Raw genomic sequence first — 144,179 nt, forward strand, 5'->3', positions numbered from 1 at the left:
CCTGGTGCTCCTGGCAGGGAGATGGATTTCAGGCAGCCTTCTGTGCATGGGGCCTTGCAGCAGGTACATGTCGAGATTGATAAACCCCTCCCCTCCTGGCAGTCTCCCCCCCAGCACCCGTCCATCACTATGGGCTGACTGCTGCCAGCTCACATAGCATTGGGGAGCATGCGGAGGTTAATGCAAAAACAGCCGCTTCGGAGACCGAAGGAATTAAAGACAAGGGAAACAGGCTCCTGAATTATCAACATACATAAATGAGCTGTTCCAGAGGAAGATGTATGGCCCTGTCTGAGGCAGCTGAGGCGACAGACAGGAGGCGACGGAAAAGTCAGCAACAGACAGGGAAGGTCTGTGGCTGTAGAAGCCCCTGCCAAGACTTGCCCCTTCTGGGTACAGGCCCTCTGCCTGCAGAGGGAACCACTGTATCCTCTGGTCCCAAGACAATGCTACTTATTTGTTCAATTCAATTCAACAAATGTTTATTAAATCTCTTTATAAAAGCATAGAATATGTGGTATAATGAGCAGCCCTTCCCTTCTCCACTACCTGACAACCAGCCAGCCATCAGCCCTCACTTGGCCTTGACACATTTTGAGTTATGTCCCACCTTAAACTCAAGGACATGGTGCCCTCATTCTTCACAGTAGCTGCCCATCCTTCCACTTTGGCTCCCACCTTGTGCACAGACCCCAGCTCTAGAATTTCCCCTGTTCCTCCCCTTCTCCAATAAATCTGCCTCCTTCTTTAAGTCCTACTAGATGATTGGCTGATGTGACAAATGCATTAGTTCCAAAGTGGTCACTGTGGGGATAGTGGCTTAAGTAGTTATCGCAACTCAATACGTGCTTGTGGAATTGAACCCAAAGGAATTTGGGAATTCCAGGCACTTTGGCAGGGATAGTGAGGGAAGAATTTGGAGAAAAGGCATTTTTTCCTGGTCACCTCACAGTCTAGTATAGAGATGTAAACCTGGTATAGATGATTTAAAAATGACTAAAATATATATGCTTCTGTTTTTCTCTGACCTGCCATGAGCCTAATGGGATCATTCATTCACCAAATATTTATGGAGCAGGCATGCTGAATTGAAGCCTTGGGCACCATGGAGGATACTCAAATCAACAAGACCTAGTCTTTTAGGAGTTCAGTCTTATAGCGAAGAAGAGACCTGAGCATACATTCAAGTCCTATATGTAGGTTAAAAAAATCACCAACTCTAGTGCAAGGTAGGGAAGATGGGGCTTAATGGGAGTCCATCGGGAAAAAAATCTGGAGTTTTAAATGCTTGACATTTCTATAGCAGTTTAAGGGTTGAGAGGTAGATACTATTATCCCCATTTTACAGATTAGGAAATGGGCTGGAAGAGGTTGGATTACTCACCAAGGATCACATAATTAGTAAGAGTCTGAGGGTTTGCTCACTTCACTCTGCATCAGTTCACATAAGTCCTCCTAGGTTTCCCTGAAACAGTGCCCTTCACCTTTTCTTGTGGCACATCAATGTAAAAAAGAACACATTGGGAAAAGTGTAAGAAGTCTGATCAATGCAATGCCATCCAATAAACATTTATTAAGTACATACTATGTACCAGGCACTGTGCTAAGCATTGAGCATACAATTAATAAAAAGAAAGACCTTCTCTGTCCTCAAGGAGCTTACAATCTAATGGAGGGAGACAACATAAACCAAAGAAGACAGGGAGGGGGTGGTGGGACACCAGAAGGTATCCCATTCCCCAGGAAGAACAGCAGATGCAAAGCAGAGTGAATGACCCAACTATGATTCCAGAGCACCCATCTTCTGACATCTTCTGAGGTCATGGATTAGCTTTGCAGGATGAAACATGAATTATTAGACATGGCCAATGTGGGAATTTGTTTTGCTTGGCTGTGCATATTTGTTATGAGGATTTTCTCTTTTTTCACCCTAGGGAGAGGACAGGTAAGAGATAGAGAAAATAAATGCTTGTTAATTGAAAAAAAAAAAGAAATTTAATTTAAAAGGAATCAGAGGCAAGGCTCAAAGCTTGGTCCTTCTCACTCCAGGTCCAGTAAACTGGCACCTCCACTGCACTTCCTCCCTTTTAGTGGGCTGAAAGCTCCATGTGAGTCAACAATGTAATATGGCAGCCCACCACAAAGATAATTTGAGCTTAGGCCATATTGAAAGAGACATAGTACACAGTATGACCTCTACACTATTCACTGACCTAGACAAGCCAAATCTTGACTATCGCAGTTGGTTCTGGGTACCACATGTTAGGAAGGACATTGTTAAATTGGAGCATGCCCAGAAAAAGATAACTAGACACGATTGGGAAGCCCCAATTATGTCATACAAGGATTGGTTGAAAAAATAAGAATGTTTAATGTGGAGAAGATTTAGGATGGTTATGCTAGGTGGCTCAGTGGACAGAGTGCTGGCTCTGGAGTCAGGAAGATCTGAGTTCAAATCCAGTTTCAGATACTTACTAGACCCTGAGCAAGTCACTTAACCTTGCTTGCCTCAGTTTCCTCATCTGTAAAATAAGCTAAAGATGAAAATGGCAAACCACTTCAGTACCTTTGCCAGGAACACCCTGAATGGGGTAACAAAGTGTCAGATGCTACTAACTGACTAAATAATGATGCGATCAAGAATAACAAGGATGGACATGATAACTATCTCCAAATAACTGAAGTGGGATCAAAGTAGTTCTATTTGGCTCCAGTGGGCCTAATCAGGAGTTATGGAATGAGAGGTAGAGTAGGGGAGATGCAGAGACACTAACTTGGGCACTGCATGACACAAAGCCTATGGACAACTAGAACAATTCAAAAGGTGTCTCTGGAGGAAATGGTCTCCCACCAATGACGGAGTTCAAGTGAAGGTTGAATGATGGTTTGTTGGGGATTTTCTAACCAGGAATTATCGTGCCATAAAAGGGTTTTCCATTTCTGGTAGAGGTTGGACTAGATGCCAGCTGAGGTCTCTCCCTGCTGTAGGATTCAAGGTAGAATGTGACTTCCAAACAAGAGGTGAAAAATGAGGTGCTATGGGAGTTCCAAAAGGCTCAATTCCAGGCAACAAGAGCAGGGAAACAGCAGGCCAAAAAACAAACAAATAAAAAAAACATGGGTAGAGAGGTGATGGAGAGAGACATCAGTAATACAGGTACAGGGAATCCCCCATTTTTCAATACTCTGTGTTCCAGGAAACCACATCATAAAGCAGATGACTGTCCTCAGAAGAACAATATCATTGCTGAGCTGTGTGCTCTAGGCCAAGGGCTTAGAGTCGCATAAATCATAGAGGCTCCCAGTGATGTATCATTATGGTGGAACACACCAACCATAAGCCACCCAAATCATTTAACATTAAGGCTTGCAGCCTCAAAAACAGGTGGATGCACATTGATCTTACAAGGGGTCTCGATGAAATTTAAAGTATACACATATCAATACATCAAGCCCCTCTAATTTCATTTGTGGGGTCTATGTGGCTTATGGACTAGTATGAAGGATGCCAGTGACTCAGAGGTTGAGGAACTTGCTTACTATGACAGAGTTACTAAATGACAGAGGAGGAGGTTACAATCTAGGCTTTCCTGGACTCCAAAGCCAGTCCTCTGGCCCCTTTGTGTCTAGCTTCAGTTTCTTTATCTGCATCTATCTCACAGGTCAAATAAGACAATGGACAAAAAGCATTTTTAGAAACCTTAATATATGGAAAGTGCTTTGCAAAGATTGCAAAGTATACATATGGCACCATTTTGGGGGCAACTAGGTGGTGCAGTGGATAGAGCTCTGGACCTGGAGTCAAGAAGACTTATCTTCCTGAGTTCAAATCTGAATTCAGACACTTACTGTGTGATCTTGGGTGAATCACTTAACCCTGTTTGCCTCAGTTTCCTCATCTGTAAATGAGCTGGAAAAGGAAATAGCAAACCACTCCACTATCTTTGCCAAAAAACAAACAAACAAAAAACCCAAATGGAGTCACAAAGAGTCAGACAGTACTGAAAAAGACCGAAAATGGCATTATTTATACATGACTGACTCTCCCAATCTACATACCCTGCCCTTTGTTTTGGCAGCTAGGTGGTATAGTGTAGAGTGCTGGGTCTGGAGTCAGGAAGATCAGAGTTCAAATCTAGTCTTAAACACTTACCAGCTGTGTGACCCTGGGGAAGTCACTTAATCCCTATTAGCATCAGTTCTTCCTCTGTAAAATGGGAACACACTGGAGAAGGAAATGGCAAACCACTCCAACATCTTTGCCAAGAAAACCCCAAAGTCAATGGGCTCACATAGAGTCAGACACAACTAAATGACTAAATAACATCCTTAGCTCTCCTGAGTCCCATTCCTATGTGTGTAACTAGGTAATCAATTTCTCCACCTAGATGTCCCAGAGACATCTCAAATTCAACATGTCCAAAACAAAACTTATTTTCACTCCTCCCACTCCAACACATCCCTCTGACTTCTCTTGTGAGTAGCACTGCCCTTTCAGGAATCCCAAGTTCAATACCTCTGAATCATCCCTGATTCTTCTCTTTTTCTCACCTACCCAACAACTACTTATTTGCCAAATTCATTCAAGTTGGCCTCCAGACATTTTCTTGTAGTCATCTCTTTCTCTTCACTCATTCAGCCATCCCCTTAAGTTTAGGCCCTGATTACCTCTCACCCAGACTATTAGAATAGCTTCCTAATTGATTTCCCCACCATTAGTCTCTCCCTTCTCCAGTCCATCTTCCACACAGCTGCCAAAGGGACCTTCTTAAAGCACAGGTCTGATCATGTCACTCCCTTGCTCAAGAAGCTTCAGTACCTCCCTTTTGCCTGCAGGATAAACTGCAAATCCCTCCTGTCATTTAAAGTCATTTGCAATCTGGATCTAATTTACCTTTCTCCTGCTCATAAACTCTACCTTCCCACCATGCTGGCCTCCTTCTCAGCCTTATTCACAATGTTATCTCTCACCTCTATACCTTTGCACAGGTTTTTCTCTATCCACAGAAGGCTCTCCTTCACTTTCCATTTGAGAATTCCTAGCTTTAGTCAAAGCACAGCTCAGGTTCCACTCCTTATAGGAGAACTTTCTCAGACTCCCCAGTTGTCGGTACACACTCCTCATCTTGAGATTACCTTCTGTACACTCTTTATGTTTTCTTATCTGTGCACATGGGGTTTATCCCAAAAGAATGTAACCCCTTCTTGCCAAAGGACAGAATTTCTGTAATTGTAGCCCCAGTGCCTAGCATCTTGTAGGGACCCAGTAAATACTTGTTACAATGCGCTGAATTGAACTGTTATTCATATGTGCACTTGGCATGCATTGCTAATGTTTGTAAACAGCTATGCCTGCCATCAAAAATGTTGATTATGTGCTAAAGTAACAATTTTGTTTCCCTTCTTAGAATTTAAAAGGGCTTTGGGGGAACCATTTGGATAGTCCAGATTTCTATAAAGAAAAAAAGAATGTCCCAAGAAGTCTGAGCCCAGTGCCTTTTCTTTTAAGACCAAAGATTTGGGAAGAACTTTGGGCATCCCTTAGTCCAGTCTCCTTACAAAGGGCAACAATTAACCTTCCCAAATGTTCATACTGACTGTTTGTGCCCAACCTGTGGTAGAGCCTTTTGAACTTATACTGGTTTGATCAGCCACAACTGAACACTCTGTGCATTGTCCTTACATCGTGGTGCCATTTTTGTCCTCTTCAATTACAAAAGACAATAGTGAGCCTCTGATTGGAAGTTCAGAGAGGTTAAACAATTTGCCTAAGGTCACATAGATATATAGCAAGTTGCCAAGCCCGGATTTGAACTCTAAACTGACATTTTTTTTCTCACTGTACCAATTTTCTCTTTAAAAATTGTCACGAGTACAAACATTCAGAATCATTCCACTGCATTCAAGCTGCCTCAAAACATCCTAGCAGTGGCTCAAAGCATATTTCTTGGTAATGGTAGCAGCAGTGGTGATCGTGGCACCATGATGGTGCTGGCAATGTGGGTGTCCCAGCAAGACAGGTGCAAAGGTGCTAGCCTATAATTAGGGAAGCCCTGCCAAGACGGACAGACTGGGTGAAAAAATTCTGTAAGCAACTGCCAACCATAGTGGCATTCAGAGGCAAAGACAACAAGCATATTCCAGGAGCAGCAAAGACAACTCCTAATATTATACTGGGCACAATCATGTCCCTTTTAGGTGGATTTGGTGGCTTGTGAAATGAAGGTAAGATACAAGCAATCCTCAAGGGTATGGGGACATTTTACAGGTTTCTAAACATTTCCTTGATAGACATGTTTTAGTGTATATTTCCCCACTCCTGACATCCGGAAATAGTTGGGTCACAGAAACTATAAAACCCATCACCAAACAACTTTCTGCAGGATCTACAGAAACAAACCACTCTCCAGTCTTTCAGGAGGCTGTTTTCAGGACCTGGAGAATGGGTCTTTCATTTCTCTAGGAGACTGGAGTTATCTTGTGGGTGTCAGTCTGTCTATATTATACCCATGTGGAGCTGAAGGGATTCTAAAGTGGGCTCTGGTCAGATCACTTTACTAGGGGGTCAGCAGCTGCTAATGAAACTTTGACCTTAGAATACTCTGTAGACCCACATCTGAGAGTGTTTCTGAGGACCCACTGTGTCTAACACTAGAAGGACCAACCTGGGAAGCTAGCCAAGGCCATCTGGTACTTCCCCCTACCTTGAATTCATTCCAGATTATTAAAAGAATGTCTCCTTATATGCCAGCAACATTGTTCTGAACAGTTCCAATATAAGGTATGTATTGCCCTTACCTTTTAATAAAGGCGAAAGGTTACTTTTCTCATTGTACTGATGTGGAAGGAGATTAGCACCTGAATCACTCTTCTAAACCCTGGTCCTTCATTGTCAGCTCCCTGCTGGACACCTTTGCGTGGTTGTCCCAAAGACATCTCAAATTCAATGGGCCAAAACGGAGCTGATATTTTCTCCAAAGCCCATCCTTCCTTCAAACTTCCTTATTTCTGCTGAGGGTGCCATCATCTTTCTAGTCACCCAAGTTAATAACCTTGGAACTTTCCTAGATTCTTTCCTCTTTCTCACTTCCCATCTAATCAGTTACTAAGGCTTGTCAATTTTACTTGCACAAAGTCTCTCTGCTCCATCCCTTTCTTTGTATTCATTTATCCTCTACCCTAGTGCTGACCTTCATCACCTCTCAACTGAACTATCACAATAGCCTCTTAATCTCTACCCCAACTCTCTATTTTCTTTTTCCCCCACTCCAATCCATTCTCCACACAGCTGCCAAATATTATTTCTGAAGCACACACTTACACACATATACACACATCCCTCTCTCTCTTGTCTGTCTCTCCCCTCTCCTCCCCTCTTCTCTCCTCTCCTCTAGTCTCCTCCCTTCTTACCTTCCCTTCCTTAGGATTCCTGCCCTCTTGAAATTACTTTTATATTATTTTACATATATTTTGCATTTCCTTAGCTATGTTCCTATTTTACCCTTTCAGTATAATGTAACCTCCTGGAAGGCAAGATTTCCTTTTTAAAAATATGTCTCCCCAGACCCTAGTGCAGTGCCTTGCGTATAGTAGGTGATTAATGAATGTTTATTAAATTGAATTGAATGATAACCTGAAGCCAGTAGAGCAGTGAAATGGTGGAAACTGAATTTACTCCCTTGTTACTCACTACCCCACACCTGATGTGACTAAAGGAATAGTCTACAGTTTCTATTATAATTGTGTTAGTCTGATGAGAAACTGATAGAAAAAAAAACAAACCCAAAAATCTCCCATCAAAATCCTTTCCTTTTCTTCCTTAATACTGTGCTAAGATTCAGACACATGCTTTCTGACCCAGAGTAATCACTCTGGATCAATGGCTCCTCTTTTGAATTAAAAAAAAAAATCCAACATGTTCATTTTAATTTTAAAAATGCAGTTTTAAATGGTAGGGAGCCTTTTAATTCTCCACTCTAGGTTATAAAAAAATAATAGATAGGCAGAAACGTATTATTAAAGCCATCTATTTTTCTTGGCGTCCTGGTAATTTAATAAACTGCTGAAGCTAGACTTCGGGACTTTATGATGCTGTAAGAAGAAAACTTGTCTGTTGATTCATCATCGTCCCACTCCCACCCCAAACATCCCCTCCTTCCCAGAGTGATTTCAGAAGGACGATGGATTTCTGAAAAGACTGAGAAATATTTGATAAATATGTGGCAGAAACTTTAGACTTGTACAGATTCCAGAGGGCAGAACAAGGACCAGTGGCTAAAAGTTATGGTGAAGTACATTTCAGCTCAGCATCAGGAAGAACCTGGAACATAGTTATAGCTGTATTAGACTAGGCTGCCTCACAAAGTATGCAGTTCTACAGCAATGGAGATGCTGAACATCAGACTAGATAGCCACCTGTTAGAGATGGAGGAAGCATTTTTGCTCAGGTATGAGTTGGAAGAGGTGTTCTGCATACTCTTTTCCACCGATGGTTTTTAGAAATTCTCATAGTAAGATGGGAAGAACATTAGATTTGGAGGCAGGGGACCTAAGTCCAAATTTTAATTTTAATAGGTGGGGGTGGTGGAGAACAGTATTGCAGACCTTGGGAAGAGGGGGATGCAAAGGTTCAGAGGCTAGAAATTACGAAGCATGTGGGGGAAGTAGAGAGTCAGCCATTCTGGCTAGAGCTTGGAAGGACAAGGATAAGAAAAGTGCAAGATAATGCTAAAAAGCCAGGATGACATCAGATTTTGGAGGACTATGCTAAGGAGTTTGACCATTACTGGACAGACACAGAAGGGTTTTAAGGAGTCACATGACCAGCTGTGAGCATAATCAGATCTGTCAGGCAAGAGTGTAAAGAATATACTGGAGTGGGAAAGGAGTAGACAGAGGAAGATTGGTTCAGAAGCCATTGCTGCAGGAAAAATACTATAGTTGGTCTAGACTAGTGGTCATCTAAAATGATCTCGAGAGGATGTACTCTAATAAAAAATGCTGAAAGGTTTACAAAGTACTTAACAAATGTTATCCCATTTGATCCTCACAACAGTTGTGGGAGATAGGCGCTATTATTATCCTCATTTTACAGATGAGGAAACTGAGGCACCAGGGTCACATGGCTAGTTAGTGTCAGAGGCAGGATTTGAAATCAGATCTTGTTGGCTTCAGGTCTACTGCTCTGTCCACTGCACCATCAACCTGCCTGAATTTGAAGGGCAGCATAGAAAATAATGAATAGGATAATGAATTCAAGAAATATGGCAGAAGTAGAATTGGCAGAATTAAGTCATCCAATTAGATGTTGGAGGTGAGAAAGTGAGAGACAAATATAATAATGAGATTAGGAACATGAGTGAATTATGGTGCTATTGACAGTAATGGAGAAAATCAGAAAGAGGAACAGGCTTTGAGGGAAAGATAAGAAGCTCAGTTTGAGGACAGGAGGTAATTTACAAGAGGTTGAGGAAATGGCAGGTAGTAAGGAAGAACAAAAAAACTTTCACCGAGTTTAACCATGAAAGGGGACGGGTATGATGTGTCAAGAGATTGACATATCAATTGATTGAAAGATGGATGAGTATTGCTGTGTCAAGAGAACCCTGACCTTAATTCTAATTCCTTAGATTTCTGTATGGTGGCATTCTGAGTGTTTGTAAACAGAAGTGAAGGATAGTGGAAAAGAAGAGTTTGAAGATGCTTAAGAGATTGCTTGATGATTGCTTGAGCAAGGACCTGGAGAAGGTTAGAGGGGGCGGACCAAGGACAGGTAGAGAGATCCACTTTAGGGAAGAGAAGGGATGCTGAGACCTTCTGAGACCCAAGGAAAGGAGTGGACAGTTGTCACTGCTATCACTGCTGATGCTGAGAAGTTTGGAAGTACAGAATAGGAAAATGAAGAGGCTCATGTCAATAGCCTTGATCTTTCTAGATTTAAAGATTTACCTAAAGCACCAAGACTTCCCCTGGGGTCATATAGCCAGTATTGGTCAGAGGTGGGATTTGAACTCAGGTCTTCCTGGCTTCAAAGCTAACTTTCTGTCCGGTGTGCCCATGTGCCCTATATTTCCAGCCTTATCTGATATTATTCCCTTCCCTGTACTCCAAACAAACTGGACCTTGTCCTTCACACATCCAATGCACAAATCCCATCTTTATAGCTCAGCTCACCCTGTTCCCTACACCTAGAATGGCTTTCCTCCTCAATAAAGGGATGAATTTTCACCCCTCCTTTAAAGTCCAACTCAAATGCCACTACTTTGTAAAGCCTTTCTGGATCTTCTCAGTTGGTAAACACCTCCCCCGCCCCCAGGCTTCACAAAGCCCTCTGCCTATACCTCTCTAATGGATTTATTATGTAACATTGTGTATTCTATCTGTGTATGTCTCATCCCTCTACCCCACTGTAAGTTGCTTATAATCATCATGAACAAAGCAAGACAACTAACTGTCCTATGAGGGCAGGGTCCATATCTTATCTTACCTTTGCATATTTACCTGGCTCCTAGTATAGAATTCTGCACATTTCCTTTAATATTTCAATGAATATGTGATCTCGTATGTGTAACCTCTCTATCCCCTGGCATATGTCAAGATGCATCCACACCTCTTTAGCTCCTGCTATCTTTCCACCAATCCTCCTTGGAGGATCTGCTCAACATGATAGACACATTCTTTTAATTCTTTGTAACATTTTGCTGATTCCTGTGTAGCACTCAGACTGCCCATCTATTATCCCTCACTCCTGCTAGATGACCTTTCCTGTCATTCCTGTCCTTTTCTTAACAATGTCTTTTGCACCACTTCTCAAATACAATCCAGATATAATAATATGCATGGGCCCACTCACAAACCATACATCTAGTCACCATTGCCCTCTGGGGAACCTACGGTTTTGTTTCTTCTGAGATCATGGCTTTCCACAATTTGCAGCCACGTGGTATCACCTGGAGAATACCAGAGTTTTATAAAAAGGCAGGTTCTTGTGGCAGAGAGAAGCTTAGGATCATTGAAAGCACTGCCCGATTTCCCAAATTCAATTAAACAATTTAATTCAACAAGCTTTTATTAAAGGCTTACTACATGCAAGACCCTATTAGGCAAATGGAATGAAGCATTTATCAGATACTTACTCTACGCAAAGCACTGTACTGGGATGCTGATAGAAAAGTAAGACAATCCCTGGTCTCCAGGAGCTCACATTTAAATAGAAGGAAACAATACATATGGAAGATTTCAGCTGTAAATCAGATGGAAAGGTCCCATGATCCTTAGGGTACAGCAACAAAGCAGATGATGGCTGGATATGTAGACTTGGGAGTCATCTGCTTAGAGACCATCACTGAAACCATGGAGATATGTGAATGTAGTTTGCTTGTTGTCTCCCTCATTAAAATGTAATCTCCTTGAGGGCAGGAACCATGTCTTCATCTTTTTTTTGTAACCCCAGTGTTTAGCACAGAGACTCGCATACAGAAAGTGCATACTTGCATACAGAAACATATTGTTCAGCAAGGAGATCATATCTGCTCTTAATTAAATTCTGAGCCCAGTTTATTTATTTTTTTTTAGTTTTTACAGTTTATTTTATTTTTAATTCAGGGAACAAAAAGAACATTTCCATAACACGGTACAATAAAAAAAAGGTGATTGCACATGAAACTGCAAATCTACCATGTACAACCTACCAGCTATCCAGGATATATTAGCTAGGTCAATGGGCTTCCTGTTTGATTGAATGTCATCATCTGGGCAATACACACAATACACAATCATCATCCAAATGTTGTTTCTTTTTCTGTGTGGATGGTTAGGCTTAACTCTTGAGTGACTGGGAATCCCATCCAAGAGATTTTGTAGTTTTGGGGGGCTTGTAATATAACCAGCACATCTTCTACAAACAAAAAATCTGAAGAAATATCTATGCTTTTTCCTATAAATGGGCTTCCTATAAGACATTCTCTGTGACAATAAAAAACCCCACTTTTGACAGACACGTCTTACTGTTTTATGCTTTGCTGGATGTCGGTCCTCAGGAGAGCACTAAACAAAGCCGTCTCTATGATTGCATCTATTGAAGAATCTTCTATGATTTTTTACATTTGCAATGGAGACACCTCCATTTTGTTCTACCTAGTAAAGTGAGGTTTTTTGTTAATCAATAAAAAGAAACCTAGCAGGATGTTGAATTCTCTTCACCTCTCAGGCATGGTGACTGGAGATATAGTCACTTTTGAAAAATCATCTATTAAGGCATCATGTTCCCTACTCATGTTGTCACCAGGGATACCCCCTTTTAGTACACAGACTTTAAGTACATTTAGTCTCATAAATATTTTCTAGAGATGAGAAAGTAGACATAAGGGTAGGTCACTCCTGATGCCTTTTTTGTGTGAGGCAATTGGGGTTAAATGACTTGCCCAGAGTCACACAGCTAGCAAGTGTTATGTGTCTGAGGCTGGATTTGAACTCAGGTCCTCCCAACTAGAGGGCTAGTGCTCTATCTACTGTGCCACCTAGATGCCCCCCTGATGCCTTTTTAAATCAACTTTTTAGTCAATAAATAGTCCACTTTTTTCCAATTTGGAAAGGAATTTTCTCTTCTTTGAGATTTCAATCCTTTGATACCTTTAAAAATGTTACCTCCAGCATGAATTTCTTCCTTACATGCTTGTCAAGTGCTCTCCCTACCTTCAGCCTCTAATTTCTCATTTCTTCTTTCTCATATAGTACATTGTGTGCTAAGGTTTGATTTTGTTGTTGTTCAGCCCTGTACGACTCTTTGTAACCCCATTTGGGGTTTTCTTGGCAAAGATACTAGAGCAGTTTGCCATTTCCTTCTCCAGTTCATTTTACAGCTGAGGAAACTGAAGCAAGCAGGGTTAAGTGACTTGCCCGAGGTCATATAACTAGTAAGTGTCTGAGACCAGATTTGAACTCAGGTCTTCCTAACTCCAAGCTCAGTGTTCTAACTACTGTGACACCTAGTTGCCATTTTCTTTCCACTACTTTTTGCTATTTTAGATGGCAATAGAGCTTGTAATCTTTCATAGTGGAGCTCAGTAATGTTCTTACGAATGATTTTGTGAGTCATCATTGCCCTTACATCTCTTGTGTATGTCCCCTTCCCTTCTCTCACATAATCATCACCAGGGTGCAGGCCCTCATAGGGTCACACCTTGATTACTGCAATCACCTTCTCTCTGGCTTTGCTGCCTCAAGTCCCACCCCATTCCATTCCATCCTTTACTTGACATTCAAAGTCATCTTCTTAAAGTGCATGTCCTGTCATTCAATAAACTCCAGTTGCTTCTGATTACCTTCAGGATAATATACAAATCCTCTGTTTACCATTTGAAACCATTCACAACCTGACCCATTCCACCTTTCCAGTCTTCTTACATGTTAATTCCTTCCATTCACTCTATAACCCAGTTACTCTGCCCAATTTGCTGTTCCTAACACAAGAGATTCCATCTCCCAACTCCTTGGGTCTTCACTGGCTTTCTCTCATGACTGAAGCCCTCTCATTCCTCACTTCTGCCTCCTGGATTCCCCAGCTCACTGGTCAGACTTAGTTCAAATCCCACTTTCTGGAGCAGGCCTTTCCTGCTCCCTCCGCTAATGCCTTCCTTCTCTGATGACTTCCCATTTACAATGCATTTATCATGTATGAACATAATTGTTCACACATTTTCTCTCTCATTAGAATGTAACCTCCTTGAGGGCAGGCACCATGTCTTCCTTTTTCTTTGGAATCCCAGTGCTTAGCACATTGCCTAGGCCAGAGAAAATGCTTAATGAACACGTTGTTCAGCAAAGAAATCAAATGTTTGCTGAGGCTTTCTAGAGTCTTTGGACTTTTTCTTTGTGGTGATTTTTCTATCAATTCCTCTTTAAGAAATAGTGTTATTTCAAGATGATAATAATATCCATTTCTCATTTTTTTTTCAGTCAGCAGCTTGTCTGAATAGGACAAGTTAGAGCTATTAAAATTATCCTTACTATCTTCCCATCTTGATCCTTACTTCTCTAACTTGGCTTTTACTTCAACCTTTGCTCTAACTGATCAATGATTTGCTTACATGCAATCAGATCATTCTGAAATGACTCCTTTAGTAATCAGTGATTTCCCTCCATTAAGATATCATCAGTTGCTTTTTAAAAATTATGTTGTTTGGTCTTCGCCATATCCAGTGCCTTCCACTTCTTTTTCTTTAAGAAAGCATTCATGATATATGAGTGAAGCTTTTGAGTAAACTATAAACCTCTTGCCTCTTTCAATTCTTAATCCAAGATTGTATTTTCCAACCCTTTCCACTATGCTTTCCTGTGCTTACCATCACATTAAAGTTGCCAAGTGTCAAGGTTTATGCTGACTTGATTTGGAACACTTTGTCCAGTTCCTCCCAGGATATCTTTACTTCATCCTTTACAAGATGTTGAGGTATATGGTTGCTCAGGAGGACAAGAATCTCTGGTGGGAGGTCTTGCGAGCCCTTTTCAGGGCTGCTCATCCATCTTTGCTGTCAACCTATCATTCAACTCTCACCTGTGGCTGCAAGATGCTGTGCAGTGGCCACACCCTGGCAAAACCCTGTCAATTTCAGGGTAACTGACAGGCATCAAAACCATTGGTAAGTTAAGGTGCAACATGAAGCATATGAAGACTTCCCCCAGTGGCATGGGCAGATGAGAGCAAATTGCTCCGATGGCCATGAAAGTGACTGAAGCAGGTGCTGTGGAGTGCTTAGAGCTTGGTCAGGCATGGAAGACACTAAGGTCATCCAATGCATGCAAGGGCTCTTGCCAGTCCTCTTGACTTTTGTCTTGCCACTGGACTTCGATAACTCTGGAAGAGAGAGTGAGGCTGATGACTTTATGTAAATCTCCCTCATTTAAATCAATTCATTCACGAGTCAAGACACCGCTCCATGATGTCATTGATCCTCTGAAAACAGATGCCAAACAAAAACAACAAGACCTGTTGGGGCAGAGCTGGAAATGGCTTCTTAGTGATCTCTGTTTGCTTAGACTCATCATGAACAACACAAGGCAAGATGACTGGTTGTCTCATGAGATGATGTTTCTTCCTATATTGCCATGCCAATGAAACCAAAGCTACCGATTCATTTATTTTTTCACCATAAAACATTTTTCCATTTATTTCAGTGGATAGAGTGCTAGACCTGGAGTGAGGAAGACCTGAGTTCAAATCCAGCTTCAGACACTGTGTAACCCTGAGAAAGTCACTTAATTTCAGTCTGCCTCAGTTTCCTCATCCATAGGAAGAGGATAAAGAAGGAAATGAGCATCTATTAGAGGCAGCTAGGTGACTCAGTGGATAGCACACTGGGCCTGGAGTCAGGAAGACCTGAATTCAAATCTGGCCTCAGACATTCACTAGCTGGTGTGACCTTGGGCAAGTCACTTAACCTCTGTTTGCTTTAATCCACTGAAGAAGGAAATGGCAAACCACTCCAGTATCTTTGCCAAGAAAACCCTAGATGGGGTCACAAAGAGTCAAAAATGAATGAACAACAACAAAAAATTATTAAACACCTACTATGTGTCAGGCATGGTGCTAAGTGCTTTACAAATATTATCTTACCTGATCCTCACAACTACCCTGACAGATAGGTGTTATCCCTTATTTTATACTTGAGGCAATTGAGGCAAACAGGGTTAAGTGTCTTACCCAGGGTCACATGCCTTCTAAGTGTCTGAGGCTGGATTTGAACACAGGCCCAGAACTCTATCCAAGTGTCATTTAGCTGCTTCTAATAAATCTCCCAGGGTTGTTGTGAAGATCCAATATTTGTTAAGTGTTGTATGAGCCTTAAAGAGCTATCTAAGTGCTAGCTATCAACATCATTGTCATCATCATCATTAGTACTAGTGAGAATGTCAGTATGGATATGGTTCAACTCATCTACTATTATATCTACTTCTTAATTAACCCCAAAGAAGCACTTATTAAACTCCTACTATGTGTCCATCACTATGCTAAACACTAGAGATATAAGAACAAATGTGCACTGATCCCTGCCCTCAAAGAGCTTACCTTCTAATAGAAGGTTTCAACATTCAAAGAGGAATAGTATTCGGGGAAGTCATTTTTGGTCTAGCTAGTGAAATCATAGGGCAATGGATTTCCAATCCTTCTTTGGTAGCAATAAGAGTAATTATTTGAATTTTTTCCAGAGCAAGAACAAAATGTTGGGGTCAAGGGGACAGGGAGATGTAAGAAGAGGTGTGACATGAATGATGTCAGGGTAGATGGCAATATGGCCACAGTGTGTGGGCCTTGAAGTCCTGGTAGATGCCTGGGGGACGTGACACCTGGTCTGAGGCTAGATATGAGTTAGGTGAGTTTCTAACTCACTCACCCCTCCAATAATCAAAGAGGTGACACTTAGAGAACTTCAAGTAGCATTTATAGGCACTCTGTAAACTCCCTTTTCCTTAGCACCTCCACCTTACAGAATTAGATGGAAGGCAGCATGGGGAACTAAAGGACCTTGTGTACTGTTGCCTACTTCATGGTGTGCATGGTCTAAGAGTTCCTTGCTTCCTAGCCAACCTGTAGGGATGAGTTTGTCTCGCTGACCTTAGTGAAGCTGAACTGTTGGGCAGTGGCCATGGCTCATTACAGAGCCCATGCTCCATGACTTTCTAGCTTGGTAGAACTTGTCAGTGTTTGTAGGTAGCTGGTATAGCTTGGTATAGCCTCCAAGAAATCAGGAAACCCTCCATTCCATGATGAGGCTTTTGTGGACTCTTCAAATAATAGATGCTTTATAAATGTTTGTTGAATTGAATTGAGTTAAATGTTTCAAGGCCAAGTCTATCCCCTTCCTGCTCCTCTGATCACCTTCTGCAGAACCCACCCTGGTCTGGAATAAGTCCATAAGTTCTTTTGGTTTAGGAGGGCAATTAATGAGCATTGTTACCATGCCCTTATCAGGGCTTGTTTTCACCTTTGAATTTGGTGATTGTCAAAGTCCTATGCTAGATTTCTTTCTCAAAGACCATGCCTTGAAAGGGACCCACACGTACAAAAATATTTATAGCAGCTCTTTCTGTGGTGGCAAAGAATTGGAAATTGAGGGGATGCCCATCAATTGGGGAATGGCTGAACAAGTTGTGGTATATGAATGTAATGGAATACTATTGTGCTATAAGAAATGATGAGCAGGCAGACTTCAGAAAAACCTGGAAAGACTTGTATGGACTGATGCTGAGTGAAATGAGCAGAACCAGGAGAACATTGTACACAGTAACAGCCACACTGTGCAATGACTGACTTTGATAGACTTGGCTCTTCTCAGCAATGCAAGGATCTAAGACAAATCCAAAAGATCCACAATGGAAAATGCTATCTACACCCAGTGAAAGAATTATGGAAGCTGAATGCAGATGGAAACACATTATTTGCTCTCCTTTTCCTTTGTTGTTTTGTTTTATTGCTTCATTCTCGTGAAAATATGCTTAATATGAATGTATAAGTACAGCCTATATCAGATGCCATCTTGGGGGGAAGAGAGGATTGGGAGGGGGAGAAAATTTAAAACTCAAAATCTTATGGAAGTGAATGTTGAAAACTTAAAAATAAATAAATAAATAATATGTATTTTTTTTTAAAAGACCAAGCCTTGAACCCACGCACTCTGGATCTCATTGATTAGACAAGTATAGGTCTCTGACCAAACACCACTTTATGGTTATTTTTTTGGGCCCTTCAGTCTCAGAGTGAATGTAAATAGTAACTGTTTCTCTTTTGGCTAGGAACCTCGAGTGTCTTCCCCTCCCAGTTTGATTTTTTTTTTTTTATTAAAGGGGCCATCCTTTGACTCAATTCTTAAAGAGCCCTATTCCCTGGGCATTGCTTCACTCAAAGTGAGAACTTGAAAAGACCTTAGCTTTAAAAGGCCAAGGTCTCTCACTGCTTCCTGGACCAAGTCTAGCGGTCGTGATCTATATCTATTCACTGGCCCCAGATGGCTCTGGAAGAGAAAGTGAGATTGGTGACTTTGCACAGCTCTCCCTCACTGCAATCCAATTCAATTGCTAGTCTTGTCATCATCTCCCTGATGTCATGGTTCTCTTCAAGAACGAAGGACAAACCACACATGATAGGCATGCAGATGGAAAGCCTCATTCCTCAGATGGGTCAACTGAGGCAGGAAGTGTTTGAATGCTGGCATTTTAGAACTGAGGTCAGAGGAGTTCTGTAACATTTTTAAGATCACACAGAGTGTGACAGAGACAGGATTTTAAATCAGGTTTTCTGACCCTATAACCAGTGTAAATTAAGCCAGGAGGAAACCATACCTCAATATCCTGATGATTAAGGGGCACCTTGGTTGAAGCTCAGAAGGAACTCCACTCTTTCTGTCCTCTCCCCAGCCTGCCCCAATTTCAATACATGCATTGAAATCAGGCAACTTTCATAAATGGAGGGAGACCTGGACAGGGAGATGGGGCACTTCAAAACAAGCAGCCAGGAGGAGAGATGAATCCATTTCAAGTAGTTCAGAGTTTTATTATAAATACAAACTTTTTTTCTTATTATACGCCTTACTCCTATTTTACCAACAACAACAAAAAACATTCATGTCATCTAAATACAACTCTGTATGTGCATGGACATATGTGTGTGTGGGGGGGGTGTGTGGGTGTGGGTATGGTGTATGCATCTGTGTGTGTATGTATATGTTTGCATGTTTGTGCATGTATCGGGGAGAGGCCTGCCTGGCCAGAACATTGGTTTTCCAAACCTGAAACCAGACGATCTCGGAGGCCAGGGTTGCAGAACTCTTCGCTCTGGCCCTATGGGAGGGGAGGTGGCGGATAAGAAAGGGAGAAGGCCAGCTAAAAATTGATGCCATTGCCACTAGAAGAAAAGTAGGGGCTGTTCATCAGGGGTCCACTGGATGTTGAGCTAAACCTGCAAGAAAAAAGTTGATCTAATGAAATCTCCTCCTGCCATCATCAGCCCAGTGCTTACTGAGGTTCTCATTTGAATTCGGTGATTGTCAAAGTCCTGTGACAGGCATGGAGATGGGAATCCTCAGGACAGATTCCCATCTGAGCTCCAGCAAAAGCCCAAGATTGTATTCTGATCAAAGTAAAACAATTAAAAGGAGCCTGGTATTTCCTTTGCTACAGAGAGGATACCCCCCCACCCCCAGTCCCCGACCTGGGTCTTCCCAGGTCCATTTTTGTGGGCCCAGGCCATCAGAGAATCATTGGCTTGGGTCACATAACAGAAGAGCTAGAAGAAACCTTGGACATCTACCCCCGTATTTTACCAGTGAATAAACTGAGGCCAAGAGAGAGGGGAAATGACTTCTTTAGGGGGACACAGAATGTGAATACCAGAGGTAGGACTAGAACCGGTTCTCTTGACTCCCAGTTCAGTGTTCTTTGCACTCTCCTTCATGCTACCTTCATCTCCATACCTAGGATCTTGTAGAAGAGTCCCACCCCAATGTTTAGGTGGGGTTGCTGGGTGAGGAAATACCAAAGCTCTGGGCCCTGTTCCTGAACCTTCTGGATCTCCCACCATACCCAGGAGGCTGCTGACTAGTCAGGCTAGAGAGTTCTTGGGCTGCTTTTATTTCTAAAGACAGTATCCTTACTCATGGAATCCTAAATCAAAGCTGAACTCAGGGACAGACCCAGACAAAGGGATACCTCCTTGGGGTGAATTTGGGGACACAGTAAGATTCCCTCTCCCTTCTACTTTCCTTCCTTCCTTCTTACAAAACCCCAATACTATATTTCATTTCTAGGGCAATAAGTATGAACTAAATGCCTACTATGTGCCAAATTCTGGATGTTATGGAGATGACAAGGAAAGAAAAGAGTCAGTCCCTGCTCTCAGGGAGTTCCTAGTCTAGTAGGGTTGGTATGACTTACACATGAAAACAATTAGACAGTATGACAAGGATGGCTTAGACCTTTGCTAAATTATGTACTAGACACGAAGCAGGTGTGAAGCATTGAGGAGTCAGCAAGAAGAGAGAATGGGATAGGCTCAAATGACTAACAAAGGCTTCCTGGAGGGGGCAGGATATGGCAAGGGCCTTGAAGGTTAGTTGAATTTGGATAGATTGAGGAAAAAGAGCATTCCAGGGAGGGGGAAATCTTAAGCAAAGACAAGAATAAGTTCACTGTGATCACTTTCCACTGCTCTGAGAAAGTTAAGAACTTCTGGTCTAATCTCCCTCAATTTCCCATTTTGCCTCCTCTCCACTTCAACATATGCATTTGTTTTACCCACTCTTTCCTCTTTATCTTGTCTTAAAGAAAGTAACATCATGAAAAGAAAGCTTTCCTCTCTTTACCTGCTTCTCCCATTCCCACTCCTTTCCTCAGGGACTTTTCTCTGGCGGTCCTTCCTCTTCTTTACCACTGAATCGCAAAGCTGGGAGAGGGGAAACCTCTGAAACCAACTTTTTTGAACCATTTCTTTTACCAGATGTGGCAAAAAAACAGATTTCATTACCAGATTTCATTGGTATTGGAACTTCCTCATGATGAGTAAATTCCCTGTACAATGCAGATTGACATATTCTCTGCAATGGGTGGTCTTGGAAAGCTTTCTGGGGCACTGAGAGGATATGACTTGCCCAAGGTCACACAGCTGGCATGTGTTGGACATGAGACTTGAACTCAAGTCTTCCTAATTGTGAGGCTAGCCATACCAGTATCCCTCCTTCCTACCCCTACCAGACCTATATCAGAAGAAAAAACCTCTTTACAGCACACCCAATAAGCAGTCATTCAGTATTTGGTTTGAAGACCAAGTGAGGTGGACTAACCACTTACTGAGGCAGCCATTCTGACTTCAATAACTACTGAAGTTGTTCCTTCTGACAGGCTTAAATTTGCCTCTTTGTAGCTTCCTTCCATTGCTCCTAGTTTTGCTTTCTGGGGCCAAGCAGAACACTTCTCATCCCACTCAACTCTAGCTGGCCACATATTGGAATCACCCGGAGATTTAGAGTTGGAAGGAGCACTAGCAAGGCAGCAAATCCAACCCATATCTGAAAAAGAATCCCCACTACAGGAAACCAGAGAAGTGGGCATCCCAACTCTCTCCACTTGAAGACCTCCAAGGAAGGGGAACCCACTCCCAACCGAGGTAGCCCATTCCACTTTGGAATAACTCTACTCAGTAAGGAGTTTTCCAACATCAAGCCTCAATTCTCCTAAATCCTCCAACTTCTGCCCATTATTCCTAGTTCTTTTCTCTGTAGTCAAACATAACAAAGCAGACAACTTGAAAACAACTATCATGTCACCTTGTATCTTCTTTTCCCTGGGTTAAACATCCTTGTTTTTGCCAACTAACCTCATAGAGGAGAAACTCACAGTCGTCACCACTTTCACTGTCTTCCTCCAGACATTCTCCATTGTAATGACGTCCTTATATTAAGCTTCCAAGAAGAGAACACAATATTGCAGGTATGTTCTGAGGAGGGCAGAATAAAGAAGGACCACCATCTCTGTATTCTACCAAGCTATTTCGATGTAGCTCAAGATTGAAATCAATTTTTTGGCTGCCGTATATTTTCCATGGTTGGCCTGCAGTGACCTCGTAGTATGCCAAATTTACCAGACCTTTTCAGACAAAAAAAAAAATCCCAAACTGTTGTCTAACCTTGCCTTGCCATTCCTATACTTGTGTATTTGATTTTTTGAACCCAAATGTATGACTGTATGAGACAGCTGGTGGCTCAGTGGATAGAGCTCTGGCCTGGAGTCAGGAAGACCTGAGTTCAAATCCAGCCTCAGACACTTCCTCGCTGTGTGACCTTGGGCAAGTCACTTAACCTCTACATGCTTTAATCCACTGGAGAAGGAAATGACAAACCACTCCAGCATCTTTGCCAAGAAAACCCCATGGACAGTACTGGCATGCTGTGGTCCATGAGGTCATAAAGAATTGAACACAACTGAGCAACAACAGTATGACTATATTTTTTAATATTCAATTCTACCATCATAGTTTTGATCCAAAGCTCAGAACTGTCAAGATCTCTTTGGGTTCTGATCATCATCTAAAATGTGAGCTATCCCTCTCAGCTTTGTGTTTGCTGATAATTTGCTACATATGTCATCTATACTTGTGTCCAAATCATTGATAAATCTGTTAAATGGTACCAGGTCAGCAAAAATCCCTGGAACCCAACACTGGGGGCTTCCTTCCCCAACTAACACGGAAAAACAATGGTTACCCTTTGAGTCTGACCACTCAACCAGTTCTGAATCCAACCATCATCTTATCATGAGGCCCACACTTCTCCAGCCTTCCCACTGGAACAGCATGAGATGCTTTATCAAATACTTTGCTAAAATCTAGGATATCTATCCCTCTGGCATCTGCCTCATCTACACACTTAGCTTCCTGACAAGTAAAGGAAATCAAAAGCGCATGACTTGTTCTTGATGGAGTCATGCAGGTTCTTTGAGTTCACTCCCTTCCTTGATGTCCAGGAACTACCTCTATTAGAGCGCACTCTGCAATTTTGTTGGAAAACAGTCTCTCGCATTGGCCTGTAGTTTGCAGACTCTCCCATTTTGAACACCGGGACATTTACCCTTCTCCAGTCCTTCTGTACCTCCCCCATTCTCCAAGATCTTCCAAATGTCACTGACAGTGACTCAGCAATCACATTCAGCCCTTCTTTCAGTTCCCAAGGATACAGTTCATCTGGGCCAGGTGACTTGAATTAGTCAAGGGTAGCTAGGTGCTCTCCCACTATTTCCATACTTGTCTTGGTTATCAGCTCCCTAGCGGGCATTTTTGTTCTGTCCATTCTATTTCAAAGGCCATTTTCTGTGGCAGAGAAAAAGGAGAAATAAGAATTAAGGACCCTTCCTTTTCTTTGTTGTCAGTCATCATGCCATCTACCCCACCAGCTGGTCCTATCATTTCTTTCATCTGCCTTTTTCTCCAATATAGCACCCCTCCCTCCAATCCTCTTTCTGTTGCTATCAGTCTTCCTCACCAGCCTGAGTTTATTGAGTTTTCACACACCTGCCAGTCTTTTCACAAAGCTGAGCCATGCTCCTTGCTTCCATTTTCTGTACACTGCTTTTTAAAATCTAAATCGGTTGGTAAGTTCTCTGTTACATCCATACTGACCTCTTCAGACAACTCCCATTTTCTCTCTTCATTGGAGTTGTTTCCCTTTGTGTATTCAGAATTTCATTCTTAAATTTCTCATTCCTCTTTTACTGACTTCCCCTATAGAATTCTAGACCATGGGCTCATACTGATTCATCCTCTGAGCCCTTTGAAATCTGTTCTCCTTAAGTCTAGGGTGCATACCCAGCTTTTCTTTCTTGTATCACAACTCCAAGAGGTAGGTAGAAATCACTTACCCCAAGGCTCCCATAATCGCCTCCTACCCCAGCAACCTATTCTCCCCATTAGAATCAGATCCAGGATAGAATTCCATCATTAGTTCCTCCACCTTTCGAAAGATAACATTCTCATTGAAATAAGTCAAGAAATTATTGTCAGCCCTGTTTTTGGCAGAAAGAGTGGCAATAGATGTCTGGATAATTGAACTGCTTCATTATTATCGTATTATGCCTCTATGCCAAGCTTGTAATCTCTTTCCCAAAAATCATATGTTTATTCTTTCTGTACAGGTGGTCTGTAATATACCCTGATTACAAAATCATGTCAGTTTTTCCATTATCTTCACCCAGATGCCCTCCTACACTTCCTGAATCTCCTCATATGGCTCTTGCTTCTTAATAATGCTACCCTCTGCTTTTTATTGCTATCCTGTTTAAAACAAACAAACAAACAATGTATATTGTCATCTAATGACATATTACAGTTGTGGGCTTCTTTTCAAATTTCAGCGATACCTATGAGATCAAATTTGCCTCCTTGCATTAGACCTCTAGCTCATTTTATTTGTTGCCTAAAAGTCAGCTAATATGTCCTTAACAAGGTTCCTCTTTTCCATCCTCAATTCCACATGGTATTTACAACAGATGAGGTTTTCACCATTCTGATGACCTTCCTTTAAACATTCTTGATCTTATGAATATCTTTCTGAAATTGCAGTACCCAGAAGTGAACACAATACTCCAGATGCTTTATCATTTTAACCTCTCCTATTCAAATGTCTGAGGTCTCCTCATCGTTAATGGGAGGAAAACTTCTCCCCAATCTGCTATTTCCTGTTCTCATTCTCTCCTTCCTTTCGTTCCATACTTGTAGAAAGGGGAAGCTAGATTTACTCCCTCCACTTTCTTGGTAACCACTCACATATCAAGCCCCTGCAGTGAGACTTCCATCCATACTACTCCTGAAACAGCTCTAATGTCAGTAATGACCTATTGTTGTATCCAATGGCCTATTTTTGTTCCTCAACTTCCTTAATGTCTCAGCAGCATTTGACACTGTTAGCCAATCCCCTATATGCCCTTTCTGGATTCTCTTTCTTTCCCTGATTTCTGTGGCACTGCACTACTCTAACTCCATTCTTCCTCACTGTTTCTGTTTCCGACCCTTTTTCTTCTTCTCCATTAATATGTATGGTCCACAGGTTTTAATCCTTGGTCTTCTTCTCTTTTTTTTCTCCTCTTTCCCTTGGCTATTTCAACCACAGCCATGTCTCAGGTATGATTTCTATGCAGATAATCACTATATCTATATTACTAGCCATGACCCTTTTGCCAAATGCAGTCCCATATTCCCATGTGCTAGCTGGACTTCTCCACCAAGACCTCAAATTTAATGCATTCAAAATGGAACTCCTCATCTTCCTATGTACGTTGCCCCTTCCCCTAAAAAAAACCCACAAGCAAGTATCCGCTCTTCTTCTTTATACTTACTGAGGGAATGGAACTATCTACTATTATCTTAGTTTCCCAACCTCAAATCTGCACCCATTTTTGATTCTTAATATTACTTCACCCCCTCTTCCCATTTCCAATCTTCGCTAAGTCCTGTGGAATCTTCCTTCACAATGCCTCCCAAATCTTGCCTTCCTCTCTTCTCACAATGTGACCATTCTAGTTTACTCCTCTTTACCTCTTTCCTGGATCATTGTAGCCATCTCTTAGCTGGTCTCCCTGCCTCTAGTATTTTCTCCCCAATCCTTCCTTGCTGAAATAATCTTCCCAAGGAACAGATCTAACATATGACTCTCCTTCTCAAAAATAATCCATAATTGCTTTTAGGGCTGAATCTTAGCCTGGAATTCAAGACTCCCACCTCTCTTCTAGCTAAACCCTGTACTACAGCCAAATTGGATTATGTGACATCTCCTAAACACACCTTGTGTTTTCTCACCTCTGTTGCTTTGTGATACCATTCCCTTCACCTCCAAAGCCCTTCTACCTCCTCTCTATAGAAATCTTGCCCATTCATCAAAGTCTAGTTTAAATGCCGCTTCCTTCGTGAGGTTTTCTCTGATTGCCTCTGATCAGCAGTGACCTCTTCCACCTCTAATCTCCTATGGCTCTTTGTTGGTACCTATCCATAGGAATTTTGCACGTGCTGCCTTGCATTTGAGTTTTTCCCTTATTTTATCTTAAAGTACATGTTCTATTGGCATCTACCCAGAACCAAGATTTCTAGGGAACAGCCCCAAAACATTGGATGGAGCCCCTGTGCAGGATTGAAGGCATGATATGAACAAAACTCAGGATGAGAGAGCATGGATGCTTTGTGACGTGTATCACTGAAGGAAGTAGCTACATTGATGAGATCACAGATGTATTAACATATCCAAGTATTAAATTCTGGGTTTTTTGAGGGCTAGGACTTTCTATCCTCTGCACAGCGGACATGAGGATGGTGCTTAAGAAATATCTTTTGAATGAATGAATTGAGATTTATCATTGCTGCAGTGAAGGGTACATTTTGGAAAAAAAGAAGAAAGACTTAGGTAATAATAGCTAGCATTTATAGAGTGCCTTAGGATTTGCAAAATGCTTTATAAATATTATCTCATTTGATCCTATCTTGGGAGGTACACACTATTACCAGTCCCATTTTACAGATGAGGAAACTAAGGGTGAGGTTGTGATTACACAGATTACACTGATAATAAGTATCTGAGGTTCAGGTCTTCCCCCAAGGCTTCCATAGCCTAAGACCTGAACTCAGCTCTTGCTGATTCCAGGTCTGGCGCACCATCCACTGTGCTACCTGGCTGCCCCTAGTAGGGACAAGTTGTTAAAAAGCTATGAATGTTGAGATAAGAAAGTTGAACAAGGTCCTAAAAGCTCAGAGAACTACTGCGGGTTTTGGGAAGCAGGAGTAACACCAGAAAGATTAATCTGGGATCGATGTGAAGGGAAGAATCAGGTGAGGGAGAGAGAACGGAGCTAAGGACACTAACCAGCATGTTGCTGTGTCACTCCGGGGACGGTTTGACAAAGGCCCGGCTCTAGTTACTTCTTCTCTGCAAAGTCTTTCTTGACCATCTGTAAAATGTAGGGCTGGGCGTAGCTGATGTTTATGGTCCCTTCCAGCTCTAAAATTCTATGCTCCTTGTCCAGTCCACGGCAAGCTTCCCTTCACTCACAATCTGTGCTCAGAATTTTGTACTTGGTTATAGTCTACCATGTGAAGCTTTGTATTATAGATTCCTCGTAAGGGCATAGGCCATATCCATCCTTCTGTCTCCCTGTAGCACCCAGTAAAGACCTTGATTTCAGACACCATTTTACTGCTCTTATACCAACCACAAGAACCCCCTAGGGAAGCCTGCTTGTGGATTAGCCACACCCTCTGCGACACCATTTGGTATGCTATCCAGACCGATTTGCCTTTATAAAAACTACTGTTTTCACAGCGTCCCTACCTCCACCCCAAATGGCTCAGGCTCCCCGCTCCAGATAGATGCCATGTTGGACCAGGGTGGAGCTTAGGAACATACCCATAAGCTTGGGGGAAGAGGTACTGTGGCCCATCTCCTGCCATGGGGGAAGGATCACGGGGGCCGGTGAGCAGCTTGCGAGGTGTCCTCTGTGGATACGAATAGCCAGGCTGGACAAAAGGGATGTAGCTCAGCAAGGGGGTATACGATGATCTGAAAATCTGCTGTCCCATCTGCTGTTGATTGTAGGGCATCACCTGTCATTCAAACAGGAGAGAGGACCCCATATCGGGAGGGCAGTTTCCATTCCCACCACCCAGTTCCCTTCCCTGAGTCCCACAGAGCATAAGCCATATCCACGTGTCCCATAGATTATACAGTAAAACCCACCAAAGGCCCTAGTTCACTTTCTGGTTTCTGCCATCACCAAATATAATAGGCTTGATTTGCTCATCCTCAGTCTCTGTGAGTGCCAAATCAGACCAAAAATGGAGGCATACTAAATTTATTTCATCCAACTTAGAACCCTGTTTCAAGATTACAATTGTCCCCATGAACAAGAGCCACCACATTCTATATAGGAAGGCAGAGAGACTTTGGGCCAAAGATGGGGTAAGGGGGAGATTACCCAGTTGACATCTGTTTTCTCATTACCAGGGAAAGAGTCTCCCCTACACCCTGTTTCCTCAGGCACCCAAGAGCTGGAATAAGCTTCAAAAAGCAAGCTCCCAAATTAAACTTCTAAAGACTAATTTAGTGGGGGGGGGGGTGAGGAACAGAAATACTGGGGCACAGGCCCCTGGGATGGAGAATCCTGGATATTATGAGGCTACTTATAGGTAGGTCACCACTAGGGGTAAGGTCAGGGAGAATGATGGGGCTGCACTGGGAAGGAACTTACCTAGGATAAGAAGGGGAGGAAACATCTGACAGATTAGCTATTTCTCTTGCTAACTAGTTGCTATACTCAGGTGTTTCTATTTACTAAAGAAGCATAAGTGCTGTCATCATCCTCTAAATTTTAGTGCCCTAGGACAAAGTTCTGATCATCCCACCCTAGTTACAGCTCTAAGCCAAACATCCTACTGCCCCTTCTGCTCCCTTCCAAATCCTCCCCCGCCCTACACATACACACAACTCCCCTGATGGCAAGCATTCAAAGATGTCATGTCCTAAAAAGGTGTGTGAATTCTATACAAAGAGGCTGATGAGTGAGAGAGTAGAATTATGGTTCAAGCTCCTCAGATGACACAGATGGCATCCTGCAGTCCGACGACATCACCTGCCTTGTTAGTCCTATTTCTTAACGCTCTGTTCCACAGCCTTGAATGTGTCCTGTGCTCTACTGCCTCCTTACTTTTGCTCAGGCTGTTTTCAGTGACTGACATATCCTCCCAGTAGCTCTGGCCTGTTGAATTCTTGTGATCTTTAAAGCTCCCCCCAAAAGTCACCTTCATGAAGCCTTTCTTGATCCCCCTATCTGTATTAGCCTTCGCACTCAGGTCTTAGCTTCTCTCTAGTGCCTGTTTTATGTAACATTGCAGAACAGAGTTATCTATATTTGTGTCTTATCCCCACTACTAACTAATGACTCCCCTGAGGACAGGGCCTAGCACAGGACATACTTAAGACATATTTGCTGTTAAAGGTCTAAAAGCACAGGGAGGGGTGTGCCCAATATGACTGTAGCTTCCTGGCTTTTGGAAGGGCTAAGGTTCATGACCAATGTGGTCTAAATGTGAAGGATGGTGTCCTAGAAGGCCAGGCCTTCCTGGTGGATAGATTGAATATTCTGACTCCAACACACAAGAGCCCCAGAATGCTTCACCCAATCCATCAGGGACAGTTGTATGGGTTGCTTTGTCTGTCACTGGTGTCCCGAGCTTTGTACCCACCACCAGGAATCTCCTTTGGATGATAATAGGGAGTGAGTTCAGCTGGGACAATCAGATCTACAGACCTAGACTGGATCTTTACTTCATCTTCAGAGAAACAGAGGATCACAGAACTGAAGCTAGAGGAGACCCCCGAGGCCATCTAGTTCAACCTCTTCAACTTAGAGATGAAGAAACTGAGGCCTAGAGAGATAAAGTAATTTCACTGACTCAGTGTCACTCGGGTCATAAGAGTCAGAGGCAGGACGTGAGGCCAGGTCTACATGTTGTCCCTCATGGCAGTATATAACAATCCTGGACTTGGGGCAGCAGAAGCTATGGCCCTGGATGCGTGGTTGATACTTGAAAAATGTCCCACACTCATCTTAAAAAGATAGAAGGAGATACGGTTTGGGAGCCTCCACACCACAGCGTTTGCCAATGCACCATTCCCTCAAGTCCCACCTAGCCTCGCTGTCTGCCCAGAACCAAGATATGCTGGTGTGACCCAAGACACTCCAGCTGCAGTCCCTCTATCTGCTTCCTTTACATTTCCTTGACATGAACTGCAAGTACAAGAAGAAGTTCTGATGGAATTAGTCTGTGCTGCATCCCAGCTGTTCCTCGTATCTTGGCATGATAGAGACCTCCTCAGAGGATGCTCCAGCATGGGTAAAATACATGCAGCCCCATCTGCCCTTTCCTCCACAATCCACTGTGCTTCCTTCTGAAAACCAGGGATTTCACCATCCCCCAGGATTTCTGGGCCCCCATTCCCCTTCTACCATCTGCTACCTTATCTATCTGCAGCAATGCAAGCCCACCAGGGGATCATAGACATCCCAGAGCAATAATAATAATGACAATAATATAATAATTCACATTCCCAAAGCACTTTACAGTTACAAAGCAACCAACTCACAGCAAAATATTATAGTCTCCATGTGACTGATAAGGAAAATGAATGGCAGTGACTTGCTTAAGCTCAAACAACTAATAATTCTCAGAGATGGGATTCAACCCAAGAATTTTGACTCCAAACATGGCACTCTTGTTACCACACTGTGGATGGCCAAACCAATCCCTAAGTCCTATCTGGGGCTAGAAGTTCAGTGTTAAGCAAAACCACAAGAAGTCAGAGGACAAATTCAGGGTGAGAGGAATGAGGCAGGATGGGGCATCCATGACTCTGGCAGGCACCACTGAAGTTACATGAAATGTCAGAAGTTATTGATCCTGCCTGGATGCTCTGGTGAGGATGGCACAGCCCTCACTCGCTACAGAGACCATCCAAGAGCTGCCTGGGCCTACAGTGGGCTGCCAGGGGGCACATCATGCCCTGGGGACTCTGACTGAATCTCTGACCTATATCGTGGAAAGGGACAATGGAACACAGCTTTGTGGCACCTGGAATTACCTTGACACTCCATGAAGACCTCAGAGTCTTTCCTATCCTATGCCATGAGTGACTAGAGAAGTGAAGAAGGAAAAGAAGTGCGGGGGGGGGGCAGGGAGAAGAAAGGGAGGGCTGTGTCTGTGTCTGCCACTATGTCAGTGTCAGTGTTTATGTCTGGATGTCTGTAGGTCTGGGAGTATGTGTCTGTGTCTGTGTGCATGTCTAAGCTGTATCTGTGTCTGTCTGTGTCTATGTCTGTGTTGATGTCTCTAAGTCCAGGTCTGTGTCTGTCTGAATGTCTATGGGTCTGGGTCTGTGTGTCTGTGTCTGTCTGAGTTCATGTCTGTGCCTATGACTATGTTGGTGTTCACATCTGGCATCTGGATATCTGTAGGTCTGAATGTCTATGTCTATGCCTATGTCTATGTTTATGTCTACATCTATGTCTGTATGTGTCTGTTTCTGTGTATGTGTCTAAGGTATATCTGTGTCTGTATCTGGGGGCCTAAATAGCTGGGTGTATGTATCTATGTCCCCAGAATGACATTGGGGTCAGCGAAGTCAGCTGTTTTCTTCAGTGTCTTCTGCTTTTCTTTTCAGATCCCTTTCCCCATTTCCCTCTCCTTCTCCAACATCCTGTTCTATCTCCAGTAACTGCACCCCAACCCATCCAGGGACCAGTATTTTCTGATAAAGTGAATCTCTAATGGTGAGGCAGGTAATGTGCTTCTATAGTTGGACATAGAGGACATGGAGAGAGAAAGGGAGGGAGGATAAATTTTTAAAGAGGAACCTGGAAAGACTAATGCCTTCCTTCAAACATAGATCCATAGAAGATCAGAGCTGAAAGGGCCCTTAGAACATAGAATATAAAATATCGGAACTGGAAGGAACCTTAGGCTATAGAACATAGAATGTTTGACCTGGGAGGGCTCCTAGAACATTGCATGGTAGAGCTGGGAGGATCTGGGAGATCAAAGAGTCCAATCCTCTTATTATACAGAGGGAGAAGCTGAGGGGTTTGCCCAAACCTAGGACTTGGCCCTGGGTTTTCTGGTTCCTAACAGCACAACAGAAGGGAGCGAGCACTGCACTTGGGACCAAGAGACTTGGTTCCTAGACCCATTTCACTTGGTAACTCTGAGACTTTAGGCAAATCATCTCACTCCTCTAGATCATGTATCCTCACCCATAAAATGAGCATGATGGTTCCTGACCTAATGATAACACAGGGATACAAATAGAATTGAATTAATTAGTGAATAGGAAATTGCTTTGGAAACCAGCTCTCCATCTGTGTGCTTATGTTCCATAGCCCTCAGAAACAGATTTGTGATCAACATATTCTCCAGCCTCTCAAATCTCTCTACACCAGAGACTGTCTGTTTTGCCTCAGCATGACACTGGACCTGATTGCCTTTCTGGGTCTATCTATATCTGAGGGTTTGTGCCCGTCTTTCTGTCTACCTGCCTGTCTGTCAGTCTGTATGCCTGTCTGTCTTTGCATGTCAGTGTTTCTAAGATTATTAGTGTGCCTATCTATAGGGTTCAAAGGGAAGGAAGGGGAGGGAAGGGGCAGAGGGAGGAGAAAAGCAAGAGGAAAGTTAGATAGACACACAGATGGAAGGTGGGGCTGGAAGGCTGCCTGGAAGCAGTGGCCGAGCACACCTGTCTGGAGTAGCATCCCAGCTGGGGGTGCAGCATCTGGGGGTAGGCCGTCCATGCTCTCTGCTGATACAGGCCCTGGGGGAGAGAGGGGAGAAGAGACTCAGCACTGGGTCTGCTGGAGAGGGGGATGGGAGAGGGGAATGAAGAGGAGGTAGGTAAAGGGGCTGGGTCTGTATTCCAGGGGCCTGGCCACGGTGTGCATAGGCACCAGTATGGCAGAGAGGTTGTAACCCTGGGACCCTGGCAACTCCTGGGCCAATGCCATTGCATCACTGCCTTGCTCAAGAGCCTGTTCTGGCTCCCCATTGTCTAGAACATCAATGCAAAATCTCCAGGTTGGCCCTTACAGGGCCATCATCATTGTCCTCCCTTCTCTGCAGACTCCCCTGAAGTACCTGTGAGCCCTCCAACCCCAGACACAGGATCTGGAGGTGGGAAAGCCGGAAAGATCCCTAATTTTATGGTGGAGAAAACTGAGGCTTATGAGAGGGCAGTAACTTGCTGGCAGTCACTAGGAGGGTGACAGAGGTGGGCTCTGACTAGGTCCCCTGACTCCAAATGGAAAGCTCTTTCCTCATTGCCACACAACCTCATCTTCCTCCTCCTCCTCATTCTCCCTCTTCTGCAGATGGTCTCCCACTAGCCTTGTGCCTTTAGTCTCATCCTTTTCTCTAACCAGGTCCAGTACTGACTTCTTCTCCATTCCCCCAGCCACACCCCCAAATACCAACTTAGGTCCCTGCAGCCCAAGGCTTCAGACAGACCTTGAGGAAAAAAAGTGAGTGGGTGGAGTGACTTGGCCCTCTTTCTGGGTGCCTCCTTCCAAAGTCAAGGACCATCCTTCAGCCCTCTCTGATCAGCCTTTCTCATTCCCACTAATGCCTAAGTCCATGCTGCTCCTTCTATTCTCTCCATCTCTACCTGTCTGAATTCTTATTTCCATGCCTGTCCCCCATGCCTGGAATGCTCTAGCTCCCCAGTGCCACACCCAGAAGCTCTGGTTTCCTTCTGAGCTAGGTTCAAGTGCTGCCTTCTGTACCAGGCCTTTCTTAATCACCTGGGCTACTAGAGACTTTCCACTAAGTAACCTTGTTGAATTCTGTATCTGTTTTATACTATTCTTATATATGTACAATCATCCTCCTCTCACACCGATAGACCATAAGCTCCTTGGAGGCAGGGATATTCGATTTTTGTCTTTTTATCTCCAGAGCCTAGCACAATGCCTGCCACAAAGCAGATTAATAAAGGTTAATTGATTAAAAACCTATGTCAAAGATTCCCTGTCCCAGGAAGCTTCCCTTCGCGATCCCACATCCACTCACCTATCAGAGTGCATGTTACTACAGAGCATTTGTTCATTCACATTGTTTGTCAGAGCTCTCAAGTTATTTCAGGTATGGCTCTTGTCTTCCCAACCCTCTTACCATCCTTGGAGTTGGTCACTCACTCCTAAGAGAACCTCATCTGCTCTGCCCTGCATACAGTAGGTACTCACTCAAACACAGTGTCTATGTCTGTCTGTGTGTCTGTCTGGGCCCACTTGGCTTAGGTATTCCTTTTTACGTCAAAGAACTAAGAGCACAACAGGAGGTGAGAGTAAACCACTTCCTTCTAGGTGAATTAACACTTTTTCCAAGCTGGATAAAGAAATAGGTGCTCAATTAATTCTGATTGGTTGGTTTGTTTATCCTATGGCAACTTTTCTCTCAAGAACACATTCATTCACTTCAGTCATCTCATCTGTTCCCTCATAACCCCTCTGAACCAAAAAAAAAAAAGTTCAAATTTATTCATTTATTCATACATTCAAGAAACACTCAATGAGCTACTTATTTAGGCAAGAGCCTGTACTAGGCTGAAGGAGATGCAAAGATAAATATTTAAGACAGGGCCCTGCTATCAAAGTGTGTTGCAGGGTATCACTGCCCTAATTTTACACATAGGGAAACTGAGGCTCAGAGCAGGGAGGTGACTTGTTCACGATAACTCAGTGAGTGAGCAGCAGATTCAGAGCTTGAATCCTGATCTGGCTCCTAACCCAGGGTGCTTGTAGACCTGGCCCTGCCTGGTCGAGTGACTCCAGGAATGTAGTCTTTGGGATCTGAGGTTGTTTCCTGTTTCAACATTATGATTTCCACCACGTTCCGTAAGCTGCCCTGGATACTTCCTGGTTAGGGCAAAGGTCTCTGAAGAGTTGCATGGACCTGCCATGAAACTCAAAGGCCCAAGGCTCCCACCCTGGAAGCTGCCCAAAGCAGGAACAGCTCAGAGCAAGCTGAGGTTACAAATGCCAAGGAAGACAAAGGACAAGAGGATGATGATAGAAGGGATAGGACAGATTTCCAGAGAGGATGGGAAGATAATGCATGCTCCCACAGAACTAGACAAGGGTCCATTTCCAATTTTGAAAAAGGAGAAATAGAGTCTGTCAACTCTAGTCAGGGTGAGCCCTACTGTGATTCCTACCAAATTCTAGAATTTACGAAGATGAAAAGCAAGGCAGTCCCTGCCTACAAAGAGCTAACAATTTATTAAGGGGATATGACAGATCTACACATAAGTATGATGCAAGGTAGAAAATGGTAAGAGGCAAGGAAGAGTCAAGAGTGCTTTAAGAAAATCTGAGGAACTCATGGTGGCTTGTCACGTGAAGGGAATATGGTTTATCCTTCCCAGATGGAAAATGAATCAGAAGTGGTAGCCTTCTTTCCCTTGCCTGTGGTCACCAGCCAGGTCATGTCTTCATCACCTTTTGGCTGTACTATTGTAGTAAGCTCTCAGCTAGTTTCCCTGCTGAGCCATAATCTACATAGTGGCCAATGCCAAATCATATTCCCAAGGCACAAGTCTACCCTCACCAGCCTCCAGATTAAAAATCTTCAGTGGCTCCCTGTGGCCTAGAGAATAAAATACAAACTCAGCAGCAAGGCATTGAAAGATTTTCATAATTTTATTCCAGTCTCTCTGGTATTTTTCATACACCCTGTGTTCCAGCCAAACCGAGGAGGCAAAGTTTGGGGGTGGGGGTGGGGAGGTGGTTGAATATTTGTATACATGAGATATAGAAGGTATAGTTGAAAAACATGGATCTGGAGTCAGGAGAGACCTGGATGTGAATTCTATCTCTTACTCTTCATGAGCAAGTTGACTACTCTGAGCCTCAGTTTCCTCCTTTGTAGAATAAGCATAATGAAACCTAGAGCAAGGTTGTTGTGAGGATCAAATGGGGTTTGATTCAATTACCATTAATTATCTACTATGTGCTAGTTTTGCACTTGGTACAGTGTAGACATAGAGACAAAAATGATACAACCCCAGCCTTTGATGAGCTGACGTTTTCCTGGGATAACAACATGTATACAGATAAAGAATTCAAATAAATCTATCCATAGTAACTTTGGGGTGGCAGGGAATACTAACGAGCTACAAAATTAGAAAAGGCCTCATGTAAGTGGTAACACACAAATTGAGCCTTCAACATAACTAGAGATTCCCAAAGATAGTGATGAAGAGAGAGTGAGAGCAGTAGCATCAAGCTTGAATAGAAACTGGGGCCCTCTAATCTCAACATAAGGATCCCTATGGGTTGCATTGTGACAGTTTTAAAATGTAATATTGCCTATGTTTTATCATATTTTTATTTTATTTCATTTAATAGTTCCTGGTTATATTTTAATCTGGTTCAGGTCTCACTTGAGAGCGTTGAGGGCCATGTAGAGCATTGCAAAGTTGGTGGCCAGTTAGCCATGAAGGTCAAGAGTTAGGAGATTTAATGTATAGAGGACCGCATACAGACCTGTTTGGCTTCAGCACAATTATGGTGGATAGAATATTGTGAAATCAGGCTGGAAACACTGATGGGAGACAAATTGTGAAGGGCTTTAACTGTTAAAGAGAAGAGGTTTTGTTCTGTCTTAGAGCCAATGGAACTTCTTGTATAGGGGAGTAACGTGGTCAGCCCTATGCTTTTGAAATATCCATTTAGCAGCCACTTGGAAGATGGATTTGAAAGGGGTGAGAAGAGAGGCTACAGTTAGAGAAACCATTTAGTGCAGTAGATCAGGTGGGAGGCATGGAGGCCTGAGTTAGGTGATGGTCATGGCAGTGCAGAGAGGTAAATGAGGAATATGGTAGAAGTCAGGTTTATCATACCTGGCAATTGCTTGGATATAGGGAGCGAGAAAATAGGAAGAATGGAAGATGACATTGAGATTGTGAACCTGGGGACCTAGGAAGGATATTGGTTCCCTTGACAGAATAGAGAAGTTAGGAAAGGATGTATTGAATTGAAAGCATGTATTAAATGTCTGTGGTACGTAAAGATGGTGATGTCTAGTAAAGAACTGCTAACGTGAGACCAGAGCTCAGAAAAGAATAGAAAGCTGGAGAGATATGGGAGTCATCTACAGAAGTGATTATTTGAACCTATGAGACCTGATGAGATCCCCAAAAGATAAAAATATAGTGAGAAATGAGAAGAGGGCCTACGGCAGAGTCCTGGGGTATAGCCAGAGTTAGTGGTGGTGATATAGATGGCGATTCAGCACAAGTGACTGAGAAGGATCAATCGGATAGGTGAGAGCAGAATGAGGAGAGAGCAGTGTCACAAAAACCTACATAGTACCTATGAAAAGAAAGGTGGTCCATAGCAGCAAATAACACAGAAGTCAAGAAGAATGGGAAAAGACTATCGAAATTAGCAATGAAAATTACTTATTAGTGCTCGGAGACAGCAGCTTTAAACAAGTGTTAAGAAGTGGGAGGTTAGCATAGATAGCTGTTGTTTTTGCCTGAGTGTAACTGTGAAAGGGAGGAGAGTTACAGGGTGATAGTTTGAGGGGAAGGCAGGGTCAAATGGAGACTTTTTTTTTAAGGATGGAGAGGTCCAGGCACATTTGTAGACAGCGGGGAAGTAACTAGTTATAATTATATGTAGAAATGCATTGTGAATTTTAAAGCACTTAGCCATTGAAATGATAACAATGAGGACGATGATGATGATGATGATGATGATGATGATGATGATGCTATCGTGAAAGCTCCTTCAGGGCAGGGACTGTTTCATATTTTGTCTTTGGATACCTTGAATCCAAAAGAAGGCATTGGACACAGCGGGAGCTTAGTAAAAGCCTACTGTTAGAGTGAATCTAAGAAATGAACAAGACTCTACATTTCTGTGTCCTTTGTAAATTGAATCTCTTGCATGTTTGTACTTTTTCCCCTGGCATTCGTAAAGTTTTGCTAAAAACCCATTTATGGCTTGGGCTTCTTAAGGGAAGAGGGCAATGACATAGTAAGGGCGCTCTGGTGACAGCAGGATTTTGAGGGTTGAATGAGCCTAACCCTGCATGCCACAAGATACTGGCTGCGATGATTAAAATCGGTGCATAAAGAGAGGGAACAGAGCTGCTGTCTCCAGAGCGTGATTTATGGAGTTGGCCAGTTCCCTATCCTGGGGCTCAGAGGTGGTGGCCACATTTTATCACGCTCGTCACAGCCAGGCCTGCTTTGACTGCATTGCAAGCAAATGGCCCCTGAAAGACCGGAGCAACTGTGATCTCCAAAATTTCTCTCCTTGGCCCGATTCCCAGCTACAACCTTGGAAGGGCCGCCGTTATTTTATCAAGAATTCCTTGTCCCTCCGAAGTCACACTGGTTTAGGCAATGTGCTTATCCAAGGCTATGGAAAAGTTTTCTAGCTTTTAAGGAACAAGGATAGATTCGGGGAAAGATTCTAGCTGAAGGAGGAAGAGGAAAAGACTTTGTTGATAACATGGGCAGTGGGTTCACAACTCCCACCCAAGCCAGTCCACTGTCTGTGTCCAGGACACAGAGAAATAACAATCATTTCCAATGCTGCCAGTTACCACACTCCAGAACATTCAGCCAGGGAAGGAAGAGAAAGATTTGCAAAAGAGACTTGAAAAAAAGTAGTGGTGGGTATTGGTAAACAGGCAAGGGACCATCAGGCCTTCAACATGATTGAACATGATTGCTACAAAAATAACTCTGGAAATCACTGCAGCATATGACCACCAAAACTCTAAGGGTATAAAATTCTAAACAAGGCCAAGGAAATAAAATTAATATCCTGCATCCTGGCTGACATCATCACCTGAGCTAACATAACCTTCCACCCAGTGCCGAGGCAAGAGCAGTGGAAACAGAAATGCAAGGTGCTTCTGCTTCACTAGTTGGAGTCATCAGAGAAGGCTCAATTTTAACCTCATTTTGTGGCTTTGGAGAACCGTCAGGAAGTACAGCTGAAAGCCTGATGCTAGATAACCCTCAGAGGGGATACTTCTAACCCCTTGTGGTCCATTCACCCCGGGAAGAATGTCTTTGTAACTGATCAAGATGGGGACACCACATCAGCCCATCTGCTTTCTGAACTTCATATGACTCAAGCCCCATGATCTCAATTATAGTGACAGGAACTTGGCCCAGGTCCATAATCTCTAGCTTTCTTGTTTAAATAAATCAAGAGTGGCTACGTATGGGACAGTGTCCATAAGACCCTGTAACGAGAGGCAGACCATGAGCTTCAAAACCTCCAAAAGAATTTCAGCAGTCTTCTCTGTATTTCCCAATGGACACACTGCTTTTGGACTTCTTTGGAGTTCTCTATCATTTCAGTACCTTTTTTTGCCTCCCCATACCCTGCCTTCCATGCTTTTCAGTTTCCTATTATGTGTCATCTTTCCCCATTAGATTGTAAGCTTCTTTAGGGCAAGGGCAGCTGTCTTTCTGTTTGTATTTATATCCCTAGTGCTTAGTACAGTGCCTGGCAAATAGTAGGTGCTTCATAAGTGTTTGCTGATTATGATTATAACTATGACTGTAGCCATAATACATTACTGTTCATCTGCTAGGTACTCAGGTAAGTCTTGGTGGTCAAGGCAAATCTTGAAAGATCACCCAATCAGTAATTTAACAAGACTGATGCCTATTGTCGGTCATGGAATGATACATTTAGTGATGAGAAACCTGGCAAGTCTTGGTGGTTAATGCTCCTCCAAAATCTCTTTTAGGAAATTCTAAGTAATTTGTAGCACCCTTTAACAATCTACTTGAGGGTTATCAGGCATGATAATGACAACTTGGATAAAATTCCTGTCCATGAAATCCTCAAATTTAACTGAGGTTAATAGGAAACCTAGTCTCAGAAATGATTATGTCTGCCAGTTCCTGAAGTTTGAGGTAGAAATAGGAGTATCTTCAGCCATTTTGAGAAAGAGTCTACCACAATCAACAATTTCTTCTTTTGGAATGATGCTGAAAATCAATAAAATCAATATGAAAAATCAATCAAAGCTTTGACTAAGACTTTTTGGTCAGTTCCCAAAGTGAGACAGGTAGCCTTCTGTGGGTTATGTGGATTTATCTGACTTATAATCACTTTCCTCATAATCTTTTCACTATCAAAAATTATTCTAGGCCATAAGACGTGCCTGTAAGACTATGGTTGTTGTTTCTTTGCGAGACTTCAAGATTTCATTGCAAGTGAGGTTTCATTCAAACCATTCCAGGATGGTTGACGTGGCCCATATGATGGCTTTCTGAAGCCACAAAGTAATATGGCAAATGACGCCATAGACACATCCTCAAAGGGAGCACAATCTTGTGGGCAAGCTGTGAATGGCTTAAAGTCATTATCAATAGGTGACCACTCTGTGCCCTCTGTTCAACAGATGTGTTAATTAGAGTAATTCTCATTTTATCTGTCTGGTAAAATGAGTCATGGAGACCTAATGTCAAAACTTCCATTGGGGATGACGCAGCAAACTTTAGGATTTGACATGGTGGACAGCTCAGGATGTAATTAGACACTAAACAACTAGGCTTTTATATATACATCTAGTAGTCATAAGTGCTGAATATATATTTTATTCATGTATTTTCATATATGAATAAAATATATTCACATATATTTTAGCATAGTTAAGTGTAAAAAATAATAACAATAGTAAGCATTTATATAATGTTGCAATGCTTTGTATATGTTAACTCATCTGGGAAGTAGGTGCTATTATCATTCCCATTTTACAGATGAGGAAACTGAGGCTGAGAGGTGTTGATGACTTGCCCCAGGTCACAAAGCTAATAAATATCAGAGGCAGGATTTGAACTCAGGTCTTCCTGACCCCCAAGCATGTACCAAGTAGCTGACAAGAGAACCACAGGGGCCCATGACCAGTACAAATTGTTCAGGTGTAGTTATGGTTCTGAAACTTTTGACTCCTAAGATACCTGTCTGGGTTTCTTTATCAGAGTACTCTCAAGTACTAAACAACCGGGGTCATCTGGCACTTGGAGGTTGGGCACGGCTCCCACACAGGAGGTATGGCAAGAAACAACAGCTCCTGTTCACCATGATGCACCTGACCAGACTCCAAAGTTAATGACTGGCATTCTAAAAAGCACTTCATGCCCCAGGAAGAAGTACTTCACAATGGCTCCATTTTATAGACAAAGAACACGGCAGAAGAGAAAGGTAAGATAAGATAAGAGAAGGTAAGATAAGAAAGGTAAGATAAGAAAGAGAAAGAAGATCCCAGAGAAAGGATCCCCCAGGAAGATTTTGAGGAAGGTGCAGCGTGGGTCAGACTTTGTCCTACCCAGAGTGGTGTGAAGACCAGTAGCACTGATGTGCTGCCCACAAAGGTGAGATTGAGTATTCTAATTCTACTCTAACTCCCTTCTTCCACCTGACTTCCTGGGGATTTTCCACAAAATCATATACTGTGGCTCCCATGATCAAATAATTAAATACTGTCTCATGTTTGGAATCCTGGAAAGTGAGGTTTCTAAGAAGCCCAGAGAAATCATCAGGTAGTGGAAATTCCAGACTGAAGGAATTTAACTGTGAGCATGAATGCTTCTCGGTGACTAGTTGCTGCCTGGTAGTTTGCAGCAGCGCCATCATCAATCAGCTGTTGATAAACTTGAACCAGGTCACGTTTTGTTAGGATCATCCCCTCCACCAAGAACAGCGAGGAGTTGGTTGATGGCAGGCACTGAACATGGGAGCTGCTGAAGGGCCTTGTTTACAGTGCATTTGTCATCTTCCCAAAGCTTTCAGGCTTAGATGCTCACACAATCAATGTAGTTCATGGGTGTGTGACTGGTCTTCATTTGTCTCAGGCTGCACTCCTAACTCTCCAGACTTTGTCTATCATGCATGCCACAGAAACCTCTCTACCCTGGAAGTTCACTGCACCTCTCATGCTGGAAGTACACTTCACCTTGGAGCCTTTTGCTCTGATCTGATTCCTCTCTGAACTTCAATTTTAAGGAGATCTCCCAGGCCATCCATGGCTTCCACTTCAGGCTGCACCCTTGATTCTCTAGACATTCTCTAACATACCTCCACCCTTTACAGTTTCCTTTTATGTGTTGTCTTCTACCAATAGAATTTAAGCTCCCTAAAGGCACAGACTGTCTTTCTTTCTGCTTGTGTTTCTACCTCCAGCATGGTGTATTTGCCCACGATGCTTGACAATAGCAAACACTTAATCAATGCTAGTTGACTTGGCTTGACTCCAGGATGCCTTCTTTGTGTGATGCCCAATAAAAAGATTTGTGAGACTGAGTTGAACTGAGACAAATTGAATTGAATGCTCAACATCACTTAGGGCAAAAGGCAGATTCCTAGCTCTGAGGTAAGTTAATGGCTTAGCTGGATCCAGATGGAATGATACTGGTTCTTCCTTGGAAGGGTCTAATTCCACAGAAAACTAACAAGATAGAAAATGTTGACAACATGCTGTAGTCTGATTGTTCTCATCAAATGACTGTGTTGGTGTGGAGGAGCGCAAGCTATATTACTGGCCTCTGAACCAACTAGAAAAGCAAAAAGCTTGTGCTCTACATACCTTCCATAGGGGAGACATACAGTGTATGTATTTTTCTGCTCATGTTTCTAATTCCTAGGGAAGCCATTGGGGTACAATGCAAAGAGCATAGGGTTTAGACTTAGGAGACCCCAGTTCAACTATTTACTACTTCCATGGTCTGAGGCAAGATACTGAACCATTCTGATCCTGAGTTTCTTCATCTATAATATGAAGGGTTGCCTCAGAAAGCTCTGAGGAGCCATCTAGCTCTAAATCTAAGAGACTGAGTCACCTAATCTCAGCTCCTGCTTCCTCTTTCCGTCCCACCAACTCTTTTTTGCTGATGCCATCTCCAAGGTCAAGTTAGGGAGGCTTCCACCTGGAAACAGTGATAGAGCCTCGAACAGGGGCCTAACAGGGTCACAAGCTTCAATGTATACCTCCCCCCTGTGTGAATGAGCTTTAACGGAAAAGTCCAATTTTGTTAGTACTTTTGCACCTAGCTCTTGAGAGGTATAAATCTTCTTCTGCATCTGAAGGCTTTGGGCCAGCTCAGTATTGTGGCAGTTAGTTGCCAACTGCCACAAAGGATTGCTATCAATATCAATTGCTATCACAAAGGCTTATAGCATACCTCAGAATACAGAATCCAGGGTTCAGGGCTGGTTATGCTAAATTGAGCTACCACTTCAGGGCTAATGGGAATGGGTCATGGAACATCTGATTTCCACCTGCTCCTATCTATGTATCTTTCAACAAACATCACTATCCTTGCAATCATAATTCTTTCTTGCGGAGTTGCTTTTTGCACCTTATAATTCAGAGCCATGCACGGATCAGCTGGTCTAGTGAGGTGAACACACTTGGACACAAGTTTCTGATGGATATAAAGTAGTTTCTTTCCATAAGGCTTTTCTGTTTCCTCTTTGGGGTGAAGAATTGGAAACTTCTTAATGAAGAATCCATCTTGGCTCATTCTGCCTCATGCTGCTCAATGCAGCAGCTTCCAGTTAGTTGACCTTGTTATCCTGAATGCATGAGTGCCTTCTAGAAGTTGAGTAACAGGTAAAATTAAAAAAAATTGCAGACTGCATCTGTATCAATTATTAATGCAACACACTACAATAGGAGTCAATTTCCATCTTGTATTCTAAGTCGTTTTAAGTACTACGGCAAATAGTGCAGCATCTTGAGACAATGGAGCCTCTGAAAATGATCCTGAAAACTACAGAGCTTTACTCCCATGTGAATAATCAAGATGGGTGATATGAACTGCGATGGCAGTTCCTGGGCTTTCTTCTGATGGATTGTGAATGTGTTACTTTCTCAAGGTGACCCCGTCTCTTACAGAATGTGCATTCTTGAATTTGTAAGCAGAGTATCTTTGTAATGTTTTGCAGCCTGAAGAAGGCTTGTTATATCTGAATTGATTTGCAGATATTACAGAATGGTACCTCTTCTGTGTTATGTTAGCAATATTTGCAAGAGTTCAGTTGCCTACATGTTATGGATAATGTGAAATTAGAAGATCTACTTTTAGTTTCCATGACACATAGTTATTCAGTCTTACTAGCTAAGTCTTTGTTTATAGCCAATAGCATTTTAAAATTTAATTCAGAAAAGGGTTCTATCGAAGATCTTCGCTGTGATTTCTATATTCAAGGTGCTCTTGTGGCAGCATGGTACAGACAATGGGGCACAGAGAAAACAGCACTGGATTTAGAGTTTAGAAGATCTGGGTTCAAATCCTGCCTTTTCCACTTACCATATGTGTGACCTTAAACAAACTGCATAACTTTGACAGACCTTCCTCTTTACCTATTAAATAAGGGGCCTGGATCTCTAAATTCCTACACAGTTTCAAATCTATGATCCTCTATCATCTAGGAAATCCCTAGAACTGCAGTATTGAGAACAATGGCTATTTTTGCATTGTAAACAATCATGCTCTCACTGAGCGATTAAATGTTTATTAAACTTTAAATTTTTGAACAATGACTGGTAATAGGACTTTGAGCTTAGGGGTCATTTGTTAGTGCTGGTGCGATATAAGTTCTAATAATCCCATAATTTTATTGAATGTTTTAGTCTTAAGGAAGAAAGGACAGTGAGGGATCTTATGACTAAATATTATGGTCCTGCTGATTGTTAGAAGCATAAAATTCTCCTCCTCAGGGTCCTCTTTTTTGTTTCCTTCAAGAAATAGGGATAGTCTCTCTTCATAGGAACCCTAGGAATTAGAATGACTGACATGAAACTCTTCAATATATCCTGGAAGTTATTTTAAGCGCAGGTCACCTCAAGTTTCTGAGTGGCAAATGTATTCAATAGCTTATGAGTAGCATTTGAGAAGAGTTACTGTGCCTACAATTGTCCAATTCTCATTTCCAGAACATACTTTGTACTCGATGTCAGTAAACAAGTGAAAGACCAGCAGACCTTTCATCATGGCAGGTTGCTTTATTGTTATAAAAGTTTCACTTTAAAAAAAGAGCTATAGCACATAATTATGTGAATTCAAAAGATTTTTTAAAAAACCAAGAAACTCAAACAAAATAAAATTGTTGCATTACACTGGAGCATTCTCTAGTATGCACTCACTACATGAAACTGGTTCTAATACCCAGAGGAGTAAGACAAAGATGGCTCCCTCCACAGCCAATCTAAGCAGATGTTCAAGACTTAGATGTTGCATTTCCTTGACCAATGGGCTTTGTAATTTCACCAACTTCTGCAGAATTTTGATTTAGTTTGACTCCCTCTCCCCTTTGCTTCTCTCCCTTTCTCTTTCTCTTTATCTTTCACCTTGGTACTTGGAACTTCCAGCATGAGACTGGATGATTGTCAGGTACAGAAAGATTTGGAGCTCAGAGATTGACTGTGAAGGTATTTACTTCTTTTGTAAGCACAATGTTGATCAAAATTAAAGATGGAAGAACTTCAGGGTAACATTCTGAGATAAGAATTGAATAAGCCGAGGCTAGGGACGGTTCTCACTAAAGGTAGATAGATACTCCTTATTAATCTAATTGGTTTAGGCCAGCTCTGTTGGTCCCTCCTGAAACCCACAGACAGATATAGACAAATAGAACCCCTACCAGGGACTCTTATCCTCACAAAAATCACACGGAGGAGACATTGTTCCCAAGACACAGACCCAAATGAGCAGGTTCCAAAGGAGACAGATACTCAGATAATTGGACAATAGAGGAGAGAATTCTGGCATTATGAACAAGAGGTCCTCGCTTCACAAAAGCCTATGAACACTGTCATGATGAAGCCCAATACTATACTGGAACAAGAGCTTGACTTGGACAGAAACAGGTGGTCAGACCAAATCACCAGTGTCATGGTGATCTTATTGTTGACTTGTAGACTACCACCTTTCTGGGAGGTTTTAAAAAAAAATGGACTGATTAGGACTCACTTCAGTTGCATGCCCCCTCTGACTACTTTTCCCTATCCTGTACCCTCCTGCTTGATAGCTCCCACTCCTATGTATCCTTGAATTTACTTTTGCCACATGCCCAGAACATGCCACCATCAGGATATTGCTTTACCTCTTGCTCCTTGATATCAAGAACAGTTTTATTTTTGTCTTTGCACCCCCAGCACCTGGTACAATACCTGGCAGAAAACAGGCACTTAACAAATGCTTGTTGATTGACTCTTTGTCTCACCTGCTGCCTTTTCACCTTCTTCCCAACAGTTAGAATGGATGTTCCCCAAGGTTCTGCCCTTGTCCTCTTCTCTCTCCTCACACTCACCCTTGACAACCTCATTATTCCCATGGCTTCCCCTACCACCTTTATGTGGATGATTCTACAACTCTAGCTCTGATTTGTCTTCTGAGTTCTAAATCCACATCTCCAACTGCCTACAAGACATCACTACAGAGACATCCCACTGGCTCCTCAAACTCAACACATCACAAACCAAACTTAGGATCTTGGTCTCCAATGAATGTATTATCTTTCTCCCAAAATCTGTTCTTCCTTCTAACTTCACCATTTGTGTCAGTTGGCACAGTTCTCTAGCATTGAAACCTTTGAAAGCATAGTTCTCATTACCTTAACCTGGGGTCGCCCTAACCATCTACTCTTGGTCCCAGACTGCCAAGTACTGCAGAAGGAAGTCATAAAACTGCTGACTGTACCCATTAGAAATTCATGCTGTTGAATTTCAAATCAGCTTTCACGTCCACATGGTAATATTACATTTCCTCTGATTCAAAACTCTCTGATTTGGAAGAGTCCTTTGAGGTCATTTGGTCTAACCTATGCCTGGAACAAGAATCTCTTCAATAGTATCTCCCTCTTCCCCCAACAAGTCGTCATTCAATCTCTTCTTGAAAACTTAAAGAGCAAGGGAGTTTCAGGGCAGGCCATCTTACTTCCGAGTAATTCTAAGTGTTAGCAAGCTTTCTCTTCTATCAAATTAAAATTGCCTTCCATTTCTGACTGATTCCCTTTCACACTCCCCAAAGGGACTTCAAGTCACACATCCCACCTTGATCTCCTTTTATTTTTCTTCAGCAGATGATTTTACCTCCTGCTTTATTGAGAAGATTGGGATCATCTGTTGTCCATTCTGCCATCTTTCATCCTATGTGCCTTAAAAATCTCTCTTGGCCCTCACTCATATTCCCTTCTTTGCCCTTATCAACCTTATCTTACTTATTTGCATATATTTAATATATTCCTTCCTGCCCCCATCTCTAATTTTTTTTAAAGTCAATAAGGGCAGGGACAATTTTATTTTTTTATCTCTTCATCTCCCATACCTGGCACAGTGCCTTGTGCATAGTAACTATTTAATAAATATCTTTCAAGCTGAATTGAATAGATTTGATTATTTCAAGTTTCTTCTCAAAAATCTTTGGTGGCTCTTGACAGCCTCCCAAGTAAAATTCTAAACCCTTTGGCTGGATTTCAAGGCTCTCCCCAATCTGACACTACCTACTTTTCTAACCTTATTTCATACTACATTCCCCACACCTTGGGCCTCAGTTTGGCTTCCTGTCTTCCATATAAGCTTTACACTTTCTCTTCTCTATGCCTTTGCTGATATCATGCCCTGTGGATAGAATAACTCTCCTCCCCTTGAATTGCCTGTTAAATTCCTACCATTTGTTTAAAATCAAGTTTAAATGTCACCTCTTCCAGAGACTAGGGACTTCTCTGATCCTCTCAGTCAATAACAACCTTTTCTCCCTCAGACCTCAAATAGCACTTTGTTTTTCAATTATTTTATGCACTTAGCTGTAGTATTGTGTATTATGCTTGTTTGTACGTGTGCCTTATCCCCCTCCCAAACTGTGAGATCTCAGAAGGCAGGAACTATATCTGATCTAAAGTTTGTATTTTCCCCAGCTCCCCACTACAGTGCTCTGCGGACAAGATATGTTTAATAAATGCTTGTTGAGCTGAATTGAATCAGAATGGCAATATCCACATCAGACATGGAGAAAAGCAAAGGATGGCAAGCCTAGTACTGCTAGTTCCTTACAACCAACACAGGGGAGAGTCAATGGGTGGCACTCCTGGTATGAATTGAATGACTGTATAGAATATGGTGAGACCAACTGACCAGGATCCCCAATCACAGGTATAGAAGGGCATCACCCGTTACACTAGGAAAATCACCTGACAAAAGCCCAGGAGAGAGAACAGATATTTCTAAAGATGGCTGAACCTTGTTTTCAGAAAGCCTGATCGCCCCAATTCGGAAATTACAAACTAGGCAAAGTAGAAATATATATTCATATTACAAAAACACTATTCACTTTTTACAGAAAAAAATCACCATAGAATTCCTTTAAAAAGCAGATTCCTTGAGTGGATTTTGAATCATGATGTAATTTATACAGATTCAGTTCCATACTTCCAGAGATTGAGGTACAATCAATGGAAAGACGAGGGACTTTGCTACATATACATTGACTGGTTTGTTTTGGTTCCCAATAGTACATTTATCAAGAGAGTTTTGTTTCCCCCTTGCGTGGAGTCTGTCATACAAACCCTCCACACAAACACCTTTGGTTGATTGCCAGTCCCTATGTACCTCCTGAATTTCCTGTTAACTTCCTGCCAGAGGTTGAAAATCAAGTTTAACACTTCTGGGGACCCTTCTCGGATACTCCCAATCAATAACAACTTTGTTACCAACCAAGAATGTGTGTCATTCCTCAAGTAGTTTGCCTGGCCTGGAAAACCAGGAGGATGTTGAAATGTGCTTTCAATGGATGTTTCAGCCAGGCCTCCTGGTACTCTGCCCTGAAACTAGAAAAGAGCCTGTTTGGAGGCACTAGCCCTACTCAAGGAAGCCCTGCCATGTCTAGACATCACAGTGTGATCTGGAAACCAGACAATGAAATACTTTACTACATCTAGGTAGAAGGGCCAACTGGAGCATTCATCAATAGCACAAAGACCTATTTAGGGGCCTGACTTGTTGAGACTTCTTGGCCTCCCTTGGCTCACTGTGTGCCATGCAGCCACAGACCTAGACTCAGGAGTGTCAAATTAGAGACCTAGGAGATCTAACACCCTTTTCCCATAAGACCTTGGAGAAGCAGGACCATCTAAGTCCAACTTGCTTATCTATGGCCCGTGGGTGACTCTGTGGCCCAGGGCCCAGGGCCCAAGGTTCAAGACACAATTACCTGGTATTGTGGGAAGGTTGAGTGGTTTGTAAATACAGGAGGTGGAGGATAATTCAGGTTGAGCCAGAGTGGCTGGTTCAGTGCTGTCGAGGTTAAGGCTGTGGCAAAACGTGGCGTGAACACATTTCCAGTATACTTGAGGTTGTTCTTATCCGCAATCGTCATTGGTGCATTGACTGTAGGAGAGAAGTCAAGGGCTTCACTCAAAAAGGGGCTGGGAACCCAGCAACCCTTCAGCTCAACACTTAGCACAGAAGTTACAATCCTTAGAGGGCCGCTCCTCTGAAATCCGGATGAATATCCAAACCTCATCTTTATGTGATAATTCTGACCTGGGTGGGACAAGATTTTGCCTCCAAGTGAAAAAACAAAACAAAAACCAAAAGCTACTTTCTCCTTCCCTCAAAAAAAAGAAAAAGAAAAAGAAAAAAAAACCCAAAAGAAAAAATCATAGCAAAAATAAAAGTTCATAACATAAATAAAAGGTGAATGTTAAAACTGATTTAAATAATCAAGAAGCATTTGTTTAAATATTTTTATTCAAGTAAAAACAGTTGCCATTTTCATCTATTCATTAAAACAAGGCCCCTAAGGACCTCTATTTGTTCCTGAGAGTAAAGATCACTGAATTAGAAAGACTTAACTTCATGACCTGAATTTAAACCTTGTTCTGTCACTTTTTGCCTGTGGGACCATGGGAAGCCCAATATGAGTCATCACTGAGTGATATGGCAAATAAAAATCTGATGTAATCTTAGGCTGCCTTTCGAGAGCCTTGATGTCCAGGGTGGTAATGGTTTTACTGCACTTTGCCCTGATCAAATCACATCTGAAGTGTGTCCAGTTCTGCTTGCCACATTTGAGGAAGGACCTTGATTAGTTGTAGAGTACCCAAAGGAGTGAGCCAAAGACCTAGGCAGCTAGGTGGTACAGTAGACATCAATCAATAAACATTTGTTAAATGCCTGCTATATACCAGGCATTCTGCTAAGCATGAGTCTTGAATCAGAAACGCCTGGCTTCAGATCCAGCCACAGATACTGGATGATCCTGGGCAAGTCACTTAACCTCTGTTTGCCTCAGTTTCCTCGACTATAAAATGAGGATAATAATGGTACCTATCTCATATGGTTGTAAGGATCAAATGAGATGATACTTATTAAGTGGTTAGCAAAATGCCTGCCACATACTAGACCCTAAATAAATACTTGTTTCCTTTCTTCCTTCAAAAGCATGTTTTATGGGTATAAAATGAAGGAACTTGGGATGCTTAACTTGGAAAAGAAAAGACTTCAAGGGGACATTGTCTGCAAGAATCTGAAAGGCTGTCCTGAGGGAGAGAGACTAGACTAATTTGACTTGAACTCAAAAGACAGCATCATAAGAAGGTGAAGAATATCAGATTTAGACTTCATTGTAAGTCAAAACTTGTGAGCCCTGCCCACAAATAGAATGGCATCCCTTGGTGATAAGAGTTTGCCTCCCTAGAAGCTTTCAAACAAAGGGTGGAGAAGCATGTTCTGGGTATGTTGTAGGGGGAAGGCTGCTCCTAGCCCTAAGATTCCTTGATTCTGTAAAGTTGTTGAGCCTCTCTGTGCCTCGGTTTCTTTATCTATTAAAGAGGTTGGCCTAGAATTCAGGGGTGGGGAACCCTCGGCCTTGAGGCTTCACTTGAGGACCTAGAGGGCCATGTGTGGCCTCAAGGCTGCAGGGTCCCCACCTGTGGCCTAGATGATCCCTGAACTTTCTCTCTGCTCTAAATGTTGGTACTGTGATCCTATGAATGGTTTTCAAGTCCTATAGGAAGATGTGTGATTTGTTCTTCTTGGCAACTCTTCTAATCATAGAATGTTAGAGCTGGAATGGGTCAGAGAACTGTGCTGTTTGTGCTTTAAAGTATCAAAGCAGTTTCTTCTAAAATATTATAGAATATAGCCTAGACTTGCTCTGAATTAGCCTGACTCAATGAGATTTTTTATGGCATTATTTGTCTGAACTTCAGTACTAATTGGACTAATTGGAGGGCCTACTAGCTTCTTTGTTGGGAATAGTGATTGGTTTGCTGGAAGGAGTGGTCAATTGTCAGAGAGATTAAAAATATTAGTAATAATGGAGACAGATCCTGACTAACTGTGCTAAGAGCAGGAAATGCCAAACCACAGATCCAACAGTTCAATAAATAAAATTTAGCAAGAACCTATTGCATTCAAGGCTATGTGCTTGGCAGGGGGTGGATATAAAGAAAAAGGCCCTGACCTCAAGTAGTTTACAATCTAATAGGAGAAAAAACATTCGCATGCAGGGATGGGATAGAAAAAGAGTAAGATGGGTGCAAAGGAGAGGTCCTAGCAATATGTTATGGGAAATAAATGGGAGGAGGGGGGAAACTGGTTCTGTTCTGTTTTGTTTTTTAAGTGGAGAAATCAAGGATGTTTTCCAGAAAGATGATCTGACTTAGCCTTAAAGGCGAATGGGGATTTCAACAGCCAATGCATTTGGGGGAGGAGGTTGTGTATTCCAGGCAAGGTGAGACAATATAAACAATGACATAGACAAAATGAAAACAAGGACTACAGCACAATTCTGTTTGGTGGGAGCCTGGGGTATACGAAGTCAGGAGTAGGAGAAGATGAGTCTGGAAAAGATGCTGCAGACATATTTTGAAGGGCCTTGAATGTCAGTATCAGTTACTCTAAAGCAAAGGGAAAACCCCTGTTACCATTTTAAATATCTTTTTTAGGAAGTGTCACTGCATTATAGTAGTTTGATCTTAGATTAGAACCTGAAAAATGAGGTCTCTGGGAAGAAAAAAAAAATCTACAAACTGAAATGAAAAAATCTATATACTGAAAAATAAAATTACATAAAAATTATGTAAAATTATTGTGTAGGTTTTCTGATTCCCAGGCCAATGTTCTCCTCGTTGCATCAGGCTGCCTGCATTTTACAGATGTGGGGAAAAAAAAAAAACGGGACTCACAGGGTCATACAGCTATTCCATTTAAAAAGCCTGGATTGGAATGGCTCTTATGTCCCTAGACTCATACCTCTAGGAGTCTCTTGTGGTCACCTGCCTAGGAGCAGCTCCCCGAGTTCTTTCCCGCAAGGATGCTCAATGAAACCCTTCCCTCTAGTGTTCTCTCAACCCTTCCCACCTCCCAGCTTACACTTCAGCTCCAGCCCATCCACTTCTGTTTTGCTCCGAAATCTCAGCTGTCCATCGGGATTCTTCGCCTCCCCGAGGAACTCATAAAGCAGGTTCTTTTCCGTGGGCCACGGAGGCTTTTTGGAAGGCAGGGAGACAAACATGCTGCCAGCCTTGCCACTGCCAGAGCCCTCCTCACCACACATGTCCTTCCGGCACTGGGGCCACTGGCTGGGAACCAGGGCATCTCTGGGGACCTTGACCAGTTCCTTGGAGCTTGGAGTCCTCTCTGTGGTGAGAAGGAAGATGAGTCAGGAGCAGATGGGACCTGGGAGAGCTTCCTCCCTGCCCCATGGGGCCAGAACACCCCAACACACACGTACACATGTACACACTGAGGTGTTTACTGACCTCTGACCTCTCCAGCCATGTCATCTGCTCTGCAGCTAAACTTTCTTATATGTATCGCTTCCCTCACTAGAATATAAGCTCATTCAAAGCAGTGAGTGTTTTACTGTTCTACTTGTATCCTTAGGGTTTAATTCCATGCTTTAAACATAGTAAATACTTAATAAATGCCTTTTCATTCACGCATTTATTGGTTGAAGGGAACTAGTAGGAGACAAAAGACCTCAGGACACTGAGGCTACTAGTGTACAGGCCACCATAGGGACTTGGGGGAGCACAAAGGGCATAGGAGGAGTCCACTCCAGGCTTTTCACAAATGCTATCAGTGTTTTATATGTTTGGGCCTTGGGGCAAAGCCCCATTTTCCATGCCCTAGTTATTAGTTCTGCTCAATTATCTTTCCTTACCTTAACCATCCCACGGTCCTAGAAGACCTTCTTCTACTTCTCCAAGCTACTGATACCTGACTCAGCTTTTCTCTATAGCCTTCACTAACTCAGCTCATATTGATCTGCCCATCCTCTAATACCACTAATTGACTGTACTAGTGACTGATTGTTAGATTGATTGATAAGGTATGTTCTTGGAGAGTAAATTGCCCCTTAGTGGCCCTACCCCATCCTCTTCTCTCAGAGAAGTTAACTGACATGCTCATGGTCACACAGTTCTCAGGATTGATGGAATCCCCTGGCTCCAAGGAGGCACTGGACAGTGGGGAGGGGGAGGAGGAACTGGGTTAGTGCGAAGGATGAGATATCTCAGCTCTGCCCCAACTCAGGACAAAACTGTTCTGACTGGAGCCAGTTTGGGGTGGGGTAGGGGAGACTTTTTTAGCTAAACGTGTCCCCAGAGTCTCTTCCAAATGATTCTGCGTTTGCTGAGTTTTGCCTGGAGCCAATGAGCTGCAGTAACAATGCCCACTAATAATAGCACCTCTCCTTCCACACACTGAGGGAGGTGGCCGAGGTTGACGGGCAGAGGGAGGATGAGAAGGGCAGACTGGCTGGGGCTAAGACAACTCTCGAAAACGCCTTGCCGGCATTAGCCCCTACCAGGATCCCAAGCTCCTCTCTTGGTAATCCATTCAAAGATGGAACAGGTGGATCCCAGGAGAACCTGCCTCACTAGAATGGATTCATTCAATCATCCGACAAATCTTAATTAAGCAAAAACACAGTATGCAGAATTTATGAGAGGACATGGATGAGAGAGACACGGCATGAACAGGCAGGAATCTGTGTCCTTGGAGGAAATCCCACTTCTATGGAATTAGAGATACATTGGATTATTGGAATATCATCATTTTAAAATTTCTACTACAGTCCCCTATGTAGCTGTCTTCTCTTCCCTCATTGAATTGTTAAGCTCCTTGAGGGCAGGGACTGGGTCTTATATAGTCTGTGTGTCTCCCCAGTCCCTCCCACAGTGTATGGCATGTAGTAGTCCCATGATGAATGAATGAATAAGTGAATAAGATCCCATTATATACTAAACTTTTTGCTGGGCACTGGGATACATCCTGAACAGGACCCAGATTTCTGACACCTCCCCACCCTGATCACTAAACTCTAGCTCACCCTGTGAACCTGGGACGCAGATGACCCTCGGGAAATTTCTCCTTTTGACTTCAGGCAGGAATGGATTTGAACCCACAGAGGTACAGTACAGAGACATTCACTGTCGTCAGAGATGACAAAGGAAAGTGAACAACAATACTAACTAGCATTTATTTTTAGCTTCTTTTGTTTTGCAAAGCACTTCATACATACTCCCTTATACCACGTCCTTTTGAGTTAAGCAGCACAGATATTATTATGCCCATTTGGGGTTTTTTTGACCATTCGTAGAAAATCACTTACCCACAGTCACACAGTTAACAAGGGTCAGAGCTGTGATTGGAGCCCAAGTCTGTCCTAACTCCAATTCCAGTGCTCCTTCCCTTATACCATGCTAATCTATAATCTCAGGTCATGAAGGAGGATTTTTGTTCACTTTGAAATGCAACATATGAGAGGCAGCCTTGTGGAATGGAAAGAACCCTGGCTGGGGGCCAGGACACCTGGGTTCTAGTCTCAAGTTCTCTCCTGATTTGCTCTGGAATTTTGGTCAAATCCTTCCCTCTTTCTGTGTCTCGGTTCTTCATCTGCAAAATGGAAAGTTGCACTAGGCAGTCTCTCCTCTCCCTTCCAGTTCAAGTAAGCTGTATTTCTGTGTCTGAGTCCAAATCCTTTCATCTCTACAATATGGCGCATTCAAGAGAAAATGTGGTGGGATGCACTTGGAGGCAGGAGTCTCCTAGCCCTGATGCCCTGATGACGCTTCAGCTTCCTCAAGCCCCTTTCCCAATTCTGAACCTCAATTTTCCCATCTAAAAGACACGGGAGTGAACAGTCTCTAAAATTCTTTCCATTTCTAAATTCTGCATAAGACTTTTTCTAGTGATAGCTGATATAGGCCAATATGAAGATGAATCTGCCTTGAGCCTGCAGGGCACTTGCTTGTGTGCACATACATGCAGACACAGTAGAAGGAGTTGGACTAGGAAAAAATATTCGTCATGGCTAAACCAGACATGGCTCGTCAGGAGCTGGCTCCATGTTGTTTATGGGGCCATAGAGAAAAACTAGGGACCAAAGGCAGCCCTGGTGTCCGAAAGTAAATGACCCCTCTGCCCCAGTAGAAAGTGAGTTCCTTGAGGTCAGGGAGTGTCTTTCATTTTGTGTCCCTCCCTTCACACACACACATACACACACACACTCACACACACACACACACACCAACTCAGTGCCAGGCATAGAACAGATGAATCTCCAGATGCCAGAGAAAGCAGAAAAAAAAATGGGTGATAGGAAATTTCCCTAGGACATTTAAATGGAAAGGCAGTTGCCTAACGCTGTCCTAATGTCACACAATGAGGAGGAGATTTTAGGAAAGCCACTTGCTTAAAAAGAAAGCTACCAGGGGACCTGTCGGTGGAAGGTCTGAGGCAAGGTGTTTTCTTCTTCCTAGAAGTGAGTAATACATCTTCCTCCCCACTTTGGTCTAAGAGATATTGTCTTCTGGTACCTGTTTTCCCTAACTCGCAGGGCCTCCCAACTCTAGCAAGAAGCCCCTCAGCTGAAGTATCAGTCAACCCCTGGGGCTTGGAGCAAGTCTTGAGGAAGACTAAGATAGGCCTCTTTCTCATAAGGCAGACAGTCCTCATTCAAAATGTCCCCCTCATAGTAGGATATTGATAGACTTTAGGTCTTTCTATTAAACAGCCCGGGCAATTCGTTTCCACCTTTCTACTCTTCCCTAGTACCTAGAGACAGCAGAAAAATGAAGGGGAAGATACCCAGAAATACGAAGCTTGCAAAGCACTGCTTCAACCAGGTGCTTTATTGGACTAGATCTGGGGAAATATCCAACAATTTACCAAGCATTCATTAAGCATCTTCCATGTGCCAGGTATTCTGCTAGGCCCTGGGAATACAAAGATACAGTCCTTACCCCCAAGGGGGGTACACGCTATTTGGGAAAGTGGCATGTACACAGGTAAATCAATAAAAATACATTAGAATAAATAAAAAGCCATTTGGGGAAGGAACACTAACAATTTGGGCAATCATGAAGGTTTCTTATAGTGGGAGGGGCACTTGAAATGAGCCTTCAAGTGAGCCCCAAGAAGCAAAGGCGAGGAGAGAGCACACTCCAGGCATGGAGAACAATGTGTGCAAACACTTGAGGGTGGGAGGTGGGATGCCAAGTGCAGGGCGTGTTTGCCTGCCAAGTAGGCTAGTATGATGAGAGCACGGTGCTCCACCTGTGGCAGAGCCTTCCGAGCTCCTGTTGGTCTGATCAGCCACAGTCAGACACGCTCTATCTTGACCCCAACACGGTGATGTCATTTTGGTTCTCTTCAAGCACGAAGGACAACCAACTGTATACACTACTGCCTGGAAAGAAAGGCTGGAGCCAGACTCTGAAGGGCTTTAAATGACAAACAGGCGGGGGTGGGGGGGAGGAGTGTATTTTATCCTGAGGGCAATAGGGAGCCCTAGGAGCTTCTTGAGCAGAAGAGTGACATGGTTGGACCTGTATTTTACATGAACTTTTCTACTGTCCCAGGTCCCTGGGGCAACACTGAGAGCATCCCTGTGTCTTGATGGGCTGGAGAGGGCCCAGAGAAATCATCTCATCCATCTCCTGTCTTGAGACCAGGCTACGTCCAGCCCATTTCTAATGAAGAAGACCTGAAGACTCCAAAGGCATAACTCAAATCTTGAAGGAACCTCCCTTATATCAAGCGGGCTTAGCTCCTGGCCGACCCTGAAGCTTTCCCCAAGTCCTCCTGTGGCAGCTTCATTAGGGCAAGAGATCAGAGATTTCAAGCTGGAAAGGACTTCAGAGCCCACCTCTTCCAGCTGTCTCATTTTACATGTGAAGAATCTGAGGTCAAGGGCTTAGTTCACTTGCCCTCGAGGCACTGAGGTGACACTGTGCATAGAATGGCAGACCGGAGTCAGGAACACCTGAGTCCTAATCATGCCTCAGACAATCTGCCCCTGAATAAGCCTCTTATTGTCTCTCAGCCTCAGTTTCTTCATCTGTAAAATGGAGGACTGTTGTGAGAATCAAATAAGATAACATATATAAAGTGCTTTGCAAACCTTAAATTGATGAATTATTGCCTAAATAACAACTATTAGCATGGCCCCAGATCACACAGGATTTGAATCCAGAGCTCCAATTTCAAATCCAGTACTCTTTTTTACTCTCCCTCTCTGAGCTATTTTTTGCCTCTATATCCTCATTGTATTTAGCACAGTGCCTGACTCACAATTAAGCAATTAATAAATGCTTGTTGACTGACTGATCAACTTTCTTCAATACCTGTGGGTCTAACAGAACCAAAAGGTTAGTCACTAATCACCTCAGTCCACCATCCTCCCCTAGGGAACCCTCCCAAACTCTTCTCCACCCAAGCATCTCTCTACTCCCAGCATGTCTCACCTATCGCAAGGAGCCCCTCCACTGAGGGGCCGGCCTCTGGTTTGGAGCAGATCTTGGCAAACACTGGGAGCTGCCTCTTCTGCCCGGGGAGCTCGGGAGCCTTCTCTGGCAGTGCTGGCAGTGGTGGCGGCGGCAGAGAAAGCAGGGGCGCAGGCCCTGATGGCTCTTTGGGGCCGGGGCCACTGAACATGCTGTTCTGAAGGAAGTCCTTGATCACCCTGGTCTCCTCCAGCACCATTTTGTTGTCGGGGGCCTTGGACGACTCGATATGCTTCAGGGGGAACTGGGCCAGGAGCTTGCTGATCTCTGCATTGGCGGCTGCAAGGCTGGCAATGCCCTCCTTCCCACCCTTGATGCCCTTGCCCTTGGCGGAGCGCAGGATCCCCGTGACTGTGGACTTGACTGAGTCACAGTCAGGGCGTGCAGGCACCTCCTTACTCCCTGGCCCACTGAACATGGGCTGGATGGCCTGCCCCACTGCCTTTTTCTGGCCCACCAACTGGTGCCCCCCAAAGGTGAGGGCCAGGGGGAGGCTGCTGGCCTGGGCCAGGGCGTGTGGAGGGAAGGGCAGAGTGGCTGGCCTGCTCAGCTCAGGGGCTATGTCCAGCTCCCCGGGACTGTGTCTGGCCAGGCTCAAGTTTTCTTTCGTGAGGTTCAAGTACTCTTGCTCCACTAGAAGAGAGATCTCGTCCTTACTGCAGCTCGGCTCCAAAGCTCTGTGTGGGGATAGAGAAAGATGAATTTATGGGCCGTTTGTCCAGAGGCAGCTGCAGAGACACTCCAGAATGCTGGCTGGGAAACGAGTGATTTGGAAGCAAATACAAACAACCAGACAAACCTTCCAAAACCTGTTTTGTCCTTGAGAGGAGAAAATACAGAAAATTCTCCTCTCAAATAGGCTTACCTGTGAGGTTCTGAGTGCACCTGAGCCTGAGCTGGATAGACAGCCAGGAAGCCAGGGCCCTAACCCTTCCTCTGCCCCTAACTTGCCATGCGACCTTAGACAAGTCACTTCCCTTCTCTGAGGTTCAGTTTCCTCATCCATAAAATGGAGATATTATTAATCCATGCCCCACCCACTTCACTGTGAGGATCACACGAGGGAATAATGATAGTATATGTTTCTCAGGCATAAAAAGTAATTTCCTGGTGACAGCAATTCTGTGAACTGGGTGGTGGGTTTTGCTAACTGAATTTTGAAGAGGAAACTGAGGCTCTAAGATAAAATACCAAGGCCAAACAGCTCTGGCACTTACAGCCTGTGTTACCTTGGATTGGTCACTTAACCTCCCTGGGCCTCATTTTCCTCATCTGTAAAATGAGGGAAATGAACTAGATGACCTCCTGGATCTCTTTCCATTCTAAATCTATGACTCAATCAGCTTGGCTAAGATGGGAATGAGTGTGGTCACATGTACATGCACCCACCCAAAGAGCTACACGCACACATGCATGCACATATGTAGACATTTGCCCGGTTATATGATGGCAAGATTAACCCACAAGGTACATTGCTGGCCGACTGTTTGCTTTACGATGGATTTTATGCTTTGAAAAAAGATTTAAAGAAGGGAAGAGCGTGATGTGGTGAACAGAGGGTTGAAGTCAGGAAGATTTGAATTCACATCCTACACTGACACATACTGGCTAAGTGACCCAGGGTAACTCACTTTAACCTACCAGAAGCTCACTGTGCCAGTGAAATCCAGTCCAAAAAAAAATGACGGTGCTTTACTTAAGGGTGCCAGCTCCCAGTGTGTTTATGCTGGGTCTGAATGGCTACAGACCAAAGACAAAGGGGGCCTCTCAGTAGCTGCTTTCACAGGAGTTCTGGGAGCCAGCAGATTCTACCTTCTGCCAATGGTTAAGCTAGCTTCCCTTCCTTCCCTTCCTTCTCCAACAGAGAGAGCGGGGAACCTGGAGGCAGGTTGTGGGCTTGAACCATCCCCCTCCACTCATGCCAATGGCAGCAATAAACTCACTATCTCATATCTTTGGGTCGCGGGAGATCTCACTGTCCAGTCTATGAAATGTGAACAGAATCCTAGCATGCAGCAGGGTCCTAGGGAGATAGGGTTTAAAAAAAAAAAAGCAAAGATAATACACGAAGAGGTGGCTAGGTGATGCAGTGGATATAGCACTGGCCCTGGAATCAGGAGGAACTGAGTTCCAATTTGACCTCAGACACTTAATAATGTGACTATGGGCAAGCACTTAACCCTGATTGCCTCCAAAAACTAACCAAACAAACAAAAAAAAATAGTAAAGGGGCAGCTAAGTGGCAGTGGATTGAACTCCAGTCGTGGAGTCAGGAGGACTTGAGTTCAAATCTGACCTCAGACACTTGACTTACTAGTTGTGTGACCCTGGGCAAGTCACTTAACCCCGATTGCCTTACCAAAAAAAAAAAAAAGTACACAAAAACACAAGAGAGATTTGAGAAACTCAGTCCTAGATGTGGCTTAAACAATGCATCTTTGTGAGGCACAGATGAATCCAAGAATCTGCACTCCTCTTCCTCTAAGCTTTGCAAACCATCATCTTCAACATGCTTATTTTTATTTTTTTACTAACAGTAATAAATATCACAACTGTTCAAAGTTTATAGAGTAATTATAGGGTTTACAAAATGCTCTCCTGTGGTATGTGGAAAAAGCACTGGCTGGAGTCAGAGGACTTAAGTTCAAATTCTACCTCTGACACATATCATCTGTGTAAACTTGGGTAACCTCCCTCGGTCTCAGTTTCCTCATCTGTAAAATGTTGGGAGTGGGACTAGATGACCTTTGAGGTCCCTCCCAGCTCTAAATCAATGATCTGATGACCTTGAGAAGGAGGCTGTGGAAAATATTTTTCAACAGGACAATCTAAGGCTTGAAACCATAATCAGGGACACTGAAGAAATGTTTTTATCTGCCTTCCACCTTAGCGAGCCAGCCCTTCTCCCTTCGTTACCAGGAAGACCTCAGAGACTGACCTAGGAAAGAACCTGCCAAGCACTCCATGAAGTCTGTATGGGGTTTAGGATTGAACCTGAACCAGGTCACTCATTGCAACTCAATTCAACATATTTATTGAGTGTTTACTTCATTGGGAGGGAACCTTGTTCTAGGCTCCCTAAAACATTGGTTTGCCCAAATTTCTACCACCGTGCAACTACATCTTTTTGAGAACCAGGGCTGTTTAGGTTGTGACAGAGAAGCCCAAAGAATTCTACAGGTTCAAAAGGTCACTTAATTTAGCACATTTGTTGAAAGGGAATACAGTTTTATCCCTTCCACATTGCAGGGGGTAGGGGTGCAGTGCCCTCACAATCTGGAAAACCCACATATGATTTTTGACCCTCCCTTCATACCAGAGAAGAAATCAGAATGATTACGGTATTTACAAATAAAATGTGTTGATATATTTATATTATACAATACTCCACATATACTTTATGAATTTCTGAGTTGCTAAACGTTTTCTATGTCACCTGATGGTCTTCATGTGTTGTGTGCAGCCTCTACAAAACTCCCCCCAAATTCCCATTTAATTTCTTATGCCAACCCACGATATATTGAAACCGTGATGGGGAAAGTCCCGATGTGGAAGGGATAACTGTACACTCTAGAGCATCACTTTAAGAATGTCCAAGACCTCTTGGGGAGCTCACTACCTCCTGAGGCAAGCCATCTTATTTTGGGATAGCTCTAATTAATGGCTAAGCAGTGCATCCTCCTATAGACTTGGAATCTGCCTTCCTATAACTTCCACCAACTTGTCCTAGTTCTGCCCTTCTGTATCTACACTGAAAAAGGCTGGTCTTTCTTCCATATGACAGCCTTCAAATGCTTGGAGACAGCTATTGTGTCCCCCCACCCCCATCATTTTTTCCCTCCTGGGCAAATATTCCAATTCTTTACTCACATACCATGGTTTTGAGTACCCTCACTATCCTGACTGTTCTCATTAGGAGGAATTATAGCTTATCATTGTCCTTTGCAATATGCAGTATCCAGATGAATACACTATGTTGCAGACCAATAGAAAAAGAGATGTGAGCATGCCATTATGGAAGGGTTTGCAGCATGCTGGCCAATCGGGTAGAGATGAGGTCTTTATTTAAGGCCATATCATGTCAGGATGTCGGTCCAGAATTGAGAGGGGCCTGAGGAGAATAAAGCCATATATCTGGTCTGAGAGATTCAAAATAAAAGAACAAGAACCAGAACCAGGGAATCCAGGCAAGAAGTTATCACAATGGGAAACAGGGTGTAGGGTGGGGTGGGCACAGGGTATCTAATCAGGAACCAGAGCCGAAAAGGCAAAGCAAAGGTAAACATTTCCAGGGGAATCAGGACATAGTAGCCTAATTTTCATGCCCAGCATTTCATGATCTACAGTCCATCCTTACTAAATAGTTGTCTGTATCACCCTCACCAGCTGACACCTGTACAATTTTCCACATTTACCAGGGATAGGGTCCAGACACAATACTCCGGATGTGGTTTGATCAGCAGGAGTGCTCCCTCCCCACTTCTCCCAACCAGCTTGATCTGGACTTGAGTCTTTTATTAATGCAGTCAAAGATCACATTAGAGTTTTGCTTTTGTTTTTGTTTTAGCAGCTACATCATCCTACTTGCATGTACTGGGATTATAGTCACTATTCCCTCCTCCTCCCCTCCCCCCCCCAGCCCCAGGTAGTTTTTCACATAAAAAAAGCCCCTAGCTTGTACTTGCACAAGTGATTGTTTTCCACCTAAATTCAGGGATTTACATCTATGTCTATTCAATTCCATCTTGTTAGTTTTTAACTATTGTTTCGGTTTATCCAAATCATTTTGGAATTTGATACAGCCTTCTAAAATAGGAACTATCCATTTCAGCACCATATCTTCTGAGTTAGCATGGTTGGTTTTTTTTTAACTTCTACACCTAAGACTTACTTACACACGCACGCACGCACGCACGCACACATGCACGCACACATGCACGTGCGAGTGCTGAACAAGAGAACAACATTGAACAGTAACACTGAATGGGAAAATATTGAAGAGAATGTTAGAAAGAGCTCTAGGTTCAAGCCCTGGCTCTGTAACCTTTAACAAGTTGAATCATCTGTACAGGCTTTAGTTGCCTCACCTTTAAAATGAAAGGGTTAAGCCAAATTATTTCTAAGGTATCTTCCAACTAATTCTATGCTTCTATGATCTTAATGCCAGATCCTTAAGTCCCACCACTAGAGACCTCTGTCATAGTTGAAATGGATACATACATTCATCCACATTCATCCACTTTTTCCAAGTATAATTATTCAACAATCCATGTAACAATACTATCACCAAGCCCATCTTGCATCTCTATATTGTTTAAAAGGATACAAGCAATGCCTAGCTAAAATCAAGCTCTATTCTGTGTCATTTCCCTGTTCTACTAGTACTTCTCCCACCCCCACCCCCACCCCCAAAGGAAAGAATGAAGTTATTTTGCAATGGCCTGTTAACAGTCAACTCCTGGTTGTGATTGCATTCTTTTCCAAGTTCTCATAATCCACCTACTTAAGAACCCATTCTAGAATTTTGTGGGAGTTCAGTATCAAGGTTACTGGTTCACTCTTTCCAGAATCCACCTTTCCTCTGCTTGTTCTAAATCATAACAACCTTGACTGTTCCAAGTCTTCTGGAACCTTTTCCATTATCCATGATTTCTTTTTTGAGTTAGCCAAAATTCAGAGACTGTCAAAGAGAGAAATAATGCATCATTCAGAGAAGCTAAACCAAACTTCCTGACTCCTGAGAATAAGAGTGAATCAGGATTAGTGGAGGTGGCTTCCCTGGATCTCTTCTTTGTCTCCTTAGTGGCTTCATCCATTTCTAGAAATGATAGCTGTCCAGTGTCAGCCATTTGCTCAGGAACTGTGCATTATTCCTGGATCCATGACACAAAGGACAATGTAAAAATAAAAGATATTGACTACTTGGCATCCCCCTCCAGAATAATGACTAAGATAGTATGCTGTTCATTTCCCAAACAGCAGTTCAGTGTACAGTATAACACAGAAGAAAGATGAAAACTGCTATCCATCTGAAGCCAAAGGGAAAAAAACAGGCAGAAAATAGTTAGTGTTGGATGAGGACATCAAAATAAATATTTTCATTCAGCTAAGGCATTTCAAGTCTGCTGCTAATACAAAATTAATAATCTCCTCCTATTTTCATGGCTAGGTCTCACAGGACCACTGAGGCTGCAGTTGTGCTGTGAGAACAAAGTGGTTTGCATGATGATGGTAGTGTTGGTGGTAGAAGAGATGGTGATGGTGGTAGTGGTAGTGGTGATGAGGATGGTGATGAAAATGGAGGAGGGGAAAGAAAAGCAGAAGACAAAAAAGGATGAAGAAATATTAGATCTTAGGAGCTAGAAATGGGCACAGAATATTAAGGCTTGGAGGCGCCTTAAAAAACCTTCTAGGTTAATGGAAGAAGTAACTGAGGCCCTGAGAAAGAATGTCACCTGACCAAAGTCACAAAGAAAGTAAATAATGGAGCTAGGACTCAAAGCCCAATCTTCTGACTCCCAGGTCAGTGTACTTTGCATTGGACTGCTAGTGATATTTTAATTTCGCAGAAACTGTCTATATTTCACAGAAATTTCACTGAAACCTTATATATTTTTGTGTGTGACAGAATTTTAGAATTGATCATTCAGTCCAACCCTTACCTGAACAAGAATGACCTCTACATCACACCCAACAAGTGATCACTCAGACCCTGCATTAAGACCTCCAGTGAGAGAGGACCCACTACCTTCAAAGGCAAGTGCATTCCACTTGGAGGTGGCTCTAATTATTGAGAATGTTTTCCTTAAATTGAAATTCACTTCTTTGCAACTTTCACTCATTGCTTCCAGTCCCTATCTCTGAAACCAAACAAGCCAATTCTAGTTACTCTTCCAAATGACAGCTAGCTCTTCATAGAGTCAAATAGAACTCTTATCTCCTCTTCTACCCCGAGTCTTCTCTTCCTCATGCTGAACATTCTCCTTTTCTTCAGTCAGTTCCACATGCACCATGATCTATCACAAGGTCCTTCTTCATCCTAGTTACCTTCCTCTAGATATTTCCATTTCAGCAATGCTCTTCCTTCTTAACACGTGGGACCCAGAACTAAACATAATGTTCTAGAAGTAGTCCAAACATGGCAAGCACATTAGTACTACTATCTTTCTAGTCCTGGTCACTACACCTCTCAATCCAGCCTAAGATTTGCATTAGCTTTCTTGCTAGACAAATCATACTATTGGATCCCATGGAGTCTGTGTTCTACCAAGACCCACAAGATTCTTTTTAGATCATCGATTTAGGTCTAATATAAAACTTCCGTACCATATTGATGAAGTTGATTTTGGAATCCTGTACAAGGATTTACATTTATTCCCATTCAATTTCATCTTATTGAATTCATCCGAATCTTCCAGGCTGTTGAGATCTTTTAGAATCCTGATTCTGTCCCCCAGTATATTAACTATTGGTCCCAACTTTGTGTCATCTGCCAGTTTGATCAGCATGGCACCCCACACCTTTATTGAAGTCAAGGATAAACATCTAACCAATGAAACCAAGCAGAGATTGTTTGGGTTTCCAAATAGAGACTTCCTCTCAAATTAACATCAAATTATTAGTGATTAATCTTTGGAGCCAGCCTTGTGTCTAGTTCCAAGCACACCTAATTGTACTATGATATAACCTCCATCTCTCTCTAGGTTCTACAGGAAAAGCAGGAGAGATGCTATCAGATACTTTGCTAAAATCTAGGCACATCTAGATCTGAGTATAAAGCAAAGATTGTCAGTGGTCAATTGGGAAAGATCTCACAGTTGCCTTCCTATATGTTTCAATTTGTAGCTCTTTCAATCTAGATTTGAATGCTCAGTTTTTCTGAAGGAAATAGGACCTTTGAAAAAAACTGGCTCATGTTACTCATGTGCAAGAAAGGCATTATCAGTTCAGTATTGAGCATATTTGCATGCTAGGCCTCGTTTTTTCATCTGTAAAATGGAGGAGAGGAGAAGTATACCAGATGATCTCAACAATTCCTTTTCAAAGTAAAGTCTGTGAGCCTTTGATCTTTGTCCTTGGCAAGAGAGCTTTAGGCAAGTAATCTTGGTGTGGTCATAGTTCAAAGTAAGGACATGATTACAGGGAGAGAAATGACTGATCCTGCTGCTCCCCTGTTAGCATGGGAGCTGTTGCAGGAAAATCTCCCCAGGCAAGAGTTCTATGCAAGTCATTTGGCACTCTCAGCTCAGGTGAGGGCTCCCAGATGCTCATTTCTGATGGTGTCAGGGGGGAAATCCCACCTGGAGCTGGTCTTCTCATTAACCTATTGCTCAGTGTCTGATGACTTGCTTTGTAAGGATAGGTTGTGTCCTAAGGAAGGAGGAATTCTCTACAAAATGGGGTCACCATGAGAAGGAAAATAGTAGAACTTCTCTAACGGCTCCCTAAATCTCTCTTCTAGAAGGGATGGGGTGGGGGTGGGGCTAGGCAGACCTTTCATAGAATGTCAGACCCAGCAAAGGCCTCTTTAAAGGTTAACTAGATGAACCCACTAAGATAATAGAATCTAGAGACCTGAGAAGTAATTCAGTCCAACTCCTCCATTTTCGATGTGAAAGAACTGAGGTTCAGAGAAATTTGTTAAATGACTTTCTCAAGGTCTCACAGAGAATAAGGCACAATTTGATCCTAACCCATCCAACTTTAAATCCAATGCTTTTCAGCTCTACTCCCATGTGGCTTTATGCCATGGTTCAAAGAGAGTAGAGAGGAAATACTGGGCAAGTGAAGTGAGTGGTAGGAACAGGAAGGACCCAGGGCCCAAATACAGCCCAGACCCTGGAGGGGACAATGAGTCAGAAAAGCTCTGAGTTGGGGAAAGAGGAAAAAAAAATGACAAGAAATAAATACAGCAATAAATAGAGCTTCAGCTGGGAATCAGAGTGATTCTTTTTGTTCAAATTATCTTTAAAACTTTTCATTTGAATCTGTTTAATAAGAAAAGGCTTACTCAGAGGAAGAAGTATTTTTTTAATATGACTAGGGAGTTGAATTGGAAAGAACATCGTAACAAAGATATTAAAAAGGGGATTAAATCAAACCACTAGTGCACCACTCTGTGGGCTCCCAGGAACCTAGGACTGAGGCACTTAAACCCGGTAACGTTTGATGAAGAAGGAGCTGCCAAAAGTGGGCCATAAATCCTGGTTGAGCTCCTCTCTTGATGCACTAGACACACTTCACCATCAAAGTCACAAAAGGGGATTGGGTGTGTGCTATTGAGATCAGTATCCTTTGAGCAAGGCATACATTAGCAAAGGCTACCAGCCCAATAGCCACTCCTCCAAGGGGACTTCCGGGATTGCAGTGGGGAATAAGGTCAAGAGAGGGTGGCTAGGATTCCTACTGGGACAAGCTCCTCATTCTCCAAGGGAGGCTTACAAACAGCAGATACTCAACAGCAATCCCCCTTCCTACACTGCCCCCTCTCCTCTAGCCTGGTATCTCTAAAGCCAAGACAAGATAGGAAGACAAAGACTTCTTTAACACACCCTTCTCCATCCCCCTATACTTGATCTGTCACCAAGCTCTGTCATCTCTTTCTGTGAAGTGTCTTTGAAGTGGGACTTTTTGCTCCATCCTCCAAGCCACCACTCTGATCTTGGGTCCTCATAACTTCACATCTAAATGATCACAATAACCTCTTAATTGCAGGCTCCTACTAGAGAAAGAGCCCCTGGAGTAAGAAGACCTGGACTTGAGCTGTATGACTGTAAGACTTTTGAGCCATGTGACTATAAGGACATCATCTGACCTCTCTGAATTGCAATTTCTGTTTCTCTAAACTAGGAAAAATAAGACGTGTACTAACTATCTCACCAGGTTTCTGTGGGGAGGAAATGGAAGAGTGAAAGGAAGATTCTTCATAAAGTGCTTTGTAACTGCCAGCTATTATCCTCCTCCTTCTCTTCCTCCCTTATCATCATCTCATACATCCTACATACCCACTGACAGACTGATTTTCCTAAAATATCCCATTTGATCACATCGCTCTCTTACTCAAGAACCCATGGTGGCTCCCTAATGACCATACAATTCCTCAAGGCCCACCACAGTCCAGCCCCAGTCATCCTTTTGTACAGTGGGGGGAAGACTATGCATAACCTCTTGGACAGACCATTGGATGAGGAGTTTCCAGAGGGGCATCAAGAGAGTGGCATCTCTATTAGAGGCTACCTATATGGGCTAGTGGGAAAACAAGGATCCAGGAGAATTAATAGATCACCTCTGAGTAGATCAAAGGCCACAAAGTCATCAATGCCAGATGGGAAAGAGACACTGATGAAATAATAATAATTCAGAGTTATATAGTGCTTTTAGGTTTGCAAAGCACTTTAAATTTTTTATCTTACTTGATACTCACAGAAACCTTGTGAGGCAGGTGTTATTATTATTTTCATTTTACAAATGAGAGAATTCAGAGGTTAAGTGATTTGCCAATACGCTTACACAGTTTTAAGTGAGTGTCTCGGTTTCCTGACCCAGGCTTCCTGACTCCAGTCTCAATTTGGACAAAAATATAAGATGGAATCATTAATACAAGAATTCAGTAAATCTGTTAAGTCATGATGACAGACACGAATATGAATGAAGGACTCTCCCAGTCATACTACACTCTAAGCAGACCCACTGCAGCTCAATGCTACAAATACATTCTACTCATCTTCTGGGTGCAAAACATTATCTTGCAAACAAGTTAGACCCCTTATTACCTCTGTGCCTTTGTTTCTATTTCCCTAACCTCCCCTTCTCTTCTACCTGCTTCTCCAAATCCTATCTATCCTTCCTCCTCCATGAAGCCTTATCTGACCACTCCAGCCCACATAGGTCTCCCTGTCATCTGAGACCCTCTTGGACATCAGAGTTAGAACTACCTTGTTTAACATATAACAGTTCTCCTGCTGTTTCACACGTATCTGAGAGTCTTATAGCCACCACCAGAATTCTTGTTCCTTTCAGGCAAAGATCAGGTCTTAGAATGATAGGACCATGGAACATCAGCATTGGAGACAACTTCAGAGACAGATGCTGGAAGAAAGGAAGCACTTGAATACCGGTGTCCCCACAGTGTCAAGACCAGGGCTGAGCACTTAGTAGGTGTCTATAAATGCTTGTTGACTGGTTGATTGAAGGAAAAATTTTTCCATCATAAATTAGCTCCTGATTGTCCGAATCCACAGCATAGAGGACGCATGTTAATTCCAGCTCCATGCCAACTCCAGGGTTGATTTAACACCTGCTAACTAAGCAAGCAAGGCTTTAACTCACATCATTCTGAGGCCAGATTCCACCACTTGACATTTACTTGTTAAGGAGAAGAAAACGTAAATCCATATCTGAGCAAAATAATGTATGGGTTTCATTGTCTGACCAATTTTGCCCATCCAAAGTGACCTCATGTATTTCTTGATCTAAGGTTGATCCAGATTGCAGGACAACTGATTTACCCCTGTACTTGCTTCCTCCTCTCAAATTGGCACCTAGCCCAATGCATCTGGACCAGCTCTCTGAAAGTGGCTCCCCAACACCCACCATGAGAAAGTCCATGAACAGGGGCCATCAACAGCAGATGGTGACAAGTGCTCTGTGTTTCTTCCCATAGCCACAGGCTCCTGAGCCTCCTTCCTCCAGATGGTCTATGGTCTGAATACTATGGAATACAATGAGGGCATTAACCCTTCTTGTCCTGACCACAGGACTAAACTAGATAGGGAGGAGGGGAGAGTGCAAAGAGCTAGATGTGTACTGCACATATAGAAAAAAAAAACAAAAAACCAAACAATTGTTGATCATTAGACCTGCCCAAGAGGAGAGTGGGCTGCCTCAGGAGGGAGTGAACTCCCCTTCACTGGAGGTCTATAAGCAAAGGCTTGTATTGTTGTACAGGTATGAGTTGGACTAAGACTAGATGTACCCTGAGATTGTGTCATTTTGTGGGAACACCCCTGATTTGTTGGGAACATTGCAGAGGGAATTCTGTAACAGATTGTGGTGATGAGATGAGGTTATGAGGCCCTGAGGTCTCTTCTGCTTCTGGGATTCTAGGATATTATGACTTTTCATATTAGACCCCAGTTGATCTCGTTTTTGAACTTGTTTTGTTGTTTACAGAGTTCTAGCCCATTCAACACACACTTGTTAAGTGAGTACCTTTGAGGCATTGTGCTGGGATCTGAGGCTCACAGGAAAGTTTCCAGCTCAGGGACAGATTGGATGAGATGACTACTCTAAGGATCTGCAATTCTGTAATGTGTGAAGGACACATACATACCTCACTCCTTTGATAAGTGCCATTGCAGCAGGGAGAGAAACTAGGGGGTAGATGGTAGGGAGAGTATTATTTTGACTATCAGATGAGCAATTATGGTTGTAAGCAACCTGAGAAAAATGATAAGGGGTGGGAGACATACAGAGAGAGGTGGCAATGGACCAGTCCAATGGTGAGGGAAGAAAGGCCTTTGATGGAAGGAGACAGTCAGTATTAAGGTGGGAATGCCCCCAAATTAGGGAAGATCACCAGAAATCAGAAGACTTCCCAGTTGGCTATGAGAGTTGCATGAAATTTAAACCAATAAGCCAAAGGAGAGGTAGCAGACAGTTGGGCTGGGTGAGGCAGTTGGAATGAGGAGGCAATTTGACTGGGCAAGTAGTTGGGTTAAGGAGGCAATGATAGACTGAGCCCAAGCAGATGAACTGGGCACACAAGTAGGCTGAGGAAAAAGGCTCATAGGCGGTTGGGCTGGACACACATTTGGACTGAGTAGACAGTTACACTGAGGCTAGACTAAATGGGCAGTTGGGTTGAGATTGTTGGTGTGTGCAGGCAGTTGAAGAGGACTGACATTTGGGCTGAGGACGCAGTTGGACTGAGCAGACAGTTAGGCAGTTGGACTCAGGAGACAGTTGGGCTGAGCCAGTTCAGTCTAGAGGATTCTGGGAAGGAGCCTTGTTCTTTCCTAGGCAGACATTTGAAGGGAGAAATCACAAATCAAGAAAGGCTGGGGACTCTCCTGCCCTAAGGTAATGACACCCTGACCTTCAGCCTCAGTCTGCAGAAAATAGATTCAATCAGCAAGCTTAAAGCTGGCCAGCCCTGTAGCAATGAGATTACTTTGCTTCCTAAGATCTCTCCCATTTTTTTCATTACTCACAGGTTACATCTTATTCCTGTAAATCAGCAGTTCTCAAAATGGGACCCCTGGGGATATCTGAGACCCTTTCAGGAAGTCATTAAGGTCAAAACCATTTTCATTGTAATACAGAAATGTTTTGATTTCTAATACAGTAAATATTGATATAATCCACATAAATAAAAGTTCTTTGGGGTCCTTAATGGGACAGCTAGGTATCAAAGTAGATAGAATGGCAGGCCTGGAGTCAGGAAGACTCATCCCCTGAGCTCCAATCTGGCCTCAGACACTTACTAATAATATTTTTAAAGAGTATTAAAGGGTCTGAGACAAAAATTTGAGAGTGGTTGCTATAAATAAATACCCTCGCTTCAAACTGAAAAGGGGCTCCAGGTTGATAAATTGAAAAGAGAGAGGAGACAGTGATGGGTTTGAATCTAACCAGGGTAGCAAAAGTGTTTCCTTGTTTTGTTAGAGAAGGGTGATGAATTAGGAAGAAGTATCTGACTGTAGAGTAGACCTGTGACCTCTAGGTGACTCAGGAGGTTTGAAGTGTCCCAGCCTGGAATGGAATTTTGTTCTTCTCAGGATAATAGAGATGAGATCCCCTCCTGGGATTTTCTCCAGCATGCTGGTGGTAGGTATCTTTTTATATAATGGGAGTGGGGGGGGGGGGCAAGAGACAGACAAAATCAAGAATGAAGCTGCATTCCTGATGAAAGGATTGTGGAAGACTTCTCAGAAAGGGTGACTGACATTTGAGTGGGGCATGATTTTAACAGGCTGACACTGAGGGAAATAGTCTAGTCAAAGGGAATAATAAAAAGCTTGAGCAAAACTCCAGGATGGAGGATGCTGAGTAGTCCAATTTGGGTAGAATGCAGAAGATTGTTAGGGGGATAGTGTGTGATAAAGCTGGAAAAATGCATTGGGGTCAGATTTTAGAGGACCTTGAATGACAGGATAAAGAGTCTGAGCTTTATTTAGTAGGCAACAGGGAGACAGTAAAGTGTTTTGAAGAGGGGAATAACATTCTTGACACTGTGTTTTAGATGGATTAATAGGGTAGTGGTGGTTAGGGATAGATAGGGGCTGGGGAGGGAATGGAGGGAAATCAGTTAGGATACTAGCAAAATGGATGAAGTAGAGAATAATTTGAACTGAAATGATGCACGTATTCTTCAGATTTAGAGCTAGAAGAGACGCTGGAGACCAACTGTGCAAACTCCTCATTTCACAGAAGATGAAAGTAAGGCCCCAGAGAAGCTAAGAGACTTGCTGCTCAATGTCATAGATGAAGTAAACAGTATCACCAGAATTTCAACCCAGGACTTCTGACTTCAGATACAATTCCTGCCCCATCATTACCATGTGTTGGGAATGAAAGGAAAAGGATGGGTGTGAGACCCATTCTGCAGCAAACTGCCCCCTCTATCATCCCTACTCTCTCACTAATCTTCAATCTTTCTCTGTCTATTGTCTGTTTCCCTACTAACTACGGACATGCCTAGGTTTCTTCCACATTCAAACACTTTCACTTGATTTGTTCATCCCAGCTAGGTATCCACTTAGATCTTTCCTCCAATTTTTGGCTTAACTACTTGAGAACATCATGTACAATTGATGCCTCAGCTTCCTTTCTTTTTCATTCTCTTCCTAACTCTTTGTAGTCTGGCTTCTGACCAAATCATTCAATTGAAACTCAAGTTATCAGTTGTGAATTCTAATGGTTTCCCCCCAACATTTCACCTACTTGACCTCGCTCTACAGATTTTGGTACTGTTGATCACTCTCATCACTTTGATATCCTTTTTTTCTAGGTCTTTATAACACTACTCTCTCCTAGTTCTCCTCCTATATGTCTGTCTGACTGCTCAATTTCCATTGTGAATCTTCATCCAGGTCATGCATGCCTATTAACCATGAGTGTCTCCCAGTGGTCTGTCCCAGGCTCTCCTCTCCCTAATAATATTTTAGTTGGTGATCTCATTAGCTACCATAAATTCAAATATCTCTATGCAGATTATTTTAAGATCTATTTGTCCAGCCCTGACTTCCTGTCTCTAATCTCTAATTGCCTATTGGACATCTCAAAATGGACATATCAAACTCTATATGTCCAAAGCAAAACTCACTATCTTCTCCCTAAAACCCTTTCCTCTTCTTAAATTCTCTATTGCTGTTGAGGGTACCACCGTTCAGGTTTGAAACTTAGGGGCCATCCTCAACTTCTCATTCTTTATCATCTCCTAAATGGAATCCATTGCCAAGGTGTATTGATTTTACCTTCATAACATCTCTCACATATGTCCCCTTCTCTCCTCTGATACTGGTACCACCCTGGTCCAGGCCCTCATCACTTCTGAGGACTATTGCAATAGCTGCTTGTGGGTCTTCTTTTCTAAAATATGGTGCCCAGAACAGAACCTGGTCTGTACCACATCATTCCTGCTGAGCTACTTCTCCTCCTAACTTTACTATTTCTCTTTGTGGCATCACTATCTCTATGCAGACAACTTCCAAATTGATACATCACACTCTCTTCTCTCTTTCCTGAGTCTCACACCATCAGTTGCCTTTTGAACATAACTCAACATATCCGAAACATAACTCACATTTTTCCCCAACCCACTGCTCTTAACTTCCCTAATTCTGTTGACTACATCACTGTCCTTCCAGTCACCCAGATTTGCAGCCTAGAAGTCATCTGCACCTCTTCACTCTTCCTCTCCTTACACAGTCAATTATTGGCAAACATCTTGTCTATTCTTCCTGTTCAATGTCTCCACCATCTTCATTGGGACCCTCACATCTTGTTTGTATTGTTACAATAGCCTCCAGATCAGTCTCCCTACATCCAATCTCTCCCCTCTCCACTTCATCCTTCATGCAGCTGCTACAGGACTATTCCTAAATCACAGGTCTGATAGTGCTACCTCCCTGCTGAAGGAGCTGCAGTGGCTCCCCATTGCCTCTAGGATCAAGTACAAACCCTCTAAATGGCCGTTTCAATCTTTCTAGTCTGATTGCATAATCCACTCCTTAGACCCAGTCAGATTGGCAACTGGCCTCTACACTGATCCCATGAATGCCTCTCAGCTCCCCACTTTCCAACCTTAGCGCATGTACTCCATGCCTGATTGACTTTCTCTCAGCTTATTTCAAGTCTCCACTCCTTCAAGGCCTTTCCTGAGTTCCTCAGTTGTTATTGTCCCACCCCTCAAAACCCCTTTGTACGTGTTTTGTACATAACCTGTATTTGTCTGCAGACATGTTGTATTCCCTTAGCAGAGAATAACCTCCTTGGGGGAAGGAACTATCTCACTTCTTTATTCATGTCCCCAGTATCTACCAGAGACTGGAATGTACTGAGTGCTTTAAAAAATAATTTTGATTCATTGACTCTCTGCAAACATCTTTTAAATTTGCCTTCTCCTCTCTTCAGCAGACCAGAAGATCCTATGTGGGTAACAAATTGTTTTTTGCTTCTAGAACAGGGATCATAGCTTTAGATCTCGAGGGAGTCTCAGAGGTCATCTACTTATCCCATATTTTGGAGGTGAGGCAGCTCATACCCAGCAAGAAAAGTCACTTGCTCGAGATCATGCCCCAGGAAAGAGCTGTCAGGACTCACCCCTCAGTCTTGGGACTCCTAAACTTTAGACCAGGGCACCATGTCCACTACCTCATTTTTACAGCCTCTTAACAGGTATTTCTACCTCTGCTCTCTCCTCTAATTTATTCATCATATCATTGCCAAGATAAATTTCCTCACACACAGATCTAATGGTGATCTACTCAAAGGTGACTCTTCTGCTCAGCGTCATTCTACTGTTAGTTAATAATGAGCAAGTAAAAACTCCTCTGCTGGCTTTCAGGACCCTCCACCCTCTTTCCTGAGCCCATCTGTTCAGCTTTATTCCATATTATAAACCTCAAAATGCTCTAGTCAAGTCAACTCCATGGCCCACACAAACTATTCCATGCCCCACTCTCTCACCTCTGTCTTTAAAAAAAGAAACAAAAAACAACTATTGGGGCAGCTAGGTGGCACAGTGGATAGAGTACCAGCCCTGGAGTCAGGAGGACCTGGGTTCAAATCTGACCTCAGATACTTGACACTAGCTGTGTGACCCTAGGCAAGTCACTTAACCCCAACTGCCTCATATACAATTAATTATATTCTTTATGCCTGGAATGCCTCCTGCTCCTTCTTTACCTGTTGAATTGCTACTTGCCATTTAAGGCCCAGTTCAAATGGTACCTCCACTAGGAAGCTTTTCCTGATCTCCCTCATACTTCATCTAGTGCTTTGTTAGTATCTCTCTGAGACTTTTCCTGTATTGTTCTATATTATGGTTATCTCTGTTGGTAATCTCCTCCCACCCCAACCACAACCACACTTGACTGTAAGTTTCATGAAGGCAGGGCCCACATCTTATCTAAACTTTATCTGAACTAACTCTCGGAACCCAGCCCTCTGGTCTGCACACAGTAAGTATTTAGTCAATGTTTGCTAAATGAATGAATGAAGAGGAATGTCTTCTGCAGAGTGAGGGGGAAGGCAGCTAGGCAGGGCTTGGGGTAGGGTTAAAAGAAAGAAGAGAAGATTTGGAATAGCTACTGGGTTTCCTATTCCTTTTTCCTTTCCTAGGCCTAATCCCAGGCTTCCTTTCCTGGCTGAGATCACAGTCTTGGCCTTGACTCTTGACCCTGACTTCTCCATCAGCCATATCCCATCCTGACTCTAAGAGGGTTGGGAAACATGATGGCTGGGGAATCACTTTTCCTAAGTGAGCTTCTGTCAGGACCATGTGATTGGAAAGAGATCTCCACATTCTCAGTCTAAAGTAGACAAGCAGGACTTTGGGTAGAAAGGGAAGGGGAATTAATTTCTAACAGTCAGAACTCTCGGCAATGGGCTCGACTGTCTCAGGGAGTGAGCTGATCACTGGAGTCACTAGAAATGTTGAAGAAAAGGCGGATAACCACACAAAGGAAGCCATAAAGAGGCTCTTGGCATGGGAGTAAAGACTTGGACCAGATGTTGCCTCTATGATCTCTTTCAGTTTTCAGATTCCATGCTTCATTTGTTCCTCCATTCATTCAACTAGCATTTAGAATCTTTCACCTAGACTTCTTGAGCTAAGAAGACTTCATTCACAGTTGTTTATAGAGAGACTGAAGAGTATAATATCAGCAGATCCTCATTGGCAACAAATTATCTTTTGCTTCTGGAACAGGGATCATAGTTTTGAATTTTGAAGGGATCCCAGAGGTCATCTACTTATCCCACATTTTGCAAATGAGGCAGTTCAGACCCAGCAGGAAAAGTCACTTGCTCAAGATCATGACCCAGGAAGTCGTTGTCATGACTCACACCTAAGTCTTTTCACTCCAAATCCAATGTTCTCTCCACACAAGTTGTCCCAGGGCCCAAGGGCCAGACCCAAGAGGACATTTGGAAGGAAAAGAATCAAGATATGTAAATTCTAGTGAGTCAGAAGGAAAATGTTTGGAGGTGAGATTATTATGAAGGTAGCAACTCTGGGCCAGGTGAGGGGAAGGGCAGGGTGTTGTTAAGTAAAATTGATGAGGCCACAAAGAACTCAACTGAATTAAATCTAATGATTATTAATCACAAAAATCTCAATGACTTTGGAAACTCAGTTTCCCTGTGGCAAAATGACAGAATTGAACTTAGTCTCTAAAGTCACTAGCATCTAATATGTACTAGGCTTCAGATGAGTATACAAAGCTTGCTTTTACAGATCCCAAAGTCCTCCATGTTGCACTTCTTCAGGCACCATTTCTGGGCTCCAGCATCCCAGTAAGCCCTCTTGTATTTACAACACTGATGAAAAGAAAGTCTCTTGCCATTCTCTACCTGTGGGAGGGAGCTGGGTATAGATATTTTCCAAGCCACACCTAACTGGAAGATCATTTATGTTGTAACTTTAAATTATGAAATATCTTTTGGAAAGGTCTCAGAACTTCCAATTTACCTTTCTAATTAGGTTTTGACAGAGAATAACAACAATGATGTAAATAAAGTAGAAAGAGCCATGCTTAAGTTTGAATAAAAGCAAAGCTCCCAGAAGCTGACAGGTTAGTGGTGCTGATTAAGGATAAAGCAGGCAGTTGCCACAGTGACAGAATGGGAGAATTGTGGCTGGGGGAGGAGTCCAACTGAGGCGTGGCAGCTCCTAGGAGCAGAGAATACAGCACCCACCCTGGCTGGCTGATGGGGGGGGGAAGGGGGGGCACCAGCAGCACTGCTGAGGACCCACCCCAACAGTGGAAAAGGGAGGGGGGTTAACTCACAAGCAGGAGCTGTGAAATGTAGCCACCCAAATAAGAGCCACTAATTTCAGACCACTGGCATGTCCCCCCCCCATCAGGCTGCCCTGCCAATGTCATTTCACAATAAGATTGTTAATATATGATAACACATCGTCCTGTAAAGTGAAGAAACCTACAGTAATGCTTTTTGACTGATGGCCCATTTACAAAATGGTTTCGATGGAATCATCTGCCCCCTGTGATGGCATTTCACCTAATGTGTTTTCACAGACCCAATTAACAATGTTAGGCAGGATATAACTTGATTTTTTTTTCAGCTAGTGAACAAAATGTACTAGGGTAGAGCCATAATAACAGTCTGACCAATCCTGGTCACATGAGCAAGATCAATGAACTTATTGATCCAAGTGCCCTGCTTAAGAGAAATATTCCCAGGTGTGACACCAAGACAAAGCCTGTCCCTCAGGGGGAGATGCTAAAACTGTTATTGAAACTGAGGAATATCAAGGTCAGCCCATGTTTCTGATGATATCCTGAGGAGTGCCAGGTCCATCTACACAGATCTGAGGGCTCACAAAGTTGGGGAGCGATCAGAGCTGATCACATACATACACGTATTTGAAACAGCTCCCAGGCTTCAGACAGAAGCCACAGTTCACTCAGACAATGGGGGCAGCTTCCAGAGCTAGGGCTCATGTACACAGGCTGGAAAGCTCCCAGTACACCGGCCAGAAAGTACCCAGAGTCAGATAGTTCATGTAATAATTGGCCCAATAGACTGGGGTTCACTGAAGCACATGATCTGATTAGTTTATTGAATGAATAGCCAGCATTTTCATAGTGCTTGTGCTTCTCATACATCATCTCCTTTGATTCTTGTAGCACCCCTGTGACTTAGGCACTACAAGCATTATCTCCATTATTATCTCCATTTTAGAAGTGAGGAAACCACAAGAAAAAAGTGTCTTCCCCAGACCACATACAGAGGACATACACATACCACATACAGCTAGACCATATGCAAAGCCTAGATTCAAACACAGGTGTCCTGATGCTACATTATGAGACAGCTCCCAAAGTTGGGGCTCCCCCACACAAGCTCCCAGAATCCCTTTCGGCATTGCCATAGGAATTGGTATAAAAATCACCAGAGTAACATACATTGGTATGATGCCATCAAAATCTACAAAACACTTTCTTTACAGTAGAAGGGAAGCTACCTGAGGGCAGGGACTGCTTTGTTTTGTCTCTTGTATGCTCAGCAATATGCAAGCACAGGGCTAGAAAGTGGAGAAAGTATGTCCTCAGTAGTGGGGAGAATTTTGGTAGATGTAGGGGGGAAGGGAGCTTGCACATTGGAAGCACTTAAATATTTGTTGAACTGAATCACAAAATCTCAGGAAAAGGATCCCAGAAATGACCTAGTCCAATGTATACCTGACCTCGAATCCTCTGTACAGCATTCTTAAAGAGAGGTCATCCAGTCTTTATTGGAAAATGAACCGCCCTGAGGATCCTGCCTGCTGCTTCCTGAGGTAGTCCACCCCAGTTTTGGACAGTGCTCATCATTACATCAAAATCTAAATTTGCCTCTCTGTCACTTCTCCTCATCATTCTGCTTCTTCCCTCTGGGGCCAAGCAGAACATGTCAAATCCCTTTTCTATGTATCAGCTCTTCAAGCACTAGAAGGTCATCTTCATTGCTTCCAAATCTTTTATTCTCCAGGTGAAACATCACTGGGTACTCAATCATTGCTTAAATCAAGTAGCTCCTAGTCCCCTCACTAAACTGGTTACCCATCAGTGGAATTCTCCAGTTCATCAGTGTCCTTTCTAAAATTTCTCACCCAGTCTTGAAAACATTGCTCCAGATGTGATCCAAATATGAAACAATATGGCAAGGCTCACATCCTTTCACTCTGGATACTGCTTAATACTGAGCTCTAGTGTCTCTGGCTGTTCTATCACACTGTTGGCTCCTATAATTTTGTTTTTAAAGTCAAATGTAGGATATACTACACCTATCCTTAATAAATTCCATCTTGCTCTAATCTGTCAATAGCTCCAAGACTGGGTCATTTGTAAAAACTAGAGAGCAATCAGACATAGCCTAGGAAATGTCCAGAGAGGGAGTTAGATAACAAATGCATGCTGAACAAATGAATACAGAAATGAACAAAACTCATGCTTACAGAGCAGACAGTTCCCAAGCCTGGGCTTATGCCTATAGCGCAGATAGTTCCCAGACTGGGGATAATGCTTAAAGGCCACTCAGCTCCTAGAAAGCACTTCCCTGAAGCACACCACTTGATCAGTTCCTTGACTTGAAGTTGGATGTTTGTTGAATGAATAAACGATTGAATGAGCTTCATGCACATAGGTCCCACAACTTATTCTCAGACCACAGATCATGCACACAGCCAGGACAGCTTAAGAATAAATGAATGAATGAATAAAGCTTGTGTACATGTCAGAGATCTCTGGACTGGGGCTCACACCCAATGACCAAACAACTCACAGATTAGGATTCATACACACAGCCAAACCTACTCCTACACCTGAAGAATGAATGAATGAATGAATGAATGAATGAATGAGACTCATGCTCACAGGCTAGATGTTTCCCAGACTAAGTTTCACGCACATAGTTTTATCTGTTTCTAGATCTAGAGCCAGATAACATTTGCTGACTGACTGAGTGAGGCTCATGAACATAAACCAGAAAACTTCCAGGCTTGATCTTTATGATTATATAGGCTAGGCATTTCCCGCACATCTGGCTCATATACATAGGCTATGAAGCAACCAGATTGGGGTTTGTAGAAGCTAAATACCATATTAGCTCCTAAATCTGGGGCTAGATAATAAATTTTTGTCAGATGAATGAATGGATAGGTGTATGGATGAATGAATGAATGAATAGATAAATTAATGAATGTGATGTACATAGGCCAGACAGTTCCCTGACTGGGCTTCATGCACATGGGGTCGACATCCAGATCCCAAGGTTTTTGGACAAGCCAGACAGTTCCTGAACTAAAGGCTTATGCACACAAGCCAGAAAGTTTCCATAACTGGGATTCATAAACAAACATAAACCATTCAGTGCCTGTATAGAGGCCAGATAACTCCAGCAATTGGTGGATTTGTCATCATTTCAAATAAGTTTCAAAAGATGGGACTTCCACTTCATAAGCAGATTCCTAAATATACCATGGTGATATACTTGGTTGTTGCTTGAACAGTTATAATGAGATTGTATCAGACACATCTGGGCAATTAAAAGTATAGTAACTTGCATTTTATACAGTTTTTTTATTTAAAATTTCTAAAGTACTTTAATAGCTATCATCTCTCATCACCCTCGCCACAACCCCGAAGGCAAACAGGATCAAGTTCATTACTCAGTTTAAAGGAGGGGAAACAGAGGTACAAAGGGGTTAATCAATTTACTCTGACTCATACAGGATCAATGGCACACCCCAAACTAAAGTGAAGATTTTCTCACAGCCATACATTCGCACCCCAGTCCAATTCTGCAGTCCACATACAAAGTCGAGGATTGGAGAAAAGAGAGGCCTGGAAGAAGCCAAGGCTATTCAGGGGAACCAAGTCCCATGCTAAAAAACCCACGACTAATATACCAATCTGGATGTCATCTGCAGGTCAGTTAGTGCCAGTGGCAACTGTCTAATTTGAAATTGGAAGACTTCACCCCTTAGTCATCCAGAGGCAGTATAGTCTGGGGTGAGAGGGCTAGAGTTTGAATCTAGGCTCTACTGCATACCTGTGTGGCCTTAGCCAAATCACTTGCCCTCTGTTTCCATCTCTGTGAAATGAAGGAACTGGACCAGCTCAGTATTAAGGCAGACTGGCTTGCAGCTCTGCATCAGCACTGTTCAGCTGCACCAAGCTTGGGATGTTTGTTTCTCTAATGCAGCTGAGGCAGACTGAAAATAGAGTGCCTTGAAATTCCTCCTCTCTGACACGGACTGCAGAACAGGAGAGACGGGAAAGGAGGCAGCTGAGCTGTTTGCATCTTCAGCCCACTGATGCGCTTAGGGCTTTCTATTCTCTGGGATCCAAAGGTAAGCTTTGCAACAGTCTATGAGCAGCCGCTAACAGCTGGTCATTGCCTGGGTGCTGCTTGGATTGGCAGGCAAAGACTCCACCAACTCCCCAGTGCCATTCTCCACTGTGCAGAACCATACACAGAGGCCTGCAACACTAAATTATCACTTAGCCTCTAATTAGCACTTAATTATTAACACTTAATCCATCTGTAAAATGGGGACAGCACTATCTGCCTGGAGGGGATGTTGTGAGGAGTAATTAATTCAGGTTTACAATAACCTTTGAAGACAGAAAACTTATGGAAAGACTAAATAGGGGCATGAATCACAGCCTTTCATTTCCTCTCCTGCCTCTCCCTCCCTATCCCCCAGCTCTTGTTGCCCTGCTTCCTCTTGCCCTCCGCCTCTGCCCCAGTATAGACACTTGGCACTCCCAGACACAGGGTTTCCCAGCAGGAAATAGGCATATTTACAGCCATCTTCTAGAATGTGTTAATTTTCTATTATGGTCTTTGACGATGTCAGGGCTTTCCCAGTAAATATTTTGATGTGTGCTTTTGGAGAGGTTTCTGTAGCGGCTGAATGGGACAGCTGCTTTCCAAGCTGGGGGATTCCAGATGTGGCTCCACACCAAGAAGATCGGTTTATATGATGAGAAAGAAAGTGAGTATCTCTGAAAAGCAACTCCCAAGAAATCCTCATCTCTAAACCATCTCTGAGGAGGAACTTAGGAACCCTGGGGGTGGGTAGACCTTTGGGACTGGCAGATCATACTAGCTCTGATCAATGCAATTTTCTTGCCTCTCAAATCCAAGACTTTGGGTGGAAAAGTGATAGTAGCAGGCAAGGAAGAAAAGTTGGCCCTTCATCCCAGAATAGTCCCAAAAGGTGCCCCAACTATCACAGGGCACAACTCTTCCCAGGGCTTTATTCCTTGTAGCTCCTGAGGCTTGTGGGCCTGGTGTGGTGATTTGTTGGCATTGGAAAGCCTAGAGGGAAATGTGAGACATGAGGACACAAGGTCAGCCACCATAGAGTGGCTGCAGGTATGGAGCCAAGGGAAATATTCTCCACAAGCAACTGCCTCCCAAGGAATTAGACCTTTCATGCTCAGAGTCCCCCAGCCCAAGTTTCTGTCACGGCAGGGGAGAAACACTCACTCATCCTGGAAAGTGCTGTCGTGGTCTCTGAGGGCACCAGGTGGGGCAGCAATGGTCTGTGTTGGTACCATTGCCTCTGCCCTAGGCTGGAAGGCTTCTGGGAGGCCCTGGGCCCTCTTCCATATCTCATGGCAGGTCTTGTCCAGGCTGTCTTGAGGTGTGTCCTGGTGGATCCAGATATGCCTGGGGAACGGGCCCAGGGGTGAGGGGCGCTTGCTGGTCACCGTGGAAGAAGGGAGCCCGTTCCCGCTGGCCATCATCCTCCTCTCTTTGCAGAAGGGCCCTTGCCTGCCCAGGGCTCCAAGACAGACCATCCACAACTCCTCATTCACCAGAAATCGAGTTGGGGATATGGGAGTTTAAGGGGTCAGATTTTTCTCTCCTCCAAGGACAATTGTTTTACAAGGCTATGTGTGTTTGTGTGCGAGTGTGTGTGAGAGTGAGTGAGTGTGTGTGTTCTGAGGGAGGGATTGTTTTGATTTTTTTATTTGCTCTTTCCTTTTCTTTTGCCCCCCTCCCCCCTCCCCCAGAAGAAAATATTTTAAAATAAAAGACAACAAACCTAGTAGCTTAGTAACCGTGGAATCCCTGGAGCTCAGGATCCTGGCGACTGGGCCGGCAGAATAACAACTGGAGACAAGCTGAGAGGGGTAGCCAGGGGCCGGCAAGGCCTCTTCCTCCCGATACTGCCACAGCAGAGAAATAGGGCAGCCGTGGCCGGGATAACCCGCCCTCAACTCCTCCACTCGCCCACGTTAGTTCAGTCCTGGAACATCACCCCTCTCCCCTCTCCCCTTTCTCCTCTCCCCTCCCGGCCAGAGGCGTTCACAACTGGGCAGTCCAGGCACGAGACTCCTTCAGGAAGGGGGGTGGGGTGGGAGAGAGGGCTCAGACCCTCCCCCATCCTCATCTGCTTTCCTGACCCTCTCGAGCCAACCGCCCCTCCGAGCCTCCTACCGCCCCAGTGCACATCCTTCTACTGCCCCCGCAGCCCTATCCTGGGGGTGAGGTAGGGGACCTAGGGATGGGGAGGGTAACAGAAAAGGTCCACAGCTCAGGCTTCAAAGCTCCAAGAGATCTGAAAGTCAATCCTTTCCATTTTACAGATGAGACAAACGAGGGCCAGGAAGAAGTGTGAGTAACAGGTAAGTAACAGAGTAGTATTTCGCACCCATGTCGTTGGTCTCCCAAGCTAGTGTTCTTTCTCCTGCAGCACACAGCTCCCGGTATTTAGAGGTAGAGACAAATCGCGCGCCCTCCTCAGCCTCTTCCGCCAAACCTCACTCGCTGCAACACTCCTCCCTGACTGCCGCGAATGAAAACCCAACAGTTCTGAACTGTCCCCCCCCCAAGCCCCGCCCTTTCCTGCCCAGTCCCTGGGGGTTCAGCGCAGATACGATGGGGTTTTAGGGACCCCAGAGCGCAGGAGACAGAACCACGGCACCTTGAGCACCGCTCCGCTCCCTTCCCGAGGTTCTGCGGCCGCTCCCCCGGACGCCCTTAGGCGCCCGCATTCCCCCAACCCCGTGGTCAGCAGGGGAATTCTGTCTCAAGTTTTTCAAACTCTCCAACTCCTGGAGCCTGGGGCTCTGCCTGCCAGGGCAGAGGGAGAAGGAGCCTGGACTGGACGGGTCTCCGTCCCGCGCCCACCTCAGTCCCCCCGGGGGAACTGACCCGAACCTGGGGACAGCTGCTCCGGGGCAGTGCAGCTGAAGAAGAAGGGAGCGCGCAGAGGACCTGTGGGGACGCCAGACCTCGGGGGCAGCCTGAACAACAGGCCGGTGATGCCCTCCCTTGCCTGGACAACCAGGGTATACCCCTCCTTCTCAGCCCCAGCTGCAAAGGTTGTTCCCCACTCCTCTAATCTCAGAAGCATTGGCCCTGCAGATGAAGTGAGGGAGAGCCTCAGGGGCTTTACCACTTTGCCTGCTTCCGCGGGCTGCAACCTGCAGTTCTCCCCCATCCCCTTTTCCCCAGGGCTGGTGTCCAAGGCATGCTTCAGTGGCTGATGTACCCCCTCCCTCAACCCCCCCCCCCCAACTCAGTGTTCCTACAACCACTGGTGTTTCCACTGGTGCCACTCGGTGATAGACAAAGCTGAGAGCCCTGGCAGCGAGTCTCTTTGGGCCAACCTTCTACTCTACTAGATTATTCCTGCTAAAGATGCAGGAGCCCAGCAGCCCCGACAACCCTCAAAGGTCCTGTTTGGCTTGGCAACGCATTATGTGACGCAGGCCATCAGATTTATTGGCTTAATTCTGTTTGGCTCATTTTTATTTTAAAATGAGTTTGCATTCCCCCAGCAGGCCCTGACCAGAGCACAGTCATGCAGGGTGAAGAGTGAGCCAGCCTGGTTTTCAAGCCTGCCCCATTACTGGACAGGGCCCCAGCATCTTCCTAGTCACCCAGATTCCCATCTGCAGTGTCATCTTCCACGCCTCACTCTGCCTCATTCCGCTTATCACAATCAGTTCCCAGATCTTGTCATTTTACCTTTACAGAACCTCTCCTATACTTGAGCTTCTTTCCACACATACAACCACTCCCCTAGCTCAGGCAGGCCCTCGTTGACTCTTCCCTGGACTACTGCAATAGCCTCTTAATCGGTTTCTCCATTCCACCTACCTCACAGATGCCAAATTGATTTTCCTATAGAACCACGTCATTCCTTTGCTCAGGAAATTCCAATGGCTCCCTATTCCTCTTAAGATCAAATGTAATCTCTTGTTTGCCGGTTAAAGTTCTTCGTAAGCTGTCTTCTCATCTTTCCGGTATTCTTATACTTTACTTCCTTTCATGTGCTTGATAGGTCAGCCATATTGGGCTATTTACTGCTCCTCACACACAACATTCTTTCTCTTCTCCATGCTGGCCTCCATGCCTGATATGCTCTCCCTCCTTTTGGAATTCCTGGTTTTTTTCAAGGCTCAGGTCAATGCGCTACTTGCTGCTTGAAACTTTTCCAGATCCACCTCCCCCTTCCAGGGCCTTCCTCCTCTCAATTATCTTTCATTTACTCTATGTGTGTGTATAGATGGAGAGAGACACAGAGGCAGAGAGAGAGAGAGAGAGAGAGAGAGATTGTCATGTCTGATGAGATTATAAACTTCTCTAGGGCAGGAGTCCTTGTGACTTTTGTCTTTGTATCTTAAAAGGACATATGGTAAATGAATAACAAAAGCTTGTAAACAATTGAAAGTGGAGTTACGGACAATATTTCAGGATGAGAGAGTGTAACAGGGAAAGGGAAGGGCCAAAGTGGGCCTTTGCTTCTCTATGAACCATTGACCCATCCTAATCTCTTCAACCCCCCACTGAGCTTTGCTTTTTTTTCCCCCAAGTTAGTGAGGAAGCCAGGACCTCTCCCCCCTCCCTTCACTCTGGCAGGATCTAAATCAATCTCCTCCCCTCCCCTGAGTTTTCCCAATATTGGTCCTAGCACCGTTGCCAGAGTCATTAAAAATTGAAGGAGGGGAAAAACAAAAGTTAGTTGCAAACAAAATGTCTCTGTGCTCTTTAGATGCAGTATTTGTGTTGGCCTGGTTGTTTCTCAGGAGAAACTAGGGGAAAGCTGAGATGGGAGGGGTGGAATGGCACAAAAGAGATAGTAAACTAAGAGTTCTTCCAGTTACAGAATAGGTGTATTTCTGATAAGATTGTCTGGAAAACAGATCTTTGTATGTATCCTGGTGTAGAAAATCTCTCTATGATACAGATCAGCAGCACAACAAGCTGAAGCAGTAAGGCAGCCTGAGGAAGATATGAAAGGCCACATGTGTCAGGAAAATCAGGCCAGCACCACCACCTTGACCACTACCTCCCTCAGATCTTGATGGAGATAGCCTAGGTCCCAGAGCCCCAGAGCCTTGGGAGTAGCAGTGCCCCTCGGTCCTGCCTCCAGCCCTGCCTCCACAGGCACCATTGAGGGGAGCAGTCATTGTGAGGAGGGGACCTACCTTCCTTATCATCACCAGCAACAACTGCCAACCAATGGCCACCTACAAGCAGTTAGACACAGGAGCCTTGGGAGTGCCAGCTCCTTCCAGATCACCAGTCCTTCTAGCCCAGCCTGCCCAGCCATCACCTGAGGAAGCAACTCTTATGCAGATGGGGCCAGTCACCCTTACCACACAGGACCGAGGAGCAGCAAGGCACCCCAAGGGAGAGATGGGAGGCAGAATGTGCCAATCCAGTCAGATCACCACTACCACCTGGACTACCATGTCTCCTCAGATCTGGATGGAGACAGCCCAGGACCCTAAGTTCAAGAGCCCTGGGAATGACAAAGCTTCTAGCCCAGTTCCCTCAGCCATCATCCTGGGAAGCAACCACTGTGGAGATGCAGCCTGGCAACTGCCCCTTTGGGTGCTACAGTCACTGCTACTTAAGAAAATAAAGGTCTTGTCAGAAAGGCCTTAGCATATCAAATAGTTCAGTATCAGAAACTGATATTTTATCAGTGGAAATAACATTAAAGAAGAGCCATTACCATCAGCATGGAGCAGCTGGGTGGTGCAGTGGTTAGAGTACTGGGCCTGAAGTCAGGAAAACTTATCTTCCTGAGTTCAATCTGGACTCACACACTTAACTAGCTGTATGACCCTGGGCAAGTCACTGTACCTTTCTAGCCTCAGTTTCCTCATCTGTAAAATGAGCTGGAGAAGGAAATGACAAACCACTCTAGTATCTTTGCCAAGAAAACAGCAGCCATTCCCATCAGCTTTGCCCTTGCCCTTTGAAGACTGTGGGACTTTTCCACCTAACTTGCAGCTGAAACCTTCCATATATGTGTTGTCTTGCATTAGAACGTAAGCTCCTTGAGATCAGGGATCATCTTTTCTGTTCGTATCTCCAGCACTTAGCACAGTGCTCTGCACGTGGTATATGCTTAGTAAACAGTTCATTCATTCATCTGTAATGTATAGCTTATCAAGTTGTACTGAGTGGTTACTGGGAGCTGCTCATCTCATACAGTTTATAAGTGTCAGAGACTTGAATACAGGTCTTATTATCCCTTCTAGAGGCAGCTAGGTCTAGGGGATGCAATGCTGGGCCTGGAGTCAGAAAGACCTGACTTCACATCCAACCTCAGATGCTAGCTATGTGACCCTGGCAAATCATTTGACCTCTGTCAACAACTATGACTATTATTGACCAATTTCCTCATTTGTAAAAGAGGGACAGTAATATGAGGATCAAATGAGATATTTGTAAGGTACTTCCTGAATCTTAAATATTATATGAATGTTAGCTATTATCATCATTTTTCTCCTGGATGCAGTTAGGCACAAGAGCCCTGGGAATGCTCCTTCTATATCATCAGACCTGCTTCCAGCCCAGCCCTCACATCTATCATCTGGGGAAGCAACCACTGTGCAGGGCGGGGATGAGGGAGCAGGGGAAACAGCCTAAAAATGGAGAGCTCAGCTCCAGCTGAGCCAACTCCACCTATGGACAGCTCTAATTAATTGCTTGGAAAGTCTTTCCTTACATGAAGCTGAAATCTGGTTCCTTGTAATTTCTACTCATAGCTCCTATTTCTGCTCCCCAGGGTTCAATCCCTTCTCCATGTGACTTCTCTTCAAATGCTTGAAGACAGCTATCATGGTTCCCCTAAATCTACTATTCTCAAGTATTTCCATTCCCTTCAGAGATTTCATATGTGACATGTTCTTCAAGCCCTTGACTACCCTCACCAGTTTCTACTCCAACTTGTCAATGTCTTTTTACTGAATTTGACATCTGTTTTATATTTTGAAATGACCTCCCCTACCCCTTGTTCCCCTTCCCCCTCTTGTTAAAATCCTTCCCTCTTTGGCCTGAGTCATTCAATTGGTTCTGAATCTCTCTACTACACTGTCATCCAGCTCACATCTCTGTATATTATCCACAAGAATATCATGTCTCATACGTGTATATATGTGTGTGTGTGTATGTGTATATATGTATATGCATATATGTGTGTATATATACACATGTATATATGTGTATACATACATGTATATGTACATATATAGATATTTCTGTAATCTACTAGTTTAACATGTCAATACAAGAAGGATCCGTATTATTGGCAATATGGCAGGACCTCAGTGTGGGAGTTTCTACTATTAATGCAGATTGTAACTCATCCTTACAGGTATATGTTTGGGAATTGCTTGAAGATCATACAGGCTAAAAGGTTTGCAAAGATTTCCCAGCTAGTGTCAAAGGCAAGATGAGAACCCATGCTTTCTTGACACTGTGCCTAATACTCTATTGACTATCCCAATCTAACAATCTTATTTTAAAAAGGAAATAAGTTAGTCTGGGTATGAACTATTATTGATTAAATCATGATAGCAATTTGTGATAACTGCTTCTCTTTCTGAATACTTATAAACTGCCCTTTTAATTCATCCTCAATTTCTTTTCAGAGCTACTTGCTCTTATTTTGCTTCTACTTTCCATATCTTCATACTAGAAAGAATAGAACACAAATGTTTAACAGAATTGAACCCCAAGATGAGTGATGAGTTGGTTATTGTACACCAAGCAAAACCCAGTGAGTCAAGTCACCAGGCTTGGTTGAATCCCAGGGTATGAAGAGAACTAGCAGATATAAATGCTGAAACAATGTTGGTAATTTTAGAAAAATAGCATATGAAGACAGGCTTTTCAAGACAGGTCCAGGCCCTGAACTCTAGAACTTACAGTTGAGCAAGGGTGCAGGATACATACAGAAACAATTTCATTCAAAAGGATATGGATTAAGTATGTAAGATATGTAAAAGTTGTCATGTGAGATTGGGGAGATCATTACCAATTTGGAAGAATCAGGAAAGTTTTCCTAAAGCAGATTGCACCTAAGCTGGGCTTTAAAGGATGAGCAGGATTTTTTTAACAGGTGGGAGAGGGAAGCAAGGAGTTGGTGAGTGCATTTCAAGCATATAGAGTGGTGTGAACAGAGAGAGGCAGGGAAGACTGGAGCATGTATTATGGATGGTTAAAATCCAGTTCAGCTGGACGGTGAAATGCATGCAAGGGTAGGACTATGAAATAAGGCTGGAAAAGTAAAGTAGGGAGCCACATTGTGGATAGCTTTAAATACCAGACATTGGAAAATGGACTTTATTCCATAGGCAAAATGGAGTTATGAAAGAATTTTGAGTGGGAAAATGACTGCCATGATGAGATCTAACATAAGAAATATTATTCTGGTAGCTGTATGAAGGGCAGGTTGGTTGGAGAAAGAAAGTGGAGAGAGAAAGAAATAGTAATGAGTAATTGTAGTTGAGCAATGGCTCTGGGAACAGCAATGAAGGGATGGATGTGAGAAATGTTTCCAAAGGGATGCTATAAGCCTAACTGATTCTATTAGAGCAGGTGTTCTTAACTTTTATGGGTCATGGACCCCTTTGACAGAATGGTGAAACTTAATGGATCCCTCCCCTTTCAGGTGCATAAAACACAAGATTTTAAAGGAAACAAATTATATTGAAGTATAATACGGCTCTTTTTGTAATTATAAGGGTCTAGAAACTAAGGGGATACCTATCAATTGGGTAAATGCATGTAGTAGAATATCATGCTATAAGAAATGATGAAAGACACTATTTCAAAGAAACTTGGGAAAACTTGTATGAACTGACAAAGAGGGAAGGGAGTAGGACCAGGAGAATAATTTATACTATGAGAACAACATTGTAAAGACAAACAACTTTGAAAAACTTAAGACCTCAGATCAATACAATGGTCAGCCATCATTCCAGAAGACTATTAATGAAGAAAGTTACCACCTCTGACAGAGAGGTTCAGGATTAAATATGCAGAATGAGACACATTTTTGGACATGGCCAATATAGGAATTTGTTTTGCTTGACTATGCACATTTGTTACAGTAAGTTTTTTTTTTCCAGTGTGGGGGGAGGCAACCTAGGAGGAAGAAAAAAATTAATCATTGAAAAGCTAGTTTTCAAATTTTTAAATATAAAAGCAAGTTCATGGACCCCCATATCAAGAAACACTGTATTAGAGAGATGAAAATGAAATAATTCCAAGGTTCTGAACATGGGAGACAGGATGAAAGATGGTACCACGAACAAAATCAGTGCAATTAGGAGTGTCCATTTACTTTTGAGGGGAGGAGAATAAGATCATTTTAGAAATGCTGAATTTAAGGTTACTAGTGGAACATACAGTGAGAATAATGCATATCTAGAACTCAGAAGATGGGAAATGGAATAGGGGAGGACTTTGAGATCTGAATGAGAGAAATTATATCAGAGCATGAGGGGACCCAGAAACAAGGGCAAAGATTCTAGATACATCAGGAGCAATGGTTCAGTTTGTGATGGAGTGATGGGTGAGCAGATTTCCCAAGAACATGTAGCACATGCTCATGAAGTGATGCACAAATGTTTCCTGTCGCACACAGCACACATGGAGCCATCCTTGCAGAGACCACATAAATGGGAGTAAGGTATGTTTGTGTCATGTGGGGGGAGATTAGGCTCCCATGAATCCACAGCACACATGCGTTACCGGAGGAGCAAGTTCATACCTGGAGAGATCCAGAAGGAGATTCCTAGGAGCATGCTGAGGCCAAGTTTAATGGCCCACCCTATAGCCACTTCCAAGGTAAAATGGCATAATACTCAGTGAAGAAATACCTGAATGATAGGACCATAGGTTTAGAGCTGGAAAGGACTCAAACATCACCTAGTCCAATTTGTCCGTCTAAAGATAGGTGAAACAGACCTAGTAGACAGAAGGGAATTGTCCAAAGTCACATGGGTAGTGACAGGTTGGACTTTTAAAGTTTCAGCTGATGAACCTTCGAGTGTCCAGGACCTCTCCTTTCTCCCTTGCCTACCCCCCGAAGATTATGAGCCTTTGGCAAGCCACCTCCTTCTGTTCATTTAGACAAAACAAGGCTGGATATTGTGTTACAGGACAAAATGGACAAAATCCAAAAAGGTCGTGCTGTAAGGATGTTGTCCTGCTGTCTAACACTGCCTCACTGGCTTCCAGATTCCCCTTTCTCACCCTAACCCATGGATAGAGCACTGGGCTTGGAGTCAGGAAAACTCTAGCTCAAATAAGGCCTCAGACACTAGCAGTGACCTGAACAAGTCACTTGTCTGTTTCTTCAACTATAAAATAGAGATCATGATACTACCTGCCAGTGTTGTTATGAGGATCAAATGAAATACTATAAAGGGCTTAGCACAATGCCTAGAATAGAGTAGGCAACAAAGGTTCCTTCCTACCCTGCCTGCTCCCTGTCCTCTTAGCCAGAGATGAGTCTGGCTCTTCTTGGTGAAGAGTCGCTGTTACCCCAATGCACCCCAGACAGGACTACCAGAACCCAGCTGCTCCACCAGGCCCTTCCAAAAGCTCTAAGTCAACCCCGTAGAGGGTGTTTCACTAGTTCAGAAGCCTCTACTACACCTGGCAGCTACCTGTAAGACCCTACTGCAAGTAGCTTCCCTTGGGCCTTAGCTCTGCCCAATTGCAGGGCAGGTAAGACTGACACCTGTGGGATCCAATCAAAATTTAACATGACTCCACCTACCTCCCTTTGTTTTCTAGGCAACAGAGCTAGACACTTGTACCAGGGAAGTGCCAGTTCAGAGTCTGATCTTACAATCTTCCCCAAACTATACACAGTAATTTGATAATATAGCCCATTTCTACTCACAATAGGAGAAGGGTTATTTTTCTCATACTCCTCTGGTTTACAAATTGCTTTAATAGAAGCAGACAAGATCTTTATGTCCTCTGCCTAGGACAGACCCACTCAGAAACATTTTATTCAGTATTGGGTGCCACCTTTTAAAAAGGATATTGACAAGCTAGAGTGTGCCTAGAGGAGGGGACCAGAAATCTTGTCATGAAGGAACTGGGGCATGTAATTTGGAGAAGAGAAGACTTGGGGAGAGGAAAAGCTCTTAATGCAGGAAAGGGATTCAATTTGTACTGTTCAAATGCCACTACCAAGTCTGCATCCCAAAGAGATCAAAGAATAGGGAAAAGGACCTATTTGTACAAAAAAAATTTTATGGCAGCTCTTTTTGTGGTGGCAAAGAACTGAAAATTGAGGGGATGCAGATCAATTGAGGAATGGCTAAACAAGTTGTGGTATCTGTGATGGAATGCTATTGTATTATAAGAGATGACAAGCAGGATGGTTTCAGAAAAACCTGGGAAGTCTTAGATGAACTGATGCAAAGTGAAATGAACAGAACCAGCTGAACACTGTACACAGTAACAGCAGTAGTATAAGGATGATCAACTGGGAGAGACTTGGCTCGTCTAATCAAGGCAATGATCCAAAACAATTCCAAAGAATCCCTGATGAAAGATGCCGTCTTCTTCCAGAGAAAGAACTGATGAGCTCTGGATGCAGATTGAAACACAATTTTTTCACTTTACTTTTCTTGTGTGTGTGTGTGTGTGTGTGCATGTGTGTTTTCTTTTGCAACATGGCTAATATGGAAATATATTTTGCATGACTTCACATGTATAATTGATATATTTCTTGCCTCTCAGTAGGTAGAGGAGGGCCAAGAGAAGGAGAAAATTTGGAACTCAATTTTTTTAAAGTGAATGTTAAAATTTCTAAAATATATTTGGGAAGTATTTAAATAAATAGAAATATATTTTTTTAAAATTAAAAAAAAAAAGCTTTGTGCTGCTTGGTCCCAAAAGGCAGAACTAGGAGCAGTGATGAAAAGTGAAAGAGGGGCAGATTTTAGCTCAATAAAAGCAGTTTTAATCATTATGGCTGTCTAGTTGGCTGCATTCACCAAGGTGGTAGGGAAGAAGCTGAATTACTACTTCTCAGGGATAGAGTAGAGGTTGGACTCTTGCTCTTGTGAATGACATAGCTTAATATCACAGAATTTAGAGCTACAAGGGACCTTAGAGATCCTCTAGCCCATGATGTTATTGATAAAAGGGAGGTAACACGCCTGACATCACATAGATAAGTCACAGAGCTAAGATTCAAGCCCAGTAATTGACTCCAAATTCAGTGTTCTCTCCACTACTTCCACATTAGAGATTTCTTTCAACTCTTAGAATGATATTTTTTCCTAAAAGGAATTTCTAAATACTGAAATAGATGGTGATATTTGGTGGGGCAGAGCTAATAAAAGAAGAGGTAAGGGTCCTCTTCCAGGCTTTGATTCCCAAGGGGATCATTATGATTTAGCTCAATTCAATCTGACCAACAGATGGAGCACTGAGCTGTCAACCTTTTATCTCAGTTTCTTGAGCTATAAAATGGGGATAATATGATCTATTTCCAAGGCTACATGGCATAACAGATAGGGAACAGGCACCAGACACAGGAAGACCTCGTCCCCACTTCTGACACATCCTGGCTGTGTGACCTTTGACAAGTCACCTAACTGTGAACTCTACAGGGACCTCTCTGAGACTCTAGGTTGCAGAGAAGGTCTTGACCAGCAGTGAGAATGCTTCCACATGTGTGAGTTCTCTATATCAATAAAACTGTAGTCCCAGCCCCTATCCCTGCTGTACAGGGCTGTTGTGAGAAAAGTATTTCAAAAAGCTTACAATGATCTGGAAATGTAAGTGGTTATTATAAGCAGGCAATCTAAGCCCGTCTTGGGAGATTTTAAATGCATCTGTTCCATACCCGCCATTCTGTTGGTGTGGAGAGCCTGGGGTGCAGGAACTTTCTTCAGTAAGGTGAGCCTGCACCTGGCCTCTATAACTTAGTCTTAGAGAGCTGCCCAGCAAGTAACTTATCAGGAGATCACAGATCTGCAGCTGGAAGGAACCTCAGAAGCCACTGAGTTGAGCCCTTCCATCTTATACATAGGGAGACTGAGGAAGGTTAAGTATCTTGCCCAAAGACACACATCAGAGGTGGGACCTGAACCCACCCTGAACCTCCAACTCTTTCCATGGCACCACATTGCTCAGTCTCAATAACCAATTAGGCAGGACTTGAACGCAGGTCTCCTAGACTATAAGGGCAGCCTCTTGCAGGATCATAGATCTAGAGCTGAAAGAGACCTGGAAGGTCATCTAATCTGTTCCTTTCATTTTACGGACAAAGAAGGTTCAGTGACTTGTCCAGAGCCACTTACAGAGCAAATGTCAGAACTCCCAGTTCTTTTGACCCTAGATCCACTGCTCTATACTGCTCTATATATCCACTGCTCTATATCATATCTTCTCATCAATCATGTTATTGTTATATTACCTGTTTCATGATTATGAATAATGATGGTTGAGATTACTCTTTTAATGAAACATGGCAGACTTTACTCAGGCTTGCCTTCCTCTTTTTTTCAGGCTTGTCCAGTGAGGAATCTGGAATGGTGCTTCTCTATTCACCTCTACCTGATCAGGTGCTGTCTTCCCTTCCTCCTTCCCTCTGCCTCCTTTCATCTTGGAGATGTGAGGGAATCTGGAAAGGGGAGGGGGAGATAGGTCCCTTACAAAGAGGTGGGTGGGGGAACAAGATCAATGGGAATCTGAAGGAGTCTAGATGTGGCTTCCTTGTAAACACTTCCTCAAATGATAAACCAGCAGAGCAGGAAGGAGATAAAACCACAGACATCTCTCTCAGGGAGAGTTTTCCTGGAGGTATCATCATATCTATCAACCCAGAGATGAAGCTGTTTTGAACAGGTACTTTTTACAGGCCTGGGATCCGAGCCTCAGCAGTCTTCAGTACTTTAAAGTTCTAGTATCGGGCTTTCTTGGTGGGGGGGGGGGATGGAAAGGGGGAGGGGGGCAGAATACAGAGAGGACAGTTTTGTTTTTGTTTTCCAAACCTTTGAATATCTGGCACGTTTCTTGTCTGATGATAGCTATAATAATCCCTTGCATTTTTATGACACTTTTAACTTTTCAAAATGCTTTTATATCCATTATCTCCTGAGATCCTCACAACTTCCCCTCCCCGGGGAAGCAGCTAGGGCAGTGGTTATTATCCCCATTTGGCAGATGGCAAATTGAAACTCAGAGATGGTAAGTGGTAGACCTGAAACTAGAACCCACGTCTTCTAATCCAGAGTTCATTTTTCACTAGACCCCAATCAACGATTTTGTTTCCTGAGACATTTGTGTCTAGCACCGAAGTAGCTTATGCAGACAGCATCTCTCCCTGGCTTTTTAGAGCTTATGTCAGGTAGACGACTTTTTCTAGTTGCTTCTGGTCGTATCTGACTCTTCCTGGCTCCTTTTAGGGTTTTCTTAGCAAAGGTACTAAAGTGGTTTACCATTTCCTTCTCTAGATCATTTTACAGACCAGGAACTGAGGCAAACAGGGTTAAATCACTTGTCCAGGGTCACACAGCTAAAAAGTATCTAAGGCTGGATATGAACTCAAATCTTCCTGACTCCAGGCCTGGCACTCTTTCCACTGTACCACCTAGCTGCCCCATCAGATGGATGATGACAATGTAGAAATGAATTTGAATTGATCTAAGGTTTGTCCTCCTTTTAGCTTAGACTGGATTTTTTCAAATTATCAAAGGTAGCATAGTCTAGTGGTTAGGGGCTGTGCTTGGGAGTCCGGATGACTGGGTCCAAATCCTATGTTTGGTACTCATTAGTAATGGGACCCAGAGCAAGGTCTTTAATCTCTCAGTGACTCAGTTAAGTCTAGGATTTATCTAATAAGTCATAGGTAGGTTACCTCACATACTTTGGAGGAAGAAGATCCCATATTTGGGAGTCAGATGAAACCATAGCTCCTTCTAGTATTTACAAAGGGATTAAAGCACAAGTGTAAGATAAAATATTAAGAATGGCACAGAACAGCATATATCAGAAGGAACTGGAAGGAGTAGGTCATAGAATCACAGAATCCAAGAACTAAAAAGGCCTTCTCAGATGATCTAGTTTGGATTCAGTCAAAGGGCTACACTTGAGTACCTAGAGGTCCCTAGAGAGCCATATGTGGCCTCAAGGCTGAAGGTTCTTAATCCATGATCTAGTCCAGCCTATATCTGAGCAGACAGCCCTTATACAACCTAACCAACATCTGGATGGTCATCCATATTTCTCCTAATAACTTTCGAATTTGGGAAGCCCATTGCTTTCCAAGACATTTTATTCCACAGTGCCTGGAACATAATATGTGCTTAATCAATGTTTATTGATTGATTGATTGTTGGGCTAGCCCTAATTGTTGGAAAGTTTTAACCTCTTCCAAACTTCCCCCTTACTGTGGAGGGTACCACCATCCTCCCTATCACCTAGGCTGGTAACCTTGACATACTCCTAGATTCTTCTCATTGCACATATCCAATCTGTTTTCAACTCTTGACTTTTCTGCCTTCACAACATTCCACTCTTTCTACTCCTGCAGCAGCTCCCCTAGTGCTAGGTCTCATGACCTCACAAACGGATAATTGTAGTAGTGGGCTGGCTAGTCTCTCTGACTTGAGCAACTAGAGCTTATTCTAATCCCTCCTCTTCTCAGCTACCAAAAAGATTTTCCTAAAATGCATTTCTGATCACGTCATTCCCACCCCCCAACTCAGAAAAACCTCTATGACTCTCTATTACTTCCAAGATCAAATAAAAATCCTCTGCTTGACATTTAAAGTCCTTCACAATCGGTTCCTTTCCTTTTTTTCTTTTAAAAAATATTATTTTTTGTTACATTTTGAATTCCAAGTTGTCTCTCTCCCACCCTCCCAAAGCTACACGAGAGAAGGCCAACATTTGATATGTATGTGAAGCTATACAATGCATACTTCTATATATCAGTTCTTTCTCTGGAGGGTGGGTAACATTTTCCTTCATAAGTCCTTCATAGTGGATTTGAATGTTTGTATTACTCAGAATAGCTCAGTAACTCGCAGTTACTCTTTGAACAATATTGCTGTTGCTGTTTACAATGTTCTTTTGGTTCTGCTTGTTTTGATGGGGTGCTAATAATGGATCCCTAAAAGGCCCTGAACTTTCCCACTCAGCCCAGTCCTTGGCATTTGCCTGAGGCATCTGGCCCACCCCAGACCACCTTAATTACTTAATTAGCTTGCTTGACACTCCTTAATCTATCCAGTCCCCTTTCTCTGTTACCTCTCAACCACCCCAGGCTACTTGCCACTCCTAGATCTCATCTAGATCTTCCCAAAGTCTTTCTGGATAAAAGTGTTAATCTTGCCTCCATTAAATTGCTCAGATTCTTAAAATCTGGCCCTCTTGTATTGGCGTCACAAATAGCACTGACTCACTAGGAATCCTGCCCACCCCAACCAGTGTTTTAATAAACTCACTACTTGGACTGAAAGAAGGTTTGAATGGTCAAATTCTTTTGAGGCAGACTCATGCCCTTTTTTTTTTTAAGGCAGTTGGGGTTAAGGGACTTGCCCAGGGTCACACAGCTAGTAAGTGTCAAGTGTTTGGTCTGAGGTGGGATTTGAACTCGGGTACTCCTGACTTCAGGGCTGGTGCTCTATCCACTATGCCACCTAGCTTCCCCAAGACTCATGTCCTTTTACCCTTGCATTTCAGGACTCCCAAGACCCCTAGACCCCAACAGTTTCACTTTGTCCCTCCTTACCTTTCTGGTTTTCTTTTACTTTACTCTTCCCAACCTTGCTGTTCTTTGAGCATGACACTCCTTGTTTCAGGTCCATGCCCTTTTTACTCCCTATACCTGGTATGCTCTCCCTCTTCAACTTGACCTCCTTTCTTCCTTTGCTTGCTTCAAGACTCATGTACCTTCACTGAGGCCTTTTCTGGTCCTACCAGATGCTCACAGATTCCTCTTAGATTGCATCCTATTTCCACTCCATATATCTTGTATTTACATAGTTGTTTGGCTGCTATCTCCCCTATTAGAATGTGAGCTGCCTGAGGGTAGGGGCTGTGTTTTTGCCTTTCTTTGTACCTCCTGTGCTTAGCACAGTGCCTGGTATATAGCAGGTGCTTAATAAATGCTTGTTGACTGATTGACTTATATCAAACCTAAATCTACTTCTTTGAAATTTCCCCTATTCCTTATCTCCTTGCTTCCAGTACTGTCTTCTGGGGACCAGCAGAACAAGTTGAGCTTCTCAAAATATTTTTGGTCAGCTATTGTGTCCTGCTCCATCCAAGCAGCTTTTTCTCCAGGCTCAACATTCCCAGTTCTTTTAAGTAGTCCTTATAAAGCATGGTGGTTAGCCTCCCTTACCTATCTGGTCATCCTCTTCTGCATTTGCTCATGCTTGTCAACATCCTCTTTGGAATGTGGCACCCAGAACTGAACTTCTGATGAGGTCTGACCAAGCTGGAGGACAGCAGGACTCTTACTTCCCTTATTCTGGGCACTGTCACTCTCAACTCAGTCCAGGGCAGCCTTCATTACTTTATCTGGTTGCTTTTTGTTTGATTGTTTGTTTATTTTCTTACTGTCAAAGTACATTGTTGACTCACACCAAGGTTGCTGTCCATTAAAACCCCTGGATCTTTCCCTTATAAACTGTTATCTTGCCATCCTCCAAAAATGGAACAAATTACCGTATGTGAGTAATAAATTTGGTCATAAGTTTGCTAGGTGCTGAGGTAAAAAGAGATTTTTGCTTTGCCTTTTTTTTTTTAAGGAAACCAGAATTTACCTACCTTTTTTTACTTTCTGACAACAGTAAGCACACAGCTTCTTCACAGACAGATTCCCTGCCCCACCTTCAGAAATTAACTCAAGCAGAAGTCTATGCTCTGAATTGTTCTACAAAGTACATTGAGTAGCATAGTGGACAATCTATTCAACCCTGGTTTTATAAGAGATATAGAACATTGTTTGAATGAGGGGTTCTTGTATCAGCCAGTCCTATTTCTCTGAAGACTAGATGCCTCATAGGCAATCCCACCTCAGTGAAATTTCTTTGAGTGACTGAGATAAGGAGGTTCAGATATTTTGCTTTCTAGTGCTCCAGTCTGGGAATATGTAGCTAGGTTTTGAGGGCAACAGATCAGCCCCAGTGCCCTTGGCTATGGCCCCGGGGGAATGGTGAGAAAAGATCAAACTCTACTAGCAAGAAGAAGGAATAGCTGGATAACCTGGCATCTCTTTAGGCCCTGAAACAGCCCTGCTTCATTTGCAGGGTACACCATTTTCATGAAAGTCTTTCCTTCACAGCAGGAGAGGAAGCATTTCCCCCCACGAATATGAGCTTGCTGGCAGATTCCTGCCCATTGGCAGCACTTTAGAACTCAGGAGGACTATAGGATGTGCAGCATGAGGGGAAGAGGAGCTCAGTTTGCCAAGACTCCCAGGGAGGCCTGTTCATCTCCCTCTGCATTCCATGGTTTGCTCCTGACCTCCTCATTAATGCCCTCTTCCATCTTTCCTGAAGTTACTACTGTGACAGCCCCTCCCTTGGGAAATCCAGGCTACTGTCTGATCATTCTGACAGCTGAACAACTTCTCTCCCCAATTCCCAGCCCAGTCAGACTTCCCCTTCTGAGTCTCTATCCTTTGTTCTATGACCTCCCAAATCAACAGGCCCTGGCCACCTTTCCCTTTCTTTATTTTTCTTTATTTTTTCCCTTCCTTCCATCTTTACCTCCCTCCTCTCTTCCTTCTTTCTTTTCTTTCCTTTTTATTTCTCTCTCTCTGTCTCTCTCTCTCTCTTTCTCTCTCCTTCTCCTCTTCAGAAACTCTTTTCTCCTGTCCCAAACCCTAGAGCAGCCTTTCTTGCTTTCTTAGTTACATTCCAGATGCAGTTTAACTCTTTTAATCCCCATTTGGGCTGTGGTCCCCAATTTCAGGATGAGTTTTCTATGCAGAGCTTCTGCTTGCCCATCTTAAAATAACTCTGATTCTTGCATTCAAGTAGTTGTTTTCCTTCCAAAGTGAAAATTGATCTTATCCAGATATTTGGCTTATCATGGTGAGTCATTTCATAGTCCTGGGCTTTTTTTTTTTTTTTTTTGCAATGTGATACTATGATGAGAAGAGAGCTCATGACCATTTTTGATCCAGAACAAAAAGATCATCAGGGATTCAGGATGGGAATGCACCCCAGGAGCCTGGTTCTAAGGCCAGCATCCTGCAAGTCACTGAGTCTAACACGGAGAGCTTCAAAAGAGATCAGTTCCAAGAAAGGTTGATCTTCTAGGGTGGAGGTGGCAAGGGAACACCACCAATGCTGCCTGCTCCATGCCCTCAGCACAGCCATTAGGTCCAGGAGCAAGCTTGTTAGATCCTCCATGTTTGCTGGGGAGTGCTCTCTGGGGGAAACTGCAGCTGTTTGCAGCTCCCAGCTCAAGCAGGGCTGCTGTCTGTGATGGCAGAGCAGAGCAGAGCAGAGAAGATTGGCTGCTAGTGTGAGTGACTGGGTGAAAAGCAGCTTAGGGCTGGAGCATGGAGACTAGAGTAGAACTCAACTATATGATCTCTTTCTCTATCTGCCCATTAATCTGTCTTGTCTGGCTGTCTTACTGTAACTCTGATTGTCACTAGCTGTCTTTATCTCTCTTCTCTCTGTTCCTATCTCAGGCTTTCTCAGTCTCTTTTCTGTGTCTGTCTCTTCAACTCTCTCCGCCCTTCTGACCTGAGCTCTGACCAAGCAAGCACACCTCCTTTCCTTTTATTCCCAAGAGTAAAGTGCACAACTGCATCTTGGTAGATGTAGAAGAGGTGGTGAGCGAAAGAGGCCAACTCCCGAAAATGTGACTGCGAAGGGATTGTCTGGACTCCTCAACCTCCACAAAGACTAGATGCCTCATAGGCAATCCCACCTCAGTGAAATTTCTTTGAGTGACTGAGATGAGGAGGCTCAGATATTTTGCTTTCTAGTACCCCAGTCTGGGAATATGCAGCTAGGCTTTGAGGGCAACAGATCAGCCCCAGTGCCCTTGGCTATGGCCCCGGGGGAATGGTGAGAAAAGATCAAACTCTACTAGCAAGAAGAAGGAATAGATGGATAACCTGGCATCTCTTTAGGCCCTGAAACAGCCCTGCTGTTCTGGGGCTGTGTGTGTGTGTGTACACGCGTGCGCAGGCGTGTGAATGAGCTGGAGGGGGGGGAGGAGGGGGACATTTAATCTTGAGGGTAAATTGTGCAAATTTCCCGGGTAACTTTCCAATACTGGCCGCCACCACCCTGCCCCCCCCCCAGGAAAGCACTGAAAATGCCTGTACTTTGTGGAGGTTGGGGACTGCTTACAGGGACATACCTTCGGCTTCACTCCTTTGCCTCAAGAGAATGCTCCGGAGGCTTCATTGCCTCAGCATTAGGGTTAAACCCCAAAATATAGTTCGGGGGATCTCCCTGGCTCCGTGCCCTTCCCCTTCCCCCACTCGGTTGTCTAGACTATCCCTCTGGGACAGGAAGGATGGGTTGGTGGGAAGAGGGAGGGGGTGGGGGGAAGTCCCGCCGAGCCCTCCCCTCTTATTCCCCGCTCCCTCTGAGCTCCCTCTGCCTTGGGACAATAAGTTGGTTTCAATGGGGCCCCGCGAGTTTGAAGGGATATAAAGCGAGTCTTTCACGGAGCTGCCTTTGGCCCCTGGTTCTTGGCAGCCGCGCAGTGGCTGGCGGCGGGAGCGGCCTGAAAAGCAGAAGCAAGAAGGGGGCTGCAAGGGAGGGAGATAGGGGGAGGGGGAAAGGGGAGGACGAGAATCGGGCGATTCCGGGGAGATTCGCAAGCCCGGGGTATAAATGGTCTCCCAGCTGTCAGATGAGCTCATTCAAAGGAGCCGGAACATCTTGGGGGTGGGGGGCACGGGAGGTTTTCTTGATGAAGCCGTAGTGGGGTAAATCCCTCTGGGGCTTGGGATGATGGGGAAGAGGGACTCTCTTAAGCTTGAGTCCTGGCCCCACCCTAGGGAAATCACAGAAACCCGGGAGGAGGGGAGGAAGAGTATTGCTGGTCACTACTCCACCAGTTGCCTAGGTGTCTATGGTCGAAGCCAAAGGCATCAAGCGCCGCCGCCCCGGGAAGCCCCCAGCCCTCCTTTTTTCTCACATCAGATTTAGCAACACCAATTTTCCCCTCATCTAGCTCCACTCAATTCCTTTGGGACCTGTTTCCCCACCCCCACCCCCGCCCCTCCAGTAAAATCTACCCTTATCTTCCTATCTTCCACTCTCAGTCCCCCTCGTCTCTCTCCCAGTTCCTTTCCTCATCATCTTCTTTGAACACCCCACCTGCCTCCTCCTTGCTCCCGCTCAGATACCCTCAGTCCTTTCTCCTGCTCTCTCATTCCCTCTGTTCTTCCGTCCCTCCTCCTCCAACTCTTTCCCCCCAGTGTTCAGCAATTGGCGTAGACCTGGAAGAAGCCATCGTGACCGGGGAGAAGCCAAAAATTGGGGGGGGGGGCGCAGATAGAGACTGAGCTAGGGAGATGGGGGTGGGAATGGAAGGAGGTGGTCAAAATCTGCCGGCAGGGCTGCACCCAGTTCAGAGAAACTTGTTTTCCAGCCAGGTACCCGATGGTGTGCTTGTTTGGGTCCTAGACTGGGGCTCTGTGTGTGTGTGTGTGTATGTGTGTGTGTGTGTGTGTGTGTACACGCGTGCGCAGGCGTGTGAATGCGCTGGCAGGGGGGGAAGAGGGGGACATTTAATCTTGAGGGTAAATTGTGCAAATTTCCCGGGTAACTTTCCAATACTGGCCGCCACCACCCTGGCCCCCCTAGGAAAGCACTGAAAATGCCTGCACTTTGTGGAGGTTGGGGAGGAGACAAGCAAGCTTTCATTGAGCTCACCGCCAGAGTGGGTGTCTGCCCCGCACCCCAGGCCCCTCTCCGTGGCAGAAAGGGGAGAAAAAAGGTGGACAGAGACTCAGTCTTTGCAACAACCCCCTGCCCTTTTCCCCCTCCGTCCTCCTCCCGACAACACCTTTCAGAGAAGGGAGTTATATGAGCATCCCTTCTTGTAGATAACCTCCTTAGGTCCAAGTGATAAGTTCAACACCCCCTCAGCCCGGATGGCTTACAGACCTAGACATTGTCCTCTCCCCGCTCCCCCCCCCACCGCCCACCCGTATCTCCATCCAGACTAGGGGAGAGTATGCTGATTTCTTTCCCAGACAGCATTTGTAATTATTAAATAGTGTGTATGAGTGTATGTATGTGTAAATGTGTGACTATGTACCTAAATGCGAGTGTGAATGTGAATGAGTGTGTGACTGTGCAAATGTGAGTATAGATGAGAGTGTGAATGAGTGCATAGGTGAGTGTGTCAGTATGTGTGTGCGTGTGAATGTGAGTGCGGGCGAGTGTATATATGTGCACTTGCGTTTATCAGACGATTTAAGAAATGGAAATTGTCCTCTATGGGTGTGTATGGGGGGGGGAGCGGGAGGGGGAGGCTGAACTTGAGAAGAAACCAGTCCATTTTAAAACAAATACGAATAAACAACCCTTAAGACGTAATTTGTGGTTTATTGTGTGTTGGGGGGAAGGGGGTGGCGGCTCTGATAAGGTGGGAAAGCCCTATTGCAGTTTTCCTCTCTTCCAGCCCCGTCTCCTCCGATGCTCCCCCTCCCAGAGTGGGGAAGTGGAAGGTGGGTGGGGGGAGAAGCGGGCTCGGCGAGTGATTAATCCCTGGATAATAAAACTCCCCTTTCCCCAGGGACCCTCCGCCGCTGATCCTGCAAAGCTCGATTGGAGAGAGTCATTTTCAGAGAGCGGAGCCCTCCTCTCCCCGAGCCAGCGGAGACTTGGTTCATTCCAGCCGCAGCAGCTCAGGGCTTCCACGTATTAGGGATTTTTCCGAGCAGAAAAAAAGCTCTCTCCTGACCTCCTTTCTCCTCCTCCTCTCGGTCGGAGCCTCAGCCATCCTTTGCCGAGCCCGACCCGGCCATGAAGCCCTCGTCGGGATGGGAGCCCAGGGGCTGCGGCGGCCCCGATACAAGTGTGCGAAGCGAATCAGGGATGAGAGCTCCCGTGCGGGCTGGAGGGAGCCGCCTGCTGCTCCTATGCTGGGGGCTGTTCACTGCCTCGGCCACCGGTAAGTGCCAGCCTAGCCCTGGGCTCCGAGCTCCGCTGTGCTCCCAGCCGCGGCGCGCCGCACCTCTCCGCGCCGTGCCGCCTCCGGCAGCCCCGGCTCCGGCCCCGGCCCCGGCCCCGGCCCCAGCCCCTGCTTCGGAAGCGCAGCGCAGCCGCCAAGCCCGGACAGCGTGCGGGGCGCACCCGGGACCTTGCTGCGGCGCTAGCCGCCGCCTCCCGAGGCTTCTCCCTGGATAAACTTTCCCGTATCTCCCGGCCCCTCCGGGCCTCAGCTGGGGCAAATGCCTCTCTCCAGCCTTGTGTCCCTCCCTACCCGGGTTATTTTCACCACTTCTTTCCCTTCGAGGACCCTGCTTTGCAAAACAAAACAAAACAAAACAAAAAACGTCTCTGGGCTTGGGCGCACTGGGAGAGCCAGGATGGGGATGAACCCCGTCGATTCTAGGCTCTGCCTGACTCTTTTCCGCCCTGTCCCCCTAGCCAGTTTCTCGGGAGCCTAGCCGGCGCCCGGAGCGGGCTGAGCTCCCCAGAGCCGGCGGGAGGCGTATGCCGGCCACCTTCCCCGATGCCCTGGCCTCCTGGCCCTGCCTGGCGGGGTCTGGGAAGCAACCCAGCAGATTAAATAAACTTCCTCGCCACAGCCCAGCCCCGGGAAGGAGCCCTCCTTCCATCCCCTCCCTCTTTTCCATCCCCTTACCCCAGTACCCCCAGAGCCCTGCAGGTGCCTTCGGGGACAAGGAACCGTCTGGGGGCGCGGTGGCGGGGTAGAGGGAGGGGGGAGTGAAGACTTTATCCTTTGGTTTGCAGCCTGGGGAAGGAGAGGAGGTGACTGCTGGGGCGATGCCTTGCTCTCTCCAGGGCTGCGGGGCGGGAGCTGGGGAGTCGGGGGAGAAGCTGCTTAGCTCGCGCCTCTCCTTCCCCTCCCCCAGCGCGGAGCTCTCCCCCTCAAAGTGCCCTTTCTCACTGCCTGCAGCAAATGCTCTTTCTGCAGCGGCAGCACCAGCAGCTGTGAAGGGACTTTGTTTCAGGCTCAGTCTGGCGAGGGCAGGGACTGGGGTGAAGAGAGATTGGGGAGGAAAATGGGAGGGGAGCCCGTTGGTGTCCCCAAACTTTGTCCATGGCGGAGATGCCAACCTGATTTCCTTTTATAAAGCATCCCTCTTCGAAGAGAGTGGAGCGCACTGACCAGCACCAACACTTAGGTTAAAGATACTGAACAGATCTAACACTGCCCCCCCCCCCCCCCATAACTGAGTCAAGAGACATCATTCTGACCCTAGCTGGAAACCCCTGATTTTCCTGGGCCAGATCAACGCGTTTTCCTGCAGCACCATTTCCGTTCCCCTGGGGCTAACTGGACCCCTTCCCTAGGGATTGGTGAGAAATCCCTTGGATGAACACGGAGGCTAGGGACTTTGACTTCTCTGGGGCAGCTGAAGCGTGTTAAATTCCTTTATGCTCTGGTTTCTTCTGCGAATGTTAGTTTTCTTCCTTGGGCTTCTCTTTCTAACGAGTTTTCCCAACTTAACAATGCCAGGTACCCTCCTCCCAGCCCCGCCCAGAGCTGGATTGCTCTTTTCCCGCAGAGGCACTACAAGGTCTTTCCCCTGACAGTTGCCCCTACATCCTCCTGTTTCTAACAGTGATCGTCTAACTTAAATCATGACTAACCTCCTCTCTTGTCATCTGGAAAGCAAGGATTTCATGCCGAGTATGGGACAGGGGTCCCTCATCGCCCTGCCTCCTCAAACTCTCTCTCAAAGAATCTCCAGGAGAGAATGGTCCGCAGAAAACCCAGCAGCAATGGGGCCTTTGGCTCCCTTAGTCATTGAATCCTGAAGCATGGCACCTTGTGGGCTTTATCTGGAGGGGGTGGGGTGAAGAAGCTGATTGACCCAAGACACCCAAGGGACCCAAGGGTAGAGAATCCCTTCACTTTTATCCTTTACTGGTGGCCACTGGCTTTTCAGCTAGTACTTTGCCTAGGACTTTTTTCTGAGATTCCAAGCAGTAATGACTCGCGTTACCCAGAGAGTGGCACCAGAGCTGTATGCATCGCAGCTCTTGCCGACTCTGGCTCCCACAGCAGAGTTTCCCTTCCTGGTCACACATTCACAGTATACAAGCACATAAGGGGCTGCTTGCTGTTTCTGGGCCAGTAGCCCAGGGGCACCCAGCCTTTCCAAGGAGACCTCGCTGGGGCCAAGGATCAGGTGGCTTCCAGCACTTTAGTGCTCGGTAGATGCTGAGACCCAAACCGCTCATTGCAGTTGCCAGATTAGCTCTCACTGCAATCATAGGGAGTGGTTCTGCAAGACCCTGATGGACTGTTAGAGAGATGCAGGGGCTAGAATTTTCTTTCCCTTGTACATGTCACACCCCCAGAGAGAGGCAGACCCCCAGCAAAACTTCCCCTTGCCAATCCCTGGGGTTTCCTTTCTGTGGAGAAGCATTGGCCGGCAAAAGACTGCTGCAGTCCGGGAAGTTCCGGTGGGAAGAATGCCTTCTGAGGCCGATCCTCCGGCTTTTCTTTGTCTTTTCTCTGTCTTTTCTCTTCAATCATTCCCCCGCTGAGCCGTGAGATTTTTTACCAGTTCAGTAAACAGTGCCCCTGAGATGAATTGGGTTTTTAATGGGTGTGTTGAGTTATAATGAGCAAGTCACTTCGGGGAAATTGAGTCTCTTCATTTTGCCTTGTGAGTGTTGACTAACTTGAAAGTTTACCCAAGGTGTAAATCCCTGTCTGTTCTCTCTCCCCAATTGGAATTCCCAAATCCTTGCAGCTCAGCCCTTGACTCACTGTATGACCTCGGATAAGTCTTTTCCCTTCCTCTCGGTCTTGGTTTTTTCACGTGTAGAGTGAGGAAGTCAAACTGAATTATCTTTGGAATCTCTTTAGCTCTGACATTCTGTTCTGTGTTTCTATGACGGGGAAAGAGGAAGGTTTTTGTTTCTTTGCTTGTTTTTTTTCCCCCTATTTCACAACCTTTGCCTAAGTCCTATTAGTGGTTCGGTTTAACTGTGATTTGTATAGAAAAAGGATCCTAAATCTAAATTGTCTAGTATCTCAAGTCATATGTAGCCCAAGCACCCTTTATTCACATGACTGTAATCAGATTGACAAGTCCTTGTGAAAAGAAACACTGATCTAGATGGTCGAGATAGAAATAGATGGAGTGATAGAAACTTACAGGATTCTAGAGTCATGGATTCTATGACTTGGAAGGAGTCTCAAAAGTCTAATGCCCACCTAACAATGTCCCTGGCCATCCAGCCTCTGCTTGAAGCCCTTCAGTGGTGGAGAACCCTCTCCTTAAAAAGGAAAAGGTTGTGATCTGCTCAGGTCAGCTAGTGAATAAAGTAATTTTCTTGACCTCAGGAAAATCAGGTCAGGAGACCTGCATTCAAATCCAATCTCAGACACTCACTAGTTCTGCGATCCTGGACAAGTCACTTAACCTGTCTACCTTGATTTCATCATCTACAAATTTGGATAATAATAATCCCTAGCTGCCAAGGATAAAATTATATTTGTAAAGCATTTTACAAACCTTAAAGCACAATATAAATGTGCTTTAATATGCTATAAATATAAATAAAAACTCAAATATTATTTGTGAGCTCTATTTAGTCAAATTCAAAAGCATTTATTTACTGAGCACCTACTTGGTGTAAATCACTGTGCTAGCCACCAGGGACAAAAAGACAAAAATAAAACCAGGCCCTGCTCAAGAAGAGCTTATATTTTTACTGCGGGATACAACATTAAAATCAGATTAATCAATTCCAAATAATTTGATGAGGAGAAGGTAGTATTAACTTGAGAGATCAGGAAGGGCTTCCCATAGAATGTGATACATGAAAAGAGCCTAGAAGGAACCTCAAACTTCTAAAAGGTAGAGGTGACAAGGGAGTGCATTCTAGGCATGGAGTAGAGTCAGGAAAGAATTTGTTCTGATTTCCATATAGAATAGACTATAGATAATCAGAAATCAACTTTTACAAAATCACTGTCCGAGAATGCTATTCTAGATGGGTCCATGTGAGGAATGTGTACATATTGAGGCAGAGAAGAAGCTTAGCCTATGCAGTATATGGAGTGGGACTGAGAATTGAGCTCTTCCTACCTCTGACATTGGAGTTAGGGATGGGTTATACAGTATATCAAGGGCTGGACCTAGAATCAGAAAGATCAGTGTTCAAATTCCACTCCTGGCAATGTCACCATCTGGGGAAAAAAAATCCCTCAACCTCTCTGACCCTCCGTTTCCTTCTCTGTCAATGAAAAACAATGATATTCATGGTAACTCCTTGTTGGGACAGTCAAAATGTGGTAATATATCACATGTGTTTTGGAAACTTAAAGCACTATAAAAATGTCAGCTAAATATTAGGTTATTTTAAAGGCTGTGCTCCTAATTCAGAGAAAGTGAAATGACAAACCAGGAAAATTGCTGGGTTAGAAGTCTCCAAAGCAAAGGTTCTTAACCTGGGGTCAATGAACTTAATCCTTTTTTACCCCCTATTTCAATATAATTAGTTTCCTTTGTAATCCAATTTATTTTACTGTTTGCATTTAAAAGCATTATTCAGAGAAACAGTCCAAAGGCCTCACTAGACTGCCCAATAAGCATGACATAAAATAGCTCGAGCTCTAATCCTTGCTCTAAAGCCTCATAGAAAGCTTGGGTGCTGCTCCTGTCTATGAACTGTGTCTTCAGCTCTAGGCTGGGTTTTGTGATTCCTACCTAGTCTTCACTTCTCTTCCATTACTTTTTATGGGGAGTGGTGATTGTTTGAGTGCATTTCAATTCAAACCAGTTAGATCCAGTTCAACAATTATTAAGCACCTGCTGTGTGTCATGTACTCAGCTAGATGCTGGGGAAGGTTCAGAAAGGGGATAAGACACCAATGGAAATAACAAATGCATAATTATTACCTAAGTGCATGAGAGGGGTGAAGTCCTATGGGTGATCAGTGCATGATAAATGGAGGAGGAGCATTGGAGTTAAGCTTTAAAGGATAGGAAGGCATTCAACAAGAAAAGATCAAGGAGGGGGGGCAGTCCAGGAATAGGCAACAATGTGAGCAAAGCTGTGGAGTCAGGAGAGTTCCTGAGAGCAGAGATTAGTCAGTCCACTTCAGTTGGAACCATACAGTAAATAGAGGGGAGTTTACGTACGGAAAGGTAGGGGAATGTCTAGGCATTTAATACCATGGACAGAGGGCATTCCAGGAATAGGCAACAATGTGAGCAAAATTGTGGAGTCCTGAAAGTTCTCAGGAACAGAAATTAGTTCACTTCAGGTATAAACTTGGAATGAATAGAGAGGAATATGAGATAAGACCAGCAAGCTAAGGCTGAGCAAAGGCCTTTAAAATCATTTTTGTGGAGAGATCTACTTACAACAAAGATGAATTTGGCAGCCTTGTGAAGGCTGGATTGGTGTGAGGGGCAGAGAAGGAAGATGATAATGGGTGATGCAAGGAGCCCTGGAGTTGGAGTTCTTATCCCAGCTCTGTCACTTAGTAGCTGTATGACTTTGGGTAAATTACTCAATCACTCTGAATCTCAGTTTCTTTCTTTGTAAAATGAAGAGGCTGAATTAGATTATATCTAGCATAATAGGATTATAGATTTCAAGCAGGAAGGGATCTCAGGCCATCTAGTCTAACACCCTCATTTTACAGATGGAGAAACTGAGCACCACAGATAAAGTGACTTGCCCAAGGTCACATAGCTACTCAATGGCAAAGCTGGGATCAATCCTAGATGCTCCTTCTTCAGAATTGGCACTATCCCATTGCACTACCCTGCTGACTTTAATATCCCTTTCAGTTATAATTTTATATTCCTGTGTTCTAGTATGTGGGCTAGAAGACCTTTTAGGAGATTTGTTTTTATTCAGGTTAAAGGAATCACTTCCTTTTGACAAAGAGGGGTCCTTGACATTAGAGATCACACCATCCCCTTTTCTCAACACACACATCAGTGCATCAAGGACTTGTGAGTACTGTCGATGTTGCAAGCCACCCATCCACAAGCATAAACTTTAAACTGTGTAATGTAGAATCTTAGAAAATTATCTGTGTTTCAAAGAAATTAAGTGATTTGCCCCAAATCACACAGCTATCAGGTATCACAGGTGGGATTTGAACCCAGGTCTTCCTGAATCCAAATCCAGTACTTTATCTGCTATACCAGGGTGACTCTCATATATACCATTATGACATAAATATTATGAATTGTGTCTTTTACACTAAACTATTCTAGCTTTATGTAAATTTGCATTATACAAATATGACTTTACAAAGAATTCTGAAAGATATCCACATTCCAAAAAAAAGATAGTTTAACTTTACTGTAATAATACTGTGCTCTATCTCTACTCCTGCCCCTTGGCTCAAGTTTTGAAACTTCTCTCCACTCCCACCAAAAAACAAAATAAAACAAAAACAAAGCATAGAAAACCCTCCAAGTGAAAGCAGAAGAATGGTCAGAGAGACCACCACAGTATGAGGGTAGGAGTGGGGATGACTTGAGACTCTGAGTGCCAAGAGAAAAGATCTTTGCCTTACTCCACCCACCTGTCCACAAGTCCACCCCTGTATGACTATCTTCCATCAGTCAGTGCTTGGGTGTGGGGTATCTGAGTCTGTCTGGCCTCGCCGTCAAGACACCTGTCATATCTTGTCTATGTCAGTGTCTGGCTCTCACATGTTTGCCCCCATGTATTCTCTCCTGACCAGGGTGTTCCTCTTTCTGCTCTTGCTTCTCTATCCCTGGCCCCAACATGTCTGCCTGTGGCCCTCTTCCAGCCTCCCTTTCTTTCTCCCTTCCCCATGTCCACAGGCAAATTTGACTTAAGTAAAAATCTCTTCCTGTACAGGTCTGTTGTCCACTTAGGTAAATCTAGAACTGTCTGTATGTCTTATATAAAAAAGGACAATATTGCTGGAACATTCCCCATGAAAAGTTTTGCTCTAGAAATACAGAAGTTAGAAAATTTTGAACCCAAGAATATCTGAAGTGTAAGAGCTGTAAGAATCCAACCCATTCTTGAAGCATGAATCTTTTTTTTACAATGTCTCCTACAAGTCATCATCTGACCTCTGCTGGAAGACCTGCAATGGTTAAGAATTCACTGTCTTACAAAGAAACCCATTCCTTTATTGGTCAACTCTAATTAAATTTTTTCTGCCCATAAGTCTTTTGTCTCCTCTTTGTAATAAACCTAACAATAAATTCAGCAAAGGATACAAAGATGAAAGGTGACATATTTCTTGCCCTCAAGAAGTTTACAATCTAATAGATAAAACATCTAATCTCTCTTCCCTTTGGCAGTCTTTCAGATAATCAAGTGCCCCCTCAGTCTTTCACCCTAAACATTCCCAGTTCTTCAACAAATCCTTGTTTCTTAATCTTCAGTCTACTCAGCTACTTTTTGATCCTCCTCTGCCTCCAACCAGCCAATTAAGTTCCATCTTAGAATGTTCTGACAAGTGTACCATACTAGTGAACTATCACCTCTCTCATTTTGTGGCACTTGGTTTCTTTTATTGAACGCTAACATCCTACTAGCTTTTCTGACTGCCTTGTCATGCTGTTGACTGTTGTGAAGCTTGAAATTCACTAAAAACCTGCAAATCTTTTTTCGTGAATTGTTGTCAGACTTAGTCTTACCATCTTTGGTTGATTTTTTGAACCCACATATAGGACTTTACATTTATTCTTATTTCATTCCCTTAGATTATTCTGAGTATAACCAACAGACTTGGCTGTCTGTCCCCTAGAACACATTACCCAGTAGGGATAGCTTTCTTAAAAAGCTGGAATGAGAAGGCAGAGCTTAGAGCAAACAAATGAAGTCTAGACCTCCCTACTATCTCTCTTCTTGTATTGCTGCCTCCCTTTGTGTTTACCCAACCTGGCTTATTTACTGAAGTGAAGTCTCTGGATTGCCCTTCGGGGTTCCTTTATTGTTACTGACCCTTGCTTGTTTACTTGGTTAATGACTGGAAATTTCCCTGTGGAGTCCTCTGCATTTACTAAACCACAGCCTGTTTACTGAGCAAACCCCCTCCCACTGTCTCTAATGGCCCCCAGCCACTGGTCCTTTTAGCCTGTAGAGATCTTTTTAGATCTCAGTTCTGTTTGTTAGTTATGCCTCCTAATTTCTTGTTTCCCATCTGCAAATCCAATAAGCACGCCATAGCCTTCATCTCAGTCAGTGGTTCCCATCCTTTAGGTCCCCACATGATAGTAGTTGGACTATGCTTTCTTTTGATTATGACAATTAGCTGGGACAAAAAGCTACTATAGTCCCAGCAATGCTTTTAAATGAACTTGGATTTTATTAATCAAAATGACCTCTATATGCATTTGAAAAAAATAGTTAATACCTATATAATTTATTCCTCTTCTGAAGGTGTGTTTGCTTATTTATTGCACTGAGTCACTTAATGAGATGGCTGATGCACTAATGGATTCAACCCTCCCTCCCTCCCTAAGGGTGGAAGGCCCACAGTTAGGAACAACTGACTCAGTTCATTTGCATTTATTAAGCTCTTTCTACTGCCAGGCTGTGTACTAGAGGCTGGGAGTACAAAGACACAAGAGAAGCACTCTTTGCCCTCAAGGAGGTTACAGATTGGGGGATGAGGGGAGCAAAGGAGTGATACAATGGATATGCAGAAGGGTAGATATCTGGCACTCACAAACTGTTAGGGAGCAATTTCCAGAGGAAGAGAGCCCCAACTGGAGAGATACAGGAAAGTTTCTGTAGTTTTTGTAGCCTGTGCTTTGAAAGCAGTTTAGGATTCTGCAAGGAGATGAAGAGGGAGTGCATGCCAATTAAGGAGTTCAGCCTGGGCAAAGCTTTGGAGGCAAGAGATGTCATGTAGGATGTGCCTAAATGAGGTCAGCTTGACTGGAATGGAAAATATGTGAGGGGAGTAATATGAAATAAGACTGAGGAACATAAACAGAAGTAATTTTGTGGAAGGGGCTCTAAATGCTAGGTGGAAGAGTTTATATTTTAACCTAGAGGTGATAGGGAGCCTTTTGAGACTCTTGAGTAGGGGAATGACAGACAGGTTAGAAATATCAGTTTTGGAACTGAATGGAGGATGGATTGGAGAGGGAGAGACTGGAAATAGAAAGACAATTAGGAGGCTATTGAAGTTGTCCATATAAGAGATGAGAAGGGCTTGAACTAGGGTGGAGGTTGTGGGAGTAGAGAAAGGGTAAAGATTAGAGAGACGTGAGAGTAAAGTCCATAAGAATTGGCAACTGATAAGATTTGAGGGTTGAGACCTTGGGAAGAGTCAAGGATGACTCTAAGGAAAACTCTAAGGATCGATCAAAGTCTTGGTTAAAAAAAAGTTACATAGCAGTGGACAAAGAAAAGGCTCACCCTCATTCTTGGTCACCCCACCAGAAAATTCTCAATAGGTTTCCATCCTTAGAGTTCCAGCATCTAACCAGAGATGAAATTCCTCCACTTATTTTGTTAGTATGAAACTTCTTCCCCCCCGCAGGGGACTTTAAAGACATTTCCTTATCTTTTCCTCTGTACCTGCACCTCCTTCTGCTGAAGGTACCAACATCATTCCAGCTACCCAGGTTCAGAATTTCAGAATCATCCTCAACTCTTCCCCATCCCTCAACCCAATATCCAATCAGTCATGTCAATTCTGCCTTCACAACAATGGGTGTATGTGAGAGGAGTGACCAATGCTACTCAAAGTCCCAAGAGGAAAGTCTTTACTATATCTTTAGGGAAGTTTGGGTGGAAGGTGACCTTTGGGTTGGGCTTTAGACAATGGGTTGAATTTAACGGGTGAAGAGAGGAAGTATAGGAAACACAGTAGGGATGGAGATGAACATGAAGGGAGGACAGAGTTCTTTCAGAGGAGCAGTTCTTTCAGAGAAGTTTAAGATAAGGCTTAAAAAGGAAGGGTGGTACCAGCCAGCACACTTAGCAGATGAGAATTTCATGTGTGGTGTGACTCAAGGAGGAATAAACTCCTTGGATAGATGGGTCCAATGAAGTCTTTGGCTGCTTCAATCTGTGTCTGAAGGAAGGGAGAGTCTATTCTATTTTAACCTAGAGGTGATAGGGAGCCACTTGAGACTTTTAAGTAGGAGAATCACAGAACATTTCACTCAATCTAGTTAAAAGTCAATTAAGTGGAACCCTCAATTAACCATATTTGTTCAAAACTCTATTATTGGAAGAAATGACAAATAACTCCCAATCAAGCCCATATCAAGGATCTGGCAATATAACCTCTGCCCTTTACTAATTATGTGACCTCAAACAAGTTGCTTCCCTTCTCTGTGCCTTGGTTTCTTCATCTGTAAAGTGAGAGTATCAGGCTAGATGATTTTTAAGGTCTCTTCAAGCTCTGACTTTCTTGGAGTCTATGAAACTTATAAAGGTGTGCTCCAGCATACAGATATACTCAACTCAATCCCCTGTACCTTTTTCAGATTCAGCCAGGCACATTCATAGTCATGGCCCTGAGGTCTGGCCAGATTCCAACTTCATTAAGATTTGCTTATGGTCATTAGAATCAATGTATATAGGGAGAGACATGGACAAATTCATTGTATTTTATCTATTTTTAAGATCTTGTTTAAAAAATTTATTTGTTCATTTTCAATTTATATCTTTTGTTTTTATATCACCTATGTTTCCTAACATATCCTTCCTCTTCTCCATTCCCAGAGACCCATCCCTTAAAACAAAGAATAAAAGTAAGGGGAAAAATTCAGAAAAATTAGTCAATATTAAATATAACACCATATATAGTGTTCTACAACTGTAGGCCTCCACCTCTACAAAGAAGGGAAAAGAGTGCATCCTCATATCTGTTCTTTGGGATGAAAATTAGTTATTAAATTTCATAATACTGTTTTGATTATTATTGTTTCCATTTGTATTGTGGTCACTTTGTATATTATTTTCCTGGTTCTCCTTCAATTTTTATCAGTTCATATAAATCTTCCTATGCTTCTCTGTATTCATCATATCTATTGTTTCTTACAGTAAAATAACATTTATGCATACAGTTTGTTTAGCCATTCCTCAGTCAGTGCACATTTACTTGGTTTCCTTTCTTTGCTACCACAAAAAAAAAATAATGCTGAGATAAATATTTTGGTATACAGGCACCTTTCATTTTATTTGGATCAAAAGAGTATGGGCATTTTCATCAATTTTAAACATTATTTCAAATTACTTTCAAGAACGGCTGGACCAGTTCACAGCTCCACCAACAGTGTATTAGTATACCTGTCTTTTCACAACCTCACCAACAATGAACATTCCCATTTGTTATCATCATTGTCAATTTGCTGAGTGAGAGGTGAAGCTTGGGAGTAATTTTGATTTATATTTCTCTTATTATTGGTGATTTGGAACAATATTTCATTAGGTTGTTTGTTGTTTGCCATTCTTCTTTTGTGAACTTAATTCACATCTTTTAACTATTTATCCATTGAGGAATGACTTTTTTTCTTATAGACAAATTCATGTTAGAAGATTTTCAGCAGCAAGACTCTTGTCACAGGAAGTATTCAGGCAGAGGCTTGAAGGCTCTTTGTCACGGATACTATCCAAGACATCCCTACCTTAAGTTGGAGGTTGGGCTATTGAACTCTGTTACTCTAGCTCTGAGGTTTTAGGGTTCTTCTCTGAGTTAGCTAGGAAAGACATTTCCCCAAGTTTCTCAGTTATTAATGGACCTCAGCTAGAAACCTTCCAGCCCATTCGTGGTCTCCCATTATTCCCACTGCCCAATGCTATCTCTGTTTCCACAGATCTATTCATATAGAGTGATTCTAACCCCTGAGGAAGGGTATTCCCAGTGTGGGGAAAAGCCATTAAAAAAGAAAAAAAAGGAGTTTCATATGTCAAGAACAAAAGGAAACCATTGTAGCTGAATCTTAGAATACCTGGAGAGAAATAAAGTGTAAGAAGACTGGAAAGGTAGTAAGGGGCCAGGTTGTGAAGAGCTTTACATGCCAAACAGAGCATTTTATATTTAATCCTGGAGGTACTGGGGGCCATTGGAGTTTATTAAGTGGGGGGGTGACATGGTCATACCTGCACTTTAGGAAAACCTAAATCTCTGGCTGGATAGAGGATAGATTAGACTGAGGAGATACTTGAATGAATAGACCAACTGGATGGCTAGTGCCACAGTTCAGGGATGAGATGACAAGGTCCTTTATCAGGGTGTCTGCTTTACCAGTATGAGTTAAGTGAAAGAGACTTATATAAGAGATGCGGTGAAGGTTAAAAATGAGATGGCAACAGATTGGATATGTGAAGTAAGTGCTATTGACAAGTCTAGGATGACACGGGTTTTGACACAGGAAAACTAGCAGGATGGTGGTGCCCTTGATTGTAAAAGGAAGTTTGGGAAGAGAGGCAGGTTTTCAGGGAGAGATAATGAGTTCTGTTTCAGGTGTGTTGTTTTTGATGCCTACAAGGCATCTAAGAGATATCTCAAAAAAAATGGAGCTCAGGAGAGAGACGAGGACTGGCTATGTAGAGCTGGAAATTGTCTGTGTATAGATGAAAATTGAACTTATAGGAACTGATTGGAGGCAACTAGTGATTCAATGGATAGAGTGCTGGACTTGTAAAAGATCTGAATTCAAATCCAGCCTAAGACACTAGCTGTGTGACCCTGGGCAAGTCACTTAACCTTGTTTACCTCAGTATCCTCATTTGTAAAATGAGTGGAGAAGGAAATGGCAAACCACTCCTGTATCTGCCAGGAAAACCCCAAATGGGGTCACAAAGAGTCAAGCATGACTGAAATGACTGAACAACAACAAAAGAAATTGATTACAGCTAGGTTTTCCCAGGTCACTACTCAAATCCATATTGCATATTTCCATTTGGTCGGGACCAGCTGCTATATTTTACATAATTATAACTTCAAATAGGGTAATTCAAATGCATGCAGCCAATTCAGGGGATTATTTGAAGGATTGTTCAGATTATTGATGGATTATTCAAATCAAGACCTATCTATTGATCACCAAGTCAGATAATAGAGAAGGAGAAGAAAAGGTCTGTGATTTCTTTTAGAGACATCTCCGGTTAGTGGGTAAGACTTGGATGAAGATCCAGCAAAGAAGCCCGAGAAGGATTGGTCAGAGAGGTAGGAGAGAATCAAGACACAGGCATGTCTCTCACAGTTTGAGGCCTGTTGATGATCTTCAAGAAAGCAGGTTCACCACCAAGCCTCAATAAGGTATTAGAGGAAGACTTTAATAGAGGATACTTGACTTTCCATTTTTGCTTTTGCTTATGGATTTGTAGGCCCTGCAAACACTGAAATGGCTGAATTAGCCAGTGGATTTAGGTTCTACATGGAATGCTGATCACCACAATGGTTTATTAGCCTTTCAGGGGAAGTTACAAGGGTGGGAATTACTGAGCAGTCCAGTCCAGCGGCGTAGCAGGTACACGCGCACACACACACACACACACCCCACACATTTACACCAACAGTAATCAAGGGGAGGGGATGGGATGGTGGTCCAATAGGAGCACAGAGAGCACTCATCCCCACCCAGTCCCAAGGAGCCTTCTTCCCATGTATTGCTATCACTGGGCCATCTTGGAGTGGACAGTGCCCCTGTGCTGTTGGAGCTTGGGCGTTTTATTCTCTCAGGGGAGCTTATCAGGAGAGAGGCAGCCCTGGAGCTCCCACCAGCAGATATTCAAATGATGCCAGTGTATGCCCTTTCAACAGGGTTAAGAACCCAAACAATTAGGCCTGAGCTTGCTGCCTCATCAAACGCAATGAAGGGGTGGGGTCTTCTTCAATAAAAGAGGTACATCAGCTAATCCACAGATCATCTATAGCTAATCAATGGATCCCCCAGAGATGATCCGAGGACAATCTGGGACTAATCCAGAGAAGGTTTACTGTTCTGCAAAGAGCCAACCTTTGGTGACTGTAGGACCTCGGAGATGCCTGGTCAATATCCTTTATGAAAGGGAAGATGTTTGCCAGCAGGAGAGGAGGTGTTGGCCTTTTAGAAAAGCATGTGTTGCTGAGGCTTATTTTCTTTCAACTGTCCCATGAAGTCATAGGATCTTGGGATCATAAATTTAGAGCTGGAAAGGGCTTAAAGGTCATCTAGTCTACTTAACTCATTTTGGAGTCAGTGTGGTATAGGGGCTAGAAAGCTAATGTTGAGGAGAGGAGGGCAAGGAAATAAACATTTATTTATATAGTGCCTACTATGTGCTAAATGGTTTTTAAAAATTTTATCTCATTTAATCCTTACAGCAACTTTGGGCAATAGGTGCTATTATTATCCCCATTTTACAATTGATGAAACTGAGGCAAACAGAGGGTAAGTGACTTGCCCAAAGTCACACAGTCAATCAATGTCTGAAGCTGAATTTGAACTCAGGTCTTCCTGACTCCAGGCCCTGTGCTCTATCCACTCCACTACCAACCTACTTCTGACAAATACTGGCTTGTGACCTTGGACAAGTCACTTAGTGTCTCAATGCTCTGGGCAACTCTCTAAGACTGTTAGTTACAGAAAATGCCAACCTGCATCTAGGAGTTTAGCTACACCAGTGAAATAGCAGGTTTAGTCCTTGTCCCTTAAGATCTATCACTGCAGAATGACACTACTTCTCAGGGGTGTTTTAAAGGTTTTAAAGGTTTTAAAGGGGGACCCCTGAGGTCCCTTCCAGATGTCATGTTCTGTGATTTCTTTGTCTACAGAGGGTGAAACAGCGTGCCTGACTTGGTAGCTTCCACTCAATATCTCATCAGCCCCTAACATTCAACCATCCTAGATTATTGAATTCCTACAATTAGTGTCCTTCTTTGTCTTTTGGTTAATTGTCTTCAGAAGGATGCTATAAAATTCCCATGTGTTTCTTAGAAGGGATAATCCATGAAACCATGAACTTCCAGTCTTGGGTTACTGGAGAATCAGTTATCCACATGGCCAACTGTCTCTTTGGGGAAAAAAAAAGATCAGGATTTTGAAAACCCAGTTGTAGGGAAGGCAGACTTTTCTTTTTTTTTCCTTTTTTCTAATTTTTAAAATTTTTTTATTATTAATTTATTTTGCTTTATCAACAATCACTTCCATAAGCTTTTGAGTTTTAAATTTTTCTCCCCCTACCTTCCTCCCTCCCTCCCCAAGATGGTGTGTGATCTGATATAGGCTATACAAATACATTCCTATTAAACATATATTCACATTAGCGATGTTGTTAGTAAGAATTAGAACCAATAGGAAGAAATATCAGAAAGAGGAAACAAAACACAACAGAAGAAAAAAATGGCAAATAGTATGCTTTGATCTGCATTCAAACTCCATAGTTCTTTCTTTGGATGTGGGTAGCATTTTCCATCATGAGGCCTTGGAGATGTCTTAGATCTTTGTATAGCTGAGAAGTGTTAAGTCTATCAACATTAGTCGTTGCACAATGTGGCTGTTACTGTGTACAACTTTCTCCTGGTTCTGCTCACTTCACTCAGCATCAGACCATACAAGTCTTTCCAGGTTTTTCTGAAGTCTGTCTGCTCATCGTTTCTTATAGCACAATAGTATTCCATTACATTCATATACCACAGCTTGTTCAGCCATTCCCCAATTGATGGGCATCCTCTCCATTTCCAATTCTTTTCCACAACAAAAAGAGCTGCTATAAATATTTTTATACATATGGGTCCTTTCCTCCAGACTTTTCTTAATTGATTAATTGATTCTTTATTCACTCTTCTGTTTGAGACTTTCCTGAGCACCATCTTCAGCTCTATAAGGCATACAAAGAGAGAAAAGACCTGATTACGTCTCTAGGAATTTAAAAGTCCACAGGTAGGTTAATGTGTGGATCGGGTAATACCCCAGTGGGAGATCTTTGAGGTCTTTCTCAAACAGCACCCACTGGCCATCATCTACTCTCCTTGTGCCTAAGGCTGGGCCTGCCCATAGCTTTGGTGCCCAAAAGTGGGCTTGAGAGCTTCCTACAACAGAACCTTGGCAGACCCAGGGCAGAAAAAGTTAGGTTAAGCTTTTCCTCAGTCCCCAGGGATTCTAGGTAACTACCAGCTTAAGGTCACTCTAGGCTTCCATTCCTATAGAATGTAAGTCTCCAACCTGGGAAAACAAGAACTATTTACTTTTTTTTCTCTTTACCTTCTCAGTCCCATAAGAATAGGGATTGAACCTGTTATTTCACTGGCATGAATGGAAACTCCCTCTATCTTAGTGAGTTGCCTAGAACATGGAAAGGTTAGGTGATTTACTATTTATCAAAGGCAGAACTCAAACCCAGACTTTCCTAGCTTCAAGGCCAGCCTTCTGTCCACTATGCCACGTTGTGTACATAGTAGTTGCTTAATTAATAAGTATTTGTTGAACGAATGAAGTCTGAGGCTCAACATTTGTCTGAAATTGAACCCTTGCTACAGCCAGCCCAAAACTTCTAAAAATCAAGGCCCTGAGAGCTGACTTCAAGAATTTGAAAGGCTGTCATGTTGGGCAGCAAGCTGATGCAGCAGATAATAATGCCACCCCCAGAGTCAGGAAGACCTGAGTTCAAATTTGGCCTCAGATACTTATTAACTGTGTGACCCTGGGCAAGTGACTTCACCTTGTTTGCCGGTTTTCTTATCTGTAAAATGAGCTAGAGAAGGAAATGACAAACCATTCCAGTACCTTGGCCAAGAAAACCTCAAATAGGATCACAGAGAGTCAGACAAGACTGAAATGTTTGAACAACTATCGTAAGAAGAATTCAATGGTTTTTCTAGGCCCCAGAGTGTAGTACTATGAGTACTAAGTAGAAATTTCAAAGAGGCAATTCTAGCTTTGATATAAGGAAAATAAAACTTGGATTAATTAGAGTTTCCCAAATATGGAATGGACTGTCTTGGGAAGTCATGGGTTTCCACTCACTGGAGGTCTTTAGGAAGCAGCTAGACGACCAGTGGTTGGGCATGTTGCAGATGCAATTCTTAGCCAGTCATAATTGTACCAGATGGTTGCTGAGGTAACTCAGTGACTTCCACTCAATGCCCCATCTGCCCCTAATGCTCAACCTGCCTACATTGTTGAATTTCTATAATTGGCACCCTTCTTCGGGGTTAATTGTCTTCAGAAGAACTCTGTAAAATTCCCATTTGTTTTCTGGAAAGGAGGACCCATGAACATATTAGCAAGATTTTAAGAATTCCAGTTCTAAGAATCTATATGGTTCTAAAGTTCTATGTGTTTTTTTTCTTTCTGGCCTTCCTTTCCAAAACTCTTCCCTGCTAGTTCCAACCACTATCAATCCCCTAGCTCTCCTTTTCTCTCTTTCCTTAGGACCTAGGCCTCTATGTTAGTTGGCAGAGGCATCCAGGGAAGCTGTTGAAGTTAATCCCCAATGTTTTCCACCCTCCTTTATGCCTAGAACCTCCTGTCCACCCTAAATCCTCCAACAGGGCCCTCATGAAGACTTACATGCCTAGAGAAGAACCCAGGATCCTAATCTTACCTTTCCCTCTGCCCTCAGCACGATTATTGGCTCAGGACGTTGCTCTGCATGCTGTGGTATTAAAGAGTGATGATGATTCATGGAGTTACCCTGGTTCTCCTAGCTAGCACACTGACATCTTACCCAGACCTTCAATGCTTTTACCTAGAAAGATAACTGATGGTGGCATTCTAGGTACTATAAGAGGGATTGTTTAGGATAGGAAAGGAGATGTTGATACCTCTCATATCATAGCATGGGCTCTTTGGCTCTGTGTCATCACAAGAGCTAGCCCTGGTACTGAACTGGGCAGACCCAGGCTGGCCATCTAGGTGTCCCCGATGAGCCGTGAGTCTCATAAACCCAGATGGTATGGTAGGAAAAAGCCAGAGAGATGGATCAAGGAGACCTGAGTTTGAATTTTGGCTCTTGCACTTAACTCACTCTGTGACCAAAGGCAAGTGAAGGAATGAAATCAGAGGCACATAATAGTTGTTATATAAGAGCTGAGGTCTTTCAAGGATGTAGGGTCACTTCCTTGCAGGATCCTTATGAGCACAGGCTTTGTAGCCCCTAAAGCATCATAAAAATGGAGGTGCTTATTACTATGCTGTCCTGCCCCAGATTAGAGCTCCAGATGTGGTGGACTGAAACCTCACTCATTTACCTTCTGGGAAATTCCAAAGGTGAAGCCCAAGAAGGTTAGAGTTAAGCCAATGTTGCTGTTTTCTCTATCAGTTTGTTCCTGGGCATGAAGAAATTGAATTTCTTCTCTCTGAGCCACCACCCCACCCTCCACTCACCACCAAAATCTTCCCTCATTACCTTACTTAGCCTGGGGCTGGGACAAAGATACATTGCAGAGACCTCTGCCTTCAGTCCAGAATGGTCCCAGCTGGCTTTCTGGGGAGTAACCCCAGTGTTTGGGAGAACTTGGCCTCCAGGAGAGCCCCTGAGTGCCCAGTTTATGAGAAACCTCATCATTTTTATTTCCTTGCCTTTTGTTGATGTCTTTGCTAAATAAATAGCCTGCAATTGGAAAGTCTGCCCTGTGAGAGCATCATCCATTACCGCCTCACCGGAAGAGTCACTGCTAAAAACTGGCTGCTATTTCTAGGCTGGAAACATTTCTTCTTAGTGAAATATGAGAAAGGTGCCCTTGAAATAAAGGTTCTTGATGACTAATTCTGACAAGCTGTGTGGCCTTAGGCAAGTCTCTTGTCCTCTCTGGGCCTCAGCATTGTTTATAAAATGAGGAGATCTGACTAGAGGGTCCCTAGGATTCTTTCCAAACCCTCTCTGATTCTAGGGGACTCATTGACTGTCATGGTGCTATGATCTCATGCTTCAGATGTTCGAACTTTCGATGCTAGTTTCTTGAGCAACAGAGGCACAATTAAGTTTTCCCTTTCCAGTGCTACCCAGAATAAAATATATCTCATAAAATATAGATCCCCTTCTAGGAGGCAGGTTGCCCAAGGATAATGAAGGCATCTCTCATCACTCCTTGACATAGCTTCTTAATTGGTCTCCTTCCTTGCATTCTCCAAAGCCTTCTCTAGGGCATTCCAAAGACTTTGGAGGGCTGAGGAAGTGAAGTGTTGGGTCTTGGACAAAGATGGATAAATCATCTTTCATCTTAAACTTATCTTGCTTTTAAGTTTCCAATCTATCCTTCATAGGACCACTTGTTAGATGCACTATTGTGAAGATTCCTTTCATCTATAGGTTGGACCAGATGGTCAGTGAGGGCATTATAGAGACCTCTTTCCTCAGTGCAGAGCCCCAGCTGGTTTTCTAGAGATCAATCCAGCCAGAATCCAAAGATCCTTTCCTATTCTCACATCCTCTCTTTCGGTAATTCCTTCTGTCTGTAAAGGCTACTGCCATTAGTCACCAAGGTTTGAAACCTCAGTCATCCTCAACTCTTCTCTCCTCCTTCACTCCCCTTCCTTTATATGTAATCAATTGCCAAGTCTTATAACTTGCCCAGGGTCACACAGCTTCTAAGTGTTTGAGGCCACTTTTGACTTTAGGTCCTTTTGACTCTAGGGCCTGTGTACTGTCCACTGCATCACCCAGCTGCCCCATCTAGACTTTTCTTGTTCAATACCTCCCTGATATGAGCTCTTCTCTTCACTCCCATGGTCATTGGTCACTCTAGATCTACCATGCTAAAAACTACCTTTGCTTAGGCTTTCATTATCTCTTGAACAGCCTATCATGATAGCCCCCTGAATGGTCTCCCTGTCTCTAGGCTCTCCCCTCTCTAATCCCCTCTTCACGAGGCTGCCACATCAGTATTCTCAAAACAAAGGTCTAACCACATCACTCCTAAATGAAAAAATCTTCAGTGTCTCTCTATGGCCTCTAGGATAAATTACAAGCTCCTCAGGCTAGACAGGTAGGAAAGGAGCTAGGTTATGAAGGGCTTTTAATGCCAAACAGAGGATTTTGTATTTGATCCTGGAGGTGATAGTTTAGTGCTTGGGGGTGATGTGACATGATGGGCCTTTGTTTCAAGAAAAACACTTGAGTGGCTGAATGGAGAATGGATTGGAGTAGGGAGAAAATTGAGGCAGGCAGACCCATCAGCAGCTATAGCAGTAGTCCAGGTGTGGGGTGACGAGGACCTGCATCAAAATGTTGGCAGTTTCAGAGGAAAGGAGGAGGCCTATTCAAAAGATGTTGCAAAAGTTAAATTGATAGGCCGTGGTAACAGCTTGGCTATGAGGGGTGAGCAAGAGTGAGGAGTCCAGAATGACTCCTAGGTTGTGAGTCTGAGGGACAGGGAGGATGAAGTTGATCTCTACAATAATAGGGAGGATAGAATAGGGGAAAGGTTTAGGGGAAAGATAAAAAAAAAAGTGAAACACTTACTATGTGCCAGGCCCTGTGCTTAGTGCTGGGAATTCAGATACAAGTAGAAATAAAGATGGTTCTTGCCCTCAAGGAGCTTACATTCTAATGGGAGAAGACAGGACAGAAAAAGAAGCTGAGAAGGTAGAACAGGAGTGAGAAGAAATCTGTGCCCACATAGTAGAGAAAGTAGATGGGGGCAGGAGGGGAGCCCAGAAAGGAATGAAGACATAGTCGACCTGAATGCTTTCCTTAAAATGGAATCTGTTAAAATGGTTCTGGGTAGAACCAGTCAATCAGAGTAAGAGGACACAAGGGGCAAGTGTCCTTTCAGCAAGAAAAGTTCAGGGGTAAAGTGAACTTTGGGAGTGAAGAGGCTGCTTGTAGAGAAAGTGCAGAGAGTCAGAAATGGAGCCCAGAGAGAAATGAATATATGGTTGACCTGGGTACTTTTCCTAAAATGGAGGTTCTGGGAAGAATCAGTCAAAGAAAGAAAAAAAAAATGTAATGTTTTATGCTATTTATATGCCACAACTCATTTAACCATTCCTCAATCAATGGACACTCACTTTGTTTCTAGTTCCCCTTCTTTAAAAAAAAAAAATGACCATAAAGGTGCTTGTGCTATGAACATTTTGGTATATATGAGATCTTTCTGTCTTTGATATTCTTGGGCTAGCTCTCCCAACAATGTATTAGGGTGCTTGCTTATCTTCCTGCCACCCTTCCGCCATTGACTATTCCCATGTATTGTCATCTTTGCCGATTTGTTTGGTGTGAGGTATCTTCAGAGTTGTTTTGATTTATATTTTTCTAATTATCAGTGATTTGGAACATTCTTCCATATGGTTATAAATAGTTTGTAGTTCTTATTGAGAATTGTTTGTTCATATCCTTTTACCACTGACTTGCTGGAGAATGGTTCTTCTATGTTTGTGTTAATCCAAGGGGTCACGTTTTAAAAGATCATCAGATGGTCCCACCTCTCCCTCCACCCCCAACCCCACCTTCTCAGGCAGCTATCAAAAGCAAATGCCCTATTGAGTGGGATTGTGATATTCTAAATGGAGATTATCCCAGGGGGATGAAGAGAAGGATAACATGTTTATAATCAGGGGAAGTCAAACACCGCTTGTAGCCCTTTGATGGCCTTGTTAGAGGAAATGGATTTCTGTATAATTTTGTACTCAGGAAGAAGGGTCTTTCTTTAAAGGGGACCCAGGGGCAAGGGCCAGGTTGTTAAACATAGAAAAGAGGTTGAAAGGGAAAAGGAGAAATAATAGCAGCCTAGTGGGGTGAGGTGGGATGAAAGGACTTTCAGCCTCATAAGATGATAGACACTGAGGTCTTCTCGCTGCTTATTCCAGTCACAGGTTAGGCCCTGAACTGTCCCAATATTTAGCCACTTCAAGGTGAAAGACTTTTTGAAGTATCACTCATAGATAGGAAAGCACTGGATCTCTTGGGGTGGGGCGGAGAAACCAATGGGGTGGGAAGGGCCCTGAAGCCCTGAATTTCTTCATGAAGAAAAAATGTGGGCAAATGGCCAGAGTTAATCTGCCTTGCTTTGCTCTGTCCTCTGAATATTGGCATACCCTGTCCATCGATGACCCCAAAAAGCCAAGATATGGGCAGGGTCAACTGTGGACTCCTCAGTTAAAAGGCCCACTTGCTGATAAGCAAAGCTAAGACATAAGTGAAGCTAGTCCACTCCCATTTGTCCCCTCTTTCCTGAGTTGATGCCCACAGGGGCCCCATTTTGAACATAGTCCACTGTCCATGGTCTGCTCTCCCTTTCCTGATGTCCCAGAATCCTCCTGCTCTCTGTTCCCACTACCCAGAGCCCACACTGAGATTTCACCTTTGGTTTCAGCTTTGTAAATCTCTCTCCTGGCTTTCCCACACCCAATTCCCCAGTCCTATGTCCCACTCCTTCAGGCTCAAGGATTTCTGTGCCTTCTTGATAATTGATAGTTAACCTGATTTGATGAAGTATTCTGTACTAATGGCAAAGGGTGAGAGGAGCTTCTCTGTTCCCCAAGGACTCTGGATTCCAGCCTGCTAAAATTGACCACCCTAGATCATCCTTCTATCTCTCCCTGTGACTCATCCCTCCTAAGCCTAGTCTCTTTCCTTACCTCACTTCTGATCACTTTACCTGCTTCATATTTTCCCACTTCATGACTTTCCCTTCTACCTCCACTCCAGCCCCAGGTCTCACTTTCCTCCCATCAAGATGTCAACCCTGGATTAACCAGTTCTATTTTCTATCTGCTTCTAACCTTTATTTTCTTGTCGCCTTGTCCTATACTGCTCAACCCCAGATTACTTCTCCTATCTATTTTTTCTGATTCTATTTGGGGGCTTCTGACTAGTGATGGAGGAACTCACAAAATTGTGCTTACTGGGTCCACCAAAAATTCATGCTATATAAGCCCAAATGGGCCCTCACTGATGCCCTCTAGTCCTTTGACTCCTCCCTAATTGACCTCATTAACCACAATGTCTGTTCTAAACTTTCTTTCCTCTCCTCAACGCATCTACCCTGTCTCTCAGCAGAAAATCTTGCCTCATTCTTCACTGAAAAAATTGGTACCATCTATTATGAGCTCCTTCTTCTGCCCAGTTCTACATCTCAAATCACTTCGGCAATATCCCTCAGTTTCTCCTTTGTTTCAGTCTCAAAGGAAGAGGTGGCTTTTTTCTTTGCCGAGGCCAACTCTGATCCTACCTTTTTCCATTTCCTCTGGGAGCTTTCCCCAGCCCCAGGTAGGGAGAGTGCTAAAGCATCTGGAGGGGAAGGACTGAAAAAGGGAAAAGGGCCCTGAAGAGAGAAATGTTGGTTAATACCAGAGATGAGTCCCTGTGTCCATAGAGCTGCCCCACCTTACTTTACCCTGTTCTGTCCTATCCTGGAATGCCCTATTCAATTCCTGATACAAAAAGGAGATATAGATAGGGCCAGCCAAGGGCTCACTACCTTAAGGCCCTCTTGCTGATATGGATAATCTTCAGTCTCTCATTCCCAGGCTCCTTCCTGCTGCTTAACATAGGTGCCCAAGTCTTTCCTATTCTTTAAAAACAAACAAAAATTTTACTTTTATCCCCTCAATCTACTCTCCTATATCTTTCCTCATTTTCTCAGCCAAACTCTAGTAAAACCTGTTTCCATTTGCTGCTTCCATTTCTAACCTCATCATTCAACTGAAACGTCTCTGTCCAAGACTAATCAACTAATTGCCAAATTGATGACCTTTTCTCAGTCTTCTTACTTTTTTACATCTCTTGCACCTATTAACATTGTTGATCACTCCCCCATCCCCTCCCTTGCTGATACTCCTTCCTCTTTGGGTTTTCCAGGCTGTGCTGCTTTCTGCTTCTCCTCTTACTTCATTCCAACTCCTCTCTTTTGTGGATCTCCATCTATTTCCCACTCTTTATATGTGCATGTACCCTAGAATTCTGTCCTTCTCTTTTTTCTCCTCTGCATTCTTAGTGATTTTATTGTCTCCCTTGGGTTCAACTATCCTTTCTATGCTGACAGCTCTCAGATCTAAGATCTAGCCCTAGTCTATTGTCCATCCTCACTCCCATAGAAATGAAATTGAATTTACTTTGTATATATTTTTCATTCACTTTTATGTCTATATATTCTTTTCCCCCAGTAGAATCTAAACTCCTTGTGGACAGGACAGATTTCATTTTTACCTTCATATCTCTAGCACCCATAGTTGATGTTTGATAAATTCTTGTCAAATGAATGAATGAAGAAATGAACATTTTTGTTGATTAATTCCAAGAAAAAACTCCAATAGTGGAAATGTCTGTACATCTGTGTGTAACTGGAGCCATCTGTGACTTTCAGCTGGGATGGATGGTGAGTGTGAGCTCTGTAAGAAGAGTGGATGGCCTCCCTATAATATGTCCTGTTCTCTTTAGTCAAAGTGAAGGGAAAGAATTATAGTAGGAACCTCTAAGACTATTTCCATCCCCAAATCTATGATCTGATCTCTTAACTTGGGGCTAGGACTGGATTTTGGTCTCTCTCTGCTAGGGTTTTAGGTGAGCCCTCCCTTGGGGCCTGATCTTTCTGGCTCAGATTAATAGAGTGATCTCTCAGTGTATGAGTTGACAGAGCTTTAGGAAGATAAGTTTGATTCAGAGAATCATAGCATCATAGACATAGTCTGGAAGGGAATTTAGAGGCCACTCAGTTCAACCTGCTCTTTTGATAGATATGAGAACTGAGGCTCAGAAAGCCTGAGTGACTTGCACATGACCTCACAACCAGTAAGTGTCAGAAGTGGGTTTGAACCCAGCTGTCTCCTGACTTCCAAGTTCAGGACTCTTATTTGCTCTCATTTTTTTTTTTTTACATTGAAGCATAAAATTAGATGGATAAATGCTTCCTGAAATCCCTCAGTGCTTTCTCGGGTTTTCTGAATGTTAACAAGAGTTCCTTTCCCCAAACAATTGACTTTGTTTGATGGGAAGAATCAGTTGGTCAATCAATAAGCATTTATTAACTGCCTGCTACATGCCAGGCACTATGCCAAGCACCAAGGATACAAAGAAAGGCAAAAAATAATCCCTGCTCTCAAGGAGCTCACAGTTCAATGAGACAGACAACATGCAAACAACTATGTACAAACACAATATATACAGGATAACTTGGGGATAGTCTCAGAGGAAAGGGGCTAAGATTAAGGAGGACTAGGAAATGCTTCTTGCAGAAGGTAGGACATTAGCTGAGGTTTGAAGGAGGCCAGAGAAGCCAGGAGGTGGCACTGAGGGGAGGAGAGAGTTCCGGGCATGGCGGACAGCCAGTGAAAATGACCTGAGTCAGGAACTGAATCATAATCTCCTTGCATTTTTTGGGGAGGTCTATGAGAATGGATACAAGAGATAATGATGATGGCTCTTTACAAAGACAAGAAATGTTAACTAAAGAGAGAGAAGCAAGAACAAGGGAGTGGATGGAGAGAGGAGAGACCAGAGAATTCTTCTTGCCTGGGGTGAGGGCAGGTATTGGGTTCCATGACTTCTGGGCTGTGGATGAACTCTCAGAAGTTCCCAAATGTTGGCATTTTGATTTAGGGGAGAGGGCACAGGCCTGGAGAATCAGGAGAGCTGGGTTTGTGGCTAGGAGCATAGCTGTAGGGATAGAAAAAAAATCTAGTCTGACTAACCCATTTCATAGTTGGGGAAGTAAGACTCAGCTAGGTGGCAGAGCTAGGATTTCTTCCCAGGTCCTCTGACTCCAAATCAGTAGAATCTAGATCTGGAAGGGAACTCATGGGCCTCAGTCCAAATCCCTCATTTTACAATTGAGGAAACTGAGATGCAGGGAGGCTGAGGGATTTGCTCAAGGCTATGCAGGTGATGAGATTTGAACCCAGATTCTCTGGCTTTAGACATCACGTTTCTAGTCCCACCTTTGACTCTCACTCACCTCAACCAAGGTCCCTTCCCTTCTCTAGGTCCCAGTTCCCTCCTCTGTAGCGGCAGTTATGTGGCTCAGTGGATGGAATGACAGGCCTGGAGTCAGGAAGACCTGAGTTTGAATCCAGCCTCAAACACTTACTAGCTGTGTGATCCTGGACAAATCACTTAACCTCTGTCTGCCTCAGTTCCCTCAATTGAAAAATAACAGTACCTGCCTCTCAGAGTTGTCGTGAGGATCAAATGAGATAATATTTATAAAGCACTTAGCACAGTGCTTGGTACATAGTAGGCACTTATTCCTTTCCCTCTGTTTGCCTCAGTTTGCTCAACTGTAAAAGGGGGATAATAATAACACTTATCTCCCAGGGTTATTGTGAGGAACAATTGAGATAATATTTATAAAGTGCTTAGCACAGTGCCTGACACATGGTAGGTGTCATATAAATTCTTCTCTCTTCCTTCCCCCCTCCACCTTCTATAAAATGACTGGGGTTCAAAGAGATCTCATTTAGCTCTAGGGTCCTATGATTTCTTCCAAGAATTTAAAACAAGAACCAGGCAAAATCAGAAATGGCATTAGAGGGGTCCTGGACTTTGGAAAATGCAGCTTTACCCCCCTTTCTCATAATTACTGTTATTTCCTATCTATTAAGTGTGATTTATACATGGGGGGAAAATACCTGTTGAAGGCCTGCCTATTCATTGAAGTTTGGTGGGAAAACTGTGCTCCGCTTTAAGCCAATTTAAAAGGTGTGTGTCCCAAGCAGAGCGTCCATAATGGGAGAGCATTTACAAAGGCCAGCTTGACAAAAAAGAAACCATCCCAAAGCTAAACCCTCAAAATCTATTATGAACAAACCTGCCAGCCAGGTGGGCTGTTGGCAAAACTCAAATCAGACCAGAGAGCAGCATTTTGCTCAGTGGGGAGCAGAGTGTGTGACAAATCTCAAACTTAGAGCTCTTTAGAAAAGGGAGACAGAAAATGGGGGCAGAGGCAGAAGGAAGAGGGCTGAGGGAAACAGGAGAGCCAGAAAGAGTATAGCTCAGCTGAATCCAATGGAAAGCTGGTATCTAGTCATAGGGCAAACAAGAAGGGAAAATCTTAGTCCTGAGATATATCTCAGGGGACAGCTAGTCCATCTTCCCTTCCAATCAAGGAATCTCTACAGCATCCCTGACAGGTGCTCCATCTACCCTCTTCTTGAATACCTCCATTGGCAGGGAGCTCACTATCCTATTAGTTCTCATTTATTTTTGGAAGTTCTTTTGTTGAACAAAAATCTGGCCCCTTGTAACTTTTTCCCATGGGCCTTAGCCATTCTCATCGCTATCCACATTGGGGAGATTTAAGAAAAAGTTGAATCTGTTGAGGCTGGCTAGACTTCTGCTTGGTGAGCACTTAAGAAAATGATAGTTCAGAATGAATGACATAATAGCCATGCTGCTGACCCTGCTTCAGCACTGCTTATCCCATGGTGGGTCTAGGCTGCACTGAGCATTCACACAATCTCCACTGGCCCCCATTATGAACAGTGGCATTTATTGGTGGGCTGGGCTAGGTATATATTCTGTGGCCAGGGTAGCCCTCTCTCCATTATCCAGTCCTGAAATCAACCGCCCAGCTTGAGCCTCCCTAGAGCCACACTCTAACCACTGACCAAGACTGTCAAGGACCCTGGCTCTTCCACTTCCTATCTTGGGTAACCTTTTTCAAATCATTTAATTGATTTGCTCATGATTTTCCACATGTATCTTTTCTAGGTCAAAAACTGTGATTCTATAGCTATAAAGCAATGGGTATTGTATTTATGGATAGAATGGAATAGAGTGGATTCTGCATTTGTGACATAGCCTCCTGCCAGGCCTCCTGGCCTCCTGGCCTCCTCCCTAATGGTGGCCAAGGAGGCAGTTACTCTTGGAGGACCAGAGTCAGATGCCTAAGGAACCACCCTTAAGTTGGGCTACTGAGGGAATAAAGAGGAATGGTTTGTCTCTCCCTTCCTCCTCCAACTCCCCTTCTCTAATATCTAATATCTAATGCTACCTTCCTCTGTCAGAGGGGCAAACTACCTAAGAGTGAGTCTTGAAGAATTTTAAATGAGATAAAAGAAAACGTTTGATGAAAAATCCCTGAGTCTGCACCTCCTACTCACCATGACAGATTCAGACGAGGAAATACGCCTTCCTCCTTTCTTCTTCCTTCATTTTTCCCTGGAGCAGCAAATGGAGGATGTATTTCATCTTTGTGAATGTGTAGAAAATGGGGACCATTTAAGACTGTGGACAAGCCCCAGAGTGGCTCCTGTCCCCTCTCATTAATTCCTTGATGGAAATGGATGTGGGACCAGGGGTAGGCAACGTAGGTTTACTCTGTGGATGAAAGGCTGAGATGGAAAAAAATAATTGGCCAGAGGCAAAGAGAGCTGGTTGGAGAGGAAAGAGGTGACCATAAAATAAAGCCAGTACAGGCATAGGGATAGGAATTTCTAGACAGTTTCTTTCATTGTAAACAGGTGGCCAACCCTGTACCCCCAGATTAGAAACCCCTCTGAGCTGTCATTGGGGTTTTGGAAGGCCTCATCTTCTGCAAAGCCTTAAGGACCCAAACTCCTTCCTGATGCCCACATCTTCAAGAGTGTGTTATAGAGAAATTGGGGATGAAGGTCAGGCCTGTATGGGCTTGGAGATCATTGCCCAGAGGAAGAAACTGAGTCCCAAACTTGGGCCTTGCCCAAGATATAGTATGGTAAGTCAATGGTAGACCTGAGACTAGAATGGAAGGCTCCTGACTTCTGGTCCAGGGCTCTCTCCACTAGGCTATGCTGTCCCTCTTTACTAGACTCATCCTGGATATAAATGTCCAATTAGATGGTTCTCTTTTGTTTTGCAGTGAGACAGAAGAACTTTGATACCTGAGGTAGCTTATGGTATTTCCCTTGTTTAAGGAGTCAGGGCAGTGCAGTTTCAGAGTCCTGGGTTTGGGGTTTGAGGACCTAGGCTTCAATTTCAGGTCAGTTGCTTGCTACCTGTGCGACCTTGCCCATGTGACTCAGCCTCTCAAATCTTGGTCGTTGCACCTCCAAGACAAGGGGGTTGGGCTAGGTGATCTCTGAAGTTTGACCCAGCTCTAAATCTTTGATCCTAAATCCGCAGTATTTTTAAGAACTTGTCTTCAGGTCACTTTCAGCTTAGGAGGCTTGGCCCGGTGGATATACAACCTGCTTGATTTCAAGTCAAGTAATTCAGAAAGGCTGGAATTTCAATTCTGTCTCTGACATTTAGCAGCCGTGCGATTATGAGCAAGTCAACTAACCTTTTTGACACTTAGTATCCTCATCTATAAATGAGAAAAATAATATTTATGGTACCTAAGTCACAGGTATTTTGTGGAGCTCAAATGAGATAATGTATATAAAGTTCTTGGTTTGTGATCAGCTAACTTAGAGGAGCTTCAGCATCTTTACCTACAAACGGGAAATATAATATTTGCGGTACCTAGCTCACAGGGAATTTGTGAAGCTTAAATGAGATAACTATAAAGTGCTTGGCAATCTTTAAAGTTCTATACCAATGTCAGCTAGTGTCCTGCAGGGCCTGGTGTTGCTACCTTATTGCTTCCTGAATCTTTATCCTGTTCTCCCAATTAAATGACCAGAGCAATGGAAGGAGGCTGTGTGATCCTGGATAAGGCATTTGACCTCTGGATCCCCAAGGAATTCCCTAAGGCTGTAAGCTGCAGAACAGGAGCTGGTCACTGATCTGGGCTTGAGATTTCATCTGGTGAGAAAGCTTCTTCTACCTATTCAAATCAACAGATGCTTGACTGTTCTGTGGTTTGATTGGCCAACAATAGGTCCTAGCCCAAGACTAACTTGGTCGTTATTTGGGCTCTAAAGGCTCAGAGTGAGTGTAAATAGAGTTTGTTTCTGTTTTGCCCAGAAACCCTGAGGGTCTTCCCCTCCCAGAATAGCTTTTTTTTTCTTTTTTTTTTTTTGGTGAGGCAATCAGGGTTAAGTGACTTGTCCAGGGTCACACAGCTGTTAAGTGTCATGTATCTGAGACCAGATTTGAACTCAGGTCCTCCTAATTTCCCCATTTCAGAGACTACCTCCCATTTACACTATATTTGTGCTATGTGTACATGGTTGGTTGCATGTTATCTCCTCCATTAAAATGTGGACTTCTAGAGGGCAAGGACTGTTTTTGCCTCTTTGTGTCCCTAATGCTTAACACAGTTCCTGGAACATAGGAAGTGCTTAATAAATGCTTTTGCTTGATTGATCTATTTCATAGAGAAAAAAAAAACAGAAGGAGGATCAAGCTACTCAAATGTCTTTGGGGACCATGACCCAGGTCAAGAAAACACCTCTCCATGGCCTTAGCTTAAAAAGGCCAAGATCTCTCATTGCATCCCAGACCATCTCCGGTCATTCTGATCTATATCTTGCCACTGAACCCAGATAGCTCCTGAGGAGAAGGTGAGGCTGGTGACTTTGCACAGCCCTCCCTCACTTAAATCCAATACACTTGCAAGTCATGACATCACCTTCCTGATGTCATGGTCCTTTTTGAGAACGAAGGATAAACAACAAATGAATGATATGTCTTAGGGAGATAGATCCTGGGTGCACTCAGAAGTCAAGGTACTTGGTCAGGGTCACACAGACTGTTATCATGATTGATTGTAATTTAATTGGGAAGATAGGACATGATTTCAGGAAACAGGTAAGAAGCAACCCTAGGCAAAGAAGAAATGGTTAGCAACAGTTTCCTAGAGATGATGGGACTTAATCGGGCTTGGAAGGCAGGGTAAGATGTTGATTGGAGTAGATTTACCTAGCTGAAGATTTGTGAAAATAGATAGGTGCCCATCTCTCTGGACCCCAAAAGCAGGAGTTCTTAGCCTCTCTTGTGTTCTGGACCTCTTTGACAGTCAGTCTGGTGAAGCCTATGGACCCCTTCTCAGAATCACATTTTTAAATGCATAAAATATAATACATAGGATTACAAAGAAAACCAATGATATCAATATAGTTATCAAAATTTAAGAGAAAGAAAAGCCAAGTTTATAGACTCTAAGTTAACGTCCACTTTGGGGTAGAGTTCTGCATGGAAATATGACCCTAAATTAGAGGAGACCTCTCCCCACCCTCTGCCCTTGACCTTGGAGGGAGCAGAGAGCTGGCCTAGCCTGGCCTGGTTTCTTTGTCCTCTAGGCTGATTTCAGGATTTCTCTAGGGGTAAATTTGGGCTTCTGGCTGCTGCTATTGAAAGGAGATGTTCATGGAGGCATTATCTGATCTCAGGAAAAGGGAGTGAAAAAGGAAGGCAATTAGGGAGAGCAGGTCATTTTAATTCAATGGCTCATGGAGGAATTATTATTGTTAGTATTAGCATTATTATGATAGGTGCCTCATGGAGGAAAATGAGTCAGCAGTTTGGTGAGAGCACAGCCCCTCCCAGCTATTCCTGCTCGGGGAGGCTGGTCAGGAACTGTGTCATACAAAAAAAAATGAAGGGGGGAGGCATTATAAAATGCCAGAATTTCTCAGGTCAAAGCTAGCATGGTGTCCTGCCTTTGACACGTATTGGCTGTGTGACCTTGGGCTAGTCAACCTCTCAGGGCTCTAGGCAAGTCTTTTAAAATGATAAGTTGTACAGAAGGTGCCAACCTGTATTGGTAGAGGGAATTTCCTCTTTGGGAGTTCCCTATGCCACTAAAATCATGAGTCAAGTCCCTATCTTACCCCTAAGAGACTCAGTGACCAGTTAGCCCAGTTCATATCTGAAGAAGAGTTCTCACTACCATATACCTGACGAGTGATCATTCATTTCCTGTTTTAAGAGTTCCAGTGATAAAGGACACACTATATGTAATCCATTAGATTGTAAGCTCCTTGAAGGCAGGGATTGTGTTTTGCTTCTTTTTGTATCTCTAGCACTTATTACAGTGCCTGGCACATAGTAGGCACTTAATAAATGTTTATTGGTTGCTTGATTATATACTGAGGCAGCCAAGTCATTTTCTGGACAGCCGTAATTATTAGGAAAATTTTCCTTAATATCAGCTCCTCCCCATTGGTACTCTTTCTACCTTTGGGGTCTAAGGGGAATACTTCTAATCCCTTTTCCACTTGACAATCTGTTGGATATTAGAAGATAAGTTTCATATGCCCCCTGAACCTTCTCTTCTCCAGGCTAAATACTAAATATTAAATAAAATTCTCCAGGTTGAATACCCCTGGACAGCTAGGTGGCACAGTGGATAGAACGCTGGGCCTGGAGTCAGGAAAACTCACATTCCTAAATTCAAATCTGGCCTCAGATACTTAATAGCTGTGAGACCTGGGCAAGTCACTTAACCCTGTTGGCCTTAGTTTCCTCATCTGCAAAATGAACTGGAGAAGGAAATGGCAAACTACTTCTGTATCTTTACCAAGAAAACTCAAATGGGGTCATGAAGAGTCTAACATGACTGAAATGACTGAAAACAATATCATGTGCCCCCTGAACCTTCTCTTTTCCACCCTAAATAACCCTAGTATCTTTAATTGATCCTCATATAGTGTAGATTCAAGGCTCTTCAACATCTTGGTTAGTATTTAGAGGGGCATCTTGGTCTGGTGAAAAAAAAATCTCTAGATCTGGAGATGGGAAATCTAGATTCTAACTCTAGCTCTATTGTTAAGTGACTTGCCCAGGGTCACACAGCTAGTAAGTGTCTAAGGCCACATTTGAACTTAGGTTTTCCTGACTCCAGGCCTGATGTTCTCTCCATGGTGCCACCTAGCTGCCCCAACCTCAGCTCTCACACTTACTAGATGGGAGACCATGTGCACATCACTTGACACCTCTGGGCTGTGGTTTCTTAAGGCCCCTTCTAGATCTAAATCTATGATTCTATGGTCTTCTGACCCTGTGTTACAGGCAGTTTCTACTCTGCTTTCTGTGGAGGGAATGTCTACACTCAAAGTTCCCTATATCAAGGTAATCATAGATCTGGACCATCTCCCACTCCTTTAAAAATAAATATTATTTAGTTGATTACTTTGACAAAACTCCTTGAATAAGCCTTTCCATGCTCCTAGCCTTAGTTTCCCCATCTGTAAAATAGAAAGCATCACTCATCTCCCTTGATCTTATAGCACTATTCAGGAGCAGAAAGTGAGCTTGGGCACATGATATGCCTTTCAGAAGACATAGTAAGAGTGGTCAATAAAGCCAGGCTTTATATGAGAGTCGGAGGGGACCTTTGAGATCCTCTAATTCAATTTTGAATTTCATAGAGGAAATTGAAACACAGAGCCAGGGAGGGGCATCCCTATGCTCTCAGAACAGGTAAAGGGCAGAGGTAGGCCTAGAACCCAGGCATGCAGACTCTCAGTCTGGTTGTCTTACCACTGTCATAGACTGCAGGTCTGAGCCTGAGTCACCATCTAGAAGACTAGGTTGCTCTGCCGATGGTCTAGCCTCAGGAAGAGAGGATTAGCCAACATCAAAGTCAGGTATGGAGGGGCAGCTGGGCTGAGCCGAGGCGGCAGGAGAGCAGTCACTTCTGAGCCCCAGCTGCAGGGACAAGTTGTCTGATTTGCGACTTCAAATCCTAAGTCCCTTCTAGCCTTTGCTCACATCATCAGCTCAGGACTCTCAGATGTGCAGAGATAAAATCATTTTAGAGATGAAATATCCCAGGGTGTAGAAAATGAAAGCCAAGACCAAAGAAAGGTTTCCTCTTTTCTCTTGTGAAGTGGGCACCAAGGGCTGGAGGAGTGATTCCCTGATGCAGGCCACATGCAGGCAGACCAACACAAAGCTGACCACATCTCCCCAATGTGATGGATGTGGGCAGCAAGGCTCCATCAACCACTGGCTGGAAGGGAAGCCCAGTGACCCAGAAAGCCAGGATGATGTTACTGGCCAAAACCATGGAGAGGTGTTTTCTTGACCTGGGTCATGGTCCCCAAAGACATTTGAGTAGCTTGATCCTCCTTCTGTTTTTTTTCTCTATGAAATAGATCAATCAAGCAAAAGCATTTATTAAGCACTTCCTATGTTCCAGGAACTGTGTTAAGCATTAGGGATACAAAGAGGCAAAAACAGTTCTTGCCCTCCAGAAGTCCACATTTTAATGGAGGAGATAAAATGCAACCAACCATGTACACATAGCACAAATATAGTGTAAATGGGAGGTAGTCTCTGAATCAAGATTTAGAACTAGAAGGAATCTCAGAAAATCATCAAGTCCAATTTCCTGATTTTTCAGATAAGGAAACTGAGTACTAGAGAAGAAAGGTAAGTAACTTACTGTGTGATATGGAACAGAGCTCTCAAAATTTTGGTTCAGAGGCCCCCAAAACTCCCACCAGATTAAATTGTAATTGGAGTGTTTAATAAAATAAATAAGAAATAGAATGCAACATAGATAATGTCAATTTGTGGTTTTCTAAGTCAATATGCACTGGCAGAGATCCATTTCTCTTTGAGTTTAACACCACTGATATTAAGGATAGAATACTGAACTTAAAGGCAGGAAAACTTAGGTTCAAACCCTACCTTGGACACTTACTAACTCTATGACCTTGGACAAGTTACTTGACCTCAATTTCCCCTTCTGTAAAATGGGAAGGATAATATAAATACATTATTTACCTCATGAGGCTTGTTGGGAGAATCAAATGAGAGAATGTATGCAAAGCCCCTTACCAATCTTAAAGCTCTGTATAAATGTCAGGTTGCCTTCTTATTCCTACTATTATGGTCTGAGATCACATGGTAGCAAATGGCAGAGCTGTGATTTGACTCTGATCTTAAATCTGGTGATCTTTCCACTGAACCAAGCAGATGATGGCCTCCACCATGGTGAAATGGACGGCTCCTTCCGTCCTCACCTGCTTGGGATTGGAGGATGATTTGTAAATGGTGCCTGACTCCCAGAAACTTCTCCCCACCCATCATAGTTTCCCACCTGCATGGAAGAAATCTGTCCCTCTCTTACATGATGTTCATACAAGTAGCTAACTGTTCTTCAAGCCAAACGAACATTTCCATTTCCTTCTATCAATATCAAAGGAGGGACCAGGGAAGGCTTCCTGGACAAAGTGACATTTGAGTTGGGCTTTGAAGGATGGGTAAAGAATCCACTTGGTGGAGGGGCAGGGGAAGGATCTTCCAGGCACAGAGGACAGACAGTGTAAGTCAAGGCAGGGTGGGAAGTACAGGTTGGGCACAGCACTTGTCAGAAATGTGTGGCTTGGGCTTAGATGGCCAGAGAGAGCTTCCTCCCTACTCTGAAATTCCGTGATTATAGATAGAGAGGGCAAGTGGTTCTCCCATTTGCCTAGAGCAGGGGTTCTTAACTTGGGGTCCCTGGGCAGATTTGGGGGGGTGTCTATGAACTTGGATGGAAAAAAAATTATTTCTTCATTTTCAGTAATCTCAAATGGAAATTTAGCTTTTCCTTCAGTTGTTTAAAAACATGATTCTGAGAAGGGATCCATAGGCTTCCCCAAACTGCCAAAGGGAGCTGAAAAGATCTATGAGTCTCTGGCCCAGATTGTAGAGCAAGTGGAAAGGGGTGGGATAAGGTAAGGCTGGGCAGGCTGGGCTGTTCCAGGTCATGGAAGGGCCTTGAATGCCAGGCAAAGGATTTTGAACTTGATGGCAGGCAACAGAGAGATATCATAGTTAGGTCAGTAAGGACAGTGGCTTCATGTTTATTCCAGAGGAAGGGCTTGGGGGTGGAGAATCAGATATTCCAGCTCCTCTGCTTAGTAGCCATCTCACCTCTGACCAGTCACTTAATGCTAGTTTTGGTTCTTCTATCTCTAAAACTGGGACAGTCCTAGTTGTATTGCCCCCTTTTAGGGCTGTTGTGAGGCTCACAGGAGGCTGATTTGGTCCAAAGGAAGGCCCTATACAAAGCCATGCACTTATTCCAGAGGCTGCTCTTTCATGGCCTTCTGGAGCCATGGCTGATCCCTGCAAGCTTTGGATTGTTGCTTTGGTTTATGGGGTGAAGGGCTGGAAGGAATCTTGGTGATTATCTAGGCCAGGTGCTCTTAATAGGTGTTTGTGGCATGGACCCCTTTGGCAATCTGGTGAAGCCCTTCTCAGAATCCTGTTCTTAAAATACACGGGAGTAGAAAGGAAACAAATTCTATTGAAACAGAGTTCTCAAAACATTGAATAAAGAAAGAAAGTTCACAGACTGTAGGTTAAGAAGCCCTGATATAGTCCAACCCATTTATTTTACAGATGAGAAAACTTAGGTCTAGAGAAGTGAAATAGATAGTTCTCTTCAAGGCTCAGCTCCCATCTCATGTGCTGTCTCTGCCTGGAAGCTTTCCAATAAAACAACAACTAGCATTTATATGTAGTTTAGAGATTTGCTGGGTATACTACATGTGCGATTTATTCAATCCTCAAAACATTCCTGGAAAGTATATGATCATTATGTTCATTTTATAAATGAGAAAACTGAGGTTGAGTAACTTGCCTGGGGTCACCCAGATAGTAAATGTCTGCTGAAGGATTTGAATTCAGGTCTTCCTGATTCCAAGTCTAGTATTTAATCTCCTAGGCCATGCTGCTGTCAACCTTACTTCTTGAAGTTGTGGTTACCACCACCACCGCCACCACTACTACCACCACTACCACCACCACTACCACCACCACTACCACCACCACTACCACTACTACTACCACTACCACTATCACTACTACAACTGCTAGTACTATTACTACTACTACTCTTACTACTACTACCACCACCACCACCACCACCGCCACCACAACTACTACTGCCACTGCCACCACCACTACCACTACTACTACTACTACCACCACCACCACCACCACCATCACTGCCACCACTACTAGCTAGCATTTATAAAGTAATTTAGAGATAATATCTCATTTGATCCTCACAATAACTCTGGAAGGTAGGTGCTATTATTATTCCCATTTTGCAGATGAGGAAACTGAGAAACAGAGGTTAAGTAACGTGCCCAGGGACACACAGCTATTAAGGGTCCAAGAAAGGATTCAAACTCAGGCCTTCCTGATGCTAAGACGCATACTCTCTGCACTAAACCAACCACCTAACTGCTTAGGACAAAAAGAGAAAATGTGCGTAAAGCACTCCTTACCTGCAAAGCACAAGCAGCCTGGTAGAGTGGAAAGAACACTGTTTCTGGACCCTGAGGACCTGGGGTTCGGATCTCTGCTGCTTACCGACCTACCCTCTGTTATTTACCAGCTATATTACCTGGGGAAAGTTGCCTCCTCTCTATGGGACCCATCTTCCTTCCCTGTACCACAAGGGAGCTGAACTCAATGATGCAGAAAGTCTCTACCTTCTCGGAATCCTGGAATCTCCAGTGATTACAATAGAAGTGTCAAGCCTTATTACATAGCTGCCAATCATCTCCTCCTTTAATCCCTCTTTCAGGGGAAGGGGAAGGGTGGCTCTTCTCTCCTGCACAGCGGTGGCTTCAATCTCCCCCATTTCCTCCTACCTCACAGTCTACCAGCATCACTAAATACACATGATGATGGACTGGCCTTCATGTGCAAATAGGATAATAGTGATAGCTGACATTTAAAGGTACTTTAAAGTTGGCAAAGTATTTTACATACATTATCTATTTTGAGCTTTGCTCTGGGAGGGAGGTTGTTCTAGGTGTTATGAGAAGATGCATGGAGATAGAGTGAAGGACTTGGAATCAGAAAGATCCAAGTGCAAATCCTGCCTCACACAGTTACCCACTGTGTGCCCCTGAGCAAGTCATTTGACCTTTGTATGTCTCAGTTATCTCATCTGTAAAATGGGGATAATAATGACACCTACCTCATAGGCTTGTTGTGAGCATCAGATGAGATCACAAATGCTTTGCAAACGTGCTCTCTAAAGGGTAGCTCTTATTATGGTGGGCAGGTAGGTGGTGCAGTGGATACAGCGCCAGGCCTGGAGTGAGGAAGATTCCTTTTCCTGAGTTCAAATCTAGCCTCAGACACTTCCTAGCTGTGTGACCCTGAGCAAGTCACTTGCTCCTGTTTGCCTCAGTTTCCCCATCTGTAAAATGAACTGGAGAAGGAAATGACAAACCACTCCAGTATCTTTGTCAAGAAAACCTCAAATGGGGACATGAAGAGTCAGACACGACTGAATAATTATTGTGGTGCAGTGGGAGGAGGGCTGGATCTGGAGTGAGGAGGACCTAAGTTCAAATCCTGCCTCTGACACTAGCTGTGTAACCCTGGGCAAATCACTTGGCCTATGTTTGCCTCAGTTTCATCATCTGTAAAATGGGGATTGGTAAAGGACAAAAACAAAAACAAAAACCAAACCCAAATACCTATTTCACTAGGTTGTGGTAAGGATCAAGGGAGATTTATATTTGTAAAGCCCTTGGCAAATCTTAAAGTTAGCTAGTATGAAATGGTAGGGTGATTTACGATGTAGAGTTCCAAACTTGCCATCAGGAAGATCTAGGTTCAGATTTAGCCTTGGATCCTAGCTATGTGGCTAATCATTTAAACTCTCTAAGCCTCAGGTTCTCATCCTGTCTCCTCTACCTCTTTCTTATTTCTCCCTATGTCCTTACTTCACCTTCCAGCCAAACTTTTCCACTTATGTGGCTTTCCTGAACACTATTCCCTTGGTTTCACGATCTATAAAATGGGGACAATTTTATCTGTTATGTCTCAACCACAGGTTGTTGTAATGTTCAATGTGGAGTGCTATGTATCCTTTCAACCTAGATATGAATATTGGTCATGATTTCTGCCCGTTTCAATAATAATAATAATAATAATAATAATAATGATAATAATAACAATAGCACTTAGTAGATGCTTGTTGATTAATAATAACAGCTGAAATTTATGGAGTATTTTAAGATTTACAAAATGATTAGTAAACATTTTTTCATGAGGAGTCTGATAGGATTTCAGAGGCTTAGAGAAGTGAAGCCACAGGCAGGATTCTCATGTCTCTCTCTGTCTCTCTCTCTCTCTCTCTCTCTACTATAAAATGCCACAGTCCTCCAAGGGGGAAGAAAGGAGTTTCACATTTTTCTAATATTGGACAAGGCCCAAGAGCCCAGGTAAACTGTAAAGCACCATACCCATGTGAAGTATTGTCGTTACTAAAAAGTTTTGAGGGGAGACTCCAATTAATAAAAAAAAAAACACTGTAGATTTAAACCTACTGCAGACTCAGAAGAGAGGGATAACCGACAGTTCACACCTGGGCTTTATGGTAGGGACAGAGATGGAGTACTAGAATTCTGACAGAAATACATTCCGAACAAATAGCTAATGAATTAGCACCACATATACTCCTGGCGGTGTGTGCTAATGGTTGAGAAAACTCAGATGCCTCCGTATCGATTTCCCAAGACAGCACTACTGTATTCACTCGTGTGACAGGTACACTTTTAATGCTGTTTGTTCTGGGCTAAAAATAGGACAGTGACCATTATCCCAATAAATACAGTAATTGCTTAATTAATTGAAAATGAAAGTGTGGAGCCCAAAGAAAAGTGCAAATTAACCTAAAGGGATATTTAAGCAGTCTCTGCTGTCCCCATGGTTGGTGGGAGGGGAAGGAATTCCTTTTTAATTATGTCCTTGTCTCAGGGCTGCAAGATGGATCAAGAAGGGGTATTAGGAGCTGGGATGGAAAGAGTTTGGCATGTTTGGGTAATATGTCTGGGCCATGTAAATGCAAATATGTCACTATAGAAAAGTAATTGAAATAAAATGGAGAAAGTTGTTTTAAGGGAGAAATAAAGAATTCTCGACACTTAGAAAAGTGCCTCTGTCCCTCTGACCTTTCGGGAATAATAATAATAATAATAATAATAACAATAATAATAATAATAATGCTTATAATACCCCCAAAGATCTGCGATTGCATGATGGAGGGGGAGTTGTCTCCAATAATGCAGAAAGCAGCCCCACTTGCCTTCTTATCCTGTGGGACTTCTGTCCCTGGACTCCCATAAATCCTCAACACGAGCTACTTGCTCAACAGGAGACAAGTGGCATAGTGGATATAGCACTGGGTCTGGACCCAGGAAGACCTGAGTTCAAATTTAATCTCAAATACTTACCAGCTGAGTGCCTCTGGAGCAAGTCACTTAACCTTTACCAGTCTTAGTTTCCTCAACTGTAAAATGAGGATAATAATAGCACTTACTTCATGGGGCTGTTTTGAAGACTAAATAAGATAATATTTGTAAAGGGCTTAGCATAGTGCCTGGTGCATAGTAGGTGCTTAATAAATACTTGTTTCCTTCTTTCCTATCCAAAGTGCTGGGACCTTCCTCTAGCATCATGATAAGAACTGACATTTACAGAATACTTCAGTGTTTTCAGAGTGTTTTACGAACAATATCTCAGGGTGGTGTGGTTGATCCATGGGACTTGGAATTAGGAAGACCTGGGTTCAAATGAATCCTTAGATACTTAGTAAATGTGTGACCCTGGGCAGATCACCTTACCTTTCTGAGTCTCAGGTTGCTCATCTGGAAAATGGGTACAATAATGGCACCTTCCAAGATGCACATAAGATACATGCTAATCTCAAAAGGCAATATAAATGTCAGCTATGGAATCATTTGATCCCCACCATAACCCTTTGGGAGACCTACTACAGTGATCAATATCCCCCTCCTCCCTTTTTTCTTCTTAAGCAAATGAGGAAATTGATGCTCAGGGAGACTAAGTGATTTGCACAGCTAGTTAGTGTTAGGGTCAAATGTGAATCCATACCTTCCTCATTCCAAGGCCCATGTTCTACTTTGCCAC

At 43.5% G+C, this 144,179-nt stretch overlaps 1 protein-coding gene across 1 annotated transcript; it reads right to left on the bottom strand.

Annotated features, from left to right (window-relative positions):
- Positions 1 to 18,876: 18,876 nt before the first annotated feature.
- Positions 18,877 to 81,935, bottom strand: CUNH1orf94 (chromosome unknown C1orf94 homolog). The gene is made up of 7 exons (XM_027864383.1): positions 81,622 to 81,935; positions 56,857 to 57,572; positions 51,476 to 51,742; positions 48,309 to 48,484; positions 31,806 to 31,880; positions 26,928 to 27,124; positions 18,877 to 18,952 (listed from the first exon to the last, which is right to left on the bottom strand). The coding sequence occupies exons 1-7, from the start codon at positions 81,933 to 81,935 to the stop codon at positions 18,877 to 18,879; spliced, it is 1,821 nt and encodes a 606-aa protein (XP_027720184.1).
- Between the last annotated feature and the right edge of the window lie 62,244 nt (positions 81,936 to 144,179).

This window comes from Vombatus ursinus, unplaced genomic scaffold, assembly GCF_900497805.2.
Source record: "Vombatus ursinus unplaced genomic scaffold, bare-nosed wombat genome assembly UNPS02014775.1, whole genome shotgun sequence".
In the NCBI taxonomy this organism is placed as follows: Eukaryota; Metazoa; Chordata; class Mammalia; order Diprotodontia; family Vombatidae; genus Vombatus; species Vombatus ursinus.

Coding starts and splice junctions, on each gene's coding strand:
- CUNH1orf94 (XM_027864383.1), bottom strand. CDS start 81,935: ATGGTCTGTCTTGGAGCCCTGGGCAGGCAAGGGCCCTTCTGCAAAGAG. Junction 31,881..48,308: donor CAACCTTCCCACAATACCAG/GTAATTGTGTCT, acceptor TCTCTCCCCCAG/GGCCTGTATCAGCAGAGAGC. Junction 18,953..26,927: donor CTCTTCCCCCAAGCTTATGG/GTATGTTCCTAA, acceptor TTTTTCTTGCAG/GTTTAGCTCAACATCCAGTG.